This window comes from Convolutriloba macropyga, chromosome 14 (assembly GCF_964194025.1).
Source record: "Convolutriloba macropyga chromosome 14, txConMacr16.3, whole genome shotgun sequence".
NCBI classification, from domain to species: domain Eukaryota; kingdom Metazoa; phylum Xenacoelomorpha; order Acoela; family Convolutidae; genus Convolutriloba; species Convolutriloba macropyga.
This window is the reverse complement of record NC_134481.1, coordinates 36,089,510-36,233,688: the sequence shown is the minus strand read 5'-3', so window position 1 is coordinate 36,233,688 and position 144,179 is coordinate 36,089,510. Positions and strand designations below refer to the sequence as shown.

General features: G+C 35.7%; 1 protein-coding gene and 1 pseudogene across 1 annotated transcript; both read left to right on the top strand.

Moving 5' to 3' along the window:
- Positions 1-13,235: 13,235 nt before the first annotated feature.
- On the top strand, positions 13,236-38,928 carry LOC142353292 (uncharacterized). The gene is made up of 7 exons (XM_075405524.1): positions 13,236-13,529; positions 13,594-13,795; positions 17,599-18,251; positions 24,756-24,993; positions 34,982-35,162; positions 37,367-37,611; positions 37,874-38,928. The coding sequence occupies exons 1-7, from the start codon at positions 13,239-13,241 to the stop codon at positions 38,713-38,715; spliced, it is 2,652 nt and encodes an 883-aa protein (XP_075261639.1). The 5' UTR covers positions 13,236-13,238; the 3' UTR covers positions 38,716-38,928.
- Positions 38,929-54,393: 15,465 nt separating this feature from the next.
- LOC142353487 (voltage-gated delayed rectifier potassium channel KCNH1-like) lies at positions 54,394-111,588 on the top strand (annotated as a pseudogene).
- The last annotated feature ends 32,591 nt before the right edge of the window (positions 111,589-144,179 follow it).

The following is a 144,179-nucleotide window of genomic DNA, read 5'->3' as shown; positions in this document are numbered from 1 at the left end:
TCTCGAAGCAAAGATGTCTGACTTCATGAAAACCATGGAACAATCTGCTAACAAAGTTGATGAACTGAAAGCTGAAATGACGAAACTGAAGACAGTGCCACAACCACCCAGCAACAGCTACGTAAGCAAAGTCGGTGCTGCGACGGCCGGCAGAAGGACCTTTGATAATAGTCCCAAACAGTCACTGGGAATCAGAATCAAGGGCGTGCCCGAAGCACCTGATGATACAACAGACTGGCTCCAGGATGACAAGAAGAATGTTCTCGCCATAATGGATCAGCTAGGCGTTGAAACAAAGTTAACCAGGTTGACCAGACTTGGTCAAAAAGACCCGAAGAAAGGGCCCCGCACCATCATAATCAACATTGATAACGAACTCGAGAAAGAAGTAATGGTGAAATCAGCCCACAAGCTGAAAGGTTATTACCGAATTCCAAACTCTGTCTTCATAAGTCACAAACTGAGCAAAGAAGATAAAAAGGAGAACGAGGCTCTCTCATCCTCAGACGCAAAATGATTGCGGATGGTTTCAATTCAAAACATCTAGGCATCAGGAATCATAAACCTCTGAAACTAGAGGACAAAACCTGGACCATAGTCTTTACCGTAGCAGAAGGGTGGTGACTAGGCTCCGGTAACACCAAAATATCACCTGATATGAATTTCAATGTTCGTAGCATACTCTCCTTCGAAAGACTGACACTGTTCGAAAATTAATTCTGTCCATGAGGGCAATTACGACATAATCTGCCTGTCCGAAACATGGCTAGTCCATGAGGTACCCAATGAAGCACTTTTTCTTACGAACCACACTGTATATAGAGCTGACAGACTGAGCTCAGTCAACAAAACCGAACATGGAGGTGTCCTGATAGGCATTAAGCCCTCAATCTCACACGAACTAGTGCAATTGGATGCCAGCTTCGAGGAATCTCTTGTCATTAGAGTAAACGCTTCCCAACATTTTCTCATATGTTGCCTCTACAATCCCCCTGTAAATAGTCACTTCCGGTGGAAACGTGATAAATTAATTGCTCTTCTCAACGAACTGAAATGTAAACAAGCACTTCTAGAGTGCAAATTTGTCGTCATTACCTGAGATATTAATTCCTCTAAGACCTCATGGGACAGCATATAATCAACCGACGACTACGAACAAAGCAGTTTGGACATTCTCTGTGAGCAAGGTTCCAACCAGATTCTGGAACACAACAATGAGAAGTCTCTCGACGTCTTCCTTTGTAATGACGACGAAAATGTCTACATCTCCAAAGAGGACAAACGGATCGCATCCCACTACAACGTATTCGACCACCTTGCATACATCACCACTATCCAACTGACTGTCAATAGATGGACCCCTTTAAAACTCCAGCAGGTTTACAGCCTTAAATCAGCGAATTGGGCATCCTTCGTCACCGCAACCCTTGAAAACCCCTTCCAGCCATACTGCTACAGCAATGTCGATGTTCTCCTTCAAACTTGGTACTCATGGTTACATGCCATCATGGAGATCATGAAGGACAATTTGAAGAGAGTTACCAAACGCAGAATGTCTCAGCCACCCTGGATTACCAGCAAAACATCCCATTAGCAAAATCTTCTCAAGACAAAGAAAAAGAAGAAGAAAAATACCTTCAATGTGTCACAAGCTCTCAGAATTAAGAAACTGGTGAAACAGGTAAGCAAATCAATAGAGGATGATCTTAAGTTATACAAAGCAAAGGTCTTTGAGACTCGCTACTTCAGCCATATTCAAAAGTACCTTTCCTGCATCCGCAAAAACCCTGCAATTCCTACCCAAAAGTATAATAAAGAAAGAACAGCTGTATCAGAATTGGACTGTGCTGAAATGTTTAATAACTTCTTCTCTAGCGTTTTCAACACTACAGGCACAACACACGATGCTGAATTCAGCCGAAAAGCTTTCAACTGGTTCAGGATCAACCAGTCGAATGTAAATGAATTGCACCAAGAAATCAACATCAGGAAATCTATTGGACCCGATGGTATAGGGAACATCATGTTGGAAAAAACCACCGATGGCATCTCTCAACCACTCACTTTTGTGTATAGAACCATTGTAAATAAAAGTTCTTTTCCAACCCAACGGAAGTTGTGCCATGTGTGCCCAGTTTTCACAGATGGAAACAAAAAAGATGTGTCCTGCTATAGAAAAATTAGCGTCAAATCAGTCAACGATCTTCTCTTTGGCCTAAATCGCAACGCTCACAGGATGTATAGATCAGTTTCTAAATACTTGTGGTTGATACATATTCTTGAGGACGGAGTCCGCTTATCATCAGAGGGACTCAAAAACCTAAAGAAGCTATTCAAGCAGAAGATCTTGTACAAGTCCTACAACGTCGACAAAGACAACGAAGGACCTAAATCAGTTTCTCCCTGTGGTTCACGTGAACAACCCCATCTTCCTTTGTGGACACTTCAACTCTTGAAAGTTCAGTAGTAGTTGTAGTAGTAAAATACTTGAAACTGCTCCTGATACCTTCCCAGCTCATTTGTCTTGGTATCTCTCCGCAGATACCTTAAGGTTTCATAGAGGAGATAACAAGACACTCGGTCCCTCAGCAATACCTCACCTAATCACAAAGCTACATCTCCGACATGACACAGTGCAAGTCCTGCGAGCGCAGAATAACATCCCCTGATAAGGGATTCAAATGCTATTCTTGTGGCTGCACAATGCATTTTACTAAGGATTGCACCGGATTTGAGAACGCGCAAATTAAAGCTCTGGTGGAAATTAAAGAAAAACTCTTGATGGTCTGCAAACTCTGCGAACCTAAGAAAATCAGCAATATTCACAGCACAGAAGAGAACAGCGCAATGGCAGCCAATATCAAAGCTCTCAAAGCAAAGATGTCTGACTTCATGAAAACCATGGAACAATCTGCTATTAAAGTTGATGAACTGAAAGCTGAAATGACGAAACTGAAGACAGTGTCACAACCACCCAGCAACAGCTACGTAAGCAAAGTCGGTGCTGCGACGACCGGCAGTAGGACCTTTGATAATACTCCCAAACAGCCATTGGGAATCAGAATCAAGGGCGTGCCCGAAGCACCTGATGATACAACAGACTAGCTCCAGGATGACAAGAAGAATGTTCTCGACATAATGGATCAGCTAGGCGTTGAAGCAAAGTTAACCAGGTTGACCAGACTTGGTCAAAAAGACCCAAAGAAATGGCCCCGCACCATCATAATCAACATTGATAACGAACTCGAGAAAGAATTAATGGTGAAATCAGCCCACAAGCTGAAAGGTTATTCCAGAATTCCAAACTCTGTCTTCATAAGTCACAAACTGATTAAAGAAGATATGAAAAAAAGGAGAGCGATGCTCTCATCCTCAGACGCAAAATGATTGCAGATGGTTTCAATTCAAAACATCTAGGCATCAGGAACCTTAAACTTCAGAAACTAGTGGACAAAACATGGATCATAGTCTTTACCGTAGCAGAAGGGTGGTGATGCTCCGGTAACTCCAAAATATCACCTGATATGCACATTTTGAACTTCAATGTTCGTAGCATACTCTCCTTCGAAAGACTGACACTGTTCGAAAATTCTGTCCATGAGGGCAATTACGACATAATCTGCGAGTCCAAAACATGGACATGTTTCGGACAGGCAGATTATGAACCACACTGTATATAAAGCTGACAGATTGATCTCCCAACATTTTCTCATATGTTGCCTCCACAATCCCCCTGTAAATAGTCCCTTCCGGTGGAAACGTGATAAATTAATTGCTCTTCTCAACGAACTGAAATGTAAACAAGCACTTCTAGAGTGCAAATTTGTCGTCATTACCTGAGATATTAATTCCTCTAAGACCTCATGGGACAGCATATAATCAACCGACGACTACGAACAAAGCAGTTTGGACATTCTCTGTGAGCAAGGTTCCAACCAGATTCTGGAACACAACAACGAGAAATCTCTCGACGTCTTCCTTTGTAATGACGACGAAAATGTCTACATCTCGAAGAAGGACAAACAGATCGCATCTAGCTACAACGTATCCGACCAACCTGCGTACATCACCACTATCCAACTGACTGTCAATAGATGGACCCCCGTAAAACTACAACAAGTTTACAAGCTAAAATCAGCGAATTGGGCATCCTTCGTCACCGCAACCCATGAAATCCCCTTCCAGCCATACTGGTACAGCAATGTCGATGTTCTCCTTCAAACTTAGTACTCATGGTTCCATGGCATCATGGAGGAGAATTTGAAGAAAGTTACCAAACACAGAATGTCTCAGCCACCCTGGATTACCAGCAAGACATCCCACCTGCAAAACCTTCTTAAGACAAAGAAAAAGAAGAAGAAGAATACCTTCAATGTGTCACAAGCTCTCAGAATTAAGAAACTAGAGAAACAAGTAAGCAAATAATTAGAGGATGATCTTAATTTATACGAAGCCAGGGTCTTTGAGACTCGCTACTTCAGCCATATTCAAAAGTACCTTTCCTGCATCCGCAGAAACCCCGCAATTCCTACCCAAGTGTATAATAAAGAAAGAACAGCTGCATCAGATTTGGACAGTGCTGAAATGTTTACTAACTTCTTTGCTAGCGTTTTCAACACTACACACACAACACACGATGCTGACTTCATCCAAAATGCCCGCAACTGGTTCAGGAACGACCAGTCGAATGTAAATGAATTGCTCCAAGAAATCAACATCAGGAAATCTACTGGACCCGATGGTATAAGGAACATCATGTTGAAAAAAACCACCGATGGCATCTCTTAACCACTCACTTTTGTGTATAGAACCATTGTAAATAAAGGTTGTTTTCCAACCCAATGGAAGCTGTGCCATGTGTGCTCAGTTTTCAAAGATGGAAACAAAAAAGATGTGTCCTGCTATAGACCCATTAGCCTCATAAGCTGCGTATCCAAGTTATTCGAAAGAATACTGTTTGATCACATCTATTCCTTTGCACATTCCTCTCTGCATGCTCAACAATTTGGATTTCGAAAAAAAATGATCAGTTATATTACAGTTTTTAGTTTTGACAGAATCCATCAGTACAACGACGACAAAGAATTGGAAAACTGGAGTGTCCTCTATCTTGATTTCTCCAAGGCATTTGACACAGTCCCGCACAATCTTCTCATCAGAAAAGTGAGAAATTTCGGTATAGGTGGAAAATTGCTGAAATTAATCAACAACTATTTATCGGGTCGTGTCCAATCTGTCAAAGTAAACAACACAGTGTCGTCGCCGCTCCGAGTAACGAGTGGTGTCCTTCAGGGCTCCATACTCGGTCCCCTACTGTTTCTCATGTATATAAACGACTTACCAGATTCTTTCCAAGAGTGTTTTGGCTACGCAGATGACTACAAAATCCTCTTCAGAAATCAAGAATAAGTTGATGAAGGCACGAAAAAAACTAGAATCGTGGTGTACTCTTAACAATATGAAAATAAATGCCAAAAAATGTAGTCTGGTTGTAATCAAAGGTGAAAAGACTGCTACCTTACAAAACCAAGAAGTTACCAGATCTTGTTTACAAAGGGATCTGGGTCTCCTAGTGAGTAACTCATTGAGCTGGACTGAAAACTAGATCAAGCAAACCCCTAAGAGCCCTATTTAAAATCAGAAGGAATGTCTCGGCACCTTGTAACACTCAGCTCAAAATCCATGCGTATGCAGGCTATGTCGCGCCAATCCTCACTTTCTGCTCTCAAGCCTATTATCCCAGCGTCAGCTCTCTGAAAAAGTTAGAAAAAATCCAAAAACACGCTACAGTTTGGTTCTACGGATACAATGACAACTACAAAGCAAGACTACTTCGCTGCAATCGCCTACCAGTATCCCTTTAAATTCCCTGCATCTGCACGGTTCGTGGTGACTCGGATGAGTATTTAAAATTTGCAAACTCATTACACAATAACCTGCAATTTACCTTAGAAAAAGTGAACATGGATGGGGATTTGGCTTGTCTTGACATTAACGTAAATGTGAGCAGCGAAAATAATATCACCTGTCATTGGTATCAAAAACCAACTGACACTGGAATAATACTGATTTTTCGCAGCTGTGCACCGCTTCAGCATAAGAAAAATGTGATTCAAGGGGTGGTTCACAGGGTTTTTAATGCAACCTCTAATTGGTTGGCCTTCGATCAGGCTCTTGAAAAGAACAAAACTTGCTGGACCAAAAATCAATATCCAGAGGAATGGTCTTCAAAAATAGTGAATCAGACTCTAGAAAAGATAATAAGTGGCGGTAAAGACCAATTAAGAACAACACCAAAAGAGCATCAAAAAAGCAAGACTAAATCTATTGTTAAGCCAACTATTTTTCTACAATACAGAGGCAACCTTACTCAAAACTTTGCAAGCAAACTGAAGAAACTATGCGAATTGCAAGTAGTTTTTACAACGCGGAAATTAAGATCGTGCCTCCCCACCCTGAAATCATCTTTCGATAGAGACCTGAAATCCCACGTGGTATATGAGATTAAATGTAATGGATGCGGATCCATCTGTGTTGGGCAAACAAGCCGGCATGTTACCACAAGGATAACAAAACATCAAAAAAAGGATTCACAGGTGGGTCAACATCTGGTCGAATGTCGTAGCGCCACGAATGACATTGAATGGAAAATTCTGGACGCCTGTCGGACAGTAGAAAAACTAATGATTATCGAAGCTATATATATCAGCAAGCTGAAGCCGGCACTAAACACACGCGATGAATATAGGGGGAGGAACTCACGCTAAAATATTAGTTCAAATCATAATTTTGACTAGATGAGAATACATAGGGGAAAAAAACGTTTTGTGCATGACAAAGCGAAATTTGCAAAACCTCCACAAGAGGGATACTTATGGTTAGGGCAAATTCGGAATAACCCTGAAAATACAAGAACATGTCCAAAATCGAAAAATCCGGAATTGGAATGTTTTTAAATAAATTGATAACAGATGTAAATATGGGTTGTAAATAGGCTAAATATTGTATATAGGGAAAAAATTTCGATTGATTTCTTAGAATAGTTCCTAGAATAGTTTTATTTGTCGTCTCAGAGAAATGTAAATACATATTCATTTTATCTTTTAAGAATTTTTAAAACAGATTTAACCTGACGATGAACGTAAAGTTCGAAAACGTTTGTTTTAAATATTGGAAGTAATTTTAATTGGACATATTGGTTTCCTTTACATTACACCTTTACATTGAATAGCATGATGTACTTTACCTGCAAATGATACTTAACGGCAGAGTTGATATAAAACCCGCAGCACTTCTGGCTATAAATTAAAACGAGTCAACCAGCGGGTCAGCGTAAAGAACTAGCAGTGAACAGCACCCGAAAAAGAAAATCCGACGAGAAATTTGTCAGACGTGCCAGTATTCTCTACAATATCCTATCTCGACATGCACAGTACGCCAATGTAAAACAACAAGAGTTCCCTGATGTACATCTATTGGCAATAATTTGTTGAATGTTACAACGAGAAAACATCTTGCACTTGGAGAATCTTATGCCTGTGTGGCTCGTGCAACCCCTACGGAAAACTCACTAATAGAGACCACCAGAACTGTACAAACAAATAAACACTCAGTCGGGATGAAAGATGCCTCTGGAATCCCAAAAGCCTATTACTACTACTACTTCTTGCAATTTTTTGTCAACGCTAAAATAGATTCATAAGAAAACCTTGGTCATGGATTTGACTCCAATGCACCACTTAGCAAGAAAGTTCAGAAAAAAACAGCTTGATTCATCTTTTGTTGATCTTTTTCATTTTTTTTCATTGGTGTGGTGGCGGAATACAAGAGCATGTTGCTAAGAAAGGGAAATGCATATCTAAAAGGTACGTTTTTAATTACAGAAATCGAAGCAAATGAAATACGTTAATTTGTCTGTCGTCGATTTTGTTTCTGTCGCCTAGATGCAACACAAACACTGATTTTAATATTTAAAATTTTCAATTTTTTCCGAAGCGGCCATTGAATCCCCTTAACACAATTTTCAGAAGAAAAGAGTTCGTTATTATATTCTGCGTGAATGTTATGATGGCTATTTCAAAACTCCCCGCTCAAATCTTTTAGATTACTGTCTGCGTGTTATAAATTCTCGCTTTTGATATTGAATTGGATTGTTTGTTTTTTTTTTCAATTTATTGACACCTGTAATTGATTCTTCACTTTCAAAGCCAGCCAACAGAAGATGATTAAATCCAATCAAATTGTTATCTGTTTGAATTTTAGCTCGGTGTTTGCACTTCATGCAAGCAGTTCTAGAATACTGTGACCGGCAAAGCCTCTAGAGAGCACATTTAGGCAAACCTGCCTGATATCATTTCCGTTGGTGACTGAATCTCTGATAAGTATTGTTTCTAATGCACTGTATTGACCGATATTTGAATATAGTCCCTAGGCATCATTTATGCTTGAATTTTATTTGTTCGACTCTACATGATGTAAGGTCTTTGAAATGATTTGCGTAAGCTGTGGACCACTGTATCTTGCTGTTGCTCCTCTTGATGTTGCATATTCAGGCTAAACTGGATCTCTGATGATTGGTGTTTTCAATTTACTTGAATTGATGTCACCAGAACAATTGAAGTACTATGTGTTTTCAAAAATTCAATTGGAGTTGTCGATTTTGTTCAAACGTTGTTAAATTTGTTACAATGAAACGGATAGAGCTTCTTTAAGCTACTTGATAGAATTGAACCGTATATTTGCGCACTGAAGAAACACTGCTTTAAGTTTGGCAATCATAGCTTCAAAATGAATCAGCTAGAGCAATTTCCGTAAATTATTTGCTTAAATTCTACTTTTTTGGTTGTCAGCTAACCCCCTGTTGGCCAATACTGCGGTCATCGAACTCATCAATGTTTTGTTAGGTTTTAAACAATTTCCACGAGGAAAGGATTTTAGCCACAAGACAGCTCGAGGAGCTGAAAATTTCCAGATATCAATTTTAAAGAAAAATAGGCACTTCTCTTGTATCTATTCCAAAAAAACTAGCAGACAGAAACCTAACCGATGTAACATAAAGCTTGGTACCATTTTTTCTAGAGCATATAAGAGAACAATTTTAGTTCATGGAGAGCTTTGCAGCTATGACCCTGACAATTGTATCAGAAAATTGGTTTCAACCTCATAAATCAAGAGAAAGGTTAACCCCGGTGTGTCCAAGCACTGAAGCGTATCCTCTCTCTGAAACACATACAGCATTATTTTATCGAAAGTGAAAGGAAACCGAAGCAAAAACACGGAATTAATCAAGCTTCCAAAGCAAAGAACAAATGTTCATCTTTCGAAAATCTAGCGCTTTAACCAAATTGAAGCATTATTAACTTAAATCAACAAAAGGGTTAAGAAAAGAAACTTAGCCTTAATGTGGGACTTCATCATTGAGAAGTATTCATTATGGAGCCTGTGCTCGTTGAAACCAACCTCAATACAATAGCGGTGGCCAACAACTACGTATGGTTCAAAAAAGAGGAACTGAACATGTCATTCATTCTTTGAGAGCTGCTTTTAAAACACAGATTCGGAAGCGATCTTGCTTATCGACTCAAAAAACGCTTTCAGTAGTCTCTACCGTGATTGTACCTTAAAAAACATCGATAATATATGCCCTACGCTGTATCACTCTGTGTAATTGATATCGCGAAGCATCAAGTTTGTTCATCAACGACGAAACAATACTCTCTCAGGAAATACAACCCTAGGTGACCCCATTGGAATGTCGATGAATTGAACTACTATTATCCCTGTAATTGAAAAATTGGATCTATTCTGTTTCGGCTCTCCAGTTTGTTTTGCGCCCCCCAGTTACAAATTATATAATGTTATCTAGCACGTTACTATGTAAGAAAATAGAACGTGCGCCTGGGGGCGTAAAAATATAAGCCCACTAAGCTGGGGGGGGGGGGGTGGCGAAACAGAATAGATCCGAAAAATTTGACGTTTACTTCACAGTTCAAAAGTGATTTGCAAACAACGATAACTATGTCCGCTCTCCTGATAACCTGAAAAAGTTTTTTGACTCATTGGAAAAAATGGTCCGATATCGGTTACCACCTTACCAAGTGCCATATTATTACAAATAAACATCTTTTGGAAAAAGAACAGCAGATTTTTGTTCTCAATGAATTAGAAAGAGTGGACGGTTGTAGAGTGATTGAAAGAGTAAGAGGTTCCGATAGTGCAGAAAAGAAGTTTCTGGAGGGATCACTAATAAAGCAGAAATTGTTGTTAAAAAAGCTGGCCTTTCATGGGAATGTTTCAACTGAAAACGCTCCTAACTACTTCACTTTTTCAACTCAGTATAAATGGAAATTTGTAGCTCGTTTAACAACAACTAATATTAAAGACCTGTTAAAAGAAGGTGAAACCAATCAACAATTTGTTATTGCCTAATCTATTATCTTGCGTACAATCAAAAATACCGGAACGTATTTTCGTTGCCGATAAGGGAAGTTGGACTGCACATCCTCAAATTTGAAGACAATTTAAAAGAATATGAACCCTGTCTCTGCCGGAAGTCGAATCAAAGCAAAAAAAAAACGTACACGAAGTGAAAGAGGAGCTTAATATGAAGTCAAAGAAGACGAGAATTTTGAGCGAGTTGGATAAGAACGAGAATTTTGAGCGAGTTGGATAAAAACAAGATTCGCTCACTTTACTTAGCTAGTAATAATAGTTGAAATTTCTGGGTATCACTTATGCTCACGAGTGGTCTGCATCTTCGTTTGTTAGTCCAGATACATCAAAATTTTTCAAAAGTTGCATTTTCTCTATCTACATACAATACGCCATGTGCATTTGTCATTGACATTGAAGGTTGTTGCAAAATAGTGCCAGTAAAGCTTTCATATTTTAATTTTGCAGAGTTCATTGCCAGAGTTTCGATTATAATTTTATAAAGTAATTTTGAACGATAGAAAAATGTGTCGTCTAGTTAGCAACCGGTTTTTCTCCAATTTAAATGTCACAGCGGGTCTCCTGTCTTGTTATTTTATTGCAAAGTTCAGAAAGGCTTTCATTTTTTTTCAGTTAACTTGCCTGTGATTCTTAACAGCACACCAACTAATCATTCATTTTTATGTAAAAGCACAAAGGTAGTAGCTCGAGCTCCTTTAGTTTATAAACATAACAAAAGTCTTTTTCTATAAACAGTTTTTTCCCTCATTTGCGGCCTTTAAAAATTTTACAAATGACTTTGATTCGGCTTTTTGGCCTATGAACCGTATGTGATAAACGGTACAATGTAGCCTTTAAATGCGTTTAGCTTGTTTACTTTGGAGGATAATTTTAACACATTTCTCTTGTTGGTGTTGAGTTAAAAAGTTTCAGTGGCTTTGCTGGCTCGTAATTCACAGTTGTCATTCCAATTCATTTTATGTAAAAGCACAAAGGTAGTAGCTCGAGCTCCTTTAGTCTATAAACATAACAAAAGTCTTTTTCCATAAACAGTTTTTCCCCTCATTTGCGGCCTTTAAAAATTTTACAAATGACTTTGATTTGGCTTCTTTGGCCTATGAACCGTATGTGATAAACGGTACAATGTAGCCTTTAAATGCGTTTAGCTTGTTTACTTTGGAGGATAGTTTTGACACATTTCTCTTGTTGTTGATGAGTTAAAAAGCTTCAGTGGCTTTGCTGGCTCGTAATTCACAGTTGTCATTCCAATGTAAGTTTGTTGATATCAAAATTTTCAAGATTTTTTGATCTAGAAAACTCAACAGTTCTCCATTTAAGTAGCATTGCAGGTGTCCTTTGATTTTAAGCAAGGCGCACTTTTTTGCATTAAGTTTTATGCAATTTTTATTACACCATTCTTCAATCTGGTTTGGTTCTCTGAATCTAAATTCTTGGTTCTCTAAAACCACTTCAAAATAGTCCGGGAATCCGTAGCACTCAATGCTTGGATGCACATTTGGCAGGTCGTTATTATATATGAGGAACAGCAGAGGCCCGAGGACTGAGCCTTGGGTTACTTTACTTGCGACATTTGACAACTCTGAATCAGTATTAATTACTTTAACAATTTGTTTTCGATCAGTCATGTAGGATGACAACAATTTCTGCAAATTTCCCCCAATTGAAAATTTTCTTTTAAATTTTGATAATTTGTCATCTGGCGCCGTGTCCAATGCCTTAGCAAAATCCAAATAGAGAAAAAATTAATGACTCGTGTTCAGGGTTGCATTTGTCGTGATTCGTTGGGAAGGGAGCATCAAGCTGGTTGAACGCTATGCCATTGAAGCGATATCACTTTGACCTAACGAAAAGCGAGTTTTTTGTTGAAATTGACCTTCCCTATGGTTGGTACCAAGTAAAGATGCCATCACTATGCGCATGCAATGAAAATTTTAATGTGGTACGTGCCGTCCACAGTCCCAAAGCAGTACGAACGCATATGAGACATAATCAACTTCGCGATTCCTTTGCGAATTTGTGAAGTGATGTCTCATGATGAGATCGAACTTCATCTTCAGCCATTGTATGGGGAAACCTTTGCTCTTAAATTAACGATAACTGATGATATGCAGGATTAGATATCAAGGCCGACAGACTTTGGGAATCCAGGTTCAATAAAACGTACTTTGATGTAAAAGTTTTCAACCCTCTTGCAAGCAGCTGCCTGAAAACAGCAGCAAAGACTACAAGTATCAAGAATCTTTAACAAAGATCAAGAGAAAGCCCCTCGCCTAAAATGGTAGTCGGTCAACTCGGGGTCAACTCATATGTGTTTTTATAAATCCTGACAGTAGTAATAAATTAAAGCATCAGATGCAAAAAATAGAGAAATCAAAGCATCAGAATTATAATCAAAATAGATATGGTAAATATAAATGGAAAATAGATTTTCCCGAATCTATTAAAAAGAACAAATATGAACAAAGAGTAATTGATGTCGAGAAAGCAACATTTTGTCCAACTGTCTTCGCATGCAATGGTGGAGCTGGCCCATCCGCTTAAAAAGCGCTTAAACAACTGGCATGGAAGGTCTGCGCGAAAAGAGGACAGTTACGCTTCTTTTTATTGATAGATTTGAACGATACCCAATGATGGATGGATGTGTAGTGTTGGGAGGGCCCCCGGACCAGCCAATATTCACCCAGTGTTGGGGTGGGGCATTTCATACTTCAGCTTTTGTTTCTAAAAACAAAAAGTTTCTGTTGCTAAGATCAACTGCCAATACATTGTTCGATTTCAGAAACAAAATGGCGGGCTTAAAAGCATCTCCTGTAAAGATGTCAAATGTATCCTTTTCCTTCGCCGATACGAGTTTTGAGAAGGTTTACGCCAAGCTTCAGAAAGAGGTCAAGTTCTTGGAGAGTTTGAATCAAGACGAGTCCCATTGTTCCTATAATTCCACAGGAATTTCACCTGGAAAATCGGGAATAACAGAGAGGCTTATATACGTAAACCCGGACCAGAAAACGTTTCGAATTGGATCACTATATTTGTCAAATGAAGGTTTTACGTCACCCACTAAACAAAGCAAAACTCAGGTTTGTCGTAAATTGTCAAAATTAGTTGACAACTGGGCTCCGAATACTTTGATTTCATTTTCAGGTGTCGGAGCTTTGCCAATCAACACATACAGTCCGCGACGAATCCTTTTTTGATTTCCCCGATGAAGGCATTGCCACAGTGGATGTGGAATCTTCAGAGCCAGCCCTGGATATCAAAAACTTCAGAAACCTGTTGTCATATGAATCTGATAGCGCTCTTGACGACTATGACGAAGAGCGGTTGGGTGGCTACTTTACAGAAGGTAATTTAATTTTTAATAGCCGCACAGCGATAGCTGGGGCTATTATTGGGCTTCTCTTGGTTTTTTTTACAATTCAAAGAATTTAATTGTATTGGGGCGCTGTTTTTTTTTAAAGCTCCGTTCACATATTTTCATGCTTTTTGAAGTCAAATTGGAGTAGTGATTTTGGTCACGCCGAAACAGGAAGTGGAGTGAAAAAGCGAGTGGTTTTGCGGCGTGAAAATTTTTCGCTCTAATTTTAAAGTAGAGTGAGAAAAGGGTGTTTGAACAAAGGGTGTTCGCTTTCTCGCTAGTGGTTTTTTGTTCACATGCCGCAATTTCTCTTTAATTTTTACGGTTTTTTCGATTTTTTGGATCGGATTTTTTTTCTAAATGGTTTTCCCAATCCATTCATAGTTAATTCGAGGCCTAGTTTTTTTTTGTTTTAACCAAATTTCCATTTTTTGCTAGTAATTTTTTTTTGTTCACATGCGGCATTTTGACATTGATTTTCTGTTTTTTTATCTAATTTTTTAAATTTGGTTTTCCCAATTCACCCATAGTCCGTTCTAGGTCTAGTTTTTTGTTTAGTCAATGGAAATTCTTTGAATTGTACGTCAGGACTTGTCCTGCTATGTTTTTTATTTCGTCAAGAGTTTTGTCGTCACAATCTGCTTTTTGTTCATTCGTTCAAGCAATTTCAACTGAATTGCGTGCGTGACATCATTTTTGCTCTTAGTGGAGCAAATTTTTTTGTTCATCCGCGTGTTTATGTTTTTGTTCACACTTGACTTACCTCACTCTGAAAAATGACTTCCTCACTTTAAAATTGACTTTTTTTTCAACTTTAATTCAAGGAGATAAGGTCAAGTGAGTGTGTGTCACTCTAAATGAAGATTATTTGAGAGTAGCTAGCAGAAGCGGCAATAAATTAAAGAGATTCATAATCAAAATATAAGATCTCACCATTTAAAATTTATTTTTGGTCAGTTTTTACTATTTTTTGATGCTGCAGATCTACGAAGCTATTGTGGCTATTTTCTGGCAATCTGCCAGCTATGTTTTGTTACTGTAGCCCCCAGTATACTTACTGATGGCACAGCGTGAAGAATTCCATTGCTGTCATGGCATTGTCAGCTTCATTAAATGACTAGGAAGCAAAGAAAAAAGTAAATAAGTGTCGGTTGATATGCAAACCTGTTAACTGTTCTGATAGTTTTTTCATTTAACCATTTGATTTTTTGTCCTCAAAAATGGTATAAATAGGTAAAACCCGATAAATAGCGCATCAAATGTCAGAGCAGTTTTCTTGGATCTTTACTAGCCTCTAAGTGTACGAATCACCAAAGCTGTTCCGAAGACATAAAATAACGATGTGAGGGGCATAACAAGGGCACCGAAAATAAACTGGAAAGCTGATGTTGAAAAAAGGCGCTTCAATGTACTAAGGCGTTCTATTTCTTATAGAGAAATACATCGCGTCTACAATGCTAAATGCCAAACTTAATACGTACACAGGATAGGTGGTCTTAATTGTTACATATGGAACTCAAGCCTGGTTCGTTAACAAAACAGAAACAAAGACTGAGAAAGAAAGCTACATTTGGAAATGAGCTCAGTAACCGGGAAATGAGCTCAGTAATTGGGAAATGAGCTACAAGAAAAGGCTGAATAAACTCTGCCTGCCACCTCTCTCACTATTTGTAGCACTACACGATCTACTTCTTCTGATTGATTTTCTTGCAGGAAAATGTATCAGCATACCAATCAGTAAGAACTGGAGGGTGGTGATCAACTGAATAACAGACAAGTGAGCTAATAAAATTAAGCCAAATTAGAACCAAAAAGCGCATCAAAATTTCTGGAAACGTTCCAGCCAACTGTTAAATGTTTTATGTAGAAGGACAAATTTGACGTCAAAAAGCTTAAACAAGAAATATACTGATTTCTACTAAAATTACTTCTCTAGGCATGATTCTGAAGCAACCAGTCTTTTGCTTGGACCTTTTTTGTGCAACTGCAACGAATTCAATTCAGTACAGAAAGTCAAATCAGCCAATTAGCGAGGAGATAGAGAGCCCAGTGCCCTGAAAATGAAGCCTAATTTACTACTACATAATGTTATCTTTAATAGTTGCAAAGCGATAGCTAAGGCTATTATTGGCCTTCTCTTTGTCTTTTTTTATTTCGTTGTCATGATTTTGGTTACAACAATATGACGTCACAATCACTAAATCTTGCTTTTTGTGCATTCGTTCATGCAAAATTAACTGAATTGCGTGTGTGGCGTCATTTTTCACTCTTAGTGGAGTTCTTTGATCATTTTTGTGAATGAGTTTTTGGTCGCACGTGACTTCCCTCACTCTCAAAATTGACTTCTTCACTCTGAAATTGACGTTTCTTTACTTTTTATGCAAAGAGATGAGGTCAAATAGGTCACTTTAATTGAAGGGTATTTGGGTGCAGCTAATACAAGTAGCAATAAGTTTAACAGAGTTTTTAAATCAAAATGTAGCTCAGCTTTTTTAGATTTAAAAGGTAGCTCATCTCAGCTTTTTTGAAAGATTTTTGGTCTGTTTCTCTTACTATCTTTTTGAGACAGCAGGTCTACGAAGCTATTGCGGCTATTTTCTTGCAATCTGGCAGCTATGTTTGTCGGTTTTTTAAATTTGCTTTTCTCTTTCGTGCTTTTCAGAAGTTCTGATTCAATTTCTTTTTTGTAACTGTTTCTTGGATGCTGTTTCTAGAAAAAAATTGAATATTGGATAGATTGGTCTTATACTGAATTAAATGAAATATTTTTCTTAATATTTTTTAAAGAGAGTTTTTGCGTTATTGTTTTTTGATTAATACCTTGGATGTAACGTGGATACGCTCCCTTGGGACATGTAGGTTCTACAAGGTCACAGAAGAACAATTCGTGGGACTTTTAGAGATTATTGTCAAAATTGATGAAACATTTAGTTCTTTGTTTCCTTTGCCTTTCGTAGTCGCTCAGTATTTTCATTTTGTGTTGTGTGATATACCTTAAAATTTCGTTAAAAAATAACTCATTTTCAGCATTTTATATTTATGTAGAACTTTTGTAATATAAGCAAACATGCCTCGCCTAAAGTTGTCATCCGTTGACTTGACTGCTCCATGCAACTAAAATCTAAAGCGGATAAATGCAGTTCATGCACATACAAAAAAATGGATTAAAATATTGTTCAAATGTCATGCATTAACATTCATTAAACGTTCGAATAATACCTTTAGAAACCACTGCACTACGTTTATCAAGAGTTAGGTCATTGAATGGACAAAATCTGTTAAGTAGAATTATTTTTGTCTGTATAATAACCGCTGTTAGCTATTCGAATAACTCTTATTCAGGCGCTCTCCTTTTTGCAATGTTTACCTTTCTTTCACACAGTACAGCCAGTTTCAAAATAGTGAAAATGAAAGAAGCGGAGGAAACCGATGCAGCTAATTCAATATGGTTGAGTGAACTAAATATTATAGTGATTAGAACATTTCTTAATTGATATTGCTTAGATTATTATCCTTAGATGTAGAAGAGGAATTATGTATCCCCCCACCCCCGCTCAGCACCCACATTATCCCCCCACCCCAGTCCCTTAATTAGGCTAAAGCTAGCCTCTGTAAGCTAGCTACTGACGAAGCCAAACGCTCGACTGTCGTTTGAGAGCAATTCGTCAGACGTTAGTCGGATATGTTAAAAAAGAATATAGAAGTTTTGAGTTAATGCCGTTGCTATGTTCCGTCAATCTACCATGAGTTTTCTGATTATTTTTAAATATAAGCGTCCTGAGTTGTTTTAGAAGAGGAAACGGCAGAAGAGAGAGAAATCGAAAGCTCGTTCTCTGTTGATCCACATTTCTACCACGATTACTACCTTAAGCCTACAAAAGATTTCGTACCTGCATCCTACAATGACATCCATCTATCGCCGTCTCACAGAATGGCCAATCAGATCGAAGGATCAAGTTTAACAATTCTGAGGACTTACGATCAGTCTTCGAATGAAACTCAAGATCCACAGTCTTTAAATAATAATATTTATTTATCTCCAAAAGACGAGACATTACAGCAAGATGGAATTTCGCGAACTGAAATTTTAGCTTCAGGCTGTTTCGAGCCCTCAGGAAATAATGCTACTGAAAGAGAAGACAAAGACACGAATAGCTTCTTAGGAGTTAACTTGAATGATATTGATTCAGAAGATGCTATTGAGTTCCACACTGTGCAGTCGTCATTATCACCCTCAAAAGAATCCGGTAACCAGAAACGCCGGTCGAACTCGCAGAGAAAGCCCAAGTTTGATGTGTACAAACATATTCGTGCAGATGGAGATAATTTAGTGGAGAGTAACTCGAAAGTGTACCATTGTGGAATATGTGGAAATTATGCTGCTTTGTCAAAAGAGACACTGGAAAAACACTGGAAAACACATTACATCGAAAGGCCACATAAGGTGTGTAAATTTTATGATACAATTTGAGGTATCTTTCGCTGGAAAATTGTAGGACTGGAGTTTCGTTGGCTGTTCATCCCATAATCTGTGGCACTATGGTATTAGCTTTTCCTGTATTAGCTATTCAGGGTTTTTCATAAAAATCTGATTTGTTTTTGCATGCATTGCATAAGTATTGCATCACAGATAAAAGAAGTTCCACAATCTCATCCAACTTCAAATGTGCAGTGATTCTAATTCTTTGTCCTCGAACTAATATGCCCCTCTTGTAGTGATACATCTTTTGTTGCCGAAAACCAGTTGCCTGTCCAAAAATCTATTCATCAAAAAGTACATTAAAATCTAATCAATAAGTTTGTGATCCTATGTGAAGCATCGTTAAGATAGCCAGTTATTTCAATAAGTGGACTGATCAGTGACGAGTCGTTGCTGCCTTAAATGGCAGGAACCTTCATTCCAGGTCTAGTTATAGTTTACTTCAGGTTCTGAGTTTATAGGTATAGTTTGTGATTCTGCTTGAAATCACTGAGAATTTTTTGGCTTTTATCGAGAACCGCGTAGCGGTTCGAGATGTTAAGAAGAATATCGAAGTTTTTTTAAGAAAAATAATTAAAAAAACTTAAATTTTCTGTTTTTTTTTTGTTTTTTTTTTCGGGAAACCTGAAAATCTGCCAAACAGCTCGAAACTGACCAAATTTTTCAAAAATTAGTAAAAATTCTCATGTTTTTTAGTTCGGGTTTTTTTTGAGAAACTTGAAAATCTGCCGAACCAATTTTCCAAAAAATTAACACTCAATTTTTGTTTTTTGGGGTTTTTTCCGGAAACCTGAAGAACTGCCAAACAATACTCAATGAAAAACTCAAGAGAAGCGACTGTCCTCTAACCTTGAGATATTTATATTTTGTCTAGTGGAAGCGACTGAACGCTGAAACTATAAGATTAAATATATAGTTGAGTTCCACATATATAAAACAAAAAAAGTTTTTTAACTAAAAGAAGTTTTTTAAAAAAGTTTTTTACAAAAAAAGTTTTCGACTACCCTTAGTTTTATTCTAGTGGATGCAAATTAATCACTCAATGAAACTCAGCATCAAGATCGCTTCGATTAAATCTTGATAAACTTTTAGCTAATCTGGAAGTGACAAGTTTAAAGCCATCCTTTCTAGCGCTCAGAAAAACATGTTTGAAAGATTTTTCAATTACCAATGTATTCACCAATGATTTATGATTTGTTCAATATTGTTTTTTAATCGTGTAAAAGGAAGAAAAGGAGGTGTTGCTTTGCTATCAATTGAGAACTTTGAGCTTTCATTAATCAAAACGTCAACGAACCAAGGTATTCATATCCTAACTTCAATATGTGAAGGAACAAATCAAGAGTTTTTGTTACAATGGAGTGCAAGTCAACTAAAACTTTAATTTTTAGCAATTCGTCCTTGAACATATGTTTCTTGTAGGAGCCACAGGCAATCTTATATTACGTGGAGATTTCAATACTGATCTTTCAAAGAAATCTAGCCATTTGGAAAATTTGCTTTCAAAGATTGAGTCTCGGGAACTAAGCTGTAAATCCAATTATTTTGAATACACAAGAGTTACACCTAAAACGAAGTCAACCTCCGATGTTTTTTTCTGAACTTAACTGCGTTTCAAAAGTTCAAGAGCTTAATTTGACTGACCCTTGTGGTGTTCTTTTAGAGACTCAACAAAATGAGCATATTGGGCTAGTAAATAAACGTGCAGCAACGAAATTGGAATGCCATGTTCAACTATACTAGACTACTTAGATAAACTATCAACGGAACTTTATTACGCAAAACCAGAATTTCTCTCAACTACACCGAAAAAGCAATAGGTCTACTTGGAAATATTATTGGACGCGTCCTTCATATTCCGGAATGAAACGTCATAAGAAAAAGCTAAAAAGCTGGATCAGCAATGAAAGTAATAAATGCCTGTGTAATAAAAGAGCTCTCGTGAAAAAATTATTAGACGTGAAAGCAGTAGAAACTAGAGCACTACATAACCGACAATATAATGAAACTAAGGATATAGTGTGGAAAGCAAAAAAAATTACTGAAAAATTTTGTAAAAGAAAAACGACGCAAGAGGAAAAAAGTTTCACAGCTGTATGAAAAATATCTGCAGAAAAATTCTGAAAAAGATGCTATAGAAACAATCTGTTCGGAAAAAATCAATAATTTTTGTCAACGTTGGGACTCCCTTAGCAAGCAAATTTAAGGAACCGTACGATAGAAAATTTGTTCAGTCTTCCTAGAACTTTTGTTCTGAGGCAAACTCAACGAAAAAATGTCTTCATTGATTTTAAACGTCTTGTTGGTAAAACAAGTGAGGATCCTATAGGTCTTAATAACAGATTACGCAATGGGATCAATCCTGTTATATATGAGTACCTATTCATCATATAAGATCTTAGCTCATGAAAAATAGCCAAATAAATTGAAGATGGCCAAAATCGGGTCAATTTTTAAAGACAGACATAATTAATCCCTCCAATTATCGACCAATCTCTCTAATTCCAGTATTCATAAAGTTTTTGGCAAAATTATGCCATCAGCAATGATGTCTTTTAGTTTAAAGGAAAAAGCTCTCACTGGCAAACAAATGGTTTTCTTAGCAAATGATCAACGGTAGGTACAATTATCGATATGCTAGCAAATCTGCAAATTAGTAGAAAAATATAATGTCTCGTTGTGCGTTGTTGGACCTATCAAAATCTTTTGACACTGTTGATCACGAGATATTCTTAGATAAATGTTCCGTATATGGTTTTAGAGGCAAAATGAAAGATCTTCTTCAGTAATCTCAAATGGACAACTGTATGTTTTCTTTCAATCACAGAATTCATTACCAAGAGACGTTTTTTGTGGAATTCCTAAATGATCAATACTCAGTCCGTTAGTCTATCATTTATACAAATGACCTTTTACTAGTACCGAAGAAAAACATTGTGCTTTGTGCGGACGATACAAGTTTGTTTGGTAATTTCGAAGAACAAGAATATATGGCTTCGATTAAATCTTGATAAACTTTTAGCTAATCTGGAAGTGACAAGTTTAAAGCCATCCTTTCTAGCGCTCAGAAAAACATGTTTGAAAGATTTTTCAATTACCAATGTATTCACCAATGATTTATGATTTGTCGAATATTGTTTTTTAATCGTGTAAAAGGAAGAAAAGGAGGTGTTGCTTTGCTATCAATTGAGAACTTTGAGCTTTCATTAATCAAAACGTCAACGAACCAAGGTATTCATATCCTAACTTCAATATGTGAAGGAACAAATCAAGAGTTTTTGTTACAATGGAGTGCAAGTCAACTAAAACTTTAATTTTTAGCAATTCGTCCTTGAACATATGTTTCTTGTAGGAGCCACAGGCAATCTTATATTACGTGGAGATTTCAATACTGATCTTTCAAAGAAATCTAGCCATTTGGAAAATTTGCTTTCAAAGATTGAGTCTCGGGAACTAAGCTGTAAATCCAATTATTTTGAATACACAAGAGTTACACCTAAAACGAAGTCAACCTCCGATGTTTTTTTCTGAACTTAACTGCGTTTCAAAAGTTCAAGAGCTTAATTTGACTGACCCTTGTGGTGTTCTTTTAGAGACTCAACAAAATGAGCATATTGGGCTAGTAAATAAACGTGCAGCAACGAAATTGGAATGCCATGTTCAACTATACTAGACTACTTAGATAAACTATCAACGGAACTTTATTACGCAAAACCAGAATTTCTCTCAACTACACCGAAAAAGCAATAGGTCTACTTGGAAATATTATTGGACGCGTCCTTCATATTCCGGAATGAAACGTCATAAGAAAAAGCTAAAAAGCTGGATCAGCAATGAAAGTAATAAATGCCTGTGTAATAAAAGAGCTCTCGTGAAAAAATTATTAGACGTGAAAGCAGTAGAAACTAGAGCACTACATAACCGACAATATAATGAAACTAAGGATATAGTGCGGAAAGCAAAAAAAATTACTGAAAAATTTTGTAAAAGAAAAACGACGCAAGAGGAAAAAAGTTTCACAGCTGTATGAAAAATATCTGCAGAAAAATTCTGAAAAAGATGCTATAGAAACAATCTGTTCGGAAAAAAACAATAATTTTTGTCAACGTTGGGACTCCCTTAGCAAGCAAATTTAAGGAACCGTACGATAGAAAATTTGTTCAGTCTTCCTAGAACTTTTGTTCTGAGGCAAACTCAACGAAAAAATGTCTTCATTGATTTTAAACGTCTTGTTGGTAAAACAGGTGAGGATCCTATAGGTCTTAATAACAGATTACGCAATGGGATCAATCCTGTTATATATGAGTACCTATTCATCATATAAGATCTTAGCTCATGAAAAATAGCCAAATAAATTGAAGATGGCCAAAATCGGGTCAATTTTTAAAGACAGACATAATTAATCCCTCCAATTATCGACCAATCTCTCTAATTCCAGTATTCATAAAGTTTTTGGCAAAATTATGCCATCAGCAATGATGTCTTTTAGTTTAAAGGAAAAAGCTCTCACTGGCAAACAAATGGTTTTCTTAGCAAATGATCAACGGTAGGTACAATTATCGATATGCTAGCAAATCTGCAAATTAGTAGAAAAATATAATGTCTCGTTGTGCGTTGTTGGACCTATCAAAATCTTTTGACACTGTTGATCACGAGATATTCTTAGATAAATGTTCCGTATATGGTTTTAGAGGCAAAATGAAAGATCTTCTTCAGTAATCTCAAATGGACAACTATGTTTTCTTTCAATCACAGAATTCATTACCAAGAGACGTTTTTTGTGGAATTCCTAAAGGATCAATACTCAGTCCGTTAGTCTATCATTTATACAAATGACCTTTTACTAGTACCGAAGAAAAACATTGTGCTTTGTGCGGACGATACAAGTTTGTTTGGTAATTTCGAAAAACAAGAATATATGGCTGACCTTAATGCTATTTCAAAATGACTGGCAGGTAACAAATTGACGTCAAACATTCGAAAAACTGTTTTTAATCTGGTTGCACGCTAGCTTTCTACTAAAAAGGAAAATTCCTTGAAATGAGCAAGTGTGGTAGGAACAAAGGAGTGTGAAATACTTAGATTCTACGTTTGATAACATTTTCTCAATTCTGGATCATATAAATTGTTTGGCAACATTGTAATCACCTTGTTTCTGTATTTTTTCAAACTAGAACGTGCCTCAGCAGAACGTTGCTTTTAAAGATTTACAAACTGTATGTGGAACCACATTATAAATACGGAGTTCTTTTTTTTACGGAATAGTAAACAAGACCGGCCTTAATAAATTACAAAATGAGCAAAATGTCTAAGGATTAATTTTGCGTTTCCACAACAAAAAGAAATAACATCTAGATCGGAAACCAAAATTGCCTCCTTTTTGGAACTACTCATTTTGAGCTTTTGAAACTATTGTCTGAAGTTGTGTGTAAGTCGCCTTCCTAACAAAAAAAGAGAGAAAGAGAGAGAGAGAGAGAGAGAGAGAGAGAGAGATCGGTTGATAATGATAGGCGGATAAAAACAATGCCCTTTTTTAGAAAAGTTGGCAAAAACCAGAAAGAAGCGCAAATCCGTTCGCATTCGATTTCTTTGTAACTCTCGCGAAATTTGACAAACATAATTGAAAAAATAAGAGAATGTGAGAAAAATCATCTGAACAATATGCTACATACATTTTTTGCTAATTTTGTTTTTCTGTTTTTTTTAGGTTTATTCTGGTAGACTTTTTGAAGAGAAACAGAAAACTTTCTATTCATTGTTCTTGACCTTTTCTTTACGATATGAAAAAATCATCTCTTTTCTTGCTTTTTAGCGACTAACTGTATAAGTTATATAGTATTGGGTTTCTATAGAACGAATTTCCTACGTTTTTGGGATTATTTTGGCTATTCTTTATGAGAAAATTTTATCAAAAAGTACTTCAAGAACGTATAAAAGTACAGCGATTGAATTTGAACAGCTTTGAAACGGTGCTCAAACAGGCAAAATGCCTCCTAGATTCCGGTCGGTACGCTGCTAAAACGAAGAATAAATTAAACGTTTGCTGTTATTATAATCGTACTGAAAAAAAAAGTTTTTTATTTCTGCAATCGCATAACTTGTACGTATGTGTTTTAACATCTTATATTATGTGATGTTATTGACAATTATTCAAAGGAATTTTGATTTGATACTATTTTTAATTTTTTAAATTGCTCTCAAACGAAGTTTATAGCAATTATTAGTCATGTCAAACACCCCTCCCCCCTCCCCCTCTCCCACAGCCACCCCCGTTCACCCTCCTGCAACCTGGCGATTCGGACCCCCTCTCGTCCAGCTCTCCCACAATCCTACCCCCTCTCCCTCCTCCATCGCTTAACCACCCTCCATATGCTAGCATGCCTAAGCCCCAGGTGGCTACTAACGAAACCTACCTCTCGACGGTCGTCTGAGAGCTATTCGCCCGACTTTAGTTATGTCAATTTTAAGTGCACCCTTTGTGAGAAAGCCTTCGCGAGCGTGTACTTGCTGAACAACCACCTGAGCACACACAAAGAAGTGAAAGACAACCAGTGTGATAAGTGTGAGCAGAGGTTCTCTTGCAAAGCAGATCTGGCGAGACACTACAAGCACAAACACAGCTCATTCAAACCCTTTAAATGTCCAGAATGTGAATATGCATCCGTGGAATCTAGCAAACTGAAAAGGCATATGAGAACACACACAGGTGATGTCTTAATAATAATCTGCAATAATTTTTTTAATAGTCGCGAAGCGGTATCGAGGTTATTATTCGTCTCATCGGTTTTTTCTTACTATTCAAGGAATTTGAATTTTATTGGAGCACTGTCTTTTGTGCATTGTGAAGTCTGCACGCATTGTGAAGTCAAATTGGAGTGGTGATTTGGGCTGCCCTTAAGCTGAAAGTAGAAAAAACGGGACTGGACTATAATGGGAGGTCTGATTGGCTGCTAATGAGGCATAAAAGAACCTAATTAATGAATCGAGTTAATAGCTAGTGGTTTTCATGACTTGACAATACTTTTTCCTCAACAAATGTGATTGAATTTTTGAGTTCAGCAAGTATTTTTTGTACTTTTTGATGTCTTATTATCTAATCTCATTGGGGACAGGTCTCTGATGCTGCTAATAGGGGTCAAGATTATCAATAGTAATTATCAATGTTTTCAATAGTAATTATCGATTTTTTTTAGTTTTGCGCGTTTTTTTTCAACTTTGTTGTCTTAACACTTAGTCTCATTATTGAAAGGTCTCATCGGTTGCTAAAGAGGCTTCAATTAAAGCACGTCAGTTCAGTCATAGCTATTGCTTTTTGTGACTTTTACGCTTGTTCGTTTTTAAAATGAATCTTTAATTTTTTGTTAGTTCTGCTGGTATTTATTGTACTTATTGCTGTCTTATCACTTAATCTCATTGATGACAGATCTCAACGGTGGTCCTTGAGGACTCAATTAATTGGTGTTATTGTATCCTTCAGTAGCTGTTGCGTTCTGTGACTTTTATACTAAGTGTTTTCAAAAAATTTCGGCAAGTTTTATTGCGATTTTTGGTTATTTTGTTAAATCATTTAATATTATTTTTGAAAGGACGCATCGTTAATTAATGACAGGCTGCTAATGAGAAATGGGGGAATATGGTTGGTAGTTTGAGTTCATAGCAGTTGTTTTTTTGTAATGATCCTGTCTTTTAAAAAAATAACAGTTGAATATTTTTTTCTCGCTTATTTGTTGTTCTTGTGTTGTTTTTTTGCTTAGTCACATTTCTAACAGCTCTCATTTGCCTTTTTAGGGGGACTAAATAATTGTCAGTTCATAAATTATTACAGTTTTCTGAATTGTATTGAATTACGTTATGTGGTGAATACGGTTAATGTCAAAAATCAAAATCAAAATCCAAAAGAAACAGGATAAACCGATAAAGCCCGGTCATTAAGTGGAAGCATTAGGTTATCAAAGTTCATTGGAGCGATTGCTAGCTGATCTTACTATTAAATCTTATCTATGCCCGTCAGTTTAGAAGCTGATGTAAGTATAGGTTTTTGAATTTAACTGAAACTGCACACTGAATTAACAATTTTTGAAACTTCTGTTTCAATTCCGATATTCGTCCAGCGCGTCAACGGAGGCTATTTTCCGGCAATCTGGCGGCTGTGTTTAAATGAATGAATTCAGTACAACTTTTGTTGATGACTTCTACCACTCAGCAGCTGAAATTTGTGTGAGTGATGTCATTGGTTAATCCATTCTACATAAATTTTCAGGCCAATCGTGTGATATAATTTTGAGCATACATGATTTATCGGATTTTTTCCGTTTGGTCCCCCAGCTTAGTGGGTGCATTTTATTTGCACCCCGGACACACATGTCATTTTTTAAAATTATGATTTACTACGCAAAGGCACGTGCTCTGTAACGGGGTGCATAACGGAAAAGATCCGATTTATCTCACTTAATTAAATGACTTTGCGCAAATGACTTCGGCGCTCACTGATTAAATCTCAACTCAGAGTGTACAGTCTATTTAAAAACCAAAAGAAGTCATATTTATACGGCCATCTTACTTGAAAGACATTAGTTTAAATTTGTTGAGAAAATAAGGATTATTTGAAATCAGGGCTTCATTTTTAATAGCCGCGCAGCGATAGCTGGGGCTATTATTGGCCTTCACTTGGTTTTTTTATTTCATCTTCAAGATTTTTGTTACAACCATATGACGTCACAACAACTTCAAATCTGCTTTCTGTTCCTTCGTTCATGCAATTTTATTTTTCAGTGCACCCTTTGTGAGAAAGCCTTCGCTAGCGTGTACTTGCTGAACAGCCACCTGAGCACTCACAAAGAAGTGAAAGACAACCAATGTGATAGGTGTCAGCAGAGGTTCTCTTGCGTAGCAGCTCTGGCGAGACACTACAAGCAGAAACAGCTCATTCAATCCTTTTAAATGTCCAGAATGTGAATATGCATCCGTGGAATCTAGCAGCCTGAAAAGGCATATGAGAACACACACACAGGTGATGTCTTAATAATTATCTGCAATAATTTTTTTGTAGTAGTCGCGAAGCGGTATCGAGGTTATTATTCGTCTCATCGGTTTTTTTTTTACTATTCAAGGAATTTGAATTTTATTGGGGCACTGTCTTTTGTGCATTGTGATGTCTGCACGCATTGTTAAGTCAAATTGGAGTGGTGATTTGGGCTGCCCTTAAGCTGAAAGTAGAAAAAACGGGAGTGGACTATAATGGGAGGTCTGATTGGCTGCTAATGAGGCATAAAAGAACCTAATTAATGAATCGAGTTAATAGCTAGTGGTTTTCATGACTTGACAATACTTTTTCCTCAACAAATGTGAGTAAATTTTTGAGTTCAGCAAGTATTTTTTGTACTTTTTGATGTCTTTTTATCTAATCTCATTGGGGACAGGTCTCTGATGCTGCTAATAGGGGTCAAGATTATCAATAGTAATTATCAATGTTTTCAATAGTAATTATCGATTTTTTTTATTTTGGAATTTTTTTTTCAACTTTGTTGTCTTAACACTTAGTCTCATTATTGAAAGGTCTCATCGGTTGCTAAAGAGGCTTCAATTAAAGCACGTCAGTTCAGTCATAGCTATTGCTTTTTGTGACTTTTACGCTTGTTCGTTTTTAAAATGAATCTTTGATTTTTTGTTAGTTCTGCTGGTATTTATTGTACTTATTGCTGTCTTATCACTTAATCTCATTGATGACAGATCTCAACGGTGGTCCTTGAGGACTCAATTAATTGGTGTTATTGTATCCTTCAGTAGCTGTTGCGTTCTGTGACTTTTATACTAAGTGTTTTCAAAAAATTTCGGCAAGTTTTATTGCGATTTTTGGTTATTTTGTTAAATCATTTAATATTATTTTTGAAAGGACGCATCGTTAATTAATGACAGGCTGCTAATGAGAAATGGGGGAATATGGTTGGTAGTTTGAGTTCATAGCAGTTGTTTTTTTGTAATGATCCTGTCTTTTAAAAAAATAACAGTTGAATATTTTTTTCTCGCTTATTTGTTGTTCTTGTGTTGTTTTTTTGCTTAGTCACATTTCTAACAGCTCTCATTTGCCTTTTTAGGGGGACTAAATAATTGTCAGTTCATAAATTATTACAGTTTTCTGAATTGTATTGAATTACGTAATGTGGTGAATACGGTTAATGTCAAAAAAGCAAAATCAAAATCCAAAAGAAACAGGATAAACCGATAAAGCCCGGTCATTAAGTGGAAGCATTAGGTTATCAAAGTTCATTGGAGCGATTGCTAGCTGATCTTACTATTAAATCTTATCTATGCCCGTCAGTTTAGAAGCTGATGTAAGTATAGGTTTTTGAATTTAACTGAAACTGCACACTGAATTAACAATTTTTGAAACTTCTGTTTCAATTCCGATATTCGTCCAGCGCGTCAACGGAGGCTATTTTCCGGCAATCTGGCGGCTGTGTTTAAATGAATGAATTCAGTACAACTTTTGTTGATGACTTCTACCACTCAGCAGCTGAAATTTGTGTGAGTGATGTCATTGGTTAATCCATTCTACATAAATTTTCAGGCCAATCGTGTGATATAATTTTGAGCATACATGATTTATCGGATCTTTTCCGTTTGGTCCCCCCAGCTTATTGGGTGCATATTATTTGCACCCCCGACACACGTGTCATTTTTCAAATTTATGATTTACTACGCAAAGGCACGTGCTCTGTAACGGGGTGCATAACGGAAAAGATCCGATTTATCTCACTTAATTAAATGACTTTGCGCAAATGACTTCGGCGCTCACTGATTAAATCTCAACTCAGAGTGTACAGTCTATTTAAAAACCAAAAGAAGTCATTTTTATACGGCCATCTTACTTGAAAGACATTAGTTTTTTTTAAATTTGATGAGAAAATAAGTATTTGAAATCAGAGCTTCATTTTTAATAGCCGCGCAGCGATAGCTAGGGCTATTATTGGCCTTCACTTTGTTTTTTTATTTCATCTTCAAGATTTTTGTTACAACCATATGACGTCACAACAACTTCAAATCTGCTTTCTGTTCCTTCGTTCATGCAATTTTAATTTTCAGTGCACCCTTTGTGAGAAAGCCTTCGCTAGCGTGTACTTGCTGAACAACCACCTGAGCACTCACAAAGAAGTGAAAGACAACCAATGTGATAGGTGTCAGCAGAGGTTCTCTTGCGTAGCAGCTCTGGCGAGACACTACAAGCAGAAACAGCTCATTCAATCCTTTTAAATGTCCAGAATGTGAATATGCATCCGTGGAATCTAGCAGCCTGAAAAGGCATATGAGAACACACACACAGGTGATGTCTTAATAATTATCTGCAATAATTTTTTTGTAGTAGTCGCGAAGCGGTATCGAGGTTATTATTCGTCTCATCGGTTTTTTTACTATTCAAGGAATTTGAATTTTATTGGGGCACTGTCTTTTGTTTAAGTCAAATTACTTAAATTTGGAACTAGAAAAAAAAACAGGAGTGGACTATAATGGGAGGTCTGATTGGCTGCTAATGAGGCATAAAAGAACCTAATTAATGAATCGAGTTAATAGCTAGTGGTTTTCATGACTTGACAATACTTTTTCACAAAAAATGTGTTGAATTTTTGAGTTCAGCAAGTATTTATTGTACTTTTTGATGTCTTATTATCTAATCTCATTGGGGACAGGTCTCTGATGCTTCTAATAGGGGTCAAGATTATCAATAGTAATTATCAATGTTTTCAATAGTAATTATCAATGTTTTCAATAGTAATTATCGAATTTTTTAGTTTTGCGAGTTTTTCTTTTCAACTTTGTCGTCTTAACACTTAGTCTCATTACTGAAAGGTCTCATCGGTTGCTAAAGAGGCTTCAATTAAAGCACGTCAGTTCAGTCATAGCTATTGCTTTTTGTGACTTTTACGACTTTTACGCTTGTTCGTTTTTAAAATGAATCTTTGATTTTTTGTTAAGTCTGCTGGTATTTATTGTACTTATTGCTGTCTTATCACTTAATCTTATTGATGACAGATCTCAACGGTGGTCCTTGAGGACTCAATTAATTGGAGTTATTGTGTCCTTCAGTAGCTGTTGCGTTGTGTGACTTTTATACTGTGTTTTCAAAAAATTTCAAGCGAGTTTTATTGCGATTTTTGGTTATTTTGTCTTATCATTTAATATTAATTTTGAAAGGACACATCGTTAATTAATGACAGGCTGCTAATATGAAATGGGGGAATGTAGTTGGTAGTTTGAGTTCATAGCAGTTGTTTTTTTTTGATCCTGTCTTTTAAAAAAATAACAGTTGAATATTTTTACTCTCGCTTATTTGTTGTTCTTGTGTTGTTTTATTGCTTAGTCACATTACTAACGGCTCTCATTTGCCTTTTTAGGGGGACTGAATAATTGTCAGTTCATAAATTAATACTCTTTTCTGAATTGTATTTCAGGTTTTGTCCGGCTATGTTTTTTAATTCGCTTTACCTTTTGATCAAGTTCTTCGTTTTACATAAGCCACGATTTATACCTTTGACTTCTGATTTACCTCACTGACTGTTTCAACTAAATGAATTTTAAATTCTTGTACGTATTCAATCACGTAATGTGGTGAATACGGTTAATGTCAAAAAAGCAAAATCAAAATCTAAAACAGAATAAAGCGATAAAGCCCGGTCATTAAGTCAAGGCATTAGGTTATCAAAGTTCATTGGAGCGATTGCTAGCTGATCTTACTATTAAATCTTATCTATGCCTGTCAGTTTAGAAGCTGATGTAAGTATAGGTTTTTGAATTTAACTGAAACTGCACACTGAATTAACAATTTTTGAAACTTCTCTGATTCAATTCCGATATTCGTCCAGCGCGTCAACGGAGGCTATTTTCCGGCAATCTGGCGGCTGTGTTTAAATGAATGAATTCAGTACAACTTTTGTTGATGACTTTTACCACTCAGCAGCTGAAATTTGTGTGAGTGATGTCATTGGTTAATCCTTTCTACATAAATTTTCAGGTCAATCGTGTGATAATTTTGAGCATACATGATTTATCGGATCTTTTCCGTTTGGTCCCCCCAGCTTATTGGGTGCATATTATTTGCACCCCGGACACACGTGTCATTTTTCAAATTTATGATTTACTACGCAAAGGCACGTGCTCTGTAACGGGGTGCATAACGGAAAAGATCCGATTTATCTCACTTAATTAAATGACTTTGCGCAAATGACTTCGGCGCTCACTGATTAAATCTCAACTCAGAGTGTACAGTCTATTTAAAAACCAAAAGAAGTCATTTTTATACGGCCATCTTACTTGAAAGACATTAGTTTTTTTAAATTTGATGAGAAAATAAGTATTATTTGAAATCAGAGCTTCATTTTTAATAGCCGCGCAGCGATAGCTGGGGCTATTATTGGCCTTCACTTTGTTTTTTTATTTCATCGTCAAGATTTTTGTTACGACCATATGACGTCTCAACAACTTCAAATCTGCTTTTTGTTCCTTCGTTTTTTTTTGTTTCGAAATTTTTTGTTCATTCTAGTGAAAAATTTATTGTCACACCTGACTTACCTCACTCTCAAAAATGACTTCCTTTGAAATTGACTTTTGTTTACTTTAATTCAAAGAGATAAGGTCAAATGAATGTGTGTCACTCAAAATGAAGGTTATTTGAGAGCAGCTAATAGAGGCAGCAATAACTTATACAGGTTATTAATCAAAATATAACATCTCAGCCTTCAATGAAAAGACTAATTTTATTGGTGTCTTTTTTTGCTGTTTTTTTTAGACTGCAGATCTACGAAGCTATTGCGGCTATTTTCTGACAATCTACCAGCTATGTTATGAGTATTTTCTTCGCTTTCAAAAAAAATTTTGAAACTATGAGGCCTCAAGAGTCTAATTTGCTACTGATGTCCGGCAATCTGCCGGCTATCAAGTCAATTGATTGTAATATGATTGGAAACCGAAAATAATCCAAAGCTGAGAACAGCATTGGATGCACAAGTGACCACCATTGTGGAAGAATATAGATCATGTCAGGGAGAACAGGTCGAAATTTGCATTCATGGTCGTGGTCGAAAAGCGCAGAGTTTTTTTACAATTAAAAGAATGACCTTTAATGGCGCTGTGATTTTTAAACAACTCGAAGACGAGTATTGGCGGAGATGCTTCTTTATGGCCCTATCATTCACTTTACAGATTGTTCTAATTTTGAGTCTGATTTTTGCGTGGAATGTTGGTGACATCGAAACAACAATTGAAGCGAAAAAGTGATTAGTTTAGTGACGAAAAGTGTTTCAGTGATTTTAAGTACAGTGAGACAAGTCTTGGTATGCGAGAGTGTCTATGTTTGTTCGCGTTTGGAAATCTGTTTATTATTATTTTTTAGTGGAATTGGTTTTGGATTAGGGTTTTCTGGTAGGTGCTAGGTACAAATATCAAATGTTCAAAAACTAATTCACATGTTTATTTTCAATCGATTGCAATACCAAATTTAAAATTTGATCCAATCTGGCTGCTCTAGGACTTCTAGTTGCTATAGATTACTGGCTATTTCTAATGCTCTATTCGGGTGATTATTTTCCAAAGAGTTTTGCTGCAAAATTTTGCAAATTTCTGATTCTGTTGTTGCATCTGATGCATCATTGATTTATGCCTGTACTATAAATAACGTTTTTATAAAAAAATAAAATCTTTTTGTCAGCTATTCGAATTATTTTGGGAAATGTCCTGCTATGCTTTCTGATTCGGTCCCTTTAATTGACTATTTTTGTTTTTAATAGTTGCAAAGAGATAGATTGGGCTACTATTGGCCTTCTTTTGGTTTTTATAACTCGAAGAAATAGAATTTTATTTGGGAATTGATTTGTAGTTAAATTGAAGATGTTTTTGTCACGCCTAAATATCAAGTGGAGTGAAAAAGCCAGTGGTTTTCCTCATGAAATTGTTTGACTTTATTTTTGAAATAGAGTGAATTGAGAAAATGGTGTTTGAACAAAAATTTGCTTTGTTGACTGCAATTTTTTCACGTGCGCCAATTTGACTTCTGTTTCGTTTCGAGTGCTTTAATCGGTTTTTTCTGAATGCTTTTTTGGATTAATTAATAGTATTTTCTAGGTTTGATTTTTTGTTTACCTATTGAAAGTTCGCTAAATTGCAGTTGAGGAGTTGCCCTATATTTTTTACAATCCAAAGTGTTTGGATTGTTTTGGTGCGCTGTCTTTTTTAAGTTGTGTTCTCACTTTTTAGTTTTGTTTTCACGTCCTTAAAGCAATATAGTCAAACTTTAGTCACGTTGAAATAGTTAAGGGAGCAAAGAATGAGCCCTCGAAGAGCATGTTTAAGAGTTCTCGAGCTGCATTGGTTTCTTATTGTCTTATTGTTTAGTCTCAATAAAAATTCTTTTAGGTTTTTTTTCGCACAAGGTTGTTGCATCATGCTCTCATTCTAAGGATGTGTAGAGTAAATATTTTCGTAATGTGTTCTCTTTAGTGATTCTTAAAACCTTATGTTTTGGAAAAGAAATTGTAATAGTTTTTAGATTTTTATTCAGTTTTGTGCATATGTGGTTATGGGATTCGTCGACTATCTTAGTTCATTGTTGCTCTAAAAATGTTAATTGTCAGTTCATTAATTAGTTCAAAACTTTGAATTGTAATTCCGGACTTGTCCTGCAATGCTTTGTTAATTTGCGTGATTTGGTTTTGGCCACACGTGACTTACTTCAATCTCAGAAATGACTTGCCTCGCCATCAAAAATGACTTTACCTTTCTTTAACTCAAAGAGATAAGGAGTGTGTAACATTGAAGGTTGTTATTTGAGAGCAGCTAATAGTAGCTCCAAAAAGTTATACATATTCTAATTAAAATATAACATAGCAGCAATTAAAACAAAGAAGAGCAATTAAACAAAAAATTTATCTTTTCAGTCTGTCTGTTTTTTATTATCTGTTTGATATTTGTAGATCTACGATGCCACGGCGTCTATTTTCCGGCAAATGAATGGAATATACAATTCTTTCAACAAATTTTCGCAAATGCTGTCAAGGTCAAAAGAGCGCAATCAAAAGTATATAAACGGGATAAGTAATAGTTCCTAAGGTTAGCAGAGCTCATTAAAGAAACTGCAAATTTTAAATAGTATTGATTTTATAGTCGTAAATGCAAAAGCGTTGTTTAGTATAATTGTATTGAATGCTTTTAAGTGAAAAGTTTGGAAAATGATTTGACTCGTTGAAGAAATTAGGCTGCCAATCTTCTTTTGCTTATATGATTCAGTCGATATAGCGCCAATGTGTGCTATTTTTGTCAACCTGTCGGCTAATAATTATAAATTAAGGTATGAATGTAACTCATATAGTATAGTTGAGACAAAGGAGTTGGTTGGAGTAAAAATCTCCCCTGCTGCCAAAGCTGTAAAAAGATAGTTATCTTTATCTCCATTTAATTATGCAATAATTCGTTTCTTATGCATTTAGCAATTCGATCGAATGTATAGTTCAACTTTTATCTTGAAAGGTTTCAAAAATAATGAACAATTTGTATATATTTGAGTTATGGGCATAGGACGTATCCAACGCCCCGAGTGGAATTGATTGGGCGAGATGCGTCCTATTACTACGACTTACAAATAGAGACTAATGTAAGTATTCTGCTGCGTTTAGGACTGTTTAGTTTACCTTACACTGAATTTTGCGCAGGTGAGCGTCCATTCAAATGTCACATGTGTGACTATTCTTGCAGTGACAATTTCAAACTGAAGAGACACTTGAAAGTGCACACGGGTGAGAAGCCCTTCTCGTGTCCCATCTGTGGGGCAAAATTCTCTCAACATGGATCCATGAAATTACATCTTCTGGGACACACGGACCAAAAACCAGTGTTAGTAGCTTTACTGTATGGAATTTAAGACAATTATCATTTCAACATAAAATAGTTTGAATATTTCGGGTCACCGTGTTTAGAAGGAACGTCAAGTTTTTCACATTGTGGAAGCCATAAGATCTGGATGCCAAAGGTAAAAAATGAAGGCTTTTAGATCGCTTTTAAAGATAATTTAGCGGCGGAAAGCTGTAATTTATGTTTGCACGCTGAAAAAATTCCTGGATGCAGAGGACAGTTTCCGGTTATCGTAAAGTCTGTTTCATAAAAATGCTTTTAAGAAGCTTCTCAATTGCAGTTCGCCCGCTGAAATCTCGATTACCTGCAATACCTGCAAATTCGTAAGCACTTAGTTTCCTAAAAAAATGCTGTGGTATTGAGTTAAACGGTAAATCATTAAGTATTGCAATCAATATTTTATTGTTATCATTATTAATAGCCGCCCTCATCTTCTAAGCCGGCTATTATAGCGCTCCTATTTTTTTTACAATTCAAAGAATTTGAATTGTATTGGGGCGCTGTCTTTTTTTTAAGATCTGTTCACACATTTTCATGATTTTTGAAGTCAAATTGGAGTAGTGATTTTGGTCACGCCGAAAAAAGGAAGTGAAGCGAAAAAGCGTGTGGTTTTGCGGCGTGAAATTTTTTCGCTCTAAATTTAAAGTAGAGTGAGAAAACGATGTTTGAACAAAAATTCGCTTTCTCACTAGTGGTTTTTTGTTCACATGCGGAAATTTCACTTTGATTTTTAATTGCTCTCAAACGAAGTTTGTAGTAATTATATTAGTCCTGTCGGTCTTTTTTTTAATGCGATTTTTCGCTTGACAAATTTTTCGTTTGACGCTTTTGATTTTTCGTCCTCAAAAACGGGATAAACAGGTAGCGCCCAGCAGGCATTAAGTGCTCTTAGAGCCTTTCAGGTCTGTTTCAGCTCAAACTGTTTTGGAGACTTATACTTATACTTATGGTGTGAAGGGCGGTTCTTAGAGGTTGAGACACCCCCCCCCCCCCCTTGTTGACCCCCACCCCCACTATTGCCTCCACCCCCCACCCCCCCCCCCACCGCGCTGTTGCACCCCCCAACCCAGTGCTGCCCCCCATCAGCCCCCGGTGCACCCCTCCCCCCCCCCCCCCCCGTGGCTAGCTACTGACCAAGCCAACCGCTCGCCGGTGGTTTGAGAGCAATTCGCCCGACGTTAGTCGGTTTGATTTTTTGTTTTTTTTTCGATTTTTTGGATCGGATTTTTTTTCTAAATGGTTTTCCCAATCCATTCATAGTCGTTTCTAGGTCTAGTTTTCTGTTTAGTCAATGAAAATTCTTTGAATTGTACGTCAGGACTTGTCCTGCTATGTTTTTTACTTCGTCGAACTTTTTTTCGCTTTACCCATTTTGCCGCTTTTTCGACATTTTGCGTGAAATATTTTTGACTTCTTTAGGCTAGTTTTACTCTTCTGTCCTTCCGCTCAAAGTCCTTTTAAACAGCAGCTGCTCAGCAAAGCAATTCAAAATGAAGAGAGTCAGTATTAAAAAAATCAAAATCAGAAATAGAAACGGGATAAACCCAGAAAGCCCATTTTTAGATGCCCGGTACTTGAACTTTGTTCTCATAAGTTTTAGTTACTATCTATAATGCTTATTGGTATTGATACTAGACCCTGTAGCCTCTCACTGAGAGACAGGAGTATGACATCAAAATATATCGCACTTAAAAATGTTTTTATACAAAAAACAATTTGTTATATTTTCTTCTCTTTCAATCCCAATAGTTATGGGAATCAACGGCGGCTAATTTCCGGCAATCTGCAGGGTATTTTTATGCTGTAGGGCTTCAGCGAAATGTAAAACAGCATCTGTGGATGATTTGTATCTTGGAAATCAAAATTGATTATCATTACGTATTCTTTTGTTTATTCAATCACTCTATAGAAGACGTTCAAAGAGTTTTGCGAACGGTGGAGTAAATGTGATTGGCCTACTATGTTCGGATAGCTTTTGGTTTCTGTACTTTTTGTAGACAACACTGACAATAGCAAATTTCAAACTTTTTCGAAAAATATTTTTATCAAAAACTTTGAAGATGCCCGGGCTAGGAGCCTTGTTATTGTCAAGTGAATCAATAGCCTTGTAGAATTCTTTTAGCATAATTGCTCTGAAATTATATACTTCTTTCTATCAATTTGAGTACTCTACTCTGTATTTGCAGGTTTCAATGTGAGTACTGCAACGTGACCTGTTCGAGGAAAGGTGACTTGAAGCAACACATGCTGAGGTTGCACACTTCTAACAAACCCCAGAGATGTAGACTGTGCCAGGCCTCATTCCCAGACAAACACAATCTCAAACAGCACATGAGGAGACATAGGGGCGAGAAACTGCTCAAATGCCACATGTGCCAGTACAAAACCAATCAGCAGAAACATCTCCAAGATCACATCATGATACACACCGGTAAGTGAGTTGATGTGGGAGGGGGCATGGGTTTGTGTTGGCAAGCTTGCGTATGTTTGGGCGTGTGTATGTATGTACGTACGTATGTATGTATGTACGTACGTATGTGTGGGTGTGCGCATGTGGTTGTTTGTTTATGTCCACGCGTGCGTGTATATGCTTATATTGTTCGGGGGCGTGGGATGTTATAGTGGGGTTCTTTGTTTCTGCTGATACTGCAAAAAAGTTAACGAATACCATGTTACATCGAGTCTTTTCTTAGGCGATAAACCCCACATCTGTTCACACTGTGGTCAACAATTCCGCGTGAAGCAACAACTGCGCAACCACATCGCCAGAATGCACCCTGAACTCAGATTTCATTACATGTCTCGTGGCAGTAATCAACAACAACAACAACAGTCCTCAGTTCAAAGCATTACAACAGTGACAGATATACAAGACCAGACCGAGTTTACCAATATTTGTTCCCTCTGCGACACCAGAATCGATACTGTCCATGATTTAAGGGACCATTTATCAAAAGTGCATCAATGGTCAGATGAACAAATTGAATCCTGGCTTCCCAGTGGCCTGGTCGAAATCGAAGACAGCAATGCGCAATTACATAATGCAAATAATACAAGTGTAAATGATTTAGAAGTTGACAATGAACCGATTGTTCGTACGATCATTGTAACCTGTACTCCTGATCAAGTATTAGCGTCTGTCGTGGAATCTGGAATTAATAGCTCGTCCGCAGACCACAAAGATGTGAAATCAATAGAAGCCATATTCATGCTTTCAAATTCGGGTGCTGGTGGATTGAGCGTTATGGTTGATCCAAAAATTCTGGAATCGGATGCGCTTTTACAGTCTTTGCAAACTGCTCTGGAGCAAAATACAACAATGAAAGCCATCGCCACCAAAGCATACCAAGCTATGCATGCTACAGATGGAAACTTTGGCCAGTTGACTCAATCTCTAGTTGAAGAAAATGGTTCTCAAACTTGTAAAACTTTTAATAATGAGTTAATAGAGGGAAGTAGTGTTACTCAAACTACGTGTAATTTGCCCGAATTTTCTACGATAGATGCTACTGTGCTTCAAAGTGAAACTCAATAGATATTTTAATGGTTAGAATGCTATTATTTTTGGGCTGTATAGATTTAGATTAAACAAGTATGCAAATAAGTATATGTTCATAATTCTGTGCAATTTCATCACTTCTATCAATTATTTGCAGTTTACTCCTCTTAAATTTATTTTTTCATAATAGAGAACACGTGGGGCTCGTATTTATTTGACATTCTTGTAATTCAACGAAATGCTACACAAGTTTTGTTTAGAGCTGCGCAGCTGTAACCTGAGTGGAGCTATATTGCGGTGCTCTTGGTTTTTTACAATTCAGGGAATTTGAATTGTATTGGGGCGCTGTGCTTTTTTAAGATGTGTTCACACATTTTTCAATGACTTCGATCTTTCAAAACGGGATAAACAGGTAAAGCCCAGCGGGTATTAAGTTTCATTAGAGGCCTAAACTGGGCTTTAGTAGTCCTTCAACTGCTTAGAGTAATGCAGCTGCTGCGATGGCCTTATTTTGAGGTTAAAAGGTCATTTTAGGAGGTTTTGGGCTCAAAATGTTGCAGTTTTTCATGTTGTTTTTGTGATTTTTGTTGTTTGATTATAGCTGCGAAGCTGTGAGCTCAGCGAATCTAAATTGCGGTGCTCTTGGTTTTTTGTTTTGTCGTCTGACGCTCTTTTTTCGTTTTACATTTCACACAGCAAAGCTGAAAAAGTCAAATTTTCTGAATGACTTGTTCCTCTCACTAACGGCATTTGCGCGCGTGACGTCATTTCTCACTCGCTTTAGCAAAAGTTTTTAGGTTATTTGCGTGATTAGGTTTTGATCATACGTGACTTACCTCACTCAATAAAATGACTGCACTTTAAAACTTAAGTTTAAATTGAATTTGTTTAAGATCAAAGGAACTGATTTGTGCAGTAAAGGTCCCTAATAAGGGGCTTCTGCGGAATGAATTTTAACAAGCTTTATTGATTTATCGCTGAATGTTTTTTACCTAGGTTTTTGAGCGGCGTCATTTTTTTTTTCAATTTAGATCTTAATCTGTTTATCTCTATTATATGGCACGCAGGTCTATTCTTTCGCAGCTATTCCGGCAATCTGCCGGCTATGTTTAGTCTTGGTTTGTCTTAGGTTCATTTAAAAGTTAATAGGCCTTTTGAAAGTTAAATTTAAATATAAAAGTTAGAAGGCTTTTTGCGAGACAAAATTACTTGTTATGACCATTTTATGAGCTATATGTTTTGGTACTACTAACCCAAAAACGCAAAATGATACTAATTTTTGCAATTTTTTTCAAGTTTTTTGAATTTTTTTCGTCAGTTTTTGAGTTTCTCCAGCTTTAGGGGCCAGGGAATCTCCTTAAAGGTTTGATAATGGGGCACTGCATAGTTTTTAGAAACAACCGATTGGTTTTCAACATTTTCATGTCTCGAATTTTAGCATTTTTTTTTTCGATAAAATCTGCAAATTTTTTTTAAGGTTTCTTAAAGATTTTGTCAATTTTTGATATTTGTCAATTCTCAAGTGCCAGAAAAACTCTTCCACGATCTGATAAAAAGTTACTGCATGCCTGTTAGTTTCAATAGATTTGTTTTCAACAATTGAACTTTTCGAATTTTAGAAATTTTTCGATAAAATTTGCAATTTTCATGATGTTTCAAAACATTGAGTTTTAGCATTTTTCTTTTGATATTGGTCCATCCTCAAGTGCCAGAAATCCTTTTCCACGGTCTGATAAAAAGTTTCTGCATGATTGTTAGTTTCATTGGATTTGTTTTCAACAATTTAAACTTTCGAGTTCTAAAATTTTTCTGATAAAATTTTCAAAACATTTGTCTTTTACTCAGTTTTTTGCCTCAGTAGCCAGGTAACCTCATCCAGGGTTTGCTAGTATGTTATTAAATAGTTGCTAAGGAGCAATTGAGTGGTTTTCAACATTTTAATAGAACGAATTTCTTTTATTTGAAATTTGTGCAAAAATTGCACAATCGATGTTTGATCCAATGAATTTTTGGAGGCTTGGAATTGGATTGCTAGATAGCCTCTAGAGACACCAAATGATTCTGAAGATATAAAATCACGATTTCCATTAACATTTCATCAAAATTTGCAATTGACTTTACTTTAATTTTTTGGTCATTTTCGAGGAAATCGATCTTCAAGGGACAATGAATTTTTTTTCAAGTCTTGCAGATATAATACTGGACTGATTTCGGAAACCACAATTGGTTTCAAACATGTTTTTGAAAGATATATATAAAGATATATAGATAAATTGGAAACCAAAATTGGTTTTAAACATGTTTTTGAAAGATATATATATATATATATATATATATATATATATATATATATATATATATATATATATAAAGATATATAGATAAATTTGGCCTTAGGGGTAAAAGCTTTAAGAGTTTTAGCAATAAGTATATTTTTGTTTAATTTGATTGTTTTAGTTTCTCAATTTTTTGAGATGATTTCGTTTGTGTGCTGGCTGGAATTGTTCAATTGATCTGCTGCTCAGGTACAGTACTTCTAAGTTTTGCATTCATTTCTTTGGATTGTGTTTCAGGACTTGTCCTGCTATGTTTTTTTAAATCAATTTTTTGAGTGAATTTTGAAGCGCGAAATGAAACACGTGAAAAAATTTAGTGATTTTGTTGCTGAACAAAATGAAGAGTAGAGCGAACAGAGAGTGGTTTTTTGTTCATGTCGCTGTTTTCTAGAGTGCGAGGAATTGAGGTGTGAAAAAAATTCTAAGCGAGCAAATTTTTTGTTCACGTGCGGCATTTTAAAGCAGTTTTTTTCATTTTTTTGGTTAATAGTTTTGGTTATGATATTGTTTTAACATTAGACTGGTTCTGCTTGTGGTTTGAAGGTTTCTGAAAATTCACATGGTTTTTATGCTAACCCGAATGTTTTTCATTTATTATGCTGATGTTCGGGGTATTTTTTGCGTTTTTTGACGAGTGTTTTGTATTACTAGCTGAAATGGGTATAAAAAAGGCCCCTTCTACTTGAGCAAAATTTAGATAGCAATCGTTACAGTTTTGTTGAGAATTATGACAAATATGGCCAATAATTGGAACTATTTTAATTAATTTTTTGCAGTTCTTTTTTTTTCTGTTTTTTTACAAGTTTTGTAGCCTATTATAACTTGCCTTTTGTCTTGTGAGCATCTGCATGCCCTGTTGGCCGAAAGGTATTTTTCTTTGGATTTATATGCTTTAGTAATATTAAAAAAAATATTACCTTTTTCCTGTTTTTTAGTGCAAGTTGTTTTTAAGAACTTCATTATTTGGCCTCAAGTACTTTTAAAAAATTCAAATAAGTGCTTTTAGTAAGCACTAGTTTTTTGATGAAGTTTTTTTTTTGACAGAGATTGTTGTTTTGGGATCTCAATTCATAACAAAATTTGATCAGGTTTTGTAATCATTTTTTAAGATTTGATTTGCTTGTTTTTACTTTTTTGTTTTATTGTTTCGTTACAAGATAATCATAAATTAGTGGAGGCACGTTTTTTCTGATGAGTAGTTGAATGGCCTTAAAAAACCTAGTTTTTTTAGAATCAAATTTACATTTGCTGCTAGGGGTTTATTGTTCTCCCTAGCAGCATTTTGACATTGATTTTTCTTTTTTTTTCATTATCTGATTTTTTTAGAACTGGTTTTCCCAATTCACTCATAATTCGTTCTGCATGTTTTTTGTTTCGTCGTCTGATACTCTTTTTTCGTTTTACATTTGTTCACCCAGCAAAGCTGAAAAAGTAAAATTTCTTCCTCTCAGGGCGTTTGGAATGACTTTCTCTCACGGCGTTTGCGCGCGTGACGTCATTTCTCATTCTCTCTCTAGCAAAGGTTTTAAGATCATTTGCGTGGTTATATTTTAATCATACGTGACTTAGTTCACTCAATAAAATGACTTTTGCACTTTAAAAGTTAAGTTTAATTTGAATTAGTTTAAGGTCAAAGGAACTTATATGTGCAGTAAAGGTCCCTAATAAAAGGCTTCTGCGGAATGAATGTTAACAAGCTTTATTAAGTTATCGCTGAATTTTTTTACCTAGTTTTTTGAGAGGTGTCATTTTCTATTTAGATATGTATTTGTTTCTATCTCTATTATACGGCACGCTATCTCTTACACTTTCGCACCTATTCCGGCAACCTGCCAGCTGTTTTAAAAATTGCGAAGACTGTTTAGCAGGACAGATCGAGCGGTTCATTTGGTTATCAATAGCCGCCTCGGCTTCTGAGCTGGCTGTTAGTGCTCATATTTTTTTTTTACAATTCATAGAATTTGAATTGTATTGGGGCGCTGTCTTTAAGACCTGTTCACTAATTTTCATGATTTTTGAAGTCAAAATGAAGTTGTGATTTTGGCCACGCCGAAACAGGAAGTGGAGCAAAAAAGCGAGTGTTTTTGCGGCGTGAAATTTTGTTGCTCTAAATTTTAAGTAGAATGAGAAAACGGCGTTTGAACTAAAGTTTTTTATCACATGCGGCAATTTCACTTAGATTATTACTGTTATTTTTTTCAGTTTTTTTTGGATCGGATTTTTTTCCAAAATTGTTTTTCTAATCCATTCATAGTTCATTCTAGGCCTAGTTTTTTGTTTTGAACCGGATTTCTCTTTCTTGCTAGTGGTTTTTTTTCACATGCGGCATTTTGACATTGATTTTCAGCTTTTTTTATTTTTTTAATTTTTTGATCCTATTTTTTTAGAACTGGTTTTCCCAATTCACTTATAGTCCGTTCTAGGTCTAGTTATTTGTTTAATCAATGAAAATTTTTGGAATTTTAAATCAGGACTTGTCCTGCTATTTTTTTTTTTACTTCGCCGAATAAAAATTTTTCGCTTTACCTTAGTTCACAGCTTGTTCAACATTTTGCGTGAAATCTTTTTGACTTCTCGAGGCTATTTTCACCCTTCTGTCTTTCTGCTAAGAGTGCTTTTGGACAGCAGTTGCGCAGCAAAGCAATTCAAAATGAACAGAGTCAGTATCAAAAAATGAAATCACAAATAGAAACAGGATAAACCAATAAAGCCCAGTTTTAGTTGCCCGTTTCTCGAACTTGGTTCTTATAAGTCTGAGTTACCATCTTTAATGCTTATTGGTATTGATACTTGCTCCTGTATCGTCTCAATATGAAACAGGAGTATTCTCAACTACAAAATGACATCAAAATAGCACTTTTAATGACATCAAATTAGCACTTTAAAATTGTTTTTCTACAAAAAATTTTTTTTCATTATTTTTTTCTCTTCTTTCAATCCCAATCGTGGTTATGGGAATCAATGGCGGCTATTTTCCAGCAATCTGCCGGGTATGTTTCTATATTAAAAATAGTTGTTCACTGACGAATGGTGAACAGAAAACCGTACCAAACTGAAGAACCCTATCAGTTAATTTGAAAACACCAACAAAATACCCAAGAGCGTTTAGATACTGTCCTGTGAAATCTTGTGATGCGAATTTTGGTCTGACCAACAAATTGCGAGGCTTTTCATCTTGCGAAGTGGTATACACTGGTGAAGTCAGGCAATGAAATTCGAAATTCTTGGTGTTTTAGACCCCCCTCCCCTGCCCTCCCTTCCCCTGCCCTCCCCTCCCCTCCCCTCACCTCCCCTCCCCCTCTCCATATGATATCCCCACTTTTCATCGCCCCCACCCCCTCAACAAGTCAGAATAGCCTGTCTTAGCATCGAAACAACCAAAAGTACTCCCATGCCAGTTGTTTGAACAACATTCTTCCGCCGATATGCCTATCTTTGAAAATTGAATGCTTTTTCGACTAACCGAAGAAAGAAGCAGTTTTAACTGCTCTTGAACGGAGTTCATAGTAATTATTGCGAACGTGTTGGTCTCTTTATGCAATTTTTTTGCGTGACCATTTTGCGCTTTTCTTCTAAAACATTCTTTGACTTCTCAAGTGACTTTTTCACGCTTTCGTTCTTCATTTTTAACTGATCTCTATTGCTCTCTCTCTCTCTCTCTCTCTCTCTCTCTCTCTCTCTCTCTCTCTCTCTCTCTCTCTCTCTCTCTCTCTCTCTCTCTCTCTCTCTCTATCTCTCTCTCTCTCTCCGAAGTAAAGCTTTTGCCAGTATAAAATCGTTTGCAGTTTATCTAAAATAAGGGGCTGATAGACTAGTGGGCAGTGTATATGGTTATGAATCGGGAGGTCAATGGTTAGAATCCCGGTGGGGTCAAAATTTTTTCTACCCGACTGTCGTTCGAGAGCAATTCTTCCGACATTAGGTGGTTTATGTTTATTCAACCTTCCTCAAAAGACTGCTTATTCCATTGCGTTTTCAACCGAATTATCTTAAAATTACTTAAAAAATTGTCCCTCATACAGGAATGGTATACTGTGAGCAATTCGTGATACACATTTATTTTCAAGTTTAGTTGTAATGTGCATAAAAGTTCTGTGTTTAAAATCTAGACCCTTGAACTAACGTCAACTTATGTTAATACTATAAATTACTATTTTTTCGTAGATAAAACGCTCAAGCAAATCTTTTATATAAGCTATTTGATTGCGAGCAGTTCTGGTTATAACGATTATCCGAAAAAGTGTCAATTTTTAATTCAGTCTTAAACCAAAATGTAAGAATCTCAAACACAAATAAATGCCACTGTTGGTGCAAACCATCATATTTTAAGTTGACTTGGACCTAAATTTTAAATGCTTATAGAAATTTTGGTGATAGAAATGCTTATAGAAATTTTTTTGCTCAACCGAAATTTGTAGCAATTATATTACTCCTGTGGTCTTCTTTGCTTTTTTCCTCTTTTCTACTTTTCGTCCTCACGAAATCATATGGTCTTCTAAAGTCTTTGTGAGTTTTCAACTTTTGCTATGATTTATCTACTTCCATTTTTTAAAAAACTTAGTCGGGTTATTGATAGGTTGCAAACAATATGGAGGCACAGAAGGAAAAGATCTGTAATTTTGAAAGAATCTAATCTGTAGTGATGCAATATATTTTCATCGACAATTGTGCTGTAAATGATGGTGTAAATGCGCTTCCTGATGCGCTGTACGTTTGTTTTTTTTATTTCCTGGCTGTTTGTTGTTACTTTAACTATGATATATTGTGTACTTCAGTGATTTGTAGGTTTTTGCTCGTAGTAGTCTTCTTACCAGTTTCTTAGGTCGGATTATTGAGAGATTTCCATGTTCTTTTTATGGGATCATAGATTTGTGTTGATAAATGTTGTAAGTTGCTGTTGTGCACTGCGACACCATTTGTTTCTATCATTTGGGCTTCATTTTAATGAGGTAATACGTGGCTGAGCAGCTCCCTTAATGCCTTATGCCTCTCTTTTTTCTACACTTGTGATGCATTCAAAATTTTTTGAAGTGACACGTTTAGAATGTTCAGGGCGGTTCCTTATATGTTTGATACCTCACCCCTTTCCTGACCAGGGCACCCACTTGGTGTTTGCGGGACTCCCGTCCAGCCCTCTGACCTCTGAACGCAACCCACTCCCTGGCCGCCCCCAAGAATATACCCTCTAAGACACGCCCTAATGCTACTAGATTCTCTGATTACATCTGTCTACTACCGAAGCCAACCGTTCGCCTTTGGTTTGAGAGCAATTCGACCTGTTAGTTATGTTTCGAAGATTTGATATAGAAGTAACTTTATGATTCACTTCGATAACATTTGTTCTATAACATTTCAAGTTTTGTGAGCTCTTCAATTTTTTATTTGTCTCCCCATGGTTATATATAGGCGTGATTTTAAGTTTTTAACTATGATAAAACTTTGTTTTTTGTCTTTTTTAGCCGCCATTAAAGTAATTTGATAACGTTTTAACCCTCAAGGGCACGTGTTAAGTTATCAATTGATGATTGACAATGTAATAACACGTGTTCCGTAGTTGCGGATGCATAGCATAAGAGACGGAGGACACAAACGGAAAAGATCAGCAGTTTAATTTCAGACAAGCCAAACTAGTGTTGGTAAAGAAAAAGAAAAAGGAAGTAAGTTGATGGCGTGGCCTTTTAGACTTACTTTAAAGAAGTCTCAATGAAAAGACACAAGTGTTTTTGTTAACTTTTTTCGCTGCTTTAAAAAATTTTCCTGAAACATTACGAAACGCATATTGCAGATCGTACTTTTTAGTGAGGATTATTGCTTACTTGAAGCTATTGGCAGGCAGCTAATGGTAATGATGACTTCGACCAGTCTGAAGTGAAAATTTAAATGGACTGACACTTTTATGTCTGCTGCCTGCTAATTAATATCACCAATGATTTTGTAGATGTGCTACCTGATGAGCTGAAATTTTATATTTTCAAATTTTGTCAATGTTGTGTTTTTGTCACTTTAACTATGATATTTGAAATACTTCAATGAGTTGTAGGTTGTTGCTCGCAGTAGTCTTGATAAGGTTTTTTAGGTTGCATTTTCAAAGATTTTCATGTTCTTGTTATTGATGCATGGAGTTGTGTTAATAAATGTTGTAGGGTGCAGTAATGGACTGCGACATAATTTGTTACCTTTTTGGGCTTTCGTTTTTATGTATTCTTTTGTGTGTAGATAGCTCTAGTAAAGTTTGGTTTGACAGTTATTTCAGCCTGTTTAATTTCTCTCAAATATACTTTGCAGTGAATATAAGTGTCCTTGCGGTCTTTTTAAACCCTTTTTGGGTTGACCGAATTTGTATCAGATGCATTTAAATTTTCGTCCTCCTAGACATTATATACAGCTAAAACCTGAGGGGGTAATATGTGTATGAGCAGCTCTCTTAAAGCCTTATGCCCCTTCCTTTTATTGAATTTTTGATGCATTCAAATTGTTTTGAAGGGACACGTTTAGGATGTTCAGTGCGGTTCTTTATAAGTTTGATACCTCACCCCAACCTGACCAGCGCATCCACTTGGTGGTTGCGGGAGCTCCGTCCAGCCCTCTGACCTTTGAACAGAACCCCCTCCACTGCCTCCCCAAGAACATCCCGTCTAAGACACGCCCTAATGCTTAGTCTCTGATTAACATCTGGCTACTACCGAAGCCAACCGCTCGCCGAGGTAGTTTGAGAGCAATTCGCCGTTAGTTTCAAAGTGTTGATATAGAAGTAACTTTTTGATTCACTTCGATAACATTGTTCTGAAACAGTTCGTGTTTTTTGAGCTCTTTGTTTCTATATTTCATTTTGTCTCTCCTTGGTTCTATAAAGAAGTGATTTCAAATGTTTAACTACGATAAAAATTTGTTCCTTGCCTAATTTAGCCCCCATTAAAGTTGTCTGATAATGTTTAAACCCTAGAGGGCACGTGCCAAGTTATTAATTGATGATTGACAGTGTAATGACACGTGTTCCGTAGTTGCGGCTGCATAACTTAAGAGCCGGAGGACACAAACGGAAAAGATCAGCAGTTTAATTTCAGACAAGCCAAACTAGTGTTGGTAAAGAAAAAGAAGAAGGAAGTAAGTTGGTGGCGTGGCTTTTTAGACTTACTTTAAAGAAGTCTGAATGAAAGAACACAAGTGTGTGTTTTTTTAACTTTCGCTGCTTAAAAAAACTTCCTGAAATAATTTTTACGAAACGCTTATTGCAGATCATACTTTTTAGTGAGGAGTGTTGCTTACTTGCTATTGGCAGGCAGCTAATGGTAATGGTGACTTCGACCACAGTCTGAAGTGGGAATTTAATTGGACTGACACTATTTTTTTTATGTCTGCTGCCTGCTAATTAATATCACCAATGATTCTGTAGATGTGCTACCTGATGAGCTGGAATTTTATATTTTCAAATTTTGTCACTGTTGTTTTTTTGTCACTTTAACTATGATAATTGAAATGCTTCAATGAGTTGTAGGTTGTTGCTCGCAGTAGTCTTGATAAAGTTTTTTAGGTTGCATTTACAAAGATTTTCATGTTCTTGTTATTGATGCATGGAGTTGTGTTAATAAATGTTGTAGGGTGCAGTTATGGACTGCGACATCATTTGTTGCTTTTTTTGGGCTTTCGTTTTTATTTATTCTTTTGTGTGTAGATAGCTCTAGTAAAATTTGGTTTGAAAGTTATTTCAGCCTGTTTAATTGCTCTCAAATAAACTTTGCAGTGAATATAAGTGTCCTTGCGGTCTTTTTAAACCCTTTTTGGGTTGACCGAATTTGTATCAGATGCATTTAAATTTTCGTCCTCCTAGACATTATATACAGCTAAAACCTGAGGGGGTAATATGCGTATGAGCAGCTCTCTTAAAGCCTTATGCCCCTTCCTTTTATTGAAATTTTGATGCATTCAAATTGTTTTGAAGGGACACGTTTAGGATGTTCAGTGCGGTTCTTTATAAGTTTGATACCTCACCCCAACCTGACCAGCGCATCCACTTGGTCGTTGCAGGACCTCCGTCCAGCCCTCTGACCTTTGAACAGAACCCCCTCCACTGTCTCCCCAAGAACATCCCGTCTAAGACACGCCCTAATGCTTAGTCTCTGATTAACATCTGGCTACTACCGAAGCCAACCGCTCGCCGAGGTGGTTTGAGAGCAATTCGCCGTTAGTTTCAAAGTATTGATATAGAAGTAACTTTTTGATTCACTTCGATAACATTGTTCTGAAACAGTTCGTGTTTTTTGAGCTCTTTGTTTCTATATTTCATTTTGTCTCTCCTTGGTTCTATAAAGACGTGATTTTAAATGTTTAACTACGATAAAAATTTGTTCCTTGCCTAATTTAGCCCCCATTAAAGTTGTCTGATAATGTTTAAACCCTAGAGGGCACGTGCCAAGTTATTAATTGATGATTGACAGTGTAATGACACGTGTTCCGTAGTTGCGGCTGCATAACTTAAGAGCCGGAGGACACAAACGGAAAAGATCAGCAGTTTGATTTTAGCCAAGCCGCACCAGTGGTGGTAAAGAAAAAGAAAAGGAAGTAAGTTGATGGCGCGGTTCTTTAGACTTACTTTAAAGAAGTCTGAATGAAAGAACACAAGTGTGTTTTTCTTAACTTTCGCTGCTTAAAAAAATTTCCTGAAATAATTTTTACGAAACGCTTATTGCAGGTCATACTTTTTAGTGAGGAGTGTTGCTTACTTGCTATTGGCAGGCAGCTAATGGTAATGGTGACTTCGACCACAGCCTGAAGTGGAAATTTAGTTGGACTGACACTATTTTTTTTATGTCTGCTGCCTGTTAATTAATATCACCAATGATTCTGTAGATGTGCTACCTGATGAGCTGAAATTTTATATTTTCAAATTTTGTCACTGTTGTTTTTTTGTCACTTTAACTATGATAATTGAAATGCTTCAATGAGTTGTAGGTTGTTGCTCGCAGTAGTCTTGATAAAGTTTTTTAGGTTGCATTTACAAAGATTTTCATGTTCTTGTTATTGATGCATGGAGTTGTGTTAATAAATGTTGTAGGGTGCAGTTATGGACTGCGACATCATTTGTTGCTTTTTTTGGGCTTTCGTTTTTATTTATTCTTTTGTGTGTAGATAGCTCTAGTAAAATTTGGTTTGAAAGTTATTTCAGCCTGTTTAATTGCTCTCAAATAAACTTTGCAGTGAATATAAGTGTCCTTGCGGTCTTTTTAAACCCTTTTTGGGTTGACCGAATTTGTATCAGATGCATTTAAATTTTCGTCCTCCTAGACATTATATACAGCTAAAACCTGAGGGGGTAATATGCGTATGAGCAGCTCTCTTAAAGCCTTATGCCCCTTCCTTTTATTGAAATTTTGATGCATTCAAATTGTTTTGAAGGGACACGTTTAGGATGTTCAGTGCGGTTCTTTATAAGTTTGATACCTCACCCCAACCTGACCAGCGCATCCACTTGGTCGTTGCAGGACCTCCGTCCAGCCCTCTGACCTTTGAACAGAACCCCCTCCACTGTCTCCCCAAGAACATCCCGTCTAAGACACGCCCTAATGCTTAGTCTCTGATTAACATCTGGCTACTACCGAAGCCAACCGCTCGCCGAGGTGGTTTGAGAGCAATTTGCCGTTAGTTTCAAAGTATTGATATAGAAGTAACTTTTTGATTCACTTCGATAACATTGTTCTGAAACAGTTCGTGTTTTTTGAGCTCTTTGTTTCTATATTTCATTTTGTCTCTCCTTGGTTCTATAAAGACGTGATTTTAAATGTTTAACTACGATAAAAATTTGTTCCTTGCCTAATTTAGCCCCCATTAAAGTTGTCTGATAATGTTTAAACCCTAGAGGGCACGTGCCAAGTTATTAATTGATGATTGACAGTGTAATGACACGTGTTCCGTAGTTGCGGCTGCATAACTTAAGAGCCGGAGGACACAAACGGAAAAGATCAGCAGTTTGATTTTAGCCAAGCCGCACCAGTGGTGGTAAAGAAAAAGAAAAGGAAGTAAGTTGATGGCGCGGTTCTTTAGACTTACTTTAAAGAAGTCTGAATGAAAGAACACAAGTGTGTTTTTCTTAACTTTCGCTGCTTAAAAAAATTTCCTGAAATAATTTTTACGAAACGCTTATTGCAGGTCATACTTTTTAGTGAGGAGTGTTGCTTACTTGCTATTGGCAGGCAGCTAATGGTAATGGTGACTTCGACCACAGCCTGAAGTGGAAATTTAGTTGGACTGACACTATTTTTTTTATGTCTGCTGCCTGTTAATTAATATCACCAATGATTCTGTAGATGTGCTACCTGATGAGCTGAAATTTTATATTTTCAAATTTTGTCACTGTTGTTTTTTTGTCACTTTAACTATGATAATTGAAATGCTTCAATGAGTTGTAGGTTGTTGCTCGCAGTAGTCTTGATAAAGTTTTTTAGGTTGCATTTACAAAGATTTTCATGTTCTTGTTATTGATGCATGGAGTTGTGTTAATAAATGTTGTAGGGTGCAATTATGTACTGCGACATCCTTTAATGCCTTTTTTGGGGCTTTTGTTTTTTTGTATGCATCTTGCTCTTAGATCGCTTTGGTAAGGTTTGGTTCGAAAGTTATTTCAACCTGTTTAATTGCTCTCAAATAAACTTTGCAGTTATTTTAAGTATCCTTGAGGTCTTTTTAAACCCTTTTTGGGTTGACAGCTTTTGTATCAGATGCATTTAAGTTTTCGTCCTCCTAGACATTATATACAGATTAAACCTGAGGGGGTAATATGTGGATGAGCAGCTCTCTTAAAGCCCTATGCCACTCCTTTTTCTAAATCTTTGATGAATTCAAACTGTTTTGAAAGGACACGTTTAGGATGTTCAGAGCTGTTCTTTAAGTTTGATGCCTCACCACTTACCTGACCAACGCATCCACTTGGTGTTTGCGGGACACCAGTCCAGCGCTCTGACCTCTGAACGCAACCCCCTACCTGTCGGCCCCCAAGAACATCCCCTCTAAGACACGCCCTAATGCTACTAGATTCTCTGATTACATCTGGCTACTATTGAAGGCAACCGCTCGCCGGTGGTTTGAGAGCAATTCGACCTGTTAGTTATGTTTCGAAGTTTTGATATAGAAGTAACTTTTTGATTAACTTCGATAACATTTTCCTTTAAAAAGTTTTTATAATTGTCATTTTGTCTCTCCTTGGTTTCTATAAAAGCGTGATCCCAAATGTTTAACTATGATAAAGATTTGTTTTTTTCCTAATTTAGCCCCCATTAAGGTTGTTTGATTATGCTTTAACCCCCAAAGGCACGTGCCAAGTTATCACTTGATAATTTACTATGTGATGACACGTTTTCCGTAGTTGTTGGTGCATAACGTAAGAGGCGGAGGGCACAAACGGAAAAGATAAGTAGTTTGATTTCAGTTAAGCCAAAGGAGTGATGCTAAAGGAAAAGAAAAGGAAGTAAGTTGATGGCATGGCTTTTTAGATATGATTTTAAAAAATCTGAATGAAAGGACACAACTTTTTTTGTTAACTTTTTTCGTTTCTTTAAAACAATTATTCCTGGAAAATTTTTTGCGAAAAGCTCCTGCTGGTCATACTTTTTATAGAGGAGTGTTGCTTACTTGAAACTATTGGCAGGCGGCTAATGGCATTGATGATTTCGACCACAGTGTGAAGCGGAAATTTAAATGGAGTTACACTATTTATTTTTTGTCTGCTACCTGCTAATTAATATCACCAATGATGGTGTAAATGTGCTTCCTGATGCGCTGTACGTTTATGTTTTCACATTTAAATTTCCTAGCTGTTTTTTCTTAATTTAGGTATGATAAATAGATAATTGGTTTACTTCATTGATATGTAGGTTGTTGCTCTTAGTGTTCTTCTTAACAGTTTCTTAGGTCGGATTATTGAAAGATTTCCACGTTTTTTTTGGATTATAGATTTGAGTTAATAAATGTTGTAGGGTGCGGTTGTGGTCTGCGACACCGTTTGTTGATCTCCTTTGGGATTTAATTTTTATGTATGTATCTTTTTCTAAGATAGCTCTGGTAAGGTTTGTTTTAAAAATTATTTCAGTCTGTTTATTTGCTCTCAAATAAAATTTGCGGCAAATATGTTTGTCCTTGCGGTCTTTTTTGTGCGATTTTTCTATTAACCGAATTTGTATCTGCTGCTTTTACCTTTTCGTTCTCAAAATTTTTATAAACAGATAAAACCTGAGGGGGCACTACGTGGCTGAGCAGCTCTCTGAGAAAGCCTTATGCCTCTCTATTTTCTAAGCTTGCGATGCATTGAAAATGTTTTGAAAAGACACGTTTAGGGTGTTCAAGGCGGTTCTTTAAAAGTTTGATACCTCACCACTAACCTCACCATCACCGCCACCTGGTGTTTGCGTGATCCCCGTCCAGCCCTCTGACCTCTGAACGGAACCCCCCCCCCCCCAGAACACCCCTCTAAAACACGCCCTAGTGCTACTAGCGTCTCTGGTTTACGTCTGGCTACTACTGAGGCCAACTCTTCGCGGGTGGTTTGAGAGCAATTCGCCATGTTTGTTATGTTTCATAATTGTGATTTAGAATTAACTTTTTGATTCACTTCGATAACATTGTTCTGAAAAAGTTCGTGTTTTTTGAGCTCTTCGTTTCTATATTTGTCATGTTATCTCTCCTTGGTTCTATAAAGACGTGATTTTAAATGTTTAACTATGATAAAAATTTGTTTTTTTTCCTATTGTTTGGACCCCCAATTTTAGTCGTTTGACATTGTTTTAACCCCCAAGGGCACGTGCCATGTTATCACTCGATGACTGACTATGTAATGACAAATTTTCCGTAGTTGTTGGTGCATAACGTAAGAGGCGGAGGGCACAAACGGAAAAGATCAGTAGTTTGATCTTTTGACAATCTCCTAGGTTATGGTATGTTTTAACGACATAGGTGAAGTTGAATTTCAAAAAACTAATTATTTCATTTTTTGACCTTATTTCCTGTGCTCTCTTGTTTGGTGGCTTGTGGTTCTTATATGAATTTGTTTTTTTTACAAATCAGGCTTTCTTTCATTTGATGATAATTGATATTCTTAACAGCTGATTTGGAAAAAAGTGAAAAATTGGAGCAATTAAACTTGAAAGAAATATGTACATTTTTTGCTGCGGAATTGAGGTCACTTCAGTTTTTGACTTCAACATGCGAAGTCTCATAAATAAACTTGATTGCGATGGATGCCTTTAATAAAGAGTAATAAACATGCAAAATCAACATTTCTGTGGAAAATAATCTATGAATACTTAATAGGATTTTCAATTTAGTTATCTTCTTATGTCGCTGTTGTTTGTTCTTCTCAATCTGCGGATAAATCAGTCCTGTAATCTTGAGTCGAAACAGGTGCAACTTTTCCTTTCTTTTCCTCACTCTAATAAACTAAATTTAATAAACTACCTTTGGTTACCTTTACTTGTACATTGAACACCAGCGAACTACCATCGAGCCTAAAACACGCATTATATTGCTGTCTGGTATACAAATTCATTAACTTATTTTTCCTTCATTAAATTCATTAAATTATTGCTCGCTTTATATGTAATTTTGAGAATATAAAACAGGGATAATTTCCCACACAAAAAAATGTTACTGATTTTTAGCAGAAAATCCATTTTGATTGCAGCAAAACCTACATAAAAAATAGCTGAAATTACTGTTTCATATTGTCTGGTTTAGATCAAACTCGTTTAAACTATTTTCCCGTCAGTTTCAAATTTTATCTGTAGGAAATTCCCTCGGGGAAGTTTGAAAGAAAACAATTAACAAGATAAGAATGGAGAATAGATTTTGATGCGACGAATTGGGATAATGAATAAACTTCCTTTCAAGATCCCTCCCATTTTCTGTAGAGCTGTTCTGTTATGTTTTTCTGACGCATTAGAACTTCTGCATTACAACCTCTGCATTAGAACTTCGACGTGTCACTTTCTCATTTCTACATTCAGTCCTTGTAAAAACTTAATTATCACATTATTCGATTTTCGAAATCCTTGACCTAAATAAACTATTATAACTTAAAGGTAGCGGCTATATTACATAACCAAGGAGAGGAAAGCGGGTGGAGTTACAATGAGTTCAAGCATAACCAAAAGGGGTCTGTTGGCACCCCAAAACACTTTTCTGGACAGTCTGTTGAAAACAATCACCCCAGAACAGTCCAAATTCATTGTGGCAAATGCTAGGTATGTAACCATATCGAGGTCCCAAAACGAGGCGACCTCTGGAAAGACAAATTTCGAGCGGACAGCTGCTCATCGTGCACTCCAATAACATTGTCTAGGCAAGAATTACGAGCGCACGAAGGTCTGGATAATAGTCTGGACAGGGTAGATCAGTGGAAATTTTTCTGGGTTGGTCTGATCATTGGTCATTTTGATCTGCGACCTCAACCGTGGCGGTGCGCTTGAGGGAGAGTTTATATGTCAGTTGATCAAATAATTTGTCCGGTTAATTTTTAGAGATCTGATGGACAGCCAAAAACGGTAAACTTCAGATAGTACACGATATAAATCTGTGGCTCTCTAAAATTCGCTCCAGAACTTTACCCTGCTTGCTTTTTGATCTGCTTAATAGAAATTTTTCTAGGTCGAAGCAATTATCAATTTAGGTCGAGCTATGGCCGAGAACATAATTTTTAGAAACCAAGATCGAGATTTTACAGTAAAATGGCTTGCCATGAATAGCAGTGAAAGAATGTATTTTTTCCGCGCAATGCGCCAGCATCTTCGGGCAATTGATTCCGAGTAAGCGATCAGTTTTTGTAAGATTGACGGTTTTTAGCGAAAAAATTTTTTACTTAACCGCTATTTTTACATTCATTCACCGCAGTTCTTGTATTTTTAATAGCCGCCCTCATCTTCTCAGCCGGCTATTATAGCGCTCCTATTTTTTTTACAATTCAAAGAATTTGATTTGTGTTGGTGCGCTGTTCTTTTTTTTAAGATGTGTTCACACAGTTTTCAATGACTTTGATCTTTCAAAACGGGATAAACAGGTAGTGCCCAGCGGGCATTAAGTTTCAATAGAGACCCAAAGTGAGTTTTAGTAGTCCTTCAAGTGCTTATAGTGGTGCAGCTGCTGGAATGGCCTCATTTTAAGGTTAAAAGGTCATTTTTAGGAGTTTTTGGGCTCAAAATGGTGCAATTTTTCATGTCTTTTGTAATTTTTGAGTAGTCTTAGGTTGAGGTTTTTTAAAGTTGATGAAGACCTTTTGCAAGACAAAATTGCTTGTTATGAAACTTTTATGAGCTATATGTTTTGGTACTACAAACACAAACACGCAAAATGATAATAGTTTTTGCACTTTTTTTCAGGTTTTTTGAAAGTTTTTGTCATTTATTGAGTTTTTGAGCCCTAGGTGTAGAGAAACCTCCTCTAGGGTTTGGTAAAGGGTTGATGATAGATTATTGCATAGTTTTTAGTGGTAGTGGTATGGTTTTCATGATTCTGCCGTCATGAATTTGAGCATTCTTTGACAAAACTTGCAAATTTTTTTTTTAATATTTTTGACATTTATTGTCATTATTCAAGTTGTTTGAGTCCCAGGGGCCAGAAAACTTCATCAGGAGCCATATAATAGTTTTTGAAAAATTTTTAGTCGTCATGGAATAGATTTCAAATTTTGAATATCACAAATTTTAGCAATTTTTTTTTGACAAAATTCGCATTTTTTCCAGGTTTTTGAAAATTGTTGTCAATTTTTTAGTTTTTCCAGCTTCACGGACCAGGCAATCTCCTTTGAGCTTTGTTAATAGGGCACTGCATATTTTCTAGCGACAATGGAATGGTTTTTAACTTTTTAATGTCTCGAAATTTAGCATTTTTTGGATAAAATCTGCAATTTCTTTATGGCTTTCTAAACTTTTTGTCAGTTTTTGATATTAGTCCATTTTCAAGTGCGACAAAACATATTCCACGTTCTGATTAAAAGTTACTGCATGGTTTTTAGTTTCAATGAATTTGTTTTCAACAATTTAACTTTTCGACTTTTAGAAGTTTTTTTGATAAAATTTGCAATTTCAAGTTTTTTCAAAACTTTTGGATTTTATTTTTTTTTCATGCCTCAGTAGCCAAGTAACCTCATCCAATAGTATGTTACTATATAGTTTTTAGGGTGCAATTGAATGGCTTTCAACATTTTAACAGAACAATTTCTTATGTATTGTAGTTTGAAATTTTTTCTAAAAATTTTTGCCTATCGATCTATGAGCCAATGAGTCAAAGCTCGAAATTGGGTTACTGGACAGCCTCCAGAGAAACAGAAATGATTCTGAAGTTATTTATATCACGATTTTCAGCAACCTTTCTTTATAATTTGCAATTTTTTTCTTCTAATTTTTTTTCATTTTCGAGTTAATCGATCTTCAAGGGCCAATAATTTTTTTCAGGTCTTGCAGATATAATACTGGACCAATTTCAGAAACAAAAGTTGGTCTTGAGCATATTTTCGAAATAGATATTTTTAAAGGGAAAAAGTTTTGCCTTAGGTTTTAAAGCTTTAAGAGTTTTAGCAATGAGTATATTTTTGTTTAGTTTTGATTCTTTTAATTTTTTCAATTTTTTGAGATGATTTTGTTTGTGTTCTGGCTGGTATTAATCAATTGATCTGCTGGTCAGGTAGAGTACGTCTGAGTTTTCCATTCAATTCTTTGAATTGTATTTCATGACTTGTCCTGCTATGTTTTTAAGATCTGTTCACACATTTTCATGATTTTTGAAGTCAAATTGGAGTAGTGATTTTGGTCACGCCGAAACAGGAAGTGGAGCGAAAAAGCGAGTGCTTTTGCGGCGTAAAATTTTTTCGCTCTAAATTTAAAGTAGAGTTAGAAAACGGTGTTTGAAAAAAAAATCGTTTTCTCGCTAGTGGTTTTTTGTTCATATGCGGCAATTTCACTTTGAATTTTACAGTTTTTTTTTCAATTTTTTGGATTGGATTTTTTTCTAAATGGTTTTCCCAATCCATCCATAGTCCGTTCTAGGTCTAGTTTTCTGTTTAGTCAATGCAAATTCTTTGACTTGTATGTCAGGACTTGTCCTGCTATGTTTTTTACTTCGTCGCACTTTTTCGCTTTACCCATTTTGCCACTTTTTCGATATTTTGCGTGAAATCTTTTGACTTCTCTAGGCTAGTTTCACTCTTCTGTCATTCTGCTCAAAGTCCTTTTAAACAGCAGCTGCTCAGCAAAGAAATTCAAAATGAAGAGAGTCAGTATGAAAAAATCGTAGTCAGAAATAGAAACGGTATAAACCCATAAAGCCCATTTTTAGATGCCCAGTACTTGAACTTTGTTCTCATAAGTTTATGCTCTCATGTTCTTATAATGCTTAATGGTTTTGATACTAGAAACTTTAGCCTCTCACTGAGAGACAGGAGTATGTTCAATTACGAAATGACATCAAAATAAATCGCACTTAAAAATGTTTTTATACAAAACTCAATTTTTGTTGATTTTTTCTTTTCTTTCAATCCCAATAGAGTTATGGGAATCAACGGCGGCTATTTTCCGGCAATCTGCCGGGTATGTTTATATTTTGAAACAATTGTTAGTTGTGACACCTCGACGGAAATGAAAGTCAATGCCAAAGATATATATTTTAGTAGGCCTGAAGCCACAAATTCGAGGTGTTCTTCAGCTGATCTAAGGTCGAACCAAACATATCTTGTTTTGACCGAACACCTTCGTTTCATATGTTGATCTCCCAGCTAGCATAAAATTTTGCAAAGCCTATGGCATTTTTTCATACAGTGCTTAATTGACTAGATGAAGCAAAATTTTACTTAGTCTAGTTAATTGTCATCTAGTTAAAAGCAAAATCACCGTAATCCTGAAGTTTAAATGCTTTTATTTCCAACGCACGAATGTGTGGACAGGGTTTACTTAACGCACGATGAACGCACGGATGTTTCTGAACGCACGAGAGTCTGGACAGAGGTGCTTTCCGTCTGGGACCTCAACTTGGGTTCCCAATCAGAAAAAAACCGCCTTTGATGAGACCTTTTCAGACCGAAATATCCTCTGATCACACTCAAGTGACCTTGAATCTAGCTCTAATTAGACTATTCTGCATTTTAGAGGTCGCTGAGACCATGCAATGTCTAGCGCAATGCACATGTGTGCAACTGAGTTGGGCCAGAGGTCAATATGAACTGGGACCTCAATTTGGGTTCAGTTAAATGTTTGATTGGTAGGTTGGAAGACTACCCAATTGTTCACGTGAGTGATGGGTTCGCGAGGCTGTGTGGCTACTCCAAGAGTGAGATTCAGTTCCAGAGTGCCAAGTGCACTTTCATGCGACCACAGCTGGAAGACGACTCGGACCAGCTGGAAGCTGGAGGATGTCTGGAAGTCGAACAAAGGTTGCATTATTAACATATGTATTCAATATAATGATGTTAAAGTTCAAATTGTGTTGTTCACCCACCGCACCGTTTTTATGGCCTAGCCTGTCAATCAAACTGGAATTTATTTGGAGCTGCCCATTACCGTAGAAGATGATCCTATAATTGATGTTTTTACATCCTCTTATAGGTATAATAAATTTAATACAACAAACTAGGACCACTCCAACCAATTAGGCTTAAATAAACTATTAGTAGTGCAAAACCAGTAATTATGCTGGCACAAAAAGTGATTTTTGATAGTTTTTATTAAGGGGTTGGAGGCACAGAAAATAATTTTCAACATAATTAGAAACTATATATGCTTCTCAATCTAATAAAGTGCGATAATTATCAAATATTATTTGAAGACGAATGAAGACTCAATGTGAAAACAAATTGCTTCAACTCACTGAACTGGCCTTTAGGAGCATCGCCACTGTTCTTCTCTTTCGACCTTATGGCCTGTGGCTCGACACTCTGCTCAAAAATCTGACAATCTCATCCATATCCTAAAGAGACCATTAGATATTCAGACAATTATTTGATGCAGTTTTTAAAAAGCAAGCAAACAGTGTCGGGACAATTTACCCAACTCCATTGCCATTTTACCCGATGCCATTTTACCCAATGACAACTTTAATTTAACTTATTGTTAAAATTACCAGAACGGCAGTTTAGCTGACTATATAAATAATGGGCCCGTGGGACTTGATATGAAACTATCACAACCGAACGTGAGATTATAAATGGCTGTATAATTAAATGGCCCGTGGGACTTGATATGAAACTATCGCAACCGAACATCGGATAATTGAACGGAATGATCAAAGAGCATTGATTGACTTAGCATTGGGTAAAATGGCAGGTTGCGTAAAATGGCGTTGGGTAAAATGGCATTGGGTAGAATGGAAAAGGGTAAATTGTCATTTAACCCAAGCAAAGCAAGAAAACTTTATCTTCAAATTTTTGAACGAGGCACTTTTTTCATAAAGTTTTGAAAAGAGAATTGGAGACATTGTGATAATGAAGATGTGATTTTCGAGTCAAAATAAAATCTATCACAGGTCGTTGTTTATCCGATCCAGTCATTTTGCGTGATTCAGCAACTAAATTCTAAATTCCCCAGGTTTAGACCTCGGCTTATGAATAGACTTTATAATTCAAGGAGAAGGGATGGTCCAATACTAACTAAAAACACGGTCCGGCACCTAGTTAACGTCGAGGTACGGTCTTTTCAAGGTTTCAGATAAGGTCTTTTAATAGCAAGATAAGGTCGAGCATAGTATTTTCATGGGTCGAACAAGTGTTCATAAAATAAGTGTTCCTTTTTTGGCTTCCAGTTTTCCAAAATTTGCGTTCCTTTTTTCAGTTCCAGCTCTTAAGGCGTTTTCTTATTTCCTCATCTGGCAAACGATAGTGTAGCGTGTGTGGAATCTAGTGGTTGGCATTTCCAGCAGGTTTTAAAAAAATACTTGGAAGCTTGATCAAAACCTGGAAATTTCCTATTGCAAGAGCATGACAAAGCTTTAATGAACAAAATTTGTTCTCCTATCCAAGTTTTTCTTGAAGCAATAAAGAAACGGTTTTTTTTAGTTGGTACATTATCCAAAAGACCTCAAAACTATTGGACGAGAAAACAGCTATGTTGCAATTAGAACCCATTTAGTTTCTGGGCTTTTAAAGGAAAGAATATAACTTTTCAGGAAGAAGTCAAAATCTCCTAATAATGGCGTGTGCAATAGAAACTATATCGCTTCACCGCTCCATGTACACCCACCATACAAAAATGTTCAATTTTTGTTCATTTTAGGACATATGCAGCATTCTGTCGTCTAAATTCAGTAAAAAAACGACAACTCACACTTGTCCTCTTGCAGGAATAATGGATTCGCCAATTATTTCGGTATTCAAATGAAAAGATCATATTTGTTCAGGAACTCGCAAATAGCCAGCTACACATTTTCAGTCGTTTTGCGCAAAGAGCTCCTCCCTCTTTTAGAGAGTGAAATAAAAACAAAAGAAGCTCAAAACTGTTTTTATTATAAAGTTTGAATAGACGTTTGAAGAGTCACAAAGTTGAACGGTCGTTTTTGAAATAAGGAAGTTAACTTTATTCAATGAAAGGAAATAAAAGTAACGTATCCTCGAATTTGACAAATTTACGGTAAGGGAATTTTGCTACATCAAACAGAACGACTAGCTGGAAAGCACCAACTGTCAAAAAACTGAGGTGTAGATCTTTCTATCTTATATTTTTCTGCGCTAAGCTATGATTAAAATTAATGTAAAATAACTATCTTATGGACATTTGAAGCTTATTTAGTTGCAAATCTGTCTGTATCCTCCTGTACAGTTATATGGGCGCTTTTTTTGATATAGCTGTAGTTATATAAAGTTTTTTGTGAGATAATTGTGAAGATGTTAATCTGGCGAAATCTTACATGACAATGATACTCTTACAAGATCTTCTCTTTACTCTTGCGATGTTGATTTTATGAGATCTGACAAAAATTTAGCATCATAGTTGCGAATTTTTTAGCAACTTGGTATTTTTTCCTGCGGCTGACTATATTTCATATTTTTTCTACTTCCTTTTAATTATTAATAGCCGCCCTCATCTTCTCAGCCGGCTATTATAGCGCTCCTTTCTTTACAATTCAAAAAATTTGAATTGTATTGGTGCGCTGTGTTTTTTTTTGATGTGTTCACACATTTTTCAATGACTTTGATCTTTTAAAACGGGATAAACAGGTAGTGCCCAGTGGGCATTAAGTTTCAATAGAGACCCAAAGTGAGTTTTAGTAGTCCTTCAAGTGCTTATAGTGGTGCAGCTGCTGGAATGGCCTTAATTTAAGGTTAAAAGGACATTTTTAACAGTTTTTGGGCTCAAAATTGTGCAATTTTTCATGTTTTTTGTGATTTTTTCTTTTGATTAGTCTTAGGTTGAAATTGAAAAACTGATGAAGGCCTTTTGCGAGACAAAATTGCTTGTTACGACCATTTTATGAGCTTTATGTTTTGGTACTACAAACACGCAAAATGATACTAATTTTTTTTTCAGGTTTTTTTGAAAATTTCTGTCATTTTTTCCAGTTTTTAGAGGCGTCAAGAAACCTCCTCTATATTTTGATAAAGGGTTTGATGATAGATTACTGGATAACTACTAGTGGTAATGAAATGGTTTTCAACTTTTTGCCATCATGAATTTTAGCATTTTTTGATAAAACTTGCAATTTTTTAATGTTTTTTGACCTTTTTTGCCATTTTTCAATTTGTTTGAGTCCCAGGTGCCAGAAAAAGTCATCAGGGATTAGATAATAATTTACTAAAACTTTATTAGTTGCCATGGAATAGGTTTCAATTTTTGAATACCACAAATTTTAGCAATTTTCTTTGACAAAATTCGCATTTTTTTTCAGTTTTTAAAAATGTTAGTCATTTTTTCAGTTTTTCAGGGACTAGAGAATCTCCGTTAAGGTTTGTTAAAAGGGCACTGCATGGCTTCTGATAACAACGGAATGGTTTTTAACATTTTAATTTCTCGAAATTAAGCATTTTTTTGATAAAATCTGCAATTTTTTTAAGGCTTCCTAAAGATTTTGTCAGTTTTTAATATTCGTTCATTCCCAATTGCAAGAAAACATATTCCACGTTGAGATAAAAACGTTTCTGCATGGTTTTGCAATTGATTTGTTTTCAACAATTTAACTTTTCGACTTATAGAATTTTTTTGATAAAATTTGCAATTTCAAGGTTTTTCTAAACTTTTGGATTTTATTATTTTTTCTTGCCTCAGTATCCAGGTAACCTCATCCAGGGTTTGATAGTGTGTTAATAAATAGTTGCTAGGGTGCAATTGAATGGCTTTCAACATTTTAATCGAACGAATTTCTATTCTTTGTAGTTTGAAATTTTTTCTAAAAGTTATCGCCTATCGATCTATGGGGCAATGAGTTTTTTAAAGATTGGACTGGGGTTGCTGGATAGCCTCTAGAGACACAGAAATGATTTTGAAGATGATTATATTACAATTTTTAGTAACTTTTCCTTATAATTTGCAATTGATTTCTTTTTCTAAATTTTTTGTTCTTTTTCGAGTTAATCGATCTTCAAGGGTCAATGAGTATTTTTCAGGTCTTGCAGATATAATACAGGGCAGATTTCAGGAACAAAAATTGATTTTGAACTTTTTTTGGAATAGGTTTTTTTAAAGGGAAAAAATTTTGCCTTAGGTTTAAACTCTTCAAGAGTTTTAGCAATGAGTATTTTTTTGTTTAGTTTTGATTCTTTTAGTTTCTGAATTTTTTGATAATTTTGTTTGTGTTCTGTCTGCCATTGTTCATTTGATCTGCTGGTCAGGTCAAGTACGTCTGAGTTTTTCATTCAATTCCATGAATTGTATTTCAGGACTTGTCCTGATATGTTTTTTTACAATTCAAAGAATTTGAATTGTATTGCGGCGCTGTTTTTTTAAGATGTGTTCACACATTTTTCAATGACTTTGATCTTTTAAAACGGGATAAACAGGTATTGCCCAGTGGGCATTAAGTTTCAATAGAGACCCAAAGTGAGTTTTAGTAGTCCTTCAAGCGCTTAGAGTGGTGCAGCTGCTCGGATGGCCTTAATTTAATGTTAAAAAGGTCATTTTTAGGAGTTTTTAGGCTCAAAATGGTGCAATTTTTCATGTTTTTTTGTAATTTTTTGAGTTTTTTGTTTGATTAGTCTTAGATTGAAGTTTTATAAAAATGGTGAAGGCCTTGTACGAGATAAAATTACTTGTTAAGATTACTTTATGAGCTATATGTGTTGGTACTACAACCACAAACAGGCAAGATGACACTAATTTTTGAAAATTTTTGTCATTTTTTTGAATTTTTCCTGCTCAGGGGCCATGGAATCTCCTTTAAAGTTTGATAATATGTTAAGGCATAGTTTCTAGTATCAATGGAATGGTTGTCAACATTTTAATGTCTCGCATTTTTTTAAATAAAATCTGCAATTTTTCTAAGGTTTCCCAAAATTTTTCTCAATTTTTGATTTTTGTCTATTTCAGATGTCAGATAATCTATTCCATGATCTGATGAAAAGTTGCTGCATGATTGTTAGTGTCAATGGATTTGTTTTCAACAATTTAACCTATCGAATTTTACAAATTTTTTTGTAAAATTTGCAATTTTTTTCAAGTTTCTTTTTCAAAACATTAGTCTTTACTTCAGTTTTTCCTGCATCTGGTAGCCAGGTCCTGCATCTGGTAGCCTGCATCTGCTCCTCCAGGGTTTGATAGTATGTTATTAAATAGTTGCTTGGTGCCATTGAATGGTTTTCAACATTTTAATAGAACGAATTTCTAATTTTTTAAATTTGATTTTTTTTCTGAAAATTTTTGCCTATCGATCTTTGAGCCAATGAAAGTTTTAAGGCTTAGAATTGGGTTTCTGGATAGCCTCTAGAGACACAGAAATGATTCTGAAGATATTAAAATCACCGTTTTCAGCAACATTCCATTAAAATTTGCAATTGAGTTCATTTTTTAAAAAAAATTTTTGGTCATTTTCGAGCTTATCGATCTTCAAGGGCCAATTTTTTTTTCAGGTCTTGCAGATATAATACCAGACCGATTTCACAGACAAAAATTTGTTTTGAACATATTTTTGAAAAAGGTATATCCAAAGGGATCAAGTTTTGCCGCTTTTTCGACATTTTGCGTGAAATCTTTTTGACTTCTCTAGGCTAGTTTCACTCTTCTGTCATTCTGCTCATAGTCCTTTCAAACAGCAGCTGCTCAGCAGAGCAATTCAAAATGAAGAGAGTCAGTATATAAAAATCAAAGTCAGAAATAGAAACGGGATAAACCCATAAAGCCCATTTTTAGATGCCCGTACTTGAAATTTGTTCTGATAAGTTTTAGTTACTATCTATAATGCTTATTGGTATTGATACTAGACCCTGTAGCCTCTCACTGAGAGACTGGAGTATGTTCAATTACGGAATGACATCAAAATAAATCGCACTTTAAAATGTTCTTATACAAAAATCAATTTTTGTTGCTATTTTCTTTTCTTTCAATCCCAATAGATTTATGGGAATCAACGGCGGCTATTTTCCGGCAATGTGCCGGGTATGTTTTGTCTATTTTCAAGCCATTCCTGTCTCCTATTTTATTTTGTATATAGATTGGAGATCTTGTTCAACGCACAATGTCGTGAGTCTATAGAGATGCCAGTGCAGACTGTCACTTAATACTCTCTGGGTGAACTTCTGTGTCAGTCCGATCTACGACGAGACAGACTCTGTCGCTTTCCACCTCTGCTGGGTGAAGACTCTATCCCGAAACAGGAGGAACAGAACTGACCAGGTCAACCACGTCAAGTCTGTCAAAGGTTGGACATATTTTCTGGACATTCCATAATTTATAGTTTTGGACAATAAACGAACTTGCGGCGAGTGGGGGGATCAATGACAATGACTAAGTTTTTTGCATGATTAGACTAGCTCGACTCATATAACACTCAGAATATTTGCTCAGGACTTTTGCTGGATTTTCAAACCCCGCAACTATATTTACAGAGGCCAAAATGAAAAAAAGGAAAAACATTATAGGTTATACTGAAATACCATCATTCCAAGATCACTAAAAAGAGGTGGCGTCGCTGCAAAAAGACGTACTAAATATAGAATTTTCAATTAATGTGATGGTAGAAAATCGTAAAATATTGCTACTTTGTATGTTCAACTATCCTAAATTCGCCATAGCCTATTTCTATCTGCTATGTTTTACTGCATGGTCATGCACCAGCCGTCCGTGGGACTTGATATGAATCTATCACAACCGACCGTGAAATCATTTTCCTCTAGATGATGCATATTTTGTCTCTCGTCTTGACTCAATTTCTGAGTATATTATTAATGTTAATGTTCATATCCTCAGCCAATCAGAAAGCGCAAAGAGTTTTTAAATAAGCGTTTTTTATTGTCTCATCATAAACAAGAATATCCACCTGGGTGCCCTCAACTTTCAGGAATGGGAAAATTTGCCCGACTGGCTAAATCAGTGAGCGCAGCCAGAAAAGCTGTGGGTGAGAAGCACAACGTGATCCACCCCACCAATGCTGAGCTGCCGCCATCTGGGGCGGGAGGGGGAGGTGTTGGATGCCAGTCAGGGAGCAACGGGATGACAGGGGAATATGTCAATGGAGGCGGGGAGAACAATGCGCTGCTTCCCAGATATATGAGGGAAAAACCACAGGTATAGTACGAACGTTGTTATCTCACCTAATGAACTGGGGATCTGAAAACCAAGTTCAAACGTCATAATTCCGCTGGTCGAATATTGCACGACTGGAACATATCTGTTTCCATTGAAAATCCGTTTATGTGGGCTGCAGGCTCCAAATGCGTCCCAATAGATGATTTTATTTGTTAATCATAGCACAATCTTGTTCAATGCAGTCGCACATAATAATAATTAATAATAATATGGTTCCTGCGTAATCGCAGCGGAACAGCAATAGGCCTACAGTAGCCTGCTCTCCGCTGACCTTTTTCTTATTATTCCCCACATTTCAGACTGATCTTTTAATGAGCAGCATTGCTCTTTTTTTGGGTGACTATGGCCACTTTTTTTGCGTCTGAAACTTTCGCGTGGTACCATCATTGCAGCCAACTTTGGTCAGGCTATGGTCAACCTGACCAAAGTTGGCTGAATAATGGAAATAACACACTGAAAAGATGAGGCTTTCTGGTGTCGTTCGGAGGCGCTCTGGCTTGAATTAGCATATTACACTCTTTTTTAATCCAATTCTTCATGTGATTTAATTAACTACAATCGGTATTGTTTTTACACGACACGTACAGGTCGATACTAACCTAGGTAACATAGTCGGGTCATAGTTCTCCCAATTTTTGTGAATGAGCCACTATTGAAAATTGAATGTAAATTTATCAGTAAATTTTATATTTTTCGGCCGATTGTTTTCACTCTCATTGTACAATTTACTGAAAATTTCAAATTTGGCTACCCATTCGACTTTGTATTGTTGAGATACGTCTTACAGGATCTTGCAAGATAGCCATTTTAAGCCAGAATATTGCAAGATCATGCAAGATAATCACCATACCTTGACTGTGGCTATAAAGTGAAAGAAAATGTTTGAAATTGATTCTTTGTTTTTTATGATCACAAGCGTACTGATTTCAGGTTCCTCCGTATACGATTCTACACACGAGTAGTTTCAAGCAGACTTGGAACTGGACTATATTTCTACTCACAGTCTACACTGCTCTTTCTGCCCCTTTCGAACTGGTATTTGGATCTACTGATCCAGACTCTGACCACAACGGATTCAGTGAGGTATATTTATTCCAATTAATTGTGTTTATGGGAATGAACACACTTAGCGTAAGTGTTGATGCCGTGACATACTTATTATAGAAAATAATTTAAGCCGTCAAGAAATTTGGACCTCGGTCGATCAAAATTAATCTAATTGTCTAAAAAATTATTATTCAGTCTTTATTGAAATTTTAAGTTCCAACTGTTGCTTTAATTTAATTAAAATGCCAGAACGTTTTCAATAACTATTTAAAAAAATTTGAGTGTTTTATCTAAGTAGTAACATTTACACCATGGAGGATCGGGGGGAGGGGGGTTTGTCAATAAGCGGATTGGGTTAGAAATTACCATTTCTGAAATAGTGCGCATTGACAACAATAGCTACGGTGGATTTGGATAGAATTCATGAGATATACAAGAAACTGAAAAAAGAATATTCACAATACGGTGAAAGATTTTTGTACTTTTTAATAACTTGTTTGTATTTGGATCCTGACCTCGATTTGGAAATTGCATTGAAATTGAGACCGTATGGTGGATTGATTGGGATTGACAATTCTTCGTTAGACGTTTATTTCAAAAATTTTAAAGTTTTGCGTTTGCATGCTATACTTCACGACGCTTGTGGTTTTGTTTATGAGTACAGTGAAAAGGGACCCGGTTATTCATACGTTTTACCCTGTCCAGTCGCAAATGAATATGTGGGTCATGTGATTGGTATTGCTTTTTCTTTATACTTAAAGACTTTCAAAAACCGTCTATTCAATCGATTGGAATGTTGACTGCAAGAGTGGTTGTTCTTGACTTTGAAGGCTTTCGAAGCAAAAAAATCTGGTTTTATTGTGAAAGAACTAGCCATAACTTGCATCAAATACACGGTTTTAATTTCATTCTCACCTCCGCACTCATTCAATTCTCTTGCTTTGAGTGAACAAAAACCTTATCAGTGGATTTCAAAATATCTTCAAGGTTTGGATTGGGAGAAGGGTGATTAACCATGTTGCTATCTACAACAAATTCTTCAGAGTGTAGTGCTTCGATTTCCTCCATCAGATTTTTATGCGAAGGGTGTAGAGAAAACTGATACGTTGCAAAAACTTCTTCAGGGAAAAGTTACAAACCTTGAGGATTTGTTATGCCCCAAAATTGAACATTTGAGTTTCTATCGGGCGACCCCAATTTGTGACTTGCATTCAACAACTGCCCAAAACGACAGAAAAACAAACATTGTGCGAGGAAGAAGGCCCAATTGTTCTTCTACTGGCTGATCCATGAACAACCGTCGATTGGAGAAGACAGCACCGTCTGTACTCCAAATGAATTTGTTTCCAAATTTGATCGTTTGCATTTGCTTAGCGGCTGAAAATCAATTGACTGTTACACTAATCAAGGAGGAAAAATTTGACAGTCGGGGACAAACTCTATTGAGGAAAAATCAAGTTGTTTGCACTGGAGCCGAAACAGAATCCTTCAAAAAATATCTCTCACTTTTAGAATACTTTCAACTGTGTCATGTCTATGAAAGGGAAAATGCAAAGAATGAATCTAACCCCTTTACCTATGCCGAAGTGGTCAGTTCCAGTGCAAGTGCCTCTGAACGATGAAAATCTACCTCAAGAAATTTGGTAGCTTATTGAACAAGGATGGGTGGATTCAGTTACGTATTACGGGATGGAGTATGGCATGAAAGCAACTATACAGTTGCTTACAAAAAAGAGGACAAAAACTCTCATTATACAATTTATGAATTTTTCGTAGTTGACTAACAAAACTAATATTCATGTTGATTTGAGAATTTAATTGTTTTGTTAATTCATTTTCGAAACACCGTTTTCACAATGAGTTCAACTGCAGATCAGTTAGATTCGGAGGTGGCATAAGAGACTTAGTTTTTGATGAGAATCAACAGGAAAGGAGATCTTGGAGATTTTGCAATTAAAGAGTGCCACGATCGGAAGTTGTTTATTTTACTCAAACTTTCATTATAGTTTTTCTTATTACAGTATCTCTTATCAAGTTGGTGTTTTTTCAATTGGATTGCGAGGAGTCAACATTTTGGTGTTCGCTCCTCTCTTGCACAGTTGGATACGCACTTCCAAACCCAATGCTGTGAACAAAATTATTTCAACAAGCGATTGACTTTTTATGGCAGTGTCTGGTCCATCTTGTTGTGGCAAAAACCGGATTGATTTTTAAAATGTTACTTCATAACACTTTTTCACCTAAATTTCAATCAATTTTTATTTATCAGCACGAACAACCAAATTTTAGTTCCTTATAGAGAAAATTGAATATACAGTTTAAAAAATTTTCAAGTTTTGAAGTTGTTTCAGAGTTAGAAGACTGTCTTCTTGTTTTTGATGTTTCATGAGAAGAAATTTTTAACGATAAAGAGTTTTGAAAACTTGGGACTGCAGGTCGTCACAAAAATATAAGTGTTATTTACGTTAAGCACATTTTATTCCAACAAGGCAGGTGGTTGAGAACAATCGATTTGAATACCACACACATTATTTTCAAATCACCACATGACGTTCAACAAATTGGTTTAATTGGTCGACAGCTCAAAAACACACAATTTTTTAAAGAAAGTTACGAGCTAGCTGCCAAACCACCTTTTTGTCTTTTATTAATTGATTTAGACCCAACGACGTCTTTACTGCTCAGACGTTTTACGAGACTGCTAAAACATTGTGCAACCAGGACCATCAATTTTCTACTTACCGTCTGCGAAAGCTTTAATAACAAAATTAACAAATGAAACAGAGAAATATGTATGCTGCGGCAAATGCTTCAGTCAAGCGACATCAACTTAAAAAAAACTGATAAAGACAGCTTCTAAAAACTTTATTCAATTTCTCTGCGAATGTTTTCTCAACGTAGTCAACGGTTATGTTGCGATTAATAAAGAACTAATTGAAACTCACGAAAAATCATTTCGAAAAATATTATCCAAACAAACGGGTTTGAAGGAAAAGAGCAGAATTCATTGTAGAGAATCAGAACTGTTAAAAACGGTTGGTCCTTCGTGTTATTTCTACTTGATGGAATCATAATGACTACAGAAGAGTTCGTTTTAATTCCAAAACGTATGTTTATAACGAAGCAACCCCAAAAGAGCGAAATTATTGAAAACCCACATTATAAAAACAAAGCTATTCAGTTATCACTCATGCAACGAAACAAGCTAATAAATGAAGAGGATGTAGGAAAAACGGATAAAGTGATCCAAACAGATCCAACAAATATTGAACGAGATGTAGATAAAGCAGATAGAGTGGTCCAAACAGATCCAACCAGATTTGAAGAGGAGGAAAAAATGGAGGCTTCTAGTGATGACAGTGGAATGGATCCAATTGTAACAAAAAAACCAACAGTTGAATGATTTGAGTCGATCTTGAAAAACGCTAAAATAAAAGAAAGTCACAAAATCAAACGTGCGGAAATGGAAGTAGTAGTTGATTTCATTCTTCAATCTTCATTCAAATCAAAAAAAGTTTCATGTTTTTTGTATAATTTTCAACAACCAACCATGAAAATTGATCAAGAAGCTTATTCAAGAATTTTGTTAGTTCTTCGACTTGAGCCTGATCTCGTCTCAAACACTTACGCCAAGCAAATATTGGAAAGCTATGAGAGCGAACAAAAATTTTTCCCAACGCAACAAAGTCCGCAAACAGGACGCGGTACTTCAAAACAAACCACAACAGAAAAAGAAAAAAATGAAACAACAAACCAACAAAAGGCCAATAAGAAAAAGTGGTCTCGTTTCGTCTTCTGAGAAAAAAAATTTGGAACAACTCTAGAGGTCATGCATCGTTTGGAAGCTCAAAACGATTACAAAAACACAGCAAACTGTCATTAAATAAAGTCAAGTCTTATTTAGATACTAAGCCGTCCATCACAAAATACCACTCGATTCGAATGCAATTTCCCAGACTTAAAGTGATTGTGAAAGATATCAATGAAATTTGGTCATTGGATTTAGCATATGTTGACAACCTTGCAAAAAACAATCGCGATGTTAAATACCTTATGGTAGCAGTTGATTGTCTGTCACGATACCTTAGAGTAGAGCCAATGAAGACAAAATTTGCAACAGAAGCAGCTGATGCATTCAAAAAATTGATCAAACATAAGCAGCCCGAGAAAGTGTGGGTTGATGATGGAACAGATTTTTTCGTAGCTTTCAAAAGACTGCATCTCACGAGCAATTCATTTGTATAGCCTTTTTAGTGAAAAAAGTCTGTTTTTGCCGGACAGAATTTTCGTTCACTAAAAATATCGTCCATAGGTACCTTGAAGAAAAATGGACTTATTCATACATTGACAAATTAGACGACTTTGTGAAAACAATAAAATCACGTGTTTACCGGATAAATAAATTTGCAACGAACAAAGTTACAAAAAAAGACGTACCGCGGCTTGTGTCCTTGAGCGCTGAAACAACTGTTTCTCAAACACTTCGCTTCTTTGTTGGAGATTTTGTTAGAATTGTCAGAAAAGACATAGTTTTCAGAAAGGGCTACAAACAATCGTTTACTGGCGAAGTTTTTGAGATAACAGATTTTCCGACATTGTTTCCGCCATCATATTCCCTCATTGATGCCACAAAGAACAAATAGAAGGAAAATTTTGTCAATCGGAATTGCAGCTTGTTCGTGAACGGAAAGAAGAAAATGAGTAGAAATCGTTCTGACGATGAGTTCACTGTGCATGTTATTTCATCAGCTTCTATGCAAATACTTGGGTCGAACACTCTGTAATCTTTTCGCAATTTTTTCAATAATGAAATTCAACTCTCTGGTGACTGGAGGGTGGTTCTTAGTGAAATAATTTTTCCGACAAAAATTGAGCACGTCGTGAATGGAGATTTAATAGCATACAGTCTTAAGGGATACGAAGACTCACAAAAAATTTCGTTTGATGCTAATGTTATTTCTCGGCCTTACAATTGAGAAAAAATTTCCTTCATGACTGGCAATTTTGACAATGTTAATCAACTTCTTGGTACTATTAAGCGAACAGTTGGACTACCCAATTTTTCGTTTCGAGAAATCAAGAGTACTGGAAAATACGAAATAATTTTTGGTAAATATGAAGGAATCACTTTTCCTAGTGAGGAAATACCTAGCATTGAGGGCTTTACAGGAATTCCAGATGGACGCGGTGTACACATTGGTTAGAAAATGGGTACAGTTACATCAAATAAATCAATGAAGAGTGATGAGACAAAAGCATACTTTGGAGAATTCCCTGCTGATCTATGCGCGGGAAGGCACCTAATATTCATTTACACAAACATTATTGAGTATCAGTACGTGGGTGACGCAAAAACTCGTTACTGCGTGTCATTGATTCAAAACAACGTCTGAAAAACGATAGCGTATGCGAACTTGAAACAACACATCGAATTGTTTTTTCAAATTTAGACTATAAAAACTCCTATCTAACACTATACAATCAATTTCAATTGAGCTTCGCACTGAGACAGGACAATTGGTTCCTTTTTCGGGAACAGGTAAAGTTATTTTAACTTTACAATTCAAAAAGTTTTCTGACTAGCATGGAGTCCTAATATGCCAATCAGGTAACTTCATTGCCGCATTTCCCCGGACACTATAGACAAAGGGGAAGTGGATTTGGGGCTTTAGCTGCGGGAATAGGACGCGTTGCTTTACCACTGGCTCGTTGCTTTATTCTACCGACTGCAAAACGTATCGTGAGAGGGCTTTTAAAACAGGGTGTTCCCAAATTTGTAGATGTAGTCTCAAAAAAAGTCACCAAAACAAGCCTTGAAAAACATAGTCTCAAACACCATCAAAAAACAAACAGGAAGACGAGCGCGACAACTCCAACAACGACCAAGGAAACAAACTGGAAGCCGTTCAAATAAGTTAACAAAAAAGCGCAAAACCTCATTCATTTCTAAGTCAAGAGCTGCAAAAAGAAGTCGATCAGATTTTTATGCAAAAGTGAAATATGATCGCTAATTTTTTACCAACTGTGGTAACTCACAGTTCCCTCGATCTGTTTCAAAAACTATCCCTCTCAGTAACATTTGATGGTAGTTTTTGTCAAAAACCGGGCCCTGTGTATAGCCCCAATGGTCCAATGTTGGAATTTGAAGTCGTTGGCGATAGAAATAACTTTATTGATTTTCAAAAACTATTCCTGGAAGTCAAATGTAAAATTGTTCAGTCGTCCGATGCAAATTTTAAATATGATGGTACAGCTGTTGCAGATGTGACTAAAACTGATGCTCCATACTTTTGCAATAATGTGCTGCATTCACTCTTCTCTGACTGCACAGTGTCAGCCAACGGACTGACAATATCAAATGCAAATGGAAATTGTGCTCACAAAAGTTTTATTGAGACTGAGTTTTCACACAACAAAGACGCAAAAAACACTTGGTTTGCTTGTCAAGGCTACTCGTATGAGGAAAACACCGGAACCTTATCAACTACTGAAGTAAATAGAATAAAAGATTTAGTCAGACAGTCAAATGAATGCACGTTTTACGGAAAGGTTGCATTCGACTTTTTCACATGTAACAGGCATCTAAGGAGCGGTGTAACTCTTCGGATTGCTTTTCGAAGATCAATTGATGAATTTGTTATTATGTCAGATGATGCTGCTAAGTATTATAAAGTGAAAATTGTCGAGGCAAATTTGCATGTGCGCAAGATGACTTTGAACGATGACGTTGTGTCGTCCATTGAAAAAACATTGCTTACTAGCCCGGCTTCCTATCCTTACCTTGAAAACCTAACAAAAACATTTTTGGCTTCTACTGGTCTTCACAGCTGGAAACAAGAAGACATTTTTGCCAGGGAACCAATCCGAAGATTGGTTTTATGTCTGAACACAAACGAAGTTTTTCTAGGTAACAATAGACAGAATCCATTTCATTTCCGAAAATTTGATTGGGAACAGATTTAAATCTATTGAAAAGGAATGCCAGTCGCAGATAGTCTGGTATCAACAAATACTGATAAGCGTCTTTACTTCAATACAATATCAGACTTAGCCTATATTGACAATGGTCATGGTATAAGTTTGACAGACTACCCAAACCATTTTATCATGGTTTTTGACTTGACCAGTACTCAACAAGCTTCTCACGATTTTATTCATACCGAGCTAACAAATTGCTCAATTTGAATCGAGCTGAAATTTTTGGCTGCCTTGCCCAACAATTTTAAAATATTCATTATTGGTGAAAAAGCTAGCACCATTTTCGTGAACTCTGCACGCCGGGTTTCAAAACGTCGCATTTTAACCAACTAATGGACGAAGATGATATCAATGACCTCATTCAAAAATGTAGAAAACTGAAATACAAATTTCGTGGTGTATTCGCTGCCAATAACTTTCCGCAAAAAATCCGCAAAAATAGTTTTCTCATCGTGAATGCTTCGCCCTCGAACAGCGCTGGTTTACACTGGCTTCTCCTATGTAATCGAAACAATAAAATTATTTTTGCGAACCGCTTGGGACAATCGATTATTGCGTATAGAGACATATATCACCGACTCTCTGACTGTAATGCACAAATATGTCAATTTCTCGAACATGAAACAATTCAGAATGAAAACTCAGAACTGTGTGGACTTTTTTGTATTTATATTGCGCATGTTATATTTAGTGAAATAGAAAATGTAAAAAATTATGATATTCAATTGCTTCGCTTTGCACTTTATATGATGTTTTAATATCTGTCGAATAAAATATTTTTTTTTCTAAATTTTTTTGTCTTCAAATACAAGACGAACAAGGAGTAACTCAGAATCAATATGTAGTTTTCCATAACCACTCACCAATAAGTCCATAACCTTACAAAAAGCACCAGAATGAGGACCACTTAAAATGTTTTCAACTCGTTTTAAAGTTTCTGTACAGATTTGGCCAGTTTGAGTTTGTTCATGGCCGGTTGCTGTTGAGATGGTATTGTGGATTGTCTTCTGTGCAATTCCTGTAGTCTTTTTCTCTGTCGTTTTTGTCGTCGTCAACATCTTTGCTGTGTTTTAAATAGGCAGACGGTTGTGAACCGAAGCTGGGTCCATTTGTTCTCCTGTTTTGTCATTGAAGTCAACGGCTAACTTCAACTTTGTAAATACGTCTCCATTCGTTTCCAGTTTTGAAGAATTTGAAAATAGGTATTTGAAAGTTGTGAAAAGACAGGGGACAGCAAATGATTTGTTTTGCTTTGTAGACCCAATATCAGTTGAGCTATGAATTAGAAGGTGAAAATGGTTATTTGCTATTAGGCAAAACTCAGACTTAAAGTGAGGAAAAATTGCATAATTAATCAAGCTGGTAATGTCTGTAGGCTTTTGATCAACAATTTTGAATCTAAATTGTTTCTGAAATTGTTTAAAATAACTTGGAGAACGTTCATACATTGCTTCCACCATCCTTCCTCTCGTGTTGAAATTTAGGCCTTTTATTGGGTGGCGGTTTTGTTGAACAAACTTTTGCTGACTTTTCTGACTCAAGTATCTTCTCTGCCGTGTTGACCAAGTTCCCAAATTTTTGCAGAGTTAACGCATTTCTCTGTTCAAACTCGTATTCTTCCGCTGTCTTTTTAAACAGTTTCAGAAAATCATACGTTCCTGTCCTTTCATAAGTTTCCAGCGTTGCCCTTTTTAAACGCTTATCAGTATTGGAAATATCAAAATAGCAATCTCCAAATCCTGTATCTTTAGTGAAAGTGAAAGGCATATTGTGCAACTTGTTTTTATCAATTTTAAATATTCTAATAAGTAAAATTTCAAACTAATGGCGGCAGCAAGTTAGGATTAAATCAGTGTAGTCATTTTGTCTAATTGAATCCTGCTGACTCGTGTGTTGCGTTCACTTTGAATTGTATAATTAATTTCAGATGTGACCTTAGAAATGGTTTCCCTACTGAAATGTGTAAAAATGGTTGGTGGTCCGTTCTACCACAAAACCTGAAAATTAAAAACAGATGTGACCCTAGGCGTGACGTTAATAAAAGCACACGTTGAATTTCATACGAGTGTGAACGTGCAATACTTGCATACAAAAATTTCAAAGCAGATGTTAACCTAGATAAGAACTGCAAATGCACCTATGCAACTCATAAGTTATCTTGGTTGGTGATCCGTTATAACCCAAGAACGAAAATTAAAAACAGATGTGACCCTAGGTGTGTATTCTGACGTTACTAAAAGCACACAATAAATTTCAGTATAAATTGAGTGGGAACCTGCAGTAATTCTGTACGGAAAACTCAAAACAGATGTTAACCTAGATAAGAAATGCAATACAGAGTTAACCTATGTTAACTTGGTTGTTATATATTCTTAAAGTAGAAATTAAAAACAAATGTGATCCTAGATAAGCGGTGTGTTAAAACTTTTACGTATTTTCCCGTCAAAAATTATTGCGTTCATTTGTTTTGGTTCCTCTTGCTAAACAGTTGTAATTTCAATCTCTACTTGAAACATTTTGGTTCCTCTCGCTAACCAGTTGTAATTTCAATCTCTACTTGAAACTAGTGTTCCCTTATATTTTGATTGTTATAATGTATGTAAAAATTCTTTCCGAATCTGCAATTTCTCGAGAACGAACTTTTGTTTATCAGACATTGTATGAAAAATTTGTCGTCTCGATTCAACAGAAAAGAATTGGCTATGTTTGGACAGTATACCAGCATTGTCTAATTCCAAAACTCTTTATCAATGCAACTGCAGCTCTACGTTAGGAAACGGAGCCTTCTGAGAGCAGCATTATTAATTCGGGTGGGTTCCTGCCTCCCAAAAGTACACCTGCTTTCGAAAATCACGATATTGACACCTTGACAGTCGAAGTGCGGAGGATTTTCTATCGCTACGATTGTGAGTGCGTTCCACTTTTTGAAAATCAACTCGGGGTTTGTCGGGGTATGGAGGATATTCTATCGCTACGACTGTGAGTGTGTTCCACTTTGTGAAAATCAACTCGGGGTTTATCGGGCATGCGACGAATTAGCAGATATGTCGGGACTCAAGTGTGCGCCCGATTCTCCGGCCAGTCAAACTCCCACATGTGAGCCAGTGACGCCTGAAATGGACCCTAGTCCTACAGCTACACCGACTCCTAGCCCATTCCTGTTTGCGGAAATCAGTAAAAGTTATCAACAAAAGTTTTCCAACGGAAATCAAGATTTTGACTTGAGCATTCTATCCGGGACAAGCTTTCATACACCACAGCAACCGAATTCAATCTTATTTGAAACGCCAGAAAGCGGCGAGACACCGCAAGTTTGTGTGGCTCCTAAAAAACGAAGACCAGAAAACAACCTGATGGATATCTTTGATTTTTAAAACTAACACTGAAACTATTATTATATGCGTGCTTTAGATTGCTCAACAGTTGTGTATCTTTCATTCGTTCAATTGTGTTCAGTTGGCTTTGTACAATTTTTGATATAGACTTAATTCACAATAAAAAATAAAAATCCTCAACCTTTTCAAAATGAATTGAACAAGTTCAATCATGTCCCACATGAACACAAATAAACGCACTTTGTTGAAATTGAATTTGTTTGAACATGTTCATTAAACCATCTTGCAAATTTTTATCGCTCTTTAGTTATTAGACTTGTCTATTTAATTTTTTAAGGTTTGTTCAAAGAATATTTTTTGTTAAAAGGAAATTTTTTGAAATATTTCGAAAAATGAAATTTTTCACGCAAACAATAAATGTTAATTGTTAAGTGAAAGAACAACACTTAATCAAGTAACCAAAGAGCTTATTTGCTCCAACTAATTTTGAAGTGAAAAAGTCGTGTTCGGAGCAAAATCTTGCAAAGAAATTTCGAATATTAAGGGGGAAACAAAAATTCGAGAAAAAGTTGTTAACAACTGAAATTGTCACTCTGGTGTTTTTTGGCAAAACACAGAGCTTTTGCCAGCACTGACATTCTAGTGAGAATGTTCTAGTATTTGTTCATTTACTGCTTTCACTAAACAAAAGTTTAAAACCTTCAACTTTGTATTTTTTTCCATATATATTTTCACCGTTCTTTCTTGAACTGAAAAAATTTTTTTTTGCTTCATATCAGCCGAGACTCCTGATCTTCGAAAACCAGAGTAACTTAGCGATGGTATCAATGAATAGTATGCTGTTGATGGCAGTAAGAAGTACCACCTTCCTATCAAATACAGTCTTTTTTCAGTAATTTTTACAAAATTAACGATGTTTTTTGTAATGATCCAAAAGCAAAAAAAAATATCTCAAATGAACGGGGATAGGCTCTTACGACGGACAATTGTATGAATGATTTCAGACGCTCCAGGTTTAAAAACTTACTGCATCACTGTTTTTTTCGTTTGTTATTTTAGTTAATCCCACTTAATCCCAAAAAGTGAAAAAATGCAATTTTTAACATGAAGGAGGCCTTTTTACCCTTACTAAACATAAGTTTCAAAAAAAGCGATTTTATCTTAAAAAATTTTTTAAAATTTTAAAAAAAGCGATGTTATCTTTCAATTGTTTACACAAAAGTTTCATATAGGAGCACTCCATCGAGAAAAAAATCCTCTTGCGGATCTCTGTCATATTCATCAACACGTGGACACCTGGTAAAGTCCTTTTTTAGAGGTCAAAGTCATTTGAAATTACACAGCTTTCGATGCAGTTTCAACTGATGTTTTTTAATAGTGTTGTTGATTCCAGGTCTTGTTTTCTTGTATGATATACCTTAATATGGACCCATAGTGTAGATGCCTTAATGTGCTTCTTAGCATGCATGCTTCCGAGACATGAAACAAGAACTTTATCAAATTAGAAATTTTCAAATTTTACCAAAGGTATTTTTAATTGTATAATAAAATCAAAAAAGAGGAAGGTACATTCATTCTGCTTGCTTTTTAAACCATTTTTTTCGATGTTTAACTTCTGTCTCTTCTTTGACTGAGTGATAGTCATTTTTGAGTTTGAATTGAGTTTTTGGCGCACTTTCAAATTTACTTGAATTTGATTGGTTAATTTCAAATTTAAATTTGCGCGATTTCAAATTCAAACTTTGCGCAGCATAACAGTAAATTAAGACTGAAATCAACCATATTTGAGAACTCTTGCATTGCTAAACTGTTTATTAAAATTTATCTTTAAAATGCCAGAAAAGTGTAACATTTGTGACAACGTTTACAGCAACAAAAGTAACCGTGCTCGTCATAAAAGCATTGTTCATAATGACGAGAAAGGTAAACCCGTATACCGCTGCTCACTTTCTCCAGTTACTCACCGTCAAATATCTGAAATTCAAAGTCACCTCTCTGACTGCCATAACAGATTTACAAACCTTTGTCATTATTGTAATCTTTCTTTCAACGACGAAAACTTGTTCAACGTACACATCAGAAAACAACACGTGTTACCTGTTCTTGACAACTCGAGAGTTGTCAACCAATTGTGCATCAACAGGGACATCAACAACAACAACATCAACAACATCAACAACGAGGTACCCTCGCAGAGTCGGCCTTTAAAAAGAGTCTTCAGTCTTATCGTATTGTATATAGTATCAACACCGTGGGCCTTCTCGATTTCATGACTGCTCAGAGAAATGAAATCAATGACATTATAGAACAAGTAAACATTGAACAAAGGTCCACAAAAAGTTCAATTCAGCGCGAAACTATGACTTCATAAAGAAGCGCGTGACAACGGAGAAGCAGCGGATATTGATATCGACGCCAATTCTGAAATGACACCTGTTTATCATCAATTGCTTGACGAAACGATTTTTCACATGTTGGAAAAGATGCTCACTGTCCTCCTCGTATTCGCATCTAATGGAAGTGAATGGATTCTTCAAAAAATTTTGTGGGTTGATTTAAATTTCGCTAAGAAGTTTTAGCCAATACGTGGTTCATCTTTTATGGAGCCGCCTCTCTGTCTTCGTAATCAGCTAATCAACGCTTTTTATTGATTATACGCAACCATGATGGTTTCGAATGTTTCAACTACTGCTAGACCGCTTGGTACCATGAACTGCACGGACCAAGATTAGCTTAACCTTCCCAAGACAGTAGAACACTATTGACTAACCCGGCTACATACAGGAAACATGAGGCTACCAAACCCCGCGGCGAGTTTTCTATGCCAATGGGTTTCCACGATGTACATCAGTTCGAAATCATGAATGACGTGCAGGTCATCGTGTTTCAATATTCAAAGGGAAACCTCCTTCCTATGTACGTTTCTAATAAGAAGAATATTGAATCAACGATGGATCTTCTAGTCCTGTTTAACGAAGATGTACATCATTATGTTCTTATCAAAAACCTCATTAAACTTTGCGTCTTTGCAGGAATTGTTTTGCCTTTTCCCACTCTGAACAGCAACATCAAGTTCATGATGATGCATGTCGAAACCATGCACCAGCAACAATAAAGATGCCCGGCGATGATAAAAAATTCTTTCCGTTTCAAAAGTTTTAAGGCGCAATGGTTTGCTCCATTCACTATTTACTTCGACCTTGAGTCGTTTCTAATGCCAATCTCATCCTGTCCAGCTAATCCGGACGAATCTTCAACTGAAGTTATTGAACAACACATACCCTCCGGTTTTGCTCTGACTTTGAATGAGAACGGATTTTCAACACCAAAAGAATTCGTTCTTGATAGCTCCGAAAATTGCATGACAAACTTTATTAAAAAACTACATGAGATGGCGCGAGAAGTATACTATGCAAAGAGACGATATCCAGTTTATTTGGACCAGTACTATTGTGTTGGACCATTGCCACCACCGCGGGGATTTCCTTGGTTTTCAATATGAAAAGTGCAATTGGATAAGACGCAGAATCAATTTGACTCCCGTAATTGGTCACAACATCGCTAACTATGACATTCGCCACGTATGCTTGGCACTTCGCGAAATTGAACCATCAACAACAATAATGTCATCCTATCTACAGATGAGAGGTACATATCGATGACGTTTGGTGTCCTAATCAAAACAGTCACGGGAGAGATGGAAAAGTCAGAAAAATTTACGAATATTTACGCTTAATCGATTTTTTCAAGTTTTAAACTTCATCCTTAGAAAAGTTAGCTGCTAACCTACCACCTTCGGCTTTCGCAGTTTTCGATTCAATGTTCGATAGTGACCAGTCAGCTGATGCTCTAAATTTGATTAAAGAGATACAAATATATCCCTATTCCTACATGACTGGCCGCTCAAAGTTTGCAGAAACAGAACTTCCTCCACTCAAAAATTGGAAAAACAGCTTAGACAATGGAAAATTGCAAATTACAGAGGAAGAACTACAAAAAGCAAAAACTGTTTTCGGTACTTTCCTATGTTGTAACCTGAAGACTATCATAACTTATATCTGAAGTGCGATACACTTCTGCGTGCGTGCGTGCTTGAAGAATTTCGGAGACTGTGTATGAACAGATATGGACTGGACTGTGCCTCAAACCTACAGTGCCTCAAATCTCGCTGGTGATGCATTTCATATAATTTGCCAGAACATCTGGAAATTGTTGAAAACATGATTAGAGGAGGTCCCGCCTCGGTGTACGATGAACGTTACTTCAAATCGAACATCAAGTACATGGAAAATTATGACAGTGCGCTCGAGTCAACTTTTGGTTTTATGGTAGATGACAACAACTTGTATGGTGGCGTCATGAAAACAAAACATCTAACCGTTGGTGACTTTTTGCTGGTGGAAGTCCCTCTCGAGCAGGTACTCAATAAACCAACCGATTCTCCCGTAGGTTACATCCTTGATGTAGATTTGACGTACCCACACAGTATACGAGACCTACATGTGATTTCCCTCTCGCGCCAACAAAGAAAATAGTACCTGATGAGTGGTTGAGCACTTACCAGAGAGAGTTGAAATTCAGTGTCAACATGCCGCGGTCATCTGTCCCCAAGTTACTACAAACCGTTACGAACCAAAAGCGTTACACGCTCCATTACCGGAATCTTCAACTTTATGTACAACTTGGTCTGATTGTTGAAAGACTACATCGCGTGCTCCAATTTTCGCTAGAAACCTGGATGGAGCCATATATCAGACTTAACATGGAAAAAAGACAGACCGCGAGGAACAAATTCGAAGAAGATTTGTTCAAACTTATAAACAATAGCGCTTATGGTAAAACCTGTGAGTCAAAAAGAAGAAGTAAAACCTGTGAGTCAAAAAGAGAATCTATTGGGATAAGCCAACAATTGTTGGCGCGATAATTCTAGAATTAGCTAAATTGCAACTTTATAGGTTTCACTATAATATAATGAAGCCGCATTTTGATTGTCGCCTGCTTTACGCTGACACAGACAGTTTGTTATATAATTTGATTTTTCAAATTACCCTAAGGAGCATCAACTTTTCAACCACAACAACAAACTCGTCGTTCTCAAATAGAAAGATGAATTCACCGGAAAACTCATCGACGAGTTTGTTTCGCTGAAGCCGGAGTTATATTTCATAACTTCAACAGGTAAAAAAGATTTATGATCATTTATAACTTGGTGTTATTATGGTTAGTCATTATCGTACATACATCACATTAAACTTTAAGCGAAGCAAGCATTGATAAAGATTTCTTTGTAAAACATTTCTGAGGACAAATTGATAAAACTTCTCGTAACTTTTTTGCATTTAGATTCCCGAAAAATCTCTGCAAAAGGTGCTACCAGAGCTGCCCGTGAACAATTAACGCACCAGAAATACAAAGACGCTCTGTTCTTGTCTCCCACACTACGAACACCGAACAACAGAATTGTATCAGACTGTCACGTTTTACAGACTGTTTCAATCAATAAACTGTCCCTGAGTCCCTTCGATGACAAGCGTTTCATTCTTGAGGGCGGAATAAAAATTTTACCGTACGGTCATGCCGACGCAATTGAAGCCACTGATCTTTAAAGTGATCCAGAGTGGTATGCACCAACGCAAGATGAAATTGAGGATCTGTTTGGGCAAGAACGGGAAACTGATAATGAATCGGACAGCACGCTCCCTGCCTCCACTGAAACTTGGCAGCCACCCGATCCCGTCCTTGAAAGTTGGGAGCAACTTCATCCCGGATTCAACGGAATATTAAACGAATCGGACTTGGATAGTGAGGATAATTTCGATTTCGAAACAGTAATTGACAAAGAATCTCCATTCAATTGTCCATTCTTAGATTATAAAGCTGTTGAATCTGAGGACGGAAGCGAAATAACCAATTCGGAGAAAGAAGCGATATCACCGCGTAAAAGCGGACGGCGCACATAAAAAATAGCAATTTTCAGCCTTATTTTTACATCTGTAACTGTTAGGAATTGTGTTTTGTCTTATTTTTCAATTAAAACTGTCTAACTTACTCTATTATATCCCCATTTGTATATATATTCCCTATAATAATTGAAAAGATTTGAATATTTGTATTCTGAACTTCATTTCTTGCTAACTGTTGTAATTTTTTGTTAAAAATGGCTCAATTTTGGTTCAAAACCCATTTTAAAAAACTCTAACCTACCCGTGCTTAACACTGGTTTCAAACAACGCTTTTTATCGTTATTTGTAACCTTTCGATTGTATAGATTTTGTGTTAAGTTTTGGTTCAATTTCTCAACCCAAGTTTGTGCTGTTTAGCCAAATTTCAATTGCTGGATTTGAGCAAATTGCGTGGTTCGGTTCTACAGTAAATTCACAGTTTATATCCAGTCTTTCTGATAAGTCTAAATGTTTCACTCTTTGATAAGAATAAATAATTCCCTCAAAGGAGGGGGAAATTATTGGATAATAAATCGGCATAAACTGAATAATTCCTTCAAAAGCGGAAAATGGAAGGGGAAAAGGTTTGGATAATACTCCGGCTGTCCCTGCATGTAAAAGGTTGGGTTGTCCTGTCCCATGCAAAAGGTTGGGTTGTCATAGCGCATGCAAAGTGTTGGTTTGTCCTTGCCAATGCAAAAGGTGGGAGGACAACCCCCCCCCCCCCCCGATCCTCCGTGGTGTAAATGTTACTACTTATCTGTCTGCTAACAATCATGTGTTTTCGAAAAAAGACCAACGCATCCAATATGGTTAAGGGTTCAATTGTTTTCTTCTATTTCAAGAGATAATTTCATATGAGATAATAACATAATCTCATTAGTCACTTTTTGTCGGCTTCCTACGGCACTAACTATTTAATCAGACGTCACATCAGCATAAAATTTGATAGGAAATTTATTTAGTTTTGAAGCCTCAAAAAGCTCAAAATTTGCAGTAAATACTTTCAATATTTGCAGTAAAAAAGTACAGTTTTATTGAGCAGCAGTTTTCCGCATTTTTCAATATCTTCAGATAGTTTACCGATAGGTTCAAAAGTTTTGCGACAAAAAAACTTGTCTGGCTCAATATGAAATCATTGTTGCTAGCCGATGAGCTTCAGCAAAATAAAATTGTTCAGCTCGTTAAAAAAATTCGATACATTTTCACCAAAGACGAGTTATAGAAAATTTTTTTGCAAGCATTTATCCTATTCAACTTGTCTTTTGTGTAACTGGCTCCCTATTTTTTCGGGTAGCCAACAGTTTAATCACATTTGAATTAGCCTTGAATTTTTAATCCGAGAAAAACGTTCATTTTTATATCCTTCAATGCAACTGACTTTTTGGTTGCTAAGTTGATTGATTTGGGTGTTCCGATAGATTAAATTGCAACCAAACGTCCTTATTTCCCATTTTCTGCGTTCATTTTCCAATGTTACTTTTTTCAATTATACCGCTTGACGTCAATTTGGCCCTCTGATAATTTATCTGTAGAATGACATTGGATAAACATAGTTGGGTGATCCAAGATCGTGTCATTGACAGCCCCGACCCTATTCTCATTGCATATCAGCACTAAAATTTTGTGTTCAAATTGTATATCATCAGCCCAGATATGTATCAGTGTGTCCCAAGAATGTCTTGCTACCGTGTTATATGCAGTATAAATCTGGTTGAGAATTTTTCTGGAAATAGACTTAGAATCTCTTTTGTTTAGCATAATGTTCATCGGAAAATCTTGAAAAAATTGAATATTTCGAAAAAAAGATTTGATTGACACTTTTTTTGAGCATTACGATGACTTACAATGTTTAAACGTAGCAAGTAACGCTTTAGTATAAGAAAAAGTACCCACCAAAACCAGTAAATATTGGTCGAGTGCCGAGAACCTGAGAGAAAAACAACAATTTTGATTGAATTTTGAAGATCTTTTTGTCTCTATTTCAGATTGTAAAAAAGTTTTGCATGAATTTCTTAGTTTTTGCTTAACGAAAACAGATACAGCACTGGGTTTACTATATACAATTTGAATAAAGTTTTCGCTACTGATATGCTATGAGATGTCTCCGGGGAACCCAGTTCGTACGATAAAAAGTAGAGCTAGGAAAAGCATGGGATTCATACTCTGGTGCCAAAAACAATTTTTGTAAAGTTACTCCTGCAATTATTGTGTACATTTACTGCTTCTCCTTGGCAATCTAGTTTTTGATACAGTTTGTGCAACCCACCCCTTCTACGTTGTGCGCCCCCATAACATTGCACGTATTGTTACATTGCTGCAGCACTAAATTGAATTGCTAACCATTACATCGGCTGCTACGGGATCAGCAAGTCCTTTACGAGGTCGAAATGGATGTTCGAATGTTTGAACCAATCAAACTCGATAAATTTTTAACGTAATTTTGCTAATAATATATTTTTTTCAACTCGAAATATCCTTTTAGAAGTTTTTTTAAACTAAATGGTTCGAAGGCACAAAGTTTCAGAACCAGGTCAATACGTGAACGGTTCTTTTCAAAATGTGAAGGATTAATGCATCATTTACCCAGAATACAGTTATATATGCCCAGAGCATTTCCAGACTTCCTTTTTATCATGCGTTAGAGTAAATTCAGAGATCGTTTTATGGTGTGTATTTTACCTTGAAAATTCTATAATTTTGATCATAAAACTCGTCAGAGTAGAAATTGAGAATTGAAAAATTGAGGTTCAGTACTGATTTTTTGGGTATCAAGTCCGGCAGGTTTCTCAGATTTATTTGTATTTTAGACAAGAAAAACCTAGAAGCACTGAAAGCTTTGATAACTGCCAAGCAATTCTCAGCTCTGTTGTCTTTAAACAGGGGTCATCAAGCAGTTAGAAATTAAAATGCATTCTTTTGAAAGTTAAAAAAAGAAAGAGGATTCCGAAAACTTTCATGGAATTTTTGTTCCTAAACTGTGCTAACAAATTGTTAAACAGTGTGGCGAACAATACCTAAAAGGAGGGCAGACAGGATGAGAATTTTTTTGGTCGAGGGGAACGCATTCAAAAATATGAAAATATTCAACAAAATTTTTTCTTTAGTGCCTGTATAAGTGATGGCCACTTAATTGTTTACAACTATCGCGGGAAAGCTTCTAGGACTCCTACAGCTGATTTTTTTCTCATCTACTCTATGACATTGCCATAAAAGTGGTCTTCTTAGCTCTGCGAATGAGCAATTTTTGGAAATAATTCTGATATTGACGAATCGCCAGTCAATACGTTGTTCCTTCACGGCTCTTGAGTAACTTTTTTGTCTGATCTTAACAAACACCTTCACGTAGACTTCACGACTGCCTATTATTTAAAAACAATAATGCGCTCATAGAGATTCCACGCTTGTCTCCTTTCTAACGTTTGTAGGTGGTTAATCTGTGTGTGGACACTGCATTCATTCTGGACATAGTGATCAGCTTCAGGACTACTTATGTGGACAATGGAATGGAAGTTGTATCAAATGGGAAAATGATCAGACGAAACTACTTGAGGTCATTATTCACCTCAGATATATGAGAATAAATATAAGATATAGAAATAAACCTGGTCTGGAAAAGAATTTATATAGCTGCTAATTATTGAACTATTTTTTTTATAATAAATATGGAGGAGCGTCTGAAAGCAGTCTTTGATACAATTTATAATTTAACCCCTGTTCCTAAATTGAATTACCCCCCCCCCCCCTTCCACTCTATTACCCCCCCCCCCCCCCCCCCTATTACCCCCACTGTTACATCTAACTATCCCCCATTACAAACAAACCCCCTAAATATTCGATTCGGGTTTGAATGTCAATTTTGCAAGGTCTCGCAAGAGTAACATCTTGTCTCGACTAGGGAAGTTACGATTTTTCCGGGGTATCTGCAAACAAAAATTTCCAAGATTTACTCCCTAATCTTACATCTTTTTCGAGGTGAAAATTTCACACCGGATAAGTTGCTATTGAGTTCAATTTCAGAGGTTGGTTTCTGATTGACTTTGTCTCTTCTGCTCCTCTGGAGATGATAGACATAGCATACAGACAGGCACATCCAGGGGATAACCAGATACTCGCCAAACTGCGCATCCTCAAACTGGTCAGACTTCTCAGACTCTTCCGGGTGCTGAGGACCCTTGACCACTACATGGAATATGCAGGTTGATTATTAATAGCCGCACAGCGATAGCTGGGGCTATTATTGGCCTTCTCTTGGTTTTTTTTATTTCGTCGTCATGATTTTTGTTACGACCATATGACGTCACAGCAACTTTTTGTTCATTCGTTCATGCAATTTCAACTGAATTGCATGTGTGACGTTATTTTTCGCTCTTAGTGGAGCGAGCTTTTGTTCATGCGCGTGATTAAATGTTTGGTCACACTTGACTTACCTCACTCTCAAAAATGACTTCCTCAATTTGAAATTGACTTTTATTTACTTTAATTCAAAGAGATAAGGTCAAATGGGTGTGTGTCACTCTAAATGAAGGTTATTTGAGATCAGCTAAAAGAGGCAGCAATAACTTATAAATATTTTCAAATCAAAATATAACAGATCAGCCTTCAATGAAAAGATGAATTTTTTGGTATTTATGCTGATTAAATTTCATTTAAAAACTTACACAAAATTTGGTATAACATTTAAGTGCGTTACAATATTAAGTTCAATGATGCATTTGTCAAAAACTGATTATTTGCATGCGATCCTGAATTAATTTAAAATTCTTCCCAAAAACAAAGAAATGATGCGCAATGCAAAAGCAGAAATATTGAGCAAAACTGTTTAATCAGTATATAATTAGAAGTTTAATGTGTTCTGTTCTGATGACAATGAAAAACAGCCGACAGGAATCTAAAGAAAAAACCGCGGAATGAAGTAAGGGGCTAATTGCAACCTGCAATAGCGGTAAGCTATAAACTTCTCCATGCAGCTTAAAATAATTTATGAAACTCTTCCTATAAACAATTAATAACCTTAAAAAAACCCAATGCAAATTTCACCTCACTTTCAAAAGTAAAAAGCTGCTTTTGTATTCAACGACTACAGGTAGCACAAATTAGATCTTGCAAAAAAACCGCGAAATCAGAAGCAGTTAAGTATTTTATAAACCCAGATCCGTCTGGATAAAAAAGCATAAAAATTTGCTGAAAAGCGAACAAACGATAAATCATTCAATTGTGAGCGAAAAACGTAAAATTCCCTAAGCTGTCAAAAACCAACTTCGCGAAACCTACTCATAAAGTCGCCCCAAACAACTGGTTGACCAAAACGAAGAAGAATCAAGTGAAAACTAATAATAGCTCCTCTCCACTCTCACTATCTCAGCTATTAAAAAAGAGAAGGGAAGGGAAAATAAAAATGTGTGCTTATTGAAGAGCCGTTTCCCATCAGAACACTTGTCCCTGTTTTTGCATCTGTTGCTAATTTTGAATTATTTTTCAGTCTCTTTGTTTCCTTGCATTCCTTTTTTTGGGCACATAAACTTTTTGGCATCGGGTTTTTCAGTCATCTCTTTTTCATTCTTTTTTTGACTCAGTCCTTTTGAGAGATCAACTTTTCCGGTTGACCTCTTGCGATCTGTCCTCTTAACCTGCTCGAGAGAAAACATGCTCTTCGAGAACTCATAAACATGGTCTTCAGAGGCCACTTAAACATGCTTTTTCGCCTTTCATTAAACATGATCCCATATAAATGGTCAAGCATTTAATATATAGTATCGCGTGACCTCCAAAAAGATCAAACTTTGTATGTTTCAGAGGCTTTTCAAAGGGCAAGTTTTTGAGCCTCATTGAGCAACATGGTTAAGTGGACGGATCGAGAGAGGTCAATGCTTAAAAGTCCTAAAAGCAAAAAAGGCAAAAAGATATAATCAAACTTCTTCGTTGTTTTTTTGTCAAGAGCCATTTGCAGTGAACAATATGTGATTGATAGTGAGCTCGATCAGTGAAGGGATTTAGTCTTTGGGTTAATATGTGAAGTAACCGTTTTTTTTTGTGTTTCTGAGTGTTTGTGTTCAGATTTTTTATGGGGTGTGGGCGATGAAAAGTTAAGGCGAGAATTACTGCTCTATGTAGCATTGTTTTCGGTCTTTTTCGTCTCGTCGTATTCGGTCTTTCTTAAAAAAATACATTATTCGTTGATTTATTGAAAAACAGATGTTACTGTTTTTAGCCCTTTACGTTTTCTAAAGCACAATAAAATGCTTTTTGTTTTTTATTTGAGCAGTTGTGTGAATGAATGATGAAAGCAAGAAAATTATTCTTCTTAGCCAGCACAATAAAAAAAGTTTCCAATTCCCGTCAAACGAAGTTGCATCAAATTATTGTCGCAAGTGTGTACTTTAATTTCTAGCTTAATACATTATCTTGCAAAAACCTTGACAGAATCTGGCACGGTGTTAAAGGATAACCTTTGACTAAGGAAGGCGGGCTTTTACATTTTCCACTAAGAGTCATTGAAATATTATGTTCATTAGTGCTTTTTTACTTATTTAGTTTTATTGGATTGGATCAAGGGAAGTCCAAGTGAAACTATTGATAGCGAGTGCATTCAATTTTCATTCTAATGAGAGCTTCTCATTTTACTGAACAGTATTTTAGGTCTTCAGAAAATTAATTAAGAATCGAGAAAAGGCCAAATTAGTTAAGATTGTTTTCTCTCTGTTCACAGTCGAATAATATTTTGAAGTTTGTGCACATATTTAGATTTTAATTTCTCTTTGATCCAGTTTTTAACTGGGAAATCGGTTACTTAAATAATATAAATATCTGTAAATTAGATGATGATAGTTTACACTTTTCTCTTTCATTAATAGGTGGTCAGCTGCTGATGTTTTTGTCGATCTTCATCCTGGTTGCACATTGGTTTGCTTTGGGTTACTTTGCCCTGGGGAGGTCCGAGTTGCACCTGGACTACTCCTGGCTAAACATGATGGATGATACTTTCCAGAGGGACATGTTCAGTACCACTTCATCCTCGTCAGCCAATCAGAGTTTAGCCACGTCTTCGGCTTCCACATTTGAAAAAGTGAGTTATGGCTTGAAACACGAAATGGAGTTTGGTGCGAAGTTCATTGTTGCATTGAGCTGCAACAGAAGAGAAGAGCATTTGTAACGTTCAGTTAAGATCGTAAGATCTTGAATTTGAATTTTCACATTCTTGCATTGAGTCAACTACTTCTAAGCCACATAATCATTTTTTTCATATGCAAAAGTTTCTTAAGCGCTCGAATTTATCTTGTTATCGTAGATTGCAGTCTTGAGACTCTCAAAAGCCCAAACTTGGGCATTGTACAAGCAATTTAACAAAAAAGTAAGAGAAAAAACAATTCATCGAGAGTTTTATTACTTCTGTTAATACAAAGTAATTGAAAGATTGTCAAAAGTATATAAATCTCAAGAATAAATCCCAATGAATCGAAACTTGATAAGACATGGTTGATCCTGACATTTTTTTGCAAACTTTGTAATATCTTCTCAAGAACCGGAAACACCAACTTTTCTTGGTAAATTTTGACTAAATCTTGGTAACATCTTACTAAGATAAACCAAGAGAACTTTTTGACTGCCGTGAAAAAGTGAAAAGATGATAACAAAAAATTTGATAACGCTTGTTAGAGTATACACTCTAGTAAGTAAGTTGTGATCATAAGATGGAGCTTGAAATGATAGCTCAATATAAGAGAGCATAGTAAGACTCTCGCAGTGTTTACCTGTTGGCTCAGTGGAGAGCACAGGATTGCAATCAACGAAGAGATTGTGGGGTCGCAACCCACAAAGGTGGAAAACTTTACTCTCACTATAATCGTGTTGGCATATAATCAGCATAACGAGCTAAGAGTTGCTCTAATAACGCTTTTTTGCTCTAGATCTTCGTCGGATACGTATCCTCACTTTACTTCACAATCAGCAGCATGACCACAATTGGATTCGGCAACATTGCAGGAAACACAGACAACGAGAAGCTCTTCTGTATAGTGTTGATGTTCTTCGGGGCATTACTCTATGCGATGATATTCGGAAACATCACCACTATATTCCAGCAGATGAGTTCACAAACTACAAGGTACCAGAATACTTTGAAAAGTATTCGGGACTTCATGAAGATTTACAGTGTACCCAAGGAGTGTTTAAAAAACAACACTACAGCCTAATTTTGATGTTTAACATCGGAGAATCGGTACCGAATAGCAAAAATTAGTGGCTGCCAATATTATCAAAATTCTGTTTTTTACATGAGTGCGTTTTTATAGTAAGAGTTATAGAGGACTATTCTACTACCAGTTGTCATGTTTTAATTGATAGGGTTGAAAAGATCCCAGGATGAGGTCCCATAGCTTCCCATTATTGGATCCTTGTGATGCCAAAGTATCCCCAAAGCCCGTCGATTGTTCATTGTAATTTCATAAGAAAAAAATCAAAACGTTAAGATCCATCGACAAATAATTTAAATAGAATAATTTGTTACATGAATGTTCGAATATGGTGCCATTTGCTGCTAAAGAATCTGCAGAAAACTTGCTGGTCTTATCAAGATCATTGAGGGATCTATATGTACGGCCTGTATTTAACCATGTAATGTATGGTTGTTGGATATGAACACCCCAAGAAAAGTCAACCAGGGTACCGAGCGATCAATAATATCAGCCTTGTAGCATTCTTTCTTTAGAAATGGAAACTTTTCTTCGGAAAAGCTGAAACCACTGCTCCAGAAGTTATAGCAAAACGAATTATAGTAAAAACAAGTTTCGTAAGAAGCTGTGCACTACTGTGAATTGCGATGAAAAGTAATAATTCAACTAAATTCACCGCAGTTATTCCACAATTTAACGCCTGAATCATAAATCTTAAACCATTTAAGCAATTTGATTACTAGGGCACCTCGACACGAGAAATACAATTTAACTGCATAAATTAATTACAAATTTTGAGTGGCTGAAGTGTTTTAACACGTGAACAAGTATAGGATTTGTCGGAGAGAGTGATGGATTACGTTATATCCACGTGGACACTTAGCAAGGGGGTGGACACTGAACAGGTGCTCAACTACACTCCCAAGGACATGAGGGCAGACCTATGCATACACTTGAACAGACAGGTAGGGAGGGGGGTCACATTTGATTGGGTCTAGGATAGAGACTATTTCCTTTTGTTCCCAAGTCCCAAAAAAAGTTTGCGTCGAGACTAAAGTCTGGTCCATACCCAATGTTCTATTCCTTGATGTCGTTCAAACATAGTTTGGCCTGTTCAGTCTGGCCTTAACCTACTTATTGGTGTCTGACACATAATGTACAGTATATTCAATGAAATAAGGTCAAAAGACCTAATGCTGGCTGTTGGGCTAAAAATTTGAAGTGCCTTGATAAATTTTGAAAGCTGCTTGCACGTGTTTAAGTGGGTCTGGTCCAGGGTTTGTACTTGGGTCCGTTGGATCTGTCTCATGGTCGGGATCAGTTCGATCTGTTTAATGATCTGAACATGGGTTTTATGGTCTGACGTAAGCACGCGCTTTAATTCGCATATCCGATCTTGGGCATTTTGCCCTCATTAAATTTTTCATCAGGGTTTATTTTATTAATAGTTATTAATAGCCGCCCTTATCTTCTCAGGCGGCTATTATAGCGCTCCTATTACAATTCAAAGAATTTGAATTGTATTGGGGCGCTGTGTTTTTTTTACGACTCGAAGAGGTGTATTGGAGAAGTCCTTTTTTTAATCAATTTTATTGGAGTGATTTTGAAGCGGGAAATGAAACGCGTGAAAAAGTTTGGAGTGATTTTGGTGCTGAAAAAAAGTGAAGAGCGGAGCGAAAAGAGAGTGGTTTTTTTCATACCGCTGTTTTTGAGAGAGCGAGAAATTGATGTGTGAAAAAATTTTCTCTAAGCGGGCGAAATTTTTTTGTTCACGTGCGGCATTTTAAAGCAGTTTTTTTAATTTTTTGGTGAAGAGTTTTGGTTACGATTTTGTTTTAATTTTAGGCTAGTTTCGGTAGTGCTTTGAAGTTTTTGGAAATTCATGTGAATTTTATGATAATTCGGAGGTTTTTAATGTATTTTGCTGATTTCCGGGCTAATTTTTGCGTTTTTTTTGAAGATTATTTTGTTTTACTGGCTCAAATGAATATTGAGGAAACCTCTTCTAATTGAGCCATTTTATGGTAACAATTGGTTACAATTTTGTGGGTAAAAATTATTTTTTTTTGTTGAGAAATATGACAAAAAAATTGGAACTATTTTTCTTATTTTTTGCAGTTTTTCGTTTTTTTTCTGTTTTTAGCAAAGTGTCTTAGCCTATTATGACTTGCCTATTGTTTTGCGAGCAACTGGATACCCTAATGGCGGATGGGAATTTTTCTTTGGATTTATATGCTTTTGAAATTTTAAAAAACTTTGATAACTTTTTCGAGTTTTTCAGTGGAAGTTGTTTTTAAGAGCTTTCTTTTCATAATTTAGCCTAAAATATTTTTCAAAATTCACGTAAGTGGTTTTAGTAAGTAATAGTTGTTTTAGATAGTTTTTTTGGGATCTCAATTCATAACAAAATTTGATCAGATATCAGATCAATATTGATTATGATATTTTACCAGATTTGTTTTTATTGTTTTTACTTTTTTGGTTCATGACTTTGTATCAAGATAATCATAAATTAATGAAGGCACGTTTTTTGATGAGTAGTTGGATGGCTTTTAAATGGTTTTTCACTTCGAGTCGTTTCCGGAATTCTTCCGGCTATCTTTTTTTTAAGATGTGTTCAATGACTTTTCAATGACTTTTCAAACACATTTTTCAATGACTTTGATCATTCAAAACGGGATAAACAGGTAAAGCCCAGCGGGCATTAAGTTTTGTTAAAGGCCCAAAGAGGGCTTTAGTAGTCCTGCAAGTGCTTAGCGTGGTACAGCTGCTGGGACGGCCTTAATTGAAGGTTAAAAGATCAATTTTAGGAGTTTTTGGGCTAAAAATGCTGCAATTTTTCATGATTTTGTGATTTTTTTAAGTTTTTTGTTTGATTAGTCTTAGGTTGAAGATTTAAAAAATTGACGAAGGCCTTTTTTGAGACAAATTTACTTTTTATGACTATTTTATGAGCTACATGTTTTGGTATTACAAACACAAACACGCAAAATGATACTAACTTTTTTCACGTTTTTTGAAAATTTTTGTCATTTTTTGAGTTTTTCCGGCATCAGGGGCCAAGGGATCTCCTTTGAGGTTTGATAATAGGGCACTACATATCTTCTAGTAACAGCAGATTGGTTTTCAACATTTTAATGTCTCAAATTTTTGCACAATTTTGGTAAAGTTTGCAATTTTTTACAAGGTTTTCTAAAGTTTTTGTCAGTTTTTCGTATTTGTCCATTCTCAAGTACCAAAAAACCTATTCCATGGTCTAATGAAAGTTACTGCATGATTGTTAGTTTCAATGGACTGTTTTCCGATTTAACCTTTCGAATGTTGGAAATTTCTTGATAAAATTCGCAATTTCTTAAAGTTTTTCCGAAACATTTGTCTTTAGTCAGTTTTTCTCACATCAGTAGCCACCTAATCTCATGCAAGGTTTGGTAGTATGTTATTAAATATCTGCTAGGAGGCAACTGAATGGTTTTCTACATTTTATTTGAAAGAATTTTTTTTTTGAAATTTGGAATTTTTTCTTAAAATTATTGCCTATCGGTCTTTGAGCCCATGAAACTTTGAAGGCTTGGAACTGGGTTACGGGATGCCATCTAAAAGCCTCTAGATTCGCAGAAACGATTCTGAAGATTTTAATATCACGATTTTCCATAACATTTCATTAAAATTTGCAATTGATTTCTTTTTTTTTTAACTTTTTCGGTCGTTTTCGAGTCAATCGATCTTCAAGGGCCAATGAATTTCTTTCAGTTATTGCAGATATAATACTGGACCGATTTTAGAAACAAAATTTGGTTTTGAACATAATTTTGAATTAGTTATAGTTAAAGAGATGAAAATTTTTCTTAGGGGTAAAAGCTTCAAGGGTTTTAGCAATGAGTATATTTTTGTTCAGTTTTTTGATTGCTTTAATTTCTCAATTTTTTGGAGATGATTTTGTTTCTGTTTTTGCTGGAATTGTTCACGTGATCTGCTGGTCAGGTAGAGTACTTCTAAGTTTTTCATTCAATTCTTTGAATTGTATTTCAGGACTTGTCCTGCTATGTTTTTTACAATTCAAAGAATTTGAATTGTATTGGGGCGCTGTCTTTTTTTTTAAGATCTGTTCACTCATTTTCATGATTTTTGAAGTCAAATTGGAGTAGTGATTTTGGTCACGCCGAAACAGGAAGTGGAGCGAAAAAGCGAGTGGTTTTGCGGCGTGAATTTTTTTCGCTCTAATTTTGAAGTAGAGTGAGAAAACGGTGTTTGAACAAAAATTCGTTTTCTCGGTAGTGGTTTTTTGTTCACATGCGGCCATTTCACTCTAATTTTTACTGTTGTTTCGATTTTTTGGATCGGATTTTTTTCTAAATGGTTTTACCAATCCATTCACAGCTCATTCTAGGCCTAGTTTTTTGTTTGAATTAAATTTTCATTTCTCGCTAGTGGTTTTTTTGTTCACATGCGGCATTTTGACACTGATTTTCTGTTTTTTTTCTTATTTTTTTATGTGATTTTTTTTAAATGGTTTTTTCAATCCACTCATAGTCCATTGTAGGTCTAGTTTTTCTGTTTAGTCAATGAAAATTCTTTGAATTGTACGTCAGGACTTGTCCTGCTATGTTTTTTACTTCGTCGAACTTTTTTTCGCTTTACCATTTTGCCGCTTTTTCGACATTTTGCGTGAAATCTTTTTGACTTCTCTAGGCTAGTTTCTATCTTTTTTCATTCGGCTGAGTGATTTTGAACATCAGTTGCCCAGCAAAGCAATTCAAAATGAACAGACTCAGTATAAAAAATTGAAGTCAGAAATAGAAACGGGATAAACACATAAAGCCCAATTTTAGATGCCGGCTATTTGAACGTCGTTCCTATAAGTCTTAGTTACCATCTCTTATGCTTATTGGTATTGATAGTGGTCCCTGTAGCCTCTCTCTAAGAAAGAGAAGTATGTTCAATTACAAAATGCCATCAAAACAAATCGGACTTAAAAAATGTTTTTGTACAAAAATCCTTTTTTTTTCAATACCTTCTATTCTTTCAATCCCAACCATGGTTATTGGAATCAACGGCGGCTATTTTCCGGCAATCTACAGGGTATGTTTGGCAATGTGCATAAAAATCTGGCTTCAAAAACGTTGTAAACTTCTTATTTTGTGCTCAAAGCAAGTTTTTATATATAGATCGTTGAGTTATTTTAAGCATTTTCACAACCTAACTACGCTATGGTAAAAAAACCGGAAAAAAACAAAACATTTATACAAAATTTTTGTATATTTGGTATAAAACGCAGTGATTCATCGGAATGTTTGGTCATATGTGCTAACTATATTTTAAGTAACATGTGTTGTGGGTTTCAGGTGTTGCATGAGCACCCGGCATTCCGTCTGGCAAGTGAGGGGTGTCTGAGGGCCCTGGCCATTGCATTCCAGATGCAACACAATGCCCCGGGTGACCTTCTGTTCCACACTGGGGAAAGTATTGAGGATCTCTGTTTCATAGCTAATGGATCCATGGAGGTAAGATGGCGATGTAGTTTTTAACCTTATATGCTGCCTTTGCTGCCATTCCAATATACAAGTCTGCATTGGTTGCCAGACGTTGCAAGACTTTATGCCAAAGTTGGATAATATGTTACAAGTATTATAAAAATAATAAAGGAGAAATTAGAAACAATTCCAAGGAACTAATGTGATCTATAGTCAAATTTAAATATCTAGCTGAATTTAGTCTCTTAACGTTTATGCAGAAGCAATATATACGTCACTAACAATGTTCAATTTCATTTAATTTTTCGTCGCTCGAAATATTGCCCAAAAAAGACTTGAGAGCTTTTTATTCAGTTTCTTGGGGTCGAGAGCTATGTTGTTATCTATGAGGTAGTACCTCATCTTATTTGTTAGGGTTACGAAACGCTATCGAAAATTACTCTTTTTCTTGAGTAGTTTGTTTTTCGGAAAAAGGGAATTATGTTGAATTTGTCTGGGCGATTTGCAGATTGTTTGAGTTTAATTCGTTTTCCAATTTCAGCTGTCTGTTTTAACTTAAGCGAAAATGAAAAAACCGTATGACTTGTTGAAGATTGATAAAGGTTGAACTTTTTGTATCAGGTTGTCTTTAATTTAGTTCCCTTTTTGGTTGAATTCATTTAGTTGCTCATTTCTGAACGAGTTTTTGAATTTTAGAGTCGCTTTTCGTTTCAGTCTGAAATTGTGATCCGTAAACGAGATAGGCACAACTTAGCAGCAAAAATTACACTCAGTTTTTTTGTAGGACGAGGTTTTGGCCACGTTTCGTTACGAGATGACTGTAAAATATAAGTTTTGCCGTCTTTACTTGGTAAGATTCTTCCAATTGTGTATTAGACTAGAAGAGAAAACGTGTTTGTACTGATGGCTCCTGTCTTGTTTCATCGGTTTTGACTCGTTGGTTATTATTGTTATACTATTAGAACGCATTTTCATTCAAAAGTAATCTAATACGCAATTTTTATAAATCACTTATTTTGAAACATTAAAACATTACTATCGTAACGTTTAAATGTTTCTAATAAGAGCCCAAAATTTAAGACCGGTTAATGATACCTTTTCGAAAGTGTGATTTTTATAATTAGTCCTAATTTTTCAGCTCTTATCAAAAAGTTAATTATTCTTCAGTAAGGTTGAGCAATAACTTCCGCGTTCCAGTTTGAATCTGCACTTGAGAAATTCTCTACCTCTAACTATAACCGATTCAATATAACCCTCTATTGCTGTTACACTCTCCTTCCAATGATTTAATTAAATTAAAATGAATAGTCCCGTCTCGTTTCAATCTGTGCGTGCTATCACCAGGGTAACATATTTAGAAGAATCTCGGACAATTCTTAAAAGATCAATCAAAAAATTTTCTATTGAGGTTTGTATTTAATCTGTCTCGGCGCCCCCAGCATAGCGGGCATATAATATTATTAAACATTTGTTACGACGAATTAACCATCAATATGTTTCTAACAAAATTGAGTAATCTTTTGTCCAGGTTTCTTTTCTGTTTCTTTCCGCCTTTTTGCTATCTATCAAAGACTGTCATGACCGGTAAATTGTTGAAAAATGGGTTAAACGTTTCATCTTTTGTTTGTAATTTAATTGGAGAAATTTGCTAGAATCTTTTTCCATTCATTTGTTTTCCTGTGTGTTTAATCACACGTCAAGATGGCAGATGAACGAATCTTTCTACTGCATTCTAACAATCTGCTGCTGAATTTGTGATCTTAATGACTTTTTGGTTTGGCATGTTGTATTTTTTTGCCATTTGATGGATATTTTTTGTGCGCAATTAATAAGTCTTATTTGAGAAGGTAAAATCTAAAAAAAATTAAATATGATTTAACAAAGCAGTTCATTATAAAGCTTCATTTCTTGAACCACCTCATTTTGGACCCTAAATTGTGTTTGAATTTTGGATGGAAATTGAATTCAGTTTAACAAGCTAAGGTTTTTACATGGCCAGATCAACCGCTTTTTTTTGCCCGAGAAAATGTCTTAGCGTTGATTTTTTTATTCAGCTAATTGTGAAGTGTGTTACTCAGTTCAAATTTTGTTCATTCGGAAGAAAAAAAACAGACTTATAATACTCACTGGTTTATATGTCTGCACTGATTTGAGAGTACATCAAATTTCAATTTACAAAGCTTCATCTACCCTTTATTATTTGACTTTACATTACCGAGCCTCTTTTTTATGTTAACTTACGGTAACGGGGGTTTTGTTATTTGTCCTCCCCAGAATTAGGATGCTGTTTATAGAAAATTACGGTACATAAAGCCACTGTTATCAAAACTTCCAATTATCAAAGAATGATCAAATTATTAAAAGCGTTTAAAATTTGTGTTTAATTGCTCTTGATCGCAGTTCATAGCAATTATTGTGAACGTGTGTGTCTTTTTTATGCAAATTTTTCGCTTGACAATTTTGCGCTTTTCTTCTAGAACATTCTTTGACTTCTCAAGTGACTTTTTCAGGTTCTACAAGACGATGAAATAGTAGCCTTAGTTGGAAAAGGTGACGTCATAGGAGACAAATTCTGGGAGGAGGATTCAGTGGGACAGTCTTCATGCACAGTGAGGGCTCTCACGTACACGGATGTACACATGATATCAAGAGAGTCACTTTTGCAGATTTTACAGTTCTACGACAGGAATCTGTTTCCTCTTTTTACAACAAATTTCAGAACCCTGTCCAAAACCCATATTATTATATTGCAACATCTTGGAACAGTCTTACAAGATAACCGCCCTAGACCAGAACAAAAGTTAATCGTGCAAGACCGTGCAAGATTTTTGCAGAAAAAAGTAATCTTGCGAGATCTTGCGAGAATCTTGCAAGATGTACCAAGAATCTGGCAAGATCTTGCAAAATTAACTTTTGTTTTCGACTCCGGCGTCCTTTACAAAAATTTTGCAAGACTTTACAAGATAACTGTCGGAGTGCGAATAGGGAACGTAACATTCTCAATTTGGGTTGACCCATTGTTTATCATGGCCATTATGTATACACACATGATCAAACCTGATATTTACTAGTGGATCCATTGTTGAACGTGACCAAAATAATTGACCCAAAGTCTTTGCAAACCCGATATTGGTTCACCGCGGTCTTTTCATAAGTCGGCTTTTTAACTAGGGCAGCTTGTTTTCGTTTTGCAACTTTTTTGCAGTTGTTTTTGCTATAGATTTCACGCGGGCGGTTATCTGTTTACTAATTGAATTGAAGAGAACTGACTAATAGTTTATTGGATCATTTGAACTTTAAGTTAAAAAGGGGCGATTGAACCATGATTGGAAAAAGTTACCTAAAGTTCGACGTAATTCCACGTTCCATACTTCGAAAAGATGAATCGTAGCCGTCTAAAAACAGTACCGAAAGGTGTTCTCACACGATCATGAAAGATTAGCAAAATGGATCTAACATTATCAACTCTTCATAAAAAGTGCTTGAAATTTAAATATTGAACTTGATTGAATTTTAAAAGTAGTAATAAGATATGCTGAATGGACTTGTGAGAGTTCTTAGGAACGAAAGCTTTGCTCCTTTTTATCTTTGTTAACACATGCATATTTCCTACGATTGGCGCAGCCATTTTAATGAGAAAAGATCAATAATTATTGGGCAGTTAAATTACCACAGCAACTTAGTTAGCTCTTCTTCCTCACCTCAAGTATAAATGACGTAGATTAAAAATGGGGAAAATGATATCAAAAGTGGAATTAAAGTAGAAATTTCAACTCATCCGTGATAATAACCAAGATTGGAAATAAGTTGGAAATAAAACGGAATTTTAAACTTGTCCGTGCTGGCGAATAGTGGAAAATTAATGGACCAAAAGTGGAAAAACTGTAACATTAAAGAGGAATTTGCCCTATTGTCCCTTATTACCCGACGAATTCAAAATCTTAGTTGGACCATGTTACAAATCTTGCAGGATAATGCATAGTTCTTCCATTTTTGTTGAATGATTCTTGTAAGAATTGCGTTCTAATTTTTTTGCTCTACTAGTATCTCCAATTTTTATGGAGTAGAAAGCTGAATACCTCAACCCGGGAATTAGGCTAAACGACCTGTGCAATCAGGTTAGGTTTAAGGAAACAAGTCCCTTTTTACAGCTTTCGGAACTCATTTGAGCGAAACATGATCTTAACATACAATCTACGACGCTACTTTTCCTTCAAAAAGATCGAAGACCTCGAAATGGAAAAGAAAATTGAAGGCGCCAGAAAGCAAAAGGAACGCCTGGAAGACATGACGAATGACCATCCAGTGAGAAAAATACTAAAGGGTCTTCGAGAAAGAATTGCGAGAGAGGTATACGACAAATCAGCTCTTGAAAACCTGGAATCTGCCGACCCGGATCCGGCTTTTGTCTCCAACAACACTGCCGAACCCCCACCTCGACCCCGTCGAAAGTCACTTTTATTTGACGATGACTTTGCGAGTCCAATTGGCGGTGGCTCTAAAACTAAAGACAAAAGTTTAAAGCCAAAAAATGCAATGAAACCAGGCGAGGATCCAATAAATGCGTCACTATGCAATGGATCCGTGGTGGTTCACAGTCCGAAAAAGTCGCTTATGGTCAAGAATTTGAATCGATCGTCGTCCAACTTGTCGGCTTCGTCGCTTTTGAGTCTCTCGGATGCCTCGATTGCTTCGGAAGCCGGGATCACTTCGGGTGCAGATACGGCAAGAAGTTCCAAGAATATCTGGGACAAGTTGCAAACTACGGCTGCGAACAGGAGACGAACCAACAATGCTTCCACCAATATCAATGATGTTCGATTTCCAACAGGGAGTCCCAGGTAAGTGAGAGTCCCACTCGAGCCGGCAACAATATGAAAAAGACTAACAAGACGGCTCGTTCGAGGCTGTACACAGCACAGATTTTTACAACTTCTCTTTGTTCTGAACCGAAAAGCTCTTTTTTTACTTTTAATTTTTTGAAGCTCAAATTAAATCATTTTTCCATAGCAACCTCGAGTACGTCTTTTATTTTGGAAAAGGAACAGTTTGAACCCTCTGGTTAATATTTTCATATAATTTTATCAGATAAAATAAAAAGAGATTTTTACACAAACTAAAAGCTCAAAAGTGAAAATCTAAAACTAGAGCTATTTTTTATGTCAAGTTTTGTCTTTTTGGCACGAAGTTAGTTTTTATATAAGTTCAAAATTCAGTTTGTTCTTTCGTTTCAGTGTGTACGTTACAAGTCGAAGGAAAAGCTATGAAAAATTTTTAACACTTTTTGTAGCTCAGAACTGACGTTTTTATAAATAAAGTAACGCGCGCTGCTTGGATCTGGTATACCGTGGTTTATCAATTTTGCATCAATCGAAGAAAGAATTTTTAAAAGTCTACAAAACAAATATCGGAGTTGTGTGCATAATTTTTTCTTAGTTTTTATCTCAAATACTTTTATGATGCGATTGCAAAGTTTCCAGATGTGATCAATTCAATTGACAGTGAAACGAATCCCTAATTGCCTAGAAGACATGGTTTTGAAGCGTTTTTTGAGGTAAATAAGAATGAAAATTGTACTTCAATAAAATTTTTTTTTCCTATTATATGAATTGAGAACATTGAAAGGACTTGTCTAGAAATTCCGCTCAATATGATATGAGTTCAGTGAGTTCAAGTGGACTGTTGATCAATATGACACCAACTCTACTGTGAAAGCATCAGAGTGAATTCAAGTCTGTTCCTTAAAAAAAAGAAAATTTTTATTCCGCATTTTCTCTGGTTAATAGCCGCCCTCATCTTCTCAGCCGGCTATTATAGCGCTCTTATTTTTTTACAATTCAAAGAATTTGAATTGTATTGGGGCGCTGTCTTTTTTTTAAAGATCTGTTCACACATTTTCAATATTCTTGAAGTCAAATTAGAGTAGTGATTTTGGTCACGCCGAAACAGGAAATGGAGCGAAAAAGCGAGTGGTTTTGCGGTGTGAATTTTTTTTCGCTCTAATTTTAAAGTAGAGTGCGAAAATGGTGTTTGAACAAAAATTCGGTTTTTTCTTATTTTTTGATCTGATTTTTTAAAAATGGTTTTCTCAATTCACTCATTGTCCATTCTAGGTCTAGTGTTTTTGTCTAGTCAATGAAAATTCTTTGAATTGTACGTCAGGACTTGTCCTGCTATGTTTTTTACTTCGTCGAACTTTTTTTTCGCTTTACCCACTTTGCCGCTTTTTCGACATTTTGCGTGAAATCTTTTTGACTTCTCTAGGCTAGTTTCACTGTTCTGTCATTCTGCTCAAAGTCCTTTTAAACAGCAGCTGCTCAGCAAAGCAATCCAAAATGAAGAGAGTCAGTATAAAAAAAATCAAAGTCAGAAATCGAAACGGGATAAACCCACAAAGCCCATTTTTAGATGCCCGGTACTTGAACTTTGTTCTCGTAAGTTTTAGTTAATATCTATAATGCTTATTGGTATTGATACTAGACCCTGTAACCTCTCACTGAGAGACAAGAGTATGTTCAATTACGAAGTGGCATCAAAATAAATCGCACTTAAAAATGTTTATATACAAAAATCAATTTTTGTTGATATTTTCTTTTCCTTCAATCCCAATAGAGTTACGGGAATCAACGGCGGCTATTTTCCGGCAATCTGCCGCCTATGTTTATATGTTTGACCGCTGAAGAAAAAATTTGCGGAATTTAGAGCGAAAATACCATAATTATAAAAGAGGGTGCAACATTACAAGGTTTGGTTTAATTTATTTGCCTACATTTGCAAGAAAATTGATTTGCTACTTTTCTATTGTATATTGGTTTTGAGTTATTTCCCGATGAAGTAAAAATTATACTATTGACAAGTTCACATTTCCAGCAAATTGAACTGAAGAGTCAATAGTAAACTAGCTGAGAGTTTACATTTCAACGCTGAAACTGCAGGAATAGTCAACCGGACATGAATATAAAAACATCTTTTGGATATATTAAAAATATCCAGAATTTTGGTTGCATTTGTCCCAAGTATCATAATCTGGCCAGCTTTGTAAACATTCAAATAAACCAATTTCCGAATGAACTTTGTGAAACAAATTTAATTTGACGTAAAAACCCTGCTGCAGAAATTCACAGCATAGTTTTTTTTCTGAATTTTTACTTGATACTTCTCTTAAATCAAAAATATTTATAGTATTCGAAAACTGTTTCACATAATAGAGCTTCTAAATTACACACAATATAATTTGTTCATGAAGCCAAAGAAAAATGCAGGAAAATTAAAGTTCAATTTTATTTTTTCATTTCTCCGTTGACTACTAAAATTGGTTTTTATAGCTTTTGTGTACATGAGGAGAATCAAAGTTATTCGCCTGGATTCTTTATCTGAAAAGTGAAACCGCAGGAAACAACTAAGTTGTACTTTTTTTTTCAAAATAATAGTTTGAGTGATCAAAGAGAAAGAAATTTGTTGTTCTTCTTGTCCTGTAAAATATTTTGTTTCGGTTATATTGAAAACGCGTTGGACTACAATAAAACTTTAAATAATTTTGAATCACTTTAATTTTGTAAAATTAATTGAGGGGAAGTAAAAAGGCGTAAAAGAGAAAGTTTTTTTTATTTTTTTTCTCATGCATACTTGTTCTTTTACCAAGTTGTAAAAAATTCTAATTTGCGTAGTATTTAAACAAGTTTGTATAATCGAATACAATTTTCCCATTTAATGTTTAGACAATTTTACCAGAAGTAACCTATTATAAAATAAGTTACAGATTTTTTCCTCTCTTCCATCCAATCTTTTAAGCAGCTCTTCCTTACCAACATGCAATAATGCTTTTAGTTTTTTATAAAAATCAAAAGAAGCCTCTACGGGCTAAAAAATATGTATCTTTTTTAAAAATATGTTTGCTGCAGAAAAAGGGTGACCTTGCATATTTTCCCCCATTTTAATGGTCCAGGATGAGGCTAAGTTCCTTACGTTGTCAAATTCTCGGCTAAAATAGCCACAGCGTTTTTTTCATGCCCGATTTCATCCTAAGGTGTTTTAAAAATCTCAACTATGCTGCACAATAATACATGCATCGATTGCTCCAATAATCAATCAAATCTTTTTATAGTCGCTTGCATTTCTTTAAACAATATTCGTGAAAAATATCGCATCGAGTAACTTTTTGATCTGAACGTCTGTTTAAGGTTTGCCTCAAAGGGTCTCAAGTCACGAGTTTCCACCATGGATTCCTTCAAGATACTCTCCACTTCCACTTCTGGTGGAACTCCAAGAGGAAATAACAACAATGGTCCACCTGCGAAGGGCGGAGTTGGAGGTGGATTAGGGGGGAGTGGTGGAACAGTCCGTGTGGATCACTCTGTTCGGAGTCCTCTGATGTCGAGGAAGACTGGTCTGGGACACAGACGAGGATCCAATGGATCCAAACGATACTATCGGGTAAGATCCACTGCAACGATTTAAATCATCAACTTGTCAAATTTTTCAGTTTCAGGGTTTCACTGACAGCAAAAACATGTCCGTACAATTGAATTATACAGACAGTATCTTCACAAAATGGTGGAGCAAACCATTAAAAATATATTTGTAGTCGCCAAAAAGTCGGTTTGAATTTCTAATAGTTAAAATCAGCAATGCAGTAACTTTGCTTCTAGTTAATTGCTCTCAAATGAAGTTTGTAGCAATTATATTAGACCTATGGTTTTCTTAATTCAATTTTTTGACGACCAATTGGTTGGTCTGACGCTTATAACTTCGTCCTCAAAAAAGGAATAAACAGGTAAAGCGCGGAGGGCGTTAAGTGACTGCGCAGCTCTCTTAGAGCCTTGCTCGTCTCTGATTATGCGATTCACCGCAACTGTTAGTGTAGCGAACATGAAATTGAGTATAGTTAGTTATAAGCGAGGAAAGTGTGTGTATGTAGGCTCTTTACAAAGCTCGCAATTAGGACAATCTAATTAAGTTAATAACACCAAAGCTAAATTGAACAAATTTAAGTACTCTCTTGAAAGCAAACACATGGTACCCCAAATTCTCATTAAAACAAATATGCACACAAGTAAGCAAAGTTACAAACGGGATAAAGGCATAACCAATTGGTTGAGGTTTAGTAATAAAAGACTGTCAAAACAAATTGACGAGACAAATAGGAGACCTGATTAAATTGAGGTGTATACATAAACAAAATAGCATAGTTCGGGAGTTAAAATGGCAAGAACTAAAAATACAAAGAAAGTCCTAAAAGGGATGAAATTTTCTCCATACAGGGGAAATTGGGGTCAAACGTCCCCTGAAACTGACTCCGCGCCACCTCCTTCTCCCCCAGCCTCACTTTTCGAGCCGGGAACATCTGTGGTACAGGCGGCAACTGGTGGGGCGCTAAAAGATAACGAGAAGAAACAAATAAAAGATGTTAAATTACAAAAGAAAAAGAAGGTAAAGAAAGGCAATCAGCGCATGGCGGCAACGGGGGGGATTGACTTGGCCGAATTGGATAAAAAGGACCCCGAAATGGCCTCTGCAGTGCGCTTGATGGTTGAACAAGAAGAAAAAGATGAGGAGGAGTTAAAAAAAAGGAAGCAAAACTGGACTTAAATTAATAAATAAGTAGTATACTGGACGTAATAAATAAGTTGTATGTATAATAAGTATTAACTTACCTTTCATGCCTTTGTTTCTTGTCGCAGCGGTATATTAGCAGACAATGCGGTGTACCCTCCACTAATTGGAATTTAAGAAATATTCCGCCTCGAATTAATCCCTTGTGAGTCCCAGTTAGACTGAGATAGTAAGGTTGTTCATCGTAGCCAGAGTCATAATATACATAAATATTAATACGGAAGCGTCGAGCAAATAGTCTGAGGTCTGTTGTATTGATAAATTCGACGTCCTCGATCCCTTTAGATAGAATTACTTTGCCGGGTCTGTCGTAAAGGTGCTTATCGGACCCAGTGCGTAGTTTGACAAATAATTTTTCAAATTTACCCGCCTGCGTGCGGTTTCCCGTAATAATGGTCGACAGACAGGCACTAACACAATTGTATTTAGGATGAGCAACGTCTAATGCAATAGGCTCGTATTGCGAGGTGTCGAATTCAGGGCAACTAAAAAGAATTGGACGTCGTAATATATGAAATTATTGTACGAAAAAATGATTTTCTTACCTTTTAAACAATTCATAACAGTATCTTCTCTTCTTCTCTAGACCCATCTCGCGACATACTCGGTCGAGGACTTCCTGTGATATAAAATTCATCTGTCCTCTAGTGTGGCGATAGATGGCATTATCATTGCAAGTAGAACAATCGCGTATAACCGTTTCGCACCATACTTTAAGATGCATAACACTAAATTTTTGACTAACTAACGGCATTAATTTGTATCTGGGGAGGTGGCCATTAGAACGGTGCATCTGAGATATCTTCGTACGAGCATTTGAACGATGTAGTACCTGAATATCGGACCCAACCAAGTATAAATGACCATTTTTTGTATAAAATTTTCTGCTTCGGCGGCGAATGCTGTTTTTCTTGACCCAATGACAATTCCTGGGGTAAACCCCTGAACGCAAGTACAGGATAATCTCGAAGTATGTACGACTGTCCATTTCGATAGAGGATAGATTTAAGAACTTGTAGTAAGAACGATAATCTGAAGACTGAAGCTTAGTTGCGAAAATGTTTGTTTAAAGCAAATAAAATGCTCACTTATTCATGTTACGAAAATACCACCAAGCCGATGTTTCCCGCCCCCCCATGGAGGTTATATTAAGCGGACGTTTACCAAATTTTAATGGCATGTACACCCAATGGTCCTCTCAGGCTGGTATACCTTTCGGGCCAATCCGACCACCTAACTCCGAGCTATTAACACCGGAAGTGGCGTGATTTGAAGGTTTTCAATATTTTGAGCGAAAAAATGACTGTTCGAGTATGATACACGGGGAACAAAGGGTTGCAATGGGTATTAAGTCCAGAGTAACGTAGCACATGATCATGAGAAGGGTTTAGGAAGTTGTGGGAGAAATTTATTAGCATTTTGAAATAAGAATAGGCAGTTTTCACTAAAAATAGTTAACACTGAAATTGAAATAGTAATTTCTCTAAAAGTTGAAGTCGGATTGACCTGAAATTTGGGGGATAGACTAATTTGGGTACGGGGAATCCAATTTTGAGGTCGGATTTGACCCCACACCAACCTGCACGGAACTAGCGCACTCCCGTGCTGCGGAACGTAAAATTTGAATTGCTCGTGGAGTATTGGTAGTAGCCCTATGATTTTTGGAGGGTTAGTGTAACTTTTCAAGGGCTTTCGATTGGTGACATTTTCATTCCCAAATTCCGACCGGAAGTCGGTGCTTCGGGACGACCCGAGTGCCGAAAACCGGAAATTGGCCCTTTTGAGCGGCCGAATGACTTTGAAATGGTATTAATATGATAACCTGAGACAGTTAGTGACAAAAAATAACCACCCCGGTCAATTTTGACGAACTCGGATTTTTCGGGTTTCGGCACCCACGACTCGTTAAAAATTTTCAAATTGCAAACAACTCGCAACGGCTAATCCGTTGGCCATGAAACTTGGCAGGCAAGTTGGTGGCACCCTATAGTTACTAGAAAACTTTACCCGAAGACGTTTTGACCACTACTTCGCAAGTTATTAAGTTTCGAAATTTGGGGTCATCCGGGAGGTCGATGAAAAGTGTGCGCGGTCATTGCTCGTGTTCTATTAGGAGTTAGGTGATAAAAATTGTTGAGTAGGTGTAACTATGGTAGGACTTTCCGCGCCAATAGTTATTTTTACCAAAGTGACCCTTCATCCTTGACTATTGACCCCTAATTGACCTCTAGAGGTCAAAATTTTGGGTTTTCGGGAAACTTTGGTTTCTGACTAATTTTTCTATGGGGAATTGCACAGAATGCTGGGAAAAGCATACCAAGCCATTATTTTAGCTTTAGCGAGCATGAATTAGCGGTATATTTACACATGTAGACCAATAGTCTTTGGATAACAAAAGCGACGAAATTGACTTGGCTCCAAATTTGTGTGCGCAAATAAGAGCGATAAGGACCGCGGACTTTGACGTTAATCTGTTTGTTTAGTGAGGAGAACCCCTCCTGCGGATGTATCAATCAGTCAAAATGACTTACGGTGTTTACTTAAGTTCTAAAAGTGTATTTAATTAAGATAAGATAAAGTTAGGCAAATAGAAAAAGTTGCAATCAGCTTATCGTGTATAAGTTGAGAGAGAGAGAAAAAATACTGAGCTAGTGAGCAGTTGGTTTAGTGGGACTAAACTTAAAACAGTCAGTAAAGTTGCAAGACCAGTTAGGAAACTGTGAGCAACTTGGTTAATTATATTTCGAGTGAATCACGATAAAATTTTGAACTTATAGAAGATTTTGCAGTTGAATTTGTCTCAAGTTGTTAGTTGATTGAGAGTTGCATCTATTTACTGTCGATTCTACATTTGTGCTGGTGTTCTCTATTCAATTTAACGTCTTTTGGGACAAAGCACTTTTAACAGCCCGCAAGAGTGGACGAGGGGAAAAGCTCAGAAAAGAGACAAGGTAGCGCTTGCTTCATCATTTTCTTTTAAACCTTCGGTGTTGGTTTTAATTAAATTTGTTCGATCTTCTGGGCGACAGATCCCCCTCACTGATGGCCTAGTTAGAAATTCAGAAGACGACAGTTAGGAGACAAAAAGTCTTTGTGTTAACGCCGTTTCTGAATGTTAAGATTTGAATCACGCCTGCTTACAACAAAAAAAGCTGTTAAAATAATTGCATATTGATCAAGTTATTTGCAGGAATCGCCAAATGAGATTGCGGCCCATTTGAGGGAAGCATATGAAATGGACCACCCCATTTTGAATGACTTGTTCAAGTTGAGAGGAGAGTATGTGAATGATATCAGACAACAGGAAGAGAGGATAGACCGCGTGAACAGGTAGCCAATAGCTCAACAGATTTATATTGCGAAAACTGACAACCTCGTATTTTCATTTTGGGGCTTTCCCATTATAGTCCCCCCGCCCCACCCCCTCGGCTTTCTGGTCACATAACCTATAGCCCCCAATCTTGATAGATATACCATAATGGGGAGCTATAATTTCTAATTTCAATGGTGGGAGGCTATTATGGGAAATGCCCTTCGTTTTCTTTACCCCCTGACAACAAATCGTTTTCTTTACCCCCTGACAACAAATTGCTTTATTCATATTTCTACCACCTCGCCTCAGACACGCTGATATTACAATGCGGATGGTCACCATTATTTTTGTAAGTGCGCGTTGCCTGATTGCAAAATACGTGTGAATAAAACGCAAATAATTTCGAGTTAACGTAGCACCTGCGCAAATAGCACGGTTGCAAAATTTTGAAAACTAGTGCCCCCCCCCCCCCCCCATTTTTTTCCAGTAAATTGGATACCCCCCCCCCCATTTTTATATCTTTCAACTTTATTGCTGAAAAGATCTACAAAATGTGCACCAGTCGACAAACATTGTTCTAGAATGTCTTGGCGAGACGTGACAAGTTTCACTCTCTTGGGCACCTACATGAATCCTATCTTGATATGTATTATTCCCTGTTGTCTCACTATAGTTAAACTCTGCTTTTATGTGCCTGTGGGATGCGCTTTTGGCAGCTGAGAATCGCAACAGACAACAGATGCAGCCAAAGAGGAAAATCAGCAAAGCCCCTCCCCACCCTCCACCTTCTGCCATTAACCCTCCCCCACCACCACAGCGATCAGCCTCACCTCCACCACCCATAACACACACTGATTCCTAAAAAACACTCGCGGACCCCGAAGATGAAAGATGCAATATCAACAATATGAACAATACAGACTATAAAGACACAATCAGAAAACAGCTGTACCCGGACATAAAAACTGAAGTGACAAATGTTGACGAAACAATAAAAAACTTTTTGTTTCTGCTTTTTTCCGAACAATCATTTATTACTTTTTTTTCGAGCGGGAAACTCGTGAATCTTTAACGTTTCAGCATATGCAGAACATTTTTTAGGCATTTATGCAGAACATTTTATTAGGCCTTTTTTTTTAAATGGAAAATAGAGGAATCGAGAATTTGAAAAGAGCATAAACAAACAGAGAATGGGCGTTAAGACATCTGAGTTGACGATAGAACCATCTGAGCCCAAGTGTTTCAATTTTTGACACCATTTCAGCCAATTTTTATCCCGAAGAGCTGACTTAAGCAGGCATTACTCTATCAAATACATTTGTTATCCCATTATGTCAGAATTGAACATAGTTTTGGGATCAATTCCAAATCAACAATAGTTTTGGGATCAATCCCGGGATGACCTGAGATATGTCACAGAGCAAGAAAGCAACTTGGGAAAGTCGTCACTGTAAGTCTTTATGAAAGGGCTCGATTAGCTGAAGGAAAACTTATTTCATGGTGCAACCCGGGGGGAGGATTTTCCCGGAAAATAACGGGGAAAAGAGTGTAAAAATTAAAAAATTACCCCCCTATTTCTCCGCTTAATTAGCGGTGTAAGAGTGTAATTTTAAGAGTGTAATTTTAAAATTAAGAGTGGAAGAGTCAAAAGACAATTTACTTATTGTTCCGACCCCTATTTTAGTGAGGAGGGAGGAACTATATACTCAAATGGGTTTTTGTTCGAACAATTTTCGCCGATCGATATAATCATCCTAGAGAGTTGTGACTGGTAGCATTAGAAAGCCCTCCAGCGTAGAATATGGAATTGAAAAGATTTTTTATTTTAGTTTTTTACAGGTAGTTATCGAGGTTTAAAGTTTTGCGAAAATTTGACCGTTTTTAATCACATTTTCCGTAATTTTTGCTAAAATTTGGCTCAATTTTGCTAATATAAATCAAAATCAGTTAAAATTTTTAACGATAGATTGTTATTGTTACGATAAGAGATGGAAGAACGTTGATGAATTGCAGGATTGGAGATATTTTGGCTAAAAATGTTGATAACTTTTTCAGAATTCAAACATTTTTCATCAATTCTAATTATTATTCTAATTAGGTGCTGTCTTTTTTTCACAAGTATTTTGTTTTTTTTTGTTTTTTTAATGTCGATTACTAAAAAAATTTTCAACTCACGGCTTCAATAACGACAGTTCTCATTATTTACGTAAAATTATGGCCAATTTCAGATAGTGTGTTTTCAGAGAACCTAATGTTTTTTATGGCTTTGAAGAAGAGTTTTAGTAAACTTTAACTGAATTCTTGTGTTGCGCCTTCAATTCATATTCTTTTTGCAGTCTGATTACTAAATCGAACCAATCAAAGATCAAAATGGCTTCTCTAAGAGGTGAAGGTGAACCTCTACAATGCATTTGGTTGTTATCTAATGTCTCTTATGACATTAAATATATTTGTTTAAAGAAATTTCGGTGATGTTTTTGAACTTGTCAGTTTTTTATCTTATTTCGGTGAAATTTAAGCTGATTCTCAGTAAATACAGATCCAACTTTCTCGCATTTAGGATATTAACTAATCTTTCTGGCCACTTTTTTTAAAACAAATTGGATTCTTGGTTTTGGTATTACGAGTTTGCATACAAAAATTTGTGATCTTTTTGCATAATTGCCCATTTTTGCTGTTCTTTTTGATTCTTTGTTAATAGTCACATTACTTAAATATCTAACTGAAAACCATTGCTAAATTCGTAATTGAAAATATAGATTGTTTTTATGGGCTGAGACACCGTTTTCTTGCAAATTTGAAGTGCTCGTTAATGGTTAGACTCATTCAGACAATAACCAGCAATGATCACGCTCATCCTGCCAAAAATCTGGTCAGTTTTTAGCTATTGTTGTATTAGTTTCTCGTTTTAGCTCTTTTTTAGACAGACCCATTCTAATATTGGAAAATATTGGTAAACTTCTAGATATCGCAAAACTCAATTAAAACGAATTCATCTGTTTTTCTGAATGTTTTTTTTAATGTGAACAATATTCATTCTTCAATATAATCATCCCAAAAGATTGTGATTTTTGAGTGAACTATGATAGAAATTTATCAACAATTTTTTTCTGTAAATTCAATTATCCCACCAATGATTGGGCTGTATATTACAAATACAAAATCTAAATTACTCCATAGTTCATCTTTTGTTTTGTGAAGGACTGCTCTTCGTCTGTGCTCTGGAACAGCTTTTCATTTTTCCACAGCTGGAAGGGGAGCGCTTTTTTTAGAGAAAGCAGGATTGTGAAATAAGGTGCTGAAGCTTTATAAATGAATTTTGCAAAAAAATTAAATCATCGTCTTGTTATCAATCAGACTTTAGCTCCCCTTCGTAATAAAAACGAAATTCACCTCACATACCTATCAATTGTTTGATTATTAACAATAACCAAAATCTGGGGTGCCTGATGAACCTTTCATATGAATATTGAAATATTCAATTGGTTTTACATGAGTGAGCTATTGAAGATTGACCTATAAGATAGTTTAGTTTCATCTGAGAGTGGCGATTCTTTTTTTTACGATGAAAACCAAGCAGTTTTTTATAACTTAGTTAATTTTATTTTCATTGCTGGATTTAAAGAGGCAAAGATTAAGTAGAACCGAGTTGAAAGAAATCGGAATTAGTTATATACTTCAGAGTTCAAATGCGCATAAAAATTGACATTTTTTAATTGAAAAAATCCATTTTACTGTTTATGTCAGTTTTAAATCTTAGCCTCAAACTGAGAACAGATTCAGAACTGTGTTTTGATCAGTAATCTATCAAAAATTTTAAATGAGTTGCCACTTAACAATAGCTAAAACTGCAGTTATGATTTTTAAGAAAATTGAACTAGTTTCTTTGAACTCATAACCTTATTTTTGTTTCACCTGACATTATTTTGAGTTCCTTAACAGAGCTTGCGCACTAACAAACGTGTCGATATGCCGTTATAATTCACAAAAGTTTGAGGCGCCCAAAACTTTATGAAATTCCGCCTGTTGAAAAGTGGAATCGTTGACATGGAAACTAGGGAATTGTTTGCTAAAATTAAGTCTTTCAACTGTTCTTTTCACTGTTTTCGCAACAATTTTTGACCGGGTAAATTAGTTTCTGAGGACGAAAACCTGACTAACCCGCTGTCTTCGATCCGAGTACCTTCACGTTTTCTACGGCTGCTGTTTCTTATATAACCGGGTTTCCATTTGGCGTCTTAATATTTTCGACACAGGTACTTTTGCTTTATAATTTTCTCTTTCGTACGTTTTGCATCGTTAACATCGTCATAAAATAAATAATTTCTCTTTCGTTGATATTTTTTCCACGAATTTGAAACGCTTCCTCGCAGTCTAAATTCCTCCATAACACTAAATATCTCGAAATCACGGATCAGACAACTTTGAAAGCCAGTTAATATTGTTCAAAACTATACATTTTATCAAATCAGACCTTATTTTACAAATGGACCAAAACAACGAAACAGAAAATCGGGAAAACAACGAGGATATTCCTCAATATTACGTGATAGTGGGCTTAGTGTTTTTTGTCATCATGTTCCTCATGTTCTCAATTGCCGCTATTATTATACTGAGGCACAGACATCAATTGAAACAGCAACAACAAAACAAGGAAGACAATGACCACGAGGAGATTGACACTCACATTGAACAAGCAGATTGATTATGATACGAAAGAAAACGGTTATGGAGTCTATAAGTACGTATTTCCTATAGTCAGAAAAAATAAAGAGGAATTTAAACTTGAACGAATGAAAGACAGAAATTGATTTTTGTACTATGCTGATTTAGTTTAAATATTCTGCTTATTTTACACTTTTCAACTTGATGTTTTAACTCATATCAGCAGACAAAAAAATTGCAAAAAATCAGTTCATTAGGTTTTCAGGTTGTGTTTTGTTTGTCAAAATCTATTAAGAAACAATGAGCTTAAAAATTATTTAAAAATTCTAAATGAAGCGAGTCAAAAATTTAGAAAATAAAATTTCTCAGCTGCGAAACACAGTACAGTAATTCGAAACAAATAGGTATCCTAATAAAACTACAGAATCTCGCAGTCAAATTGAAAATTTTTTTCAAGAGTGCTTAAGATCTTTAGATTTGAAACTAGAAAACGCGAAAACTTTTTAATTTAAAAGCTACTGAAGATAAAGTCTTTGGCTTTTTGCCGGTTCGAGGTGCCCCGACCGAATTGACCTCTGATTAAGCCATCTTCGAGAGCAGACCTGAGAGCCTTTGAGCGCACAATAGTATGGACAATGGTTTGGATTTTTTCTTACCAGAGGTCATTCCGGTCAGGGATGGTCAGATCAGGGACGGATTAGAGCGCACATTAGTCCCATCAGGGGAAATTGAATGTATGAATTGAACTGATCAACTAACATCTAGGACGCACGATAGTCTGATCACATCTGGTCTTCGAGATGCACTTCAGTCTTGGAGGTGCTTTCAAACGCACGATGGCTTGACCAGACCGCAAAATATTGTAAAATTTTGCTGAAAGTTTGGTTTTTAAGATTTGTGCGTGTTTAACAAGACTGCTTTCGCAAAAAAAAACAATAATTTTTACAGTACATAATTGAATCCTACCATAAAGTGGGTCTACAAAAAACTTAAATTATCCATTAACTTTAATTGCATATGGAGTAGAAAAAACATGATGCAAAAGATAGTATTTTACAGCAATTGAGTACCGTGTCCTATGTAAAAATAGTTAATTTTCTGATCTTTTTAATCTAAATATTTACAAATAGAAAATCTTGGTTAATAAACGATCATTGTTATTATCACAAATTCAGTCCGAAATACCAATGAGATGACAATGGCTTCCTTCTTGAAAAAGGTGGGATATGGACTCGAAAATTTGCTCGCGTTTCATATGTGTCTAAAATTTTGCATACTTTGCAAGGAGTATTAATGGGGACCAACAAACTGCTGTAACAGAGACTGATTGAGATAACCTTCTGAAAACCAACGAATGAGGATATCCATTCTCTGCAAATGCTTGACATATTTTCGATGGCAATATCATACTTTGAAATCAATAATTACAGGTATATATTTGCATTTGCAGTTACCCGTCAATCTCACAAAGATGAATCGCGGTAGGACGGCTAGTGCGAGTCTGTCCTAGGAGCGAAGATTTTCGTTAAAAAGTCTATAAAAAGCAAGACATCATAAAAGCCATTACTGCAAAAATTACAATTAGCAAGAAAGTGAAGGTGGCATCAAGTATTCCGCAAAAAATCTACTTAAAAATGTTTGATATTTTTGAGCTCTTGTCTGTGATACACAGAGGTTTAAGTTGCATTTCAAACAGTTTCACTTAAAAATACTTTCTTTCTTTAATGTGTTTTCGCTGGAAATTTAATTTTAATTTCAGTTTGATCAATTCAACGCTTTTTCACATCAAATTAAAGTTTTCTTTAAAAAATTATGCGACTAAAATGGATCGCAAAACATGATGATTCGAAGTCAAATGTGTTTCTTTTCAAATATGCGCGTTTTCTATAGTTAAAACTTGTTATCAGTTTCAAAGAATTTGTTAGACAATTTCTTGCTTCTTAAAACTAATTTTTTGCTCTGTTTGGTTTGTAATAAAAAAGAATTAAATAGGGAGAAACTGAATTGTATATAACGAACTTGGGGCTCGCAGTTAATTCGCTTCTAAATCAATAATTATTCTTAGACACTAAAAACAAATTAAAATGGGTAAACTAAATTGTTTGAATTATTAGAATGAAAAATGTTTCTTGAATGAAAAAAAAACATTTGAAAAAAATCAGAACAAAAGACAAAATAGCTTGTAAATTGAGTGTCGATCTGTTTAATATCTTCAACTAAAGTTTTTTGCAGCTAAAAGATTCAAAATGCAGCATACTCAATTCAACCACATTTTTTCATTTCTAACCAATGAAAACTTTAAAATTTTTATGAGATATTGAAGTACTATTCTACTCACTGAAACCTTTCTGAGCAATTCAAATTCAAAAATCAAAATGCCCAGAAAAATTCGAATATAGCAAATTCAAAGGAAAGTTCGTTTAAAACATTTAATGTAAGGTTTCCATTACCAAATTCAAAACAACCCTCACAACCAAACGCTACAATACAACTGTTTTCAGATTGCTTGCGTAACATACAAGATTAATACAAAAAGGAACATGACAAAATTTGTGGAAAAAGCTTAAAAAATTGCAAAGTTTGCTTAAAAAAATCCATGTATCTTCGAAATCGAGGTTTGCTTGGTGTTGCCAAAAAATTTAACGAAAACGGAAAAATACGAGCTTACACTTTTGTGTTGATGAGATGATTTCGTGTGTGTGTGTGTGTGTGTGTGTGTGTGTGTCGGTGTGTTTGCGTGTCGGTGTGTGTGTGTGTGTGTGTGTGTGTGTGTGTGTGTGTGTTTTGGGTGACTACCTAATTATGTTTTTTGAAAACATAGTTTTGTTATTCAATTGTACACTTAGAGAGATTTCAAAAGGTTCCACAGTTATGTATCTAGACTGCGCAAAATTTTTTTTGATAATAATAAAAAGATCGTTAACACATTAAAAGAAAGGTTGGAAAAATTCCCAAAAATGATTTGTCAATTTGAATGTGTATATACTTCATTCCATCCAGATCCTAATAATGTATTTGAGATCACGTATTTGAAAAATGTTTTTTTATATAAAGCAAAAATTACTGGAAGATTACTGATGTCGCACATATTCACTCGGTAAATTGACACTAATTAAGCTTTTTAAAAATTTTTGTTGACTCAACAGTTTTTCAATGTATGATGATTTTTAAAAATCGGCTTATGAAGAACGCAGAATGTCTGCCTTTGGTGCGCTTTAATTAGTTTAATTTCATTCCTGTGTCACAACAGGTACTATACATTAAGAATTTTTTGGTCGAAAATTTGCCGCCATAAAACTGATTATTTTTTGTAGTTTTTCTAATTTTCATTTCTTCATATTAAAATCAGAAAATAAGAAAAATTCATTCATTGGCAGCAAACTAACGAGGAGGTAAACTTTGCTTCTACATAATTTTTAGTAAAATTTTAGTACAAGCTAGCAAAAATCAGCCAATGTACTGTGAGGCTGTTTGTATCACTTTATTGTTGTCATACAAAATCATCAGACTCACATTTTCTTGCTGTACAAAAATGTACGCAAATAAATTCCTTTTGCAAACTGATTTTTAATAATTTAGCTGTTTGTTTTAAATTGTAAATAGATGAGCTACTGGCGCCCATAATTTTTTGCATTATGTTGTAATAAAAACAGACCACATTTTCGAGAACATTAAGCAGTAAATTAATCTGCAGAAGGCACTGCAAAAATTAGTGTTTTTTGTTTATATTTGTTTAAAATCACCAAAATTTCCGTTTTCTTTGAAACCAATGTTTAGTTTCACCTCTAATAATCCTCGACTAAAAATCAGATCTTCGAATTTTTAGCAAGTTCATATAAAACTTATCGGATTTACCGTTGGATAGGTCGTTTCGTATCATTTCTCCGCCCCTCGCTTTTGACTGCAAGCTCACTTTGAACCGCAGATAATGCTGGATCAGGACATAATTTTGCTACAATCGTTTAGTTTTTTCAGGATGTTTGCCGCTGTTGTCTTGGGGCTCAAAGAGTTTGAATTGTATAGGGGCGTTAAATTGTTCACAGTTTTGAAGTAAAATTGGATTAATCAATTTCAGTTTGGAGTTGTTATTATAATCGCGCCACATTAGTAAAAAGAGCAAAAAATAGTGGTTAAGTTTTTATTGGAGTCGAGTTAGATTGATAATAATATGTTCGAACAAGTTTATGACTTTCTAGAGTGAGTTTTCTATGTTCACGTTCGCGAAATCGGACTTCTTTTTCTACTGGATTTTTCTAGACCAATTCTATTCAAAAGTAAATTATATGAGCTAATTCAGCAAAATTGCAGTTCCTTAAATTTATTAAAGTTCAGTTTATTGTTTATAAGACTTGGAGACAATTTGTTTTCATGAAATAATAGTGAAGTTTTGATCTCTGCCTGTTCTTTTGTAGTGCGGATGCTTAATCTCAATCTAATTAATGACAGATCTCGTTCACTCTCTACTTATTCATTGTGTAATCTATTTATTCTGTTTTTATTTCAACTCATATCTGATGGATTCAAGGACTAGCCAAATATTAAGTTTCTTGAATTATAAGGAATTTTTAAATACTCCGAGGTATGCCGTTTTTGTTGTCTTATCTTTTACTCTCATGAATATCAGATCTCTCTTATGATACATAGTTGAATCTATTTATTTCTTTATATTCAGATTCAGTGATGTAGGTGTTATTGTTTTTGCGTTATTTGTAGTTAAATTGTTGCATCAATTAAAAGTTTCCATGATGACTGCCCGGGGCGAGGTGGTAGAAATATGACTCGACAAAACGTCGTCTGGGGGGGGGGTGTCATTCCGGGTCGTTAAATACACGGACCCGGAAGAAGTTAATGACCCGGTAAGTCGAATCATATATCTGGTATTTCAGAACAATGACCCGGTCTTTCTATTCATAAATCTGGTATTTCGGAACAATGACCCGGTCTTTCTATTCATAAATCTGGTATTTCGGAACAATGACCCGGTCTTTCTATTCATAAATCTGGTATTTCGGAACAATGACCCGGTCTGTCGAGTCATAATCCTACCGTTTCGAATCATAAATCAACGTAATTCGATTCATGCGGCCCCTACTTCGAATCATAAATCTACATAATTCGAGTCATGCATCTCGTATTTCGAATCATAAATCCACATAATTCGAGTCATGCATCTTGTATTTCGAATCATAAATCAGGTATTTCGGAACAATGACCCGGTCTTTCGATTCATAAATTTGGTATTTCGGAACAATGACCCGGTCTGTCGAGTCATAATCCTACCGTTTCGAATCATAAATCAACGTCACGTTCATACTTCCACGACCTCAACCCGGGAGGTCTCGTTGACAAATTTAATTAAACAAAATAATTTTCATGGTTTTGGCTGGTAGTTGATGGTTTATTTAATTTGAAACCATTGTTTTTGCAGAAATATTAAATCTTTTCCATGTTTTGCCACTGTTTTTTATTGCTTTTCATTCTTAGTCACTTAGTGCAGTGCACACATGTCTCATTGCCTATCTGAAGTGACAAGAATGAATTTACTCAAAGCAGTAAACTTGTACAGTATGGTTTTTCATTAAAATTATGGGATCTTTTCAACAATTGCCCCCCTTTGGTACCTAGTAGAGAATTTTTGCTATACTTTACCACGATATTACTTGGCCTACAGTTTAGATAGCCGAATATCAGTTAAAGCTCGATTGCGGATCGCTGTTCACGGCCATGCCTTTCACGCGCTGTGGGATGTAATCCGGAAATCGCGGGTCGGTTATCGGGGCGAAGCCGCGACGTGAGCCAAGCGCGCCACCAACCCGCCAGTCGGAAATTATTTTCGCTCTATATTCCAATTCGGCTCATTGCCCTAGCATGGCGCATTTTATTCTATCCAGTTTAACACAGTATGAGCATACACGGAAAGTTATTAGTCGTCTCTGATTGGTTAATAAATCGCTCGCTTAAATTCTATTCAAGAATAGCCCCCCCCCTTTGCCAAGGAGGGGGAGGGGCAATTGTTGAAAACAAGCAAATTATGTTTTTCTACACATTAGAGTAAATTTTTGGTTAAGCCTGTCTTCAATGTTCTGTTTGATGTATTGCTTCCTAGCTCCAGTATTGACTGGTCTCGCTGAGAGATATTTATTCTACTTAATGACATCAGTTTGTAACTGAAAAATTGTTGTAATACACTCCGTTCGTTTTAGTGAAACATTAATTGATTCATACGGAGCCTTAAATGCAGTTGCAAAATTTGAATTCGGTATTCTAGTATTAAGTAATGTTATTGTCACGCCATTATTTCTTCCCTAATAGTTGCGTTATAATTTCCTTAAATAAGCACTAAACATCATTCAATAAATGCGTAGATTTGGTTCATATTTAGAAAGTTCTCAAGGCCATATCTGGTCCTTATTTCCGTCTGGGATTCTAACCTCTAATTTGTTTATGTTTGTTAAAAACAACCACAGAATGATAGATTACTCTGATAACCAATTAGGTACAGGAAAGTCTTACTATTGACCTTCTTTTTACCTTTTTAAGTTCTATAAATATAAATTTTCAAATTAGTAAATAAAGTAAAGAGAAGTTATTTACCCGGTGAACTAATTATGCTGATAAAAAAGGTGCTAATACCGAATTGTATAATTACAACGAACATCAACTAAGATCAATGAAATTACAGTTGCCCAACTTGAATATCAGCGAATATTTACGCAGGCAAATTACAAACTGGGGTACGAAACTGCGGAATCACCAACCACCAGAAAACTAAAAAACCAGACTGATAGCCAGTTGAAAATTTTTTCTTCAGGCTCCTGTAATTTTGTGTAAAACTTCTTTTTTTTCTCAATAATTTCTTTTATAAAATGGCAGAAAATTTTAAAAGATTTAAAAGGAAAAGTTTGTTCAAATTCTAACCTAAAATGGTCATTGAGATAGTTTAATTGTACCAGTGAAGAACCATTGAATCACAATGCAACTAGTGGATATATATTGCGCATTCAAACTGCTCAATTAAACGATTGGACGAGTGTTTCCCCTCTGCTAAAAAAAACTAGTTAGGCAACTCAATAAAAACAACAAAAAGATTAGTAAAAAAACCACCAAAAAAGATAATCAATATAACCAAAGCACGTAAAGTTTAAATAAAGTTCCCGAGCCAGTTAATATTGCAATATAATTAAAAAAACGTAATAAAAGCAAAAAAACAGAACTGAAAACAATCAAATAAGTAATTACTAACTCAACTAAAGTGCGTCAGCTCAAATCAAAGTCAGAAACAGGTGTTCAGCAATTCCATAGCATTGTCCTAATATTAGGCAGAACATTGTCCTAAGTAAAAATTAATTTAATGAACCAATAGATAGATGCGCCCTAATCGATACAGCAGCAAAAGTGATAAGCAAGGAGTTGTACAAGGAACTAATCTGCAACGGAAACAGGAACTCCTGAACGAGATAAAGTCAAATTGCAAACTGAATAAAAGTGAAAATCGATAAAGCATTTAAAAATATATTTATTTTTGCAAACAAACACTGACTCAGGAGCTCTTTGTTTTATTGTCACATCCTCTGTAAAACAAAGCAAGTTGTTAAACATAAAGTTAAGTTCTACACAGGGCCAAACTAAATCAAAATCCTAGAGCAATTTTTGCAGATAAATTAACTCAAACTAGAAAAGCAAACCAGAAGAGTTAGCTGGGTAGAAATTGTTTTGGAGTTTACACTTGGGAAAAGCCAAAGCAACACGTGTTTCAAAATTCAAACGCTTTAATATTTTGCTCAAGGACTGAATAAGTCAGTAACAGGATTCAGTTCTTTAGACATTACTTAGATCCGTGTTTAGACTCAAAAAAGTTGTATTCAATTTATGGATGATATTGGCAAGGCAGCAACAATTTGGAGAATGGTGCCATATTTGCGTCAAATCTTCATCTGTATACGAAAATTGGGAGTTAAATTTTCACCAAAAAATAACTTAGAAACAACGTCAGAGAAGAAGAATATCTCTAGAAAAATTGAAAATATCTAAACTCCTTGATAAATTAAGGAGTCCGAAAACAAAAAAGCAATTTAAGATGATAAATAGCTTCACTCAATTCTTTTAAACTCAAACTATATACAAAATTTATGTAAAAAGTTAAGGCTTTTCTATGAACTCCTGGAGAAAGAAGCAGTAACAGGAACAACAGAAGCTCATATAAAAGCATCAAAAGTTTTGAAGAGAGGTTTGCTGGAAGCAACGAATGTAATTTTGCGTCAACCAAAACCAGGTCTCAATTATGTAGTTCTTTGCATTTTTGTTGTCACGCTACAGGGTCTGTACTAGTGTCAGAGGACAAGGTGACTGAAATTGAAACGAAACAAAAGAAAACATAGGCACCTTCATTGTTTGGATCACATAAAGTTCGTTTCTTTTTCAAAGAGTACCTAGCCCTATACTAAGCACTGAAACTTTTTTCGCACTCTATTTGGTGCTCAAACAAGTAATTATTCTAACTGACAATAAAATTCTTACACAGCTTTTTAAGGAAAAACAATATCATCATCTGTTTAGAACTGTTTAGACAGAACACTTGCCTTTAACGTTCTAACTGCTCACAGACCGGGACATGCTAATTATGCAGCATTTTTTCTCTCTCGAGAGGAGAATGACAAAAAACCAACAAGTTCTTTCAAAATGACGGCTAGATAACCAGTCAATGAAAAAGAAATTGATACAGAAGCGCAATATCCTGATGTAGAAAAAAATTGATAATAATTGATGAAACCGGAAGCTTCGGTAATCAAATCACGGATGAAGCCCTCCAGCATTTGAGAAACTAGGATTTGTACAAATAATTTGAAAAGAATAATCTCGACATTGAATTTAAAGGGCTCCCTAAAGAAAACAGCAAAAAATTAGTTCAGCGCCCAAATCCATTAGACGAATTCGCAGACCTTAGAGACAAACTATTTAGATTTGGTTCAGCAAATGAACAACAGAGAGATGCAGAAAATAGGAAAAAACTAAGAAGGGTTAACTAAAATTTTTCAGAAACTTCACCGCATAAGGGCTCAATAAATTTGAACTAGTATTACAATCAATTGAACAAACTGAACCTTGATCTAAATGTTGTACATCGGAAGATGATACAGACAATTTACTTCATAAAAAAAATCTGTATACCTAAGCATTTGTGGAAAGAGTCTACAAATAAGCTCCATACGTCACAAGCTGCCGGACATTTAGGCATTGAAACCATTATTTCAAGATTTTAGACAGAAATTTTATAACCCAGTTTTTGCTGAAAATTTCAAAAGCTTCATTAAAAAATGCCTCACTTGCCTTTAACTAAACAAAGTTCCAAAAAGTGATACTACCAAAAAATTTAAACCACACTCATAAGCTGATTGAAGCCCATTGAACCAAGTGAAATTCCAGAACACCTTGAATTAATTAATCATAAAAATTTTCAAACTGCCCCATCCCAACATCAACACATTCAATCCGATCTGTTTGATGAGCAGGTGCCTGAGCTGTCCAAAGAAACAGAAGAAACAGATGATGAAGCGAAAGTAGAGATACCAGATGCGCTCAGATTCATTATAAACGTTTCTATTGGTGAACCATAAGAAGGACCCCATGAAGCTCCTGTATCACAACCACAGCCACCAGTAGTAATTGCACCAGCAGTCAGACCAAGTTTAGCGCTAATGAACATTCCGGCAAACAGCCCTTCAGAATTGCATGAAGCAATTTCTAATGTTCTTAGCAAAAAGCGTAGTAATTGTTTGGGTAAGAACTTAGCAGATCTGAATCTAGATGAAAAACAATTAGCTCGATTACCTGTTCATCTACAAATAGAATAGAATATTCGTCAGAAACAGTATAAGGAACGTGTTCCACTAATGTTGCCCTCTTCATCAGATGATGAATAACTCCAACCAGCACAAAAGTGTGATATTGAATCATCACCAGAAACATATGAACACTAGTATGAAATCAATGAAAATAGAGCTAGACTTAGATCGTTTACTCCAAAATGAAAACTTTGGAAAGACGACGTAAAACCATAAGGACATATAAACGACTGGCCAAGCGGATTTCATGTGAGACAAACATTTTTATTAGAAAAAGAAGATCAACCTAACCTTCATTTATATGAATCAAAAAGACGTTCGGGTAGCCTAAAAAAATGCAAGAGCTAGATTGCAGCACGAAGAAAACGAGAGGCAATAAAATAATTGGAAAAAATAACCAGAGAAGCAAAATTATATCAAGTTAATGCTATTAAAATTTATATAGGGAAAAACTGAGTCCCTCATAGAACCGACGAGTAACTAGATCTCAGACAAAATAAAAACCACCATGCACTTCATCTCAAAATTTGAACCATTTCAGTAAAGAAACTCGTGCGAAATATCTGCAGACCTTGCTATGACAAATACTTGGCCAAACACGTCAATATTTGGTACCCTGAGAAAACAAAACACAATCACATCTACCATTCACCGGATGTTTGCTCAGAGTTAACATACTTTGACCCACATTGCAACGGCTATGATTTCAATTCAGTCACTAAAAATAATTTCACTGAAAAGCACAAATCAGTATCGTCAAGACCTTACAAACAGAGAAATAGACTCATGTGAACGAAGTTGAGTTTTAAGCCTTCCAAAGCGTGCAAATGGCTATGATATGTCAGACCTCAAAACAGTTTTTTTACCTTATATATCAAATTTTGGCCACTCTTTCTGTAACAATCTATATCTTTTAGAAGGTACAAACACATTACAAGCAGAATTTACACACTAGACGAATAGAAATCCTTGAAATTAGAGTTATGAGCCTAAAAGTCGGAAAAAAAAGCAAAATGTTTTTTAAAAATTGCCAAATCAAAACGCTATTTCTCCAGAAATACTTATGAAAACCTTTTTAATATTAGCGCCTCGTAACTGTGTTAACTAGGCGCAGGCATTCCAACTTGCACAACAACCAATAACACTAACCAGAGAAAGAAAACAAGATCAAGTCAGAGCTATTATATCCATATCTTCAATGAAAGAAACTTAGTACTTCAGAAAATAGAGCAGCTGCCAGATCTCAGACAAAAAAATCATCACACGGACATTTATCTCAAAAGTTGAGTCTTTTCAGCCTCGAAAATTGTTGCAAAAACTATCAATTTCCAATCAGATATACTACAATCTGGACAATACTTTTTACAAATGTCGCTTTAGCAGTAAATCTGACAGCTAGAAGCAGCAATTTCAGCACTAATTAACCCCAGACCCATTTAAGCGCTCAAAACTTAGCCATGATTACTTCCGACAACCCTAGTTGCTGATCAAAAGAGCAGTCATAACTCGGGAAGAAGTGGTCTGATCACCCCACCTAACCGAGCTGCAGGGCTTTTGAGCAGAAAAGTTAATCTGAAAGATTTTGAGCTGCTTCGCTCGTTTTGAAATTGATTTACTTCGAGCACCCCAAAACCTAGCACTTTTTGATTCCGCTCAATTTCTCAAAAACCCCGTCAAAAATCTCAAGAGAATTTTTGTCCTAGATCTTTTTTCTCCATTTTTGTCCTAGATTGTTTTCCGAAAAAGCGACATAACAGTACCCAGAAGAATGTCAAAACTCAACGCAGAATTGAGTCACGATGAAGCCTAACAAAGTGCTCAAAAACTGACTTAATTGTAATATGATTCATACAACAAAATAACGTCCAACTTCGGCCTAAACGCCTCACACAACTAATCCCAGCTGCCTTTAGCATATCCAAGCTCAGGCAAGCATTAGAAAACAATTGTTCTTATTCTTATTATAACTTGCAAAATGACAAAAAGTGAACATTGCGCTTCAAATCGTTTCGACGATTCAAAAGTTTCGTAAATTTATTCCACTGTGACCCGACTGCTGTCGCTAACCTAGTCCTACCATTAAACCTTGTGCCAACTGATCACAGTATCAGCAATGCTGACTTAAGCCACAATAACCACCAAAACAACAAACGCTAATCTTTAGATGTTTTAAATGTGACAATTTTGATTTTTGAGTGCATTTTACCCTATTTCCAGCTACCCTATATATATATATATATATATATATATATATATATATATATATATATATATTTATATATACATACATATATATATATATATATATATAAAAAGATATATATATATATATATATATATATATATATATATATATATATACATATACATATATATATATATATGCATATATATATGTATATATATTTATATATATATATATATATATATATATATATATATATATATTACACACACATATATATATATATATATATTTATATATATATATATATATATATATATAAATCTATATATATATATATATATATATGGTTATCTTAATATGCACTACCATTCCCGCAGTGCTGATGCAAGCCAAGAAAAGACAGCCAAAAAGTCAAACATCCTAAAAAATCTAGTGACATTTTTTATGAAAGAAAATTTATTATTATCCTATAAGAAAGGATTATCTTTAAAATCGAATATGTTTACAATTTTTTTTGATTCAGTTATCATTACATATGCTCTCTTCAGCCCCACCCATTGAAACTATTATGTGAAATTTTAAAAAGATCAAGTTATTCAATAACCAAACCCCTACCAGAGCCTTCCAAAAATGCCGAGGTTCACTTCAGAGAAACTATCATAGCTCGAGGAAAAATAGTCCAAACACCCTAAAAGTTTTTTTTGGCTTGAGTGTATTTTGAAGAAAAAAGAAGAAAACAGAAAGTGTCTTTTAAGCCGCCGAGTACCCTGAAATTGACCATTTTTGGTATTGTCACGTGAAAATCAGTCAGGTCAAACATAGTTTTCCTAGGCCTGATTTTTATAAGTTTAAAACAAATTTGTCTTTCAGCTCAAAACATTTAAGATTGTTTTAAGAAATGTTGAAATAATTGCAAAAATCTGAAGCCTGCCATATTGTGCAATTTTGACCAAAACCTTAACCAGATTTATCGGCCAAAAAGTATTAAAAAGTCCAATTTTGAGCCTAGATCAAAAACTCAATCCCCTATTTTTTGCTTGCCAATAGAACACAATAAAACAAAGAAAGTTGTCAAAATTTTGATAAAAATGAAAACATTGAGAAAAGCACATATTTGAATCACGTGAGCAGAAAATTTCAGACTTGAAAATTTGATGTTTAGACACCAATTCAAACACTATACTTAGAACACAGCATTAGCTACCAGTAGCTACTAAGGTCATTATAGTATCAAGTTTGATTAGCCGTTTTTGTTTAATGTCACTTCTCCTCGATCTATGTTACCATATCCCCCAAAGTGGTTGAAGTCAGAACCTAAAATTTTTAATTTCTTGGGCAAAGATCAAAATCTGTCTCTGTCTAAGCCGACTTCAAAAACAGAAAAGTGCTACCCCTTGAGCTACAGCACTTGTTTTTCAAAATAATATCTGATTTAGGCCACTAAAACATTACCAGATGAGAATGTGTCCTCATAAAGCTCAATTATTGGGAAAGTCAGGCTTGCAAACTAACGTTTTGGGCAAAAATTTTAATTTTCTGGCATGAATTACAGCTTCAAACCAATTTTTTAGTGTATTACTCTAATAAAAGACCCAGGCAAGCCACTTAGATAATCCAGCACCAACATCATTTGAACAGTGACCTAATACTTTATCTCAATTTTGACACCTCAAAAATTGTCAGGTTCAGATCATTGAAAATTTCATAACTCTGCAAAAAATGTTTATTACCTGCCCAGTTTTTGCGCTGCAAGATTTCCTTATTTGCTAGAGGGACTTGTAATTTTTGTGGTTGATTGAAGCTTTTTAAAAATGCAGTGACCATTAGAAACCAGAAATACTACAATTTTTATATTTCGGAAAAGCGCGATAAACCATACATAAATTGTCACCAATCCTAACTATATCAAGCAGTCTTTGTACACCGTTTTCAACTACTCTTTGCAAAGTTAAACATTTGCTCAAAAACAAATACAAAATGAAAAGTTTACCTCTGAACCCATACATTGGGAACCACGTCCTTAGCAGGGGCAGAATTCCCGTAGCATGCCCATACTCTTCTTTCCTCTTGATCACACTGCCAGTAAAGCAGGACACTGTATCCGATGAAACAGGCCATAACCAAAAAATAACAAACAGAAAGCCAGCTGCCAGAGAATCCGTTAACGTAGTTGTAAAAATAAAAGTACGCAGAGTAAGGAAAGTACAAAAGTTACGCAGAACCCCGCTAGAGTTCCTTTGTTTTCACTTTCGCCAATTTCGTACACTGTCACAAAATACCCCCTGGTGGTTGGCAAACTCAAAGAGCCCGATAAAAAAAAATGTTGACTTCGATAGAGCAGCCTCCTTACTCCTTATATGTTACGCAGATAACAAAAGTTGTCAAGCTGCCCTAATTTCGCTTTGCATTTTTTGCCTTCCCATTTCTCTTGCATCTCAAAAATCTATGATTAAGATAATTGTCTCAGTTCATGATAGTCAAAAAAACGCCCAAGATTGTTTTACTTTGACAATATCCATGACTGACCTTCTTTCGTACTACGATGCGAAACTTGTAAAATAGATCTGAAGGGTCGAAGATGGACTTTTACAGACATTAGCAAAATTTCTAACCTCTAGCCAGTCGTTTTTGGAAGTGGTTTGTGATTGCGTAAACCCTATGACACAGAGAGATTACTTAGCTATGTCAGATTGAAACAGTACTGACAAAAGCTCAGTATCACAACTGTCCTCGATTGCCACGATTCAGAATCTATCAAGAGACAATGGAAACTGGAATTGTTAAGCAAACTCTCAAGTTTCAGAGTTTCAAAATGCAAATTCTGATGAAAATTATTTGACAGGGAGAATGTCGTGTTACCCAACCCAGAAGGAGCATAGAACCATGGATTGGGAATTTGGCTACAAACGTCAGCTTTTAATGATGTCTCCTTTTGACAAGTTGGTATGGACGAATGTGGCCGAAAAACGAACATTCCTCGCAAAAGATTGCAACATCTATTTGTTCACATTGAATGCGGAGATACAATGTTTATCGACTCCTTAAAAATTAGAGTTGATTTAACAAAACTTTCATTACGTCTCGTTAACACATATTCATGTGAAAATAACTTATCCAAATAAACACTTAATTGAATCAGTCCCAAACATCAACGAAATACCAATATATGAAACCAGTACTGCAGCAGACATCCATTTCATGAAAAAAGAGAATTTGAATTTATATACTCCTACTTAAAGTAATCAAATGAGTCACTGGACAAAATAGCGAATCCAACTACTGCTAAAATGGAGACATTCAGACCCCAAAAACACCTTAGAGCAAAAGTAGAGCAGAGTCTTAACAAATAATTGAAAAAAACCACCCACAGTTATTTCGCCCAAAGACACGGGGACCCTGAAACGTCAAAAACGAAGAAACTTAATCACATTGATCTCAATATCGTAACTAAACAGGATCGAACATTTCGACACAGATGACGATAAGGATCCTGAGACCCAAGGCCCACATGAAAGTGCTCTTTAACTCCTGGAAAATCTTATATAGATCGACAAAAATTATCCTAAGCCTCATTAACCCCTTTATTTATTGCTCCCCCTATAACAACTAGCACTTCTAACCATTCAAATAATGAACCTTTTCACCAATATATGCCTGCTATAAGTTTTGAATTTTTCATCCACAGTTCGTATCCATTCACATTTTTGCGAACGCTTTCATCTCTATCAAAGAGTTTCATTCGAATGTAAAGCATCCTTAGTTCTTTAACATTCCTTAAACAGCCCTTATCTCTTATTGTCTTAATTTTATTCACCTTAGCTGATTTTGAAGTTTTTCTTAACTATAATTTTCTCTCTTTTCAATTATTTTACTTTTTTTACCGTTGTGCTTTCCTTCCATTCTTCATTTCTTAGAAATCATAAAATGAGTGGCTCCAACAAAAACATGTGTGTAATTTTATACAGTGCAGTTTATATATGTTTTATTGAAAAATTATAAAATCCAGTTCCTACTCAAATTTTTCATGGAAATTTCGCTTTAGCCCGGTAGTGTCGCACCCCTATTTACGCGATGATTTTAATTTTTTTATCTGCTGTGAACCGTTAACTATGATATCCTTGATAGTTCGCGTCCCACCTTTTTTGAGAGAAATTTTTAAGTTGCTAGACGGTTTATTCAAATGGCTATTAATCAGGTGCGTTCCTTTTTTAGAATTAAAACAATTTGATAAATTTCGTCTGATACGTTTCACCCAGTTCGACTCTTTCTTCTTTGGCGTCCACTCACTATAAATCAGAGATAATTCTCAACCAAAACATGCTATCAACTGTTAGTGCATGCGGTGCAAGCAGAAAAAATTACGAATTTTTTGCAATTCAAATAAAAGTGCTATTCGTTGGCGTTTTTCTTTATTGCTGTTCAAATTATTAAAGTCAAATAGGAGTGGTAATTATAATCACGCCGAAGTAGTAAAAGGAGCAAAAATCAGTGGCTCTACGGCGTAAATTTTAATTCTGAATACAAGTTAGATAGAAAAGATTGTTGTTGCACTGTTTTTTTGTTTTCTAGAGCCAGATTCTTGGATCAAGTGCCGCAATTATACATCTGTTTTGTTCTGTTTTTGGTCTTTTTCACTAATGTTTTTAAAATTTGATAAATGTTCCTCAAAATGTTCAGTTCAAGATTCCTAAATGAGTTCGGAGATACTTCTCTCTAAACAGTTCAGTATAAGTCTTGTGCGCTGTTTGCTTTCACGATGCATTAGTTAGTATTTCAGAGTTACGTGTTTTTGCATTTGGTTTTGTTCTCCAATCACTTTGTCTCAGTAATGACAGGTATGAGATGTTTTGTTTTTAGTTTTGCTCATTTTCGTTTTTTTGTTGTTTTATCGTTTAGTCTCATTAAAGACAGATCTCAATGGCTCTCGAATGAGGCTTAATTGAAGTTGTTTGATTCCTTCAGGCCAGATGTAGATTTTTCGAAACCGTCTCTTCCATAAACTATTAGTAGTTTTTTCTGCCTCAGTTTTTCCTTTTGTTTTGCGTGGTAATTTTAGTCCAGGAGCATAAAAAGTTCTTAAAAATTGTTTATCTGTTTAGGTAAAAACTAAATTATTCTTGTATTTTTCTTTGAGAGTTCAAAATCATATTTACTATTCAAATATTTTGGTTCTACTATTTAGGTAAAAACTAATTTATACTTGAGATTTTTTGCTTTGAGAGTTCAAAATTGTATTAAGTTTTCAATTGGTCTGGTTCAAAGCTGAGGTTGCAAACAGTTTCTTAACATGGCAGGTAGGTAATTACGACCATTCGGGGTACGTAATTACACCCTCTCCAGGTTTCGTTCCCAACACAACTTTTTTTAACTATTTGTATTTAGTGATATAAATAATTTAAATCTATTTTTTTTTTCTGGAGAAATTAATTCTTTCTTAATTATTCTTTTTTGTCTTTTTTATTCTTTCTTTTTTATTCTGCCCGAAATTTTTGCCCAGGTTACCCGTAATTGAAAAACTTGATAAGGTTGCACTCCGGCACCATATAAGTTATGAACGGAAACCGTACTAACAACTTGTAAAGTTGACTACGGTCTGTTGTACGGCAGAAATAAGTTTTTCTAATTTACCGTATTAAGGCACTATCAAGATCAATAAGGTGCCGTTCTGAGGCCGTATCAAGTATATAAAGCTGGTGTTAGTGATATAAAAGCAAGGCAGATGTCGGAAAATTCTCTAGTCAAGTTAACAACCGACTACGTGGGTGTTATCGAGCAAATTTTATTGGGTTTCTGCCTTCTCCTTTCTCATTCCGGGCTTGGGACCGGCAGGGGCGGAGTTACTGAAATGACTATAGAATTACTGATATTGCACGTTAAAAAAGCTGCACTCAAACAGATGAAAGAAATCACTAAGTTATTAAACAGCTAACAAGTTGTCGGTAAGTGATCTTGTATCTTGACATAGAGTGTCCAACGTGCTCGAACTGCTGCATGACTCTTCTAGCACGGTCACTTTGTGGTGACAAAAACGTACAAAAGGGCTTGTTAACTTTTCTTGGCCATGCATGAAAGAACGTAATCAAATTGGATTGAAATCTGTGACGTTTGAATGAGAACAAAAAGCACTAAACAGATACATTGTTAGTTAACCAGAAAATGGAAACCCAGCCATCCGTAATGGCAAGTATCTGTCAATGTCACTTGTAAACTCCCGTGTTGCGAGAAAACAAGTAAAGTTTTCTGGGACATTTTGTGATTTCAATAATAGTTTACAACAATTTCAATCCTTATTTGTCTTTTTCGAAGGAAAAATAAGCCTACTGTTGACTGTTTTCTAAGGTCAATTTCCTCTGCTACCACTCAGCGGATGGGTTCAGCAAAGTCATTCGTGTTGCTATATGTTTTGCTTCCAGAGTTCTGAGTTTGTTGGTACGTTGCACTGATCAATTAAAAGTCAATCAATTGCCCGTAACGTTCTACATAAATTGTACACATTGTGGCCTACAAACAGGTCTTTTTTTCTCTGCCGTCTGCTTGGTTATAAGTCTTCGGTTTTGTCCAAAATAGTAGAAACTGCATTAGTTACATCCTATTTGGTATACCAACTGGGATTTTACATGTTGAGCGAATTTAGGTTTTTGTGGTGTTGACAGGATTTGAGTCTCCTAGTTGTATAAATTACTCCAGGATAAGTTTTTTGTGCGTTTGGTTTTACCTAATATATAATGAACTCTCAGAATGTAAAAAAACGGGTGTATCTTCTTCTGGTTTAGCTTAATTTTTAATGTGCTTTCCTCTGTTTTTTTGCTGTTTTATTAAATCAATTTTTTTTGCCATGGTCTAATCTACAACGTCTGAAAACCAAACTCTCGGATCTGGAATTTTTCCCAAAGCTTTTTTTGATATTCACAGCATCGTCAATTTATTGGCCTGTGCTTGTAGATCGACAAAGCCGTTGGATAGCCTATTCCATCACTGCTACAGAAATGCAGTACTTTTTCCTGTTTGTGAGGCATTTTAGAATCATTTATAGCAGATATTTCCTTATTCATAAACATATGCTGACATAACCAAGAAGGCTAGTGCACTTCTTTCATTCCTTTCCGCGATGTTGGCTCCATTTAGTAACAAAACTTATTAACTAGTTGAAAGAAAATAATTAGGGTTGTCTTTTTGCGAAAAGCGTCATCTACGTATCTTTCAATAAGTTTTCGCTTCCTGATCATGGTGTTTTTTTTTTGAGATTGAGTGCTTTTCCAGACAACCTCCCACAATTTACTTTGTTGCTCCTTAGTTACACTTTGAAAAATTGAGTAATTCCAGTTCCAACAATTTTTTGGCATTCAATGGCATTGCTATGACTTATAACATTTTATGACAGTCAGTGCAGTTTTCTTTTGAAATTTTGTTTACTCCTGGAAATTTTCTGCACTTAGTTTTTTTTTCAACAGTTTTCATCCAATGCTCGGCCAGGATAACTGCCAGCGAAGTCGTTATTGTCAAATGGTCTTTTTTGACATTGGCAGGAGCCATTTCTTAGTTTGCTAGGAACCATTGTCAGAAATCTTAAATAAATATCAGTTAGTGCTAATTTATGCATGAGTTTAACTATTTGCCTTTCAATATCGGAAAGAGTGTCACGAGAATAAAAACAGCGCAGCGAAATTTTGATGGCATCGGGGGTGGGAAACATGCATGAACTTTTGACTTTTTGTGAAGCATTGTGCTCATTGTCCTCAAACTCAAGTATTTCATGTTCTTCTCATGCTATGAGAACCGATCATTGAATTTGGGCTCTCGGTAAATTTTCAAAATGTTGAGTCCAATTATTTTTTATTTTGATGTAAGGACTTCTTGGAATTGTTAAAACAGGTGAATTGGTGTGCTTTCTTTTTACACATATGCTCTAGATTTCTCCGGAATTAGATTTTGGCTCGTTCATTTTAAGAAAAGTTTGGATTCCATCCTTTTCTCTTTTGAGTATTATTTTGCTGATTGTTGTTTCTACCCGCAGAATTTTAGACAGCACAGTGGCTCGTTTTTTCGAATAATATTTTTTTATTTCTTCATAGCACAAAATCCATTTCTTTATCTTATCAAAAAAGAGTTTGTTCTCTCAGAAATTTCACGAGAATTTATTTGGTAACTCTCTATTTATTGGTGTCTTCTAACTGTTCAGCGTACTATTTTAAGGGTGACTCTAAACAACAATTTCTTTCAACTCTTTTACCATTTTCGCGTATTTTCTCAAAAACGAAATTTTTAAGTCTGCTAGAAAACTGTTTCACTAGGTTTGTTTTCTATTGGTTGTTTTCGTTGTAAGAGACAAATTCCAAGTTTTTTAATACTTAGTTGTCGGGGTGTCACATGTAAATTAAAAAACAGGACTAACACCTTTGGGCTTCAAAAATATTGATTTTATTTTAAATCCTAGGTTTTTGTTGGATAAAAGGCTGACACAAGTTTGATAGGTGACAGGAAAAAGCAGTAAACAGCTGATCAACAATAAGCAAAATTAACAAATATGACATCAGTTTTGAATTGTTTAATTTACCAATTTATCACGTTTATAATACCAATGCCTAGTACTTGCTCACGCAAAACTTTCTTTCAGTTATTGCAAACCTAACCTAGAATCATCCTAACCTTGAAGCTGACCACTTATGGATAGAACTAAAACAGGACTAAAACCTTTGGGCTTCCAAAATAATGATTAAGTTCATATCCTAGGTTATAGTTGGATAAAAGGCTGACACAAGTTAGTTAGGTGACACGAAAAAGCAATAAACATTTGATCAACAATCAGCAAAATTGACAAACATGACATACCAGTTTTGAATTGTTTAATCTACCACGTTGATAATGCCGATGCTTGGTACTCGCTAGCGTGAACCTTTCTTTCAGTCATTGCAAACCTAACCTTGAAACATCCTAACCTTGAAGCTAACCACTGAAACAAATCTTCAAATTAACAATTTTTTTTGTGCGTAACAGCTAATTTATTTTGAAAGTTTATATCAACTGTTATATAACAGCTTGAAAGTTTATATCAAATACTAGTACCTTGGCAAAGAGTGCCTAACGTTCTTGAACCGCTGCATGACTCCACTAGCGCAGTCATTTTGTGTTGAAAAAATCATAAAAAAGACATGTAATTTTTTTTGGCCATGCAAGAAAAGATGTAAAAAAATTTGTGAAGTTTGCACGAGAATGACCTGCATTAAACAGATCAATTAACAATTAATCACAAAATGAAAACCCTGTTATCCATATTGGCAAATGTCTCTGAATGTCATGTGCAACCTCGCGAGTTGCTGGAAAAGCAGTAAACATCGGTTTTTGCATATCGATTCGGGAGGTGCATGGAGACGTAGTTTTTCCCAATCAAGAGGCTAAAACCGTGAAGAGGGAGTTTGATTCACGATGAGTAGTGATATCAGGTTGTTCGAACAATTTACACAGTGACTAAGGGTGGAACTCATGCCCAATTTATTTCGTGGTCTTTGCTGTGAATGGAAATACAAAGGCCAACCACAACATGTGATCAACCACAAACAAACGCGATGGTAGAAAAAACAAGTTGAACCACAGAGGAACGCTTTTCCAAACACATGAGCAAATAACAATTGTGAACGGATTTTATACTTTTAGCAACGATGGCCAATCTTCAATCGATGGTGTAACAAAATGCAGTCCAGCGCAATGGGTTTTCCCCTGTAAATTTCTGTAGACTGATTCTATTGCAAACCACAGACCACAAAAAAGGCAACACCAACAGACTATTTTTTCCAAACAAAACGAAAACTACAGAAGACGATTCATTTGCCGGCAGGGTTTATTGATATCGAACTGCGAAGCCAAAGACCTTTTATAATTAAAGTACTCAAGGGCCGTGCAAAAAATTTGTTGAAGAACAACTGCTGGCAATAAAGCTCAGTATGATCTTTTCAAAATATGCGAAAAAACCATTAATATTTGAGCCTCAGGTGCCTTGAAAAACAACAGTTAATGATGAGACAAAAATCAACTGTGAGAGATCCGATGCTAATGATGTAATTGATATAGAGTCATCCATAGACAGTAAAAACACTCTTAGACATAGAGACAATGCAAAAGAAGTGAATTAAAACAATCCGCCAAATGCTACGAATGAAACTTCTAAGAATGAAGTGGCAATAGAATCAGAGCAAAAAACCCATTCACTGCAAAGAAAAGAAAACAAGGATGGCGATGAAAAAGTTGAATCCCCGTCTAGACCTGAAAAAAAACGGAAATTAAGCCAAACCAAATGCATATACCAAACATAGACTAAAACTGACGAGAAGCATGCAAGAATGCAAACGTTTCTTAGAAAAAAAGGCGATCTAGAGGCACAACAAATTGCTACAAGCTCTAGCAGTCAAGTAAAATCAGTACCTGAAAGTTTTTAAAAAAAAAGGATAATTGCAGTGGGGAAAACTCATGACATTTTTTCTTCAGAAAATTTTTTAGAAAACAATAAAAAAAATTCGAAAAAGGCAATTTTGTCTGGCGCGTCTTGTGATGGAAGATCACTTTATTTGTATTTGGCAATGCTAGTCATTTTTGATTCTCTTTCCGTTTGCACTAATTTTTTTCGGACAAGAATTTTAAAAAATCGATTCAACAAAAATGTTTTCTCTGAAATACTGTACAAGCTCTCAAAACTGAACTTAAGTATAAAAACAACAGAAAAGAGTAGTTGGATCTATGCTGAGGTTCAACTAGAGATGAAACTAAAATTTTACATGTGAGAAATGGTATATACTGTGATTCCAATTAAGAATAGCAATTTTTTGACAATGTCGTCTTGATCACAGGAAACTAACTTAAAATAAGCACTTAAAATCAATAAATAATTGAATGAAGGAAATATTTAAAAAGGGCCAAAAAAAACGCTTTGCTTTACAAGGATTTGGAGACACAACCTTCAAAGTCAATAAGTCTATCACCGGAAAAATTTCTCAACTGGCAAGTCAGAAAACTTATGTCGGGGAGCATAGCCAAGACATCATGAAAAAAGATAAACGTAAAGGGGCTAGGTATATTGAACCTGTAGAGTGGGTTTCAACTCAAAAAGAAAAATTACTGGACAATTGGTTATCAGAACTAAAATTGTTTTGGAACAGTTTTGTTGAAACTGCTACAAACCAACCCGATAAACTTCAAAGATCCTCTAGGCGCATGAAAAACTCTTTTCAACAGAACCAAGTTTTTACAAACAAGTAAGTTTATTCCAAAAACCAGGGCGAGCAAAATTGTCAACTGAGTGGAAGCCCTTTTGCGCCAAAACGAACTAAAAACTTTTGCCTAGGAAGTTCTGAAAGAAAATGTAATTTTATGTGGGCTGCAAGTGCTAACAAACAGAGTCCCAGGTGTTTTTCACTCTGTAAAGTGGTCAAACGAGGAAATTGTTAATTCTAAGATTACCATAGAATTGCTTCTTTCAGCCTTTATTGACAACTCTAATGTCAATCAATTCGAGAAGAAGGCAATTTTGTCATGAATCTTAGAAGTTTTCAAATTGAGATCCAAAAATTGAGAATTTGACCATCGAGTGAACAATGCAGAACAGCTGTGAATCCGTCAGTAACGCTTTTGCAGCCCGAAACTCTAGTTGATAGCAATATCCTTTTTATGTAATAATAAAGGTAACAAAACTGTAGCTAAAAAATTAAGCTTCGTTTTACAAAGAGGAAGTTTTTGTCGATAATTGATCAAATGAAAACTGTTGATCAAAAGCTACCATATTGTTCTTTTCTCAACAAGACTGAAAACAAAACCAATTGAAAACAAAACCAATTGAGTTAATGGTAAAATACAGAAAAAAATAAATCACTGATTTCGAGAACAAAGAGAAGAAAAAGGAAATAGAGAGATATATTATGAGTTCGAAACGAAAAAAGAAAGATTGAAAACGTCTTCAAATCGAGATCTAAGAAAAAAGAAGAGGAGAAACTTGTCTTGATTTCAATAACAACAAATCACATATTTCTTTATATACATATATATATATATATATATATATATATATATATTTATATATATATGTATATATATATGCATTATATATATATATATATATATATATATATATATATATATGAATATATATATTTATATAAACATATATATATGTATATATATATATATATATATATATATATATATAAAAATTATTGCAGAAAACGAAGAAATAGTTTTCTTTTTTTCGTCCAAGCAGTCAGCGAGACCATTCAAATTGGATAATTTGTGTATTATAGACCAGATTTGTGGAAAGTTATACCCGATTCTTTTTCATTAGAAAACTGATAGGAAAATGGTCTGTCTTATGTTTGGAGCATGTCTACGTTAGAACTGCTGGCACCTGGAGATATTCGGCAACAAGAAACGTTGAAAATTACGAACTCTCAACTCCAAAGGGACTTTGTCGAACTTCGACAAAAAATGAAGGACCATCGCAATAGGGCTAAATAGGCAATAGACGGGCAATGTAAACTGAATTTCCAGTGTCAGACGCTAAGAGACAATCTAAATGCAGCATCAGCCAGAAACGCTGAACAGGACAAACTGATTGACTCATTGCTCATTGAATTATTGAATGTTTAAACTCAATGGAGCCAAAAAAAATTGAAATTTCCAAAAAACTGGAAAAGATGAACCAACAAATGCGTTCTGATCTTCTTTACCTGGAAAATTACGACCACTACTTTGCCTATAAGGGCCGGAGAAAAACCAATATAAATGATAGACAACCAAATCCGTAGAAGAACCAGAACATCAAAAGTAAGCCCACTGAGAGAAATTTTTTCGTGTTTTGCAACAAGTATATAATTAATGGACCTGCTACGCATTGCGAGATTTTCGGTGTGATGAGTTATGAGAAGGGAAATCATACCAACAAACATTACCAATATATCGGTCTATTGGCCTTCACTAATGCTGGTGGAGATGAAGTGTTCTTCGAAATCATCAGTTTGGCAGACCGCAGTTGGTGCAGCACAATACAATTGCAATATTTGCAATAGGCTTACAGACTAGAAGAAGCAGCAACACTTAGGATCAATAATGAACTCACCTTTGAACTAATTGTACAAATTTTTTATCTATAGTAGTAGTAGTAGTAGTAGTAGTAGTAGTAGTAGTAGTAGTAGTAGTAGTAGTAGTAGTAGTAGTAGTAGTAGTAGTAGTAGTAGTAGTAGTAGTAGTAGTAGTAGTAGTAGTAGTAGTAGTAGCCTTTTCTGAATTTGGGCAATTTCTTCGACCATTTTCAGAATAGCCGTGAAAAACATTTTACCCAAATTAAGAAGACCATTTCACGAAAAACTTCCGCCTCCCAAATTCAGAAGAGGGTTGCCCAAATTCAGAAATGGATTTTTTGACCAATTTCGGAATTGGCCCGGTGCCCATTTTCCTACTCCACTCCTACTACTCCTTGGAATTTGGGTAAGTGTTATGGGGATGATGGCCGAATCAGAAATTGGGCTAAAAAGGGTTGTGAAACTACGACAAAAAAAGACACTTCTCATTTTCAAGACTTTAAAAAGTTTAATGATTAAAATGCAAAAATTCGACCAGAAATTTAACAAACACCAAACACGAAAAAAAATTCGCCCAAATTTATGTGGCAGTGCAGGTCAATTGTTAAACATAACAGGCATAACTTTGACAAACAGCTATAATAAACATGTCTTTCCTCTATTTAAATCGAAGCAGTCGGCAGCAGTTGTGAAGCTAGGAAATGACTTCCTCGTGATGTATCTGTCCACGTAGGGCGAATTCTAAGATTATGTTGGGCATTCTCTCGAGCAAGCTTCTCATCGTGTTTTGGTCTTTCAGATTGTGCTAATGATGTTTTCATGGGTTATTTGGCGTGTTTTGCGTTTATTTTCAAATCAGTGAAGTCGTTTCCTAAAGATGAACGCATTCAGATCTTGCTAGAATATTTTGAGATGATTCAAAACTTGCAAGATACTTGCTGCAATCTTGCAAGATATCAACGCAAGAAAACAAGTAAAATAAATTTAAAAACACTCTAGAAAACTTTTTTGAGACACAATATCGCTAATAAAAACAAGTTACCAAATTGATAATCAAGAGAAATTTTTTTAATCCAGATTCAAAATCTTGCGAGAATCTGGCAACAATCTTGAGAATTTTTAATTTCTGGCAAACTTTTTTTCATTATTTTGGGCACCTAATTGAAAATCAGCTGAACTGTTTTTCAAGAGCATATCGAAATGCAGAACTCATTCTAATTGACTTTTCCTAAATACCGTTCAAACATGAAGATTATGAAAAATTGGGTATATTTGAGGAATTTGTTAATATCTCTAAAGTACTGTTTCAAAAGTGTTCAGCATAGTCGCATTTTTATGATACTGAGCTGTTCTTTTTTACCCGGCTGGCTGCTTCCTTCATTCGTTGTAATAGAAAAGTTATTTACGGCCAAACTTGATAAAAAAATCTTCCAGATTGTGATATTAAATATTTTATTCGAATTTTTGTTCTGCAGAAAGCATATTCTGAGAGTCCCTTAATTTTAAATTATCATTAGGTAGCAAGTATTACAAAAAACAATTGTCAGTAATTAATTGAGAGGACAAATCAAATAGTTGCTGCGAAATACTCAATCATACATTTTGTGTTGCGATAACATCATTTTTCTCTGATGAAATAGATACCTGCCGAAAATCCTAAATGGTGGAAAGTCTCAACGTTCTAATCCCTTTGAAACTCTTTCTGTAACCAAATAGGACTTCTTTTGAGTTTTAGACAAGTTTGAGGTGAGAATTAAGTCTCGAAATTTTACGAAAATTGAAAAAATTCGAAAACTTTTTGATTTTTAGAACTTGTAAAAAAGTTAGGGTAAAATGGATCACGGATAGTTTTTGATACTTTTTCATGATTGTTTCAATAATTTTTTCTGTTCATAACAAAACTGAGTGAAGTGGCAGGTAGTACAAAGATCGAACAAAAGCATCCAGTGTGTTCCAGATTGTGATTTTAAATATTTTATTCGACTTTTTATTCTGTAGAAAGCATTTTCTGAGAGTCCCTTTATCTTAAATTGTTATTAGATAGCAAGTACTACAAACAAATTGTCAGTAGTTAGTTGAGCGAGAAAAATCAAAAAGTTGCGGCAAATTTGTCAATCATACGTTTTTTGTTGCGATAACATTATTTTTCTCTGATGAAATAGATACCTGGCAAAACTCCTAATTGGTCAAATGCCCCCCAACGTTCTAATCCCTTTTAAACTCATTCTGCAGCAGAATTGGGCCTCCGTTGAACCCTACACAAGTTTGAAGTGAGAACTAAGGCTCAAAAAGTTGGGAAAATTGAATAAAATTGAAAACTTTTCGATTTTTAGAAGTTGTAAAAAAGTTAGGGTAAAGTGGATCAAGGATAGTTTTTGCTACTTTTTCATTAGACCTTTGCTCTTCATTGGTTACACAATCGACAAAAATTCAACAGTGCACATATTTTAAAGTATAAAACTTCATTTCATTGATTTTTAAGATTATAAAAGTGAAAAGTTTTCAACTAACATTTTTTCATCCTTAATAAGTCAAAGGAAAGTTTTTGTGTTGCAAGTGAACTCAAACTCTCAATTTCCACTTCAGCATAGTCCTCATAACGTTTATAAACGTTCTACAACTTCCCTTGTGGAAAGAACGCAGCGCTATGACTGTGCTGCACTTAAACAACTAGAAAAGTTAATTAAAGTCTCTAATAAATTTTCTTACATGCTTTTCAATTGTTTGACCCTCTTTAGTTTTTTGGCGCCTCTTTCAAGTGCTAATGTTTGTTTCATCAAATGTCATTCACTAGCTTCTTGAAATTTTTCTCTTAGCTATTAGTAATTAAGAACAACAACATTTTTCTCTTGAAATGAAAATTAATCAAACTTTTTGTCTGATAAAAGTAAAACACTCTTTTGAAAGCAATGGTTTGGCAGTTAGAAATTTCTCTCAATTGTATCTTTTTGATCATTTACGTTGTTCCAAGCCTATAAAAAGATAATACCCGGGTTATTTGAAGTACTTACGGTGGATAATCAAGTAGAGTCTGCAAATGCTGAGGAACCAAGTTTATTTCGTCGCATAAAATAGGCAATTAGTTTTTGTACTTTCTTCTTATTTCTCTGTCAATTACTAATCAAATTACGTAATTTAGGTTGCATTCTCTTCCCTTTAAGCGTATCTTTAATGGGGTTATTAGTTTCTCCCTAAAAAATTTTGTGAATGTTTAATTTTACAGTGAATACTGAAAAACATAACATTTCTCAAATTTTAATCGCTTAGTGGTGTTTTGCGCAAAGAACAGGTTTTTCAGCGTGCAGTATGTGTTTTTTAGTCTCCATTCATGTCCCTGGAGCTACTTGTATGAAAGGATGAGGTTATTTCAACAATTTTTCTTTTTTCACGATTTCATCAAATTTCTGTGGATGTTGTTTTGTGTCCAAACACACAAAACATCATAACCTTCATGGCGAGGTGGGAAATTTTTTCCCACCTTGTCATGAAGGTTTGCCGTGACCTAGAACGTGGAAGTGGACCAGAATTACACCCACAAATACGCCGGGCACGCGTTTTCACGTTGTTTTACGTCGGTTCCGGAGATCTTGGGCTTCGATTTTAGCCAAAAAAATGGGGTACAGAACAGTATTTTGTTAATATCTGCTAAAGTACTGGACCAAATTAAACGAGAGTGGTCGCATTTTGTTAGCACTGAACCCCTCTTGCTTGCAGTGTTTGGTTGGTTTCCCAAATCGGATAAAATGGTACGGACACATCCAGAGAATGGAACCAGGAAGATTAGCCCGCAGTGCCTTCGATTGGGACCCGCCCGATCAATACGTCCATGCTAGACGCGCTCCTGGGGGGCA

Coding starts and splice junctions, on each gene's coding strand:
- LOC142353292 (XM_075405524.1), top strand. CDS start 13,239: ATGGCGGGCTTAAAAGCATCTCCTGTAAAGATGTCAAATGTATCCTTT. Junction 24,994..34,981: donor GCATATGAGAACACACACAG/GTGATGTCTTAA, acceptor AATTTTGCGCAG/GTGAGCGTCCATTCAAATGT. Junction 35,163..37,366: donor CACACGGACCAAAAACCAGT/GTTAGTAGCTTT, acceptor CTGTATTTGCAG/GTTTCAATGTGAGTACTGCA.